General features: G+C 46.3%; 3 protein-coding genes and 1 pseudogene across 6 annotated transcripts in view; 1 reads left to right on the top strand and 3 right to left on the bottom strand.

Moving 5' to 3' along the window:
• Positions 1-4,535, bottom strand: part of SYAP1 (synapse associated protein 1) — a 20,051-nt gene extending 15,516 nt beyond the window's left edge. Inside the window, exon 1 of one of the 2 annotated variants that reach the window (XM_075538108.1) lies at positions 4,239-4,535. In XM_075538108.1, coding sequence (XP_075394223.1) covers positions 4,239-4,416 — 178 coding nt within the window. In that variant the 5' untranslated portion in view covers positions 4,417-4,535. The remainder of the gene's footprint in view (positions 1-4,238) is intronic. The other variant, XM_075538109.1, reaches the window with a different exon arrangement.
• A 26,873-nt stretch (positions 4,536-31,408) lies between these two features.
• Positions 31,409-32,113, bottom strand: LOC142433170 (N-alpha-acetyltransferase 10-like; annotated as a pseudogene).
• Positions 32,114-33,094: 981 nt separating this feature from the next.
• CTPS2 (CTP synthase 2) lies at positions 33,095-141,071 on the top strand. Of its 3 annotated transcripts, none has more exons than XM_075538652.1 (19): positions 33,095-33,216; positions 38,983-39,182; positions 40,219-40,389; positions 41,463-41,563; positions 52,381-52,497; positions 53,250-53,333; positions 55,312-55,392; positions 59,631-59,782; positions 62,788-62,920; positions 65,969-66,057; positions 67,275-67,369; positions 72,688-72,750; positions 72,841-72,884; positions 106,778-106,874; positions 118,804-118,859; positions 121,048-121,144; positions 126,530-126,674; positions 136,280-136,389; positions 139,011-141,071. In XM_075538652.1, exons 2-18 carry the CDS (start codon positions 39,020-39,022, stop codon positions 136,347-136,349), a joined length of 1,758 nt encoding a protein of 585 aa, XP_075394767.1. In that variant the 5' UTR covers positions 33,095-33,216; positions 38,983-39,019; the 3' UTR covers positions 136,350-136,389; positions 139,011-141,071. The 3 variants fall into 3 exon arrangements, with proteins under 3 accessions (XP_075394767.1, XP_075394768.1, XP_075394766.1); XM_075538653.1 differs by lacking the exon at positions 33,095-33,216 and adding an exon at positions 33,230-33,355; XM_075538651.1 differs by lacking the exon at positions 33,095-33,216 and adding an exon at positions 33,414-33,556.
• S100G (S100 calcium binding protein G) lies at positions 91,927-93,496 on the bottom strand. The gene is made up of 2 exons (XM_075538619.1): positions 93,362-93,496; positions 91,927-92,031 (listed from the first exon to the last, which is right to left on the bottom strand). The coding sequence occupies exons 1-2, from the start codon at positions 93,494-93,496 to the stop codon at positions 91,927-91,929; spliced, it is 240 nt and encodes a 79-aa protein (XP_075394734.1).
• Positions 141,072-143,732: the final 2,661 nt, after the last annotated feature.

The raw sequence follows: 143,732 nt of genomic DNA, 5'->3' as shown, positions 1-143,732 counted from the left end.
TGCAGGATAGACAGCTGAACTTGAAATGCACTTTCTCCACAGAAAGAAGAGGTGGAGGAGGCTGGCCTAATTAGCATAGTTCTACTGCAATATTCCCAGCCTTCTTCAAAGGAGAAGAGGAGGAGGCCTGCAATGCAGTGAATTATTTAACACGGCTCTTCTAGCCAGAGCTTTTGTTACTCCCACCAAACAACCTTTTCCGGATGGGAAACCAGTGCGAGAAGGACATCATGCTTTGTAAAGTAGAAGAACAGGGAAGAAGAGGAAGGCCCTCAATGAAATGGATGGACACTGTGGCTGCAGCAATGGGTTAACGGGCAGGAATGATTGTGAGGATGGCACAGGTCGAGGCTGTGTTTTGTTCTGTTACACACAGGGTTGCTATGGGTCAGAACCGACTCAATGGCATCTAACAACCACCACCGAAAGTGGGTAAGAGAGAGTAAAGGATTCAATTGGCAGGGATTGTCACCAGGGTTCATTACGATTGCCATCCTGCTGGGTGAACAATCTCAGAAGCAGGAAGGTGGGGGGAGCCAATAGTGCAGTGTGTCCTTTGGATCCCAAGACCTCTGCGCATTGAACTTCCTTGATCTAGGAGACAGCTGTGACAGCAGAGGAGGTAGAAGAGTCCACTGTAAAGCTGAGTGTTTTAAGGCAGCAGGCTGGCTTGTGTTAATGGGGTGCCTCCAGACAAGTAACTGGAAGAATAGATTTGCTGACTTATGGAGTTAGAACTGAATGCCCCCTTCGGGTTGAGGCTTCAGACAGGGTGGCATTAAGGCAGAGTAGCATGCCTTTGGGGCATTTGTTGGCAACCCCCAAAGAGCTTTGTAACATTACCTGACCAGGGTAAAGGCCAACAGGCTGCATGTCTGAGAAACCAAAGACCAGAGGCCAGCCTGTGAGCACAGCCGAAAAGCTGTCCTCCCTGAACAATTGTATCCTGAGTTTTTTAACCTGTTAACTCCCTTAATAAGTCCTATACTTGTGAGTATCGTCTTAGAGTTGTGTAGTCATTGCAACTGATTATGGAACCCAGCTGAAAACTAGAGAGTGTTGTGGGAGGGACAGTTGAGAGTCAGAATTGGTAGGGTGGGGCTTGTCTGACCTCCCCAAAATCCCAAACCAAACTCATAGCCGTTGAGTTGATGCCGACTCATAGCTGCCCTATCAGACAGGTAAAATTGCCCCTGTGAGTTTCCAAGACTGTAACTCTACTCTTTATGGGAGTAGAAAGCCTGTCTGTCTGTCTCAAAGAGGCTGGCGGTTTGGAACTCCTGACCTTGCAGTTAGCAGCCCACTGCTTAACCCGATGCCGCCAGGGTTCATAGAAACCTGCCTTTGGTGATGTTTATGTGGAGTTTGATTTCCCTTCCTTCTTGTGAAGCCCAAGAAGGTCACATGTCACCCACTCGTCATTTCATTTCTTTATACATATCCCTTCGTCGTAGTGGTTACTCGTTGGGCTGCGATCCGAAAGCTCAGCAGTTTGAAACCACCAGCCACTCCTCAGAAGAGACATGGCTTTCTACCCTCGTTAACAGTTACAGTCTCAGAAATGCACAGGAGCAGTTCTACCCTGTCCTATAAGGGTGCAATGAGTCGGTATGAACTCGATGGAAATGAGCTTGATGTTGTTTGTGTGTGTGTGTGTTTTTTGGGACCTGGGCATGGATGGGAGCTAGAAACATTTTTGAAATGAGCATCAGATTAAAGTGGGCTAAACCGCGGGAATGACCCCGATTTTTACACTCCTCAAGGACGAGGCTTTTTTTGTTGTTGTTCAAGAAAGGTAAAGACACAACTCTGATTTGGCCACCTTTAGTAAAAACAAAAATTACCGTCTTACACCCCACCCCCACCATTTTGTGCTGAATGAGAACGGTTACTTTGAACTGGGGCGCTTCAGGTAGGGAAACTAAAAAAACTCACGGCTATCAAGTTGTGTCCAACTCATAATGACCTCATGGGACAGAGTAGACCTGACCCTGTGGTTTTCTGAGACTGTAACTCTTCACATGAATAAACAAAACAAAGCAAAACCTCATCCTTCTCCTGTAACAGAGCTGGTGGCTTCAAACTGCTGACCTTGTAGTTAGCAGCCCAACCTGGAACCCACTAGGCCACGAACCCTGTAAGAAAGGGACTCTTAAATGAGAGCCCTTTAAACTATTGCCTCTTCAGATGAAGAGTTTAGAGAAGACCAAACAGTTCACAGGAGGGAGGATCAGGAGGCTTGGTTTTGGGGCAAGAGTGGAATGTAGCCCAGGAGTGGAATGTAGCCCTAGGTGTATATCCCTGGTAAGTTGCCCTAATTCAGATATAGGTGACCACAGACCAGGAAGTTATTAGGCCCGTCTTGAAGGTAAGCCCTCAACAGATGTTTGCGGAACAAATAAAGTTCCCAGGAAATCCCATGTTGATTTTGAAAGACTAAGAGACTGAACCTGCTCAGTAGGAGTCAGGCGCACAGATGCTTAATTTCAGTTTTCAAAATGTAGGGAAGTCTTTCTGCAGATAACGTACCTCTGAGGGTCAGCAGGTAGAAAACACACACACACACACACACACACACACACACACACACACACACACCCCACCACCCTCACCAATCACCTCGCTTGTCTCTTTGAAAGTGTGGTCAGTACCTTTCTAAATTCATCTCTATTTCAGACCCCAAGAAGTGCTCTTATTTCTGAAACTTTAAGCCATGTGTGTGTGTGTGTGTGTGTGTAGGGGTGGGAGGGACTTCCACCTAATATCAGCCTCCCAAGCACCAGAAGGGAGTGTGGTAAGGCATTCAAAAACTACATGGCACACGTATGAGCTGCAAATTCCTAACACATTTACTGAAAAATCCCTGATGGCCTTTTCATTCTGTCACTATGAGGCCTTGGGCTAACTTTTGAGCTGACCGCCTGTCAGTGAGCGTAGGGTCCTGTGGTGACTTGTCCATGGCTGTGACAAGCTATCCTCTGGCATTTCAAATGTCAGTAGAATGATCGACGCCTAGGGCACAGGTTTCTGCCGGGCTAGGGGTCTAAGTAGGACGAGCTAGCAAACAAGGCCTGGCAAGCAACTTGGGAAAATCAGCCAACAGAGTGGAGAGGGCGTCACCAAGGTCATGGGGAAAAATGCCAAGATTCTGTTTGTGAAATTCTATTATTATTTTTATTCAACTTTTTGAAGTACACCCCACCGACACCCTGCGGTCTGATATACTGTTGGAGGATGTGCCCCCTAGGCTGGCAGACGGTCAAAACACACAGTGGCTGCAAACAACGGATGGCAGCCTATCAACAACGGTGGGTGCAGCACGACGTTGGGTTTTCATCTTCGTGGTGTCTGCTTCTATCTTGTGTTTACCCTCTTTTACGAGGGGGCTTCAAAAAGTGCATGGGAAATGGCCAGTATCTTTTAACTTGATTTTTTTCCCCTGGAACCTTTTGAAGTCCCGCCCCCCACCCCACCCCCTATCTAATGACAAGAGATCAACTCAGGCCCCGCCCTACAGGCATCCTGTCTATTCGCCAAAAACCACCAATACCAAATGGAATTATAATCAGAGGCATAAAATCCAAATCACAGCTGATTCCCAATCACAGCGAACATTGAGGGCGCAGTCGAAAAGCTCCATAAGGTTTCCAAGATTGTCAATCTTTAAAGGAGCACAAAGCCTCATGGATCTCTGGCAAAGCGCTGACCCAGTGGTTGGGAGCCCATTGCTTAACCCACGACGCCTCATGGGTTCATCACAGGCGTTTGGACTCACTGCCATCGAGTCAATTCTGACTCTTAGCGACCCTATAGAACCGAGCACAACTGTCCCTTTGAGTTTCTGAGGCTGTATATCTTTACGGAAGCCGCCAGCCCCAACTCTCTCCCGAGTGGGAATCGACTCGATGACAGTGGGTTTGGGGTACTGCTTGGTTGAAAACGGACCGGCAGGGATGAGTTAAATTCCGGACCTGAAGGACCATACATAGTCTTGGGGGTCCCGAAAGCCTCTCCCGGACGGCGTCTCTTTTCACCGTGGTCCTGATCCCAATGCTGACAAACTACGACGACTCGCACACCACTAGGGACTTCAGGAACAAGGCGTGACTGCTGCCTAGAGGCCCCGGCTCCTCAACGCCAGCCCTCGCCCCGCCGAGCCCCGGGAAGACCGATCGACCGACACGCCGCCCTCCCCTCCCCTTCCCGCGGGTCCCGCCGCTCCTCCGGGGGACACTCACCGCCGAGGCCTTTGTCCTCGTCGAGAAGCTCCTGGTCACCGACTCTCGGCGGCTCCCCCTCCGCGGACTCCGCCACCACCTCGGAGCGCCGCTCGGGCGGAGCGTCCCCCTCGGGCCGCCGCTCGTCGTCCGCTGGCGGCGGCTCCAGGCCAAACCAGCTGCTCAGACCGCGGAACATCCCGCCGGCGCGGCCGCCGCCGCGGTCCCGGTGCCCGGAGAGCCCCCCGGGTGCTGTCAGCGCCGGACTCTCCCTGGTTCGTCGTCTAAGGAGATGGCCGGAAGTAGGAGCAAGCCCGCAGGGAGCCCTCGGTTTCCACGCCTCTATGGCAACGCCTCGGTCGGCCGTTTGTCCACGTCACTTCCGCCGGAAGTCCCAGTCGCGACGCCGATTCGTCGGGATAACTTTATTGTCCGCTTAGGAAGTGGACCAGAAGCTTTCACTTGGGTGAAAGCCGCCCTTGGTTTGGGAGTTTTCTCCATCCCGGCGGAGGCGGGTGTCGGGAGGCGGGGAGAAGCCAGCTGTGCGGGAACGGTGCTAGGGTTTAAGATCGAGCCTAAGACAGGAGTGGCGGGAAAAACCAAATGCCACAGACACACCCCCTCCCCTCCTTGCAGTCAAAAAGTCATTTGCACTTCAGAATGTTCTACTTCAGCAGGTTTGGATGAACACAACTATCTGGGCATATCCGCCTTTTAGATAAGGGGTGGAGCCTGAGACCTTGAGGGCGTGACCGGATGCTTTCAGTTTGGATGCCCCAGGCCTCCTTTGCCCCCTTGCTGAAGCCCTCTGAGTATTGCAACAGACCCGGGGAACATTCCCCCAACATTGCCACGCTGCTTACTTGACCCAGGAATTATGTTCCAATAAATCTCATGAAACTCAGGGACAGACTAAACTAATTCCAAAGTTGCTTGATCATTTGCTGAGCAGGTGACCTCCCTTTTGAAAGTGCCATTTCAAGACCACATGCATTCTCCAAGGCAATGTCCCTTCTCAACTCGCCGGGGCCTGTGGGTGAGGGGGGGTGGAGGGAAGGGGGGACCAGTTTGCCCTTCTCTGAAATTTTGGGAGGTTTTAACCCTGATGCTTCCTTCAATCAAGCATTTACAGAAATAAGCTTAGAATTTCTGGAATTAATCTGGTCTTGGTAATTTGGTTAAAACTGTGACAGGCATCCTGATCCATATTAGTGGCGTCATTCCATATCGCAAAGGCCTCGCTCAAATGGTGTTACAATTCCAGCATTGATTAGCAGCAGACTCACTCTTTTTTCCTCCCTGTATCATTCTGAGCCTGACCTAGGTTTGTGAATGTCGGTTCTTTGCCACAGCCCTGCTTTGGTTACTTTATCGTTTTATGCTGAGATCAGACATGACCATACTAAGAATACATATGAAATGGGCACAAAGCTAACAAAGACTGTGAATAGGGGACTGTTTCTGTTCTGTTGTACATAGATAGGGTTGTTATGACTCAGAACATTACATGTCAACACTTCGTGACTGTTACTAAGGCGCTTCTGCCTTGATCGGCTCAGGGTGGGTGCGGCCTCCATGGAAATGGATATAGCTTTGTTATGTGGGGTCCTGGTTTACAACTCCCGGCACCAGCACCATGACAGACTGCATAAAACCAAAGTCTGAGACAGGCTTAAGCTCTAATTTCAGATTCCTGGACACTGAGGTAATTCTGTCAGAGAAGGCATCACCTGTCCCAGACTGACCAGTAGGGAGCAGTGACCACCATCCCCAATTGACCAGTCAAGAGAATATGCGTGGAACTACTCGTCAACCACCACTGGACAACGCTGATGCCAGAAGTTTTCTCCTATAAGTTTAAAGAACAGCAACACTGGACTGCCCCCGGTCCCTAGCACCACAAAAGCCCAGGGAACAAAGAACTCAGGGCTGATTCCCTTTTGGATGCTGGGTCCCGCTGTGCTGGGCAGTGAGGGGAAGAAAGCCCTAGCTCGAGCTAGACAAGAAATAAACTCCTTTTTCCATATTTGCATCTCAACTGGTCGTAATTCTTCCTTGTGCCCAAGGGGAGCTCGCGTTCCTTTCCCCAATCCAACAGTTATTGTTGTTGGGGGTCATTGAGTTGGTTCCAACGCAGAGCAACAACAGAACCAAACACTGCCTGGTCTTGCACCAGCTTCATGGTTGTTCTTCTGGTTGAACCTCCTCAAAAGCACAATCAAAACTGGCTCAAAGCCCTTAAGTCCTACGAAGTTCAGAGCCCGGTTGTCGTCCATGGGGTAACTAGCAAGTTCTAGACCCATGTGGTTTGTAAGGGTCCAGAGATAAGTTGTAATCACACACACACACACACACACACACACACACACACACACAGGAGAATTAAACCACAGTTTTATAAGACCATAGGATCATTTCAAAAGAGGTGAGGACACCTTTAGTATAGATAAGACATGCTCCACTCTAGAGGCAAAGCGGGTTCTCCCTGGCAGGTTGAGAGGGGGCATGGTTTACGGGAACACATGTGGGTTTTAAAAAAATCATTTTATTCGGGCTTGTACAACTCTGATCACAATCCATACATCCATACATTGTGTCAAGACCATATGTGCCTTTGTTACCACCATCATTCTCAAAATATTTGCTTTCTACTTTAGCCCTTGGTATCAGCTCCTCATTTTGTCCCCTCCCTCCCTGTTCCCCATCCCTCATGGACACTGATACTTTATAAATTATTATTATTTTGACATATCTTACACTGTCCGACGTTTCCCTTTGTCCACTTTTCTGTTGTCCACCCCCCATGGAGGAGGTTTTATGTAGAACCTTGTAATCAGTTCCTCATTTCTACCCCACCTTCTCTCTGCCCTCCCGGTATCACCACTCTTAGCCCTGGTCCTGAAGGGATCATCTGTCCTGGATTCTCTGTGTTTCCAGTTCCTCTCTGTACCAGCGTACATCCGCTGGTCTAGCCGGATTTGTAAGGTAGAATTGGCATCATGATAGGGGGTGGGGAGGGGAGGAAGCATTTAAGAATTGGAGGAACGTTGTGTTGGCACTTTCAGAGGGGAGGGGGTTGGCGCTCTGCAGATGGTCAAGCAACTTTCTAATTTGTTACTTGGTCTGATCTTGGGTCTCATGCATCTTTTCTTTCAAGTTTATTTGGGCCGTGGCTCTGGGTCAGCATGTTTCCCAATAATCTCTGAGTACAGTTTCTGAGTCAGAATATTCACCAGGATTTGGTTTCAATGTCAAGTGTGGATCAATCCAGTGCTCACAGAGTTGTTTGTTCATTCCCTTGGCAGGCAGGGCCGAAGCCCCTGTTCTGTCTCTAACAAGTGCCAACGACCAATTTACAGGTAATACAGAGGTCTGAGGAAGGTGTTAAATGACACCAGGGGATGCAGCCAGCAGAATCCAGGCTGTGAGAAACCAGGGGCAACAAACAACCTTGCTTCTCAAATTGCAAGGAACAGAGAGAGGGAGCATTAATACATTTTAAAACCTCTCAAGAGATATAATCCATGACAATGTATCCTTTATTGGAATCAAAATGCAAGCAAACTAATTAGAAAGGAAAGTATGCTGTTTACACACATTGCCTGAACCAAGCCCACCCACAGAATCCAATCAATTGTCACTCTCCGTGACCCGGTTATATTATACAATGTATAGGGTTTCCAGGATAGAGCCTCATCTTTGTCCCACAGAGCAATTGGTGGGTTTCCACCGATCACCTTTCCATTAGCAGCCTGATGCCTGACCCACAGCGTCTCCAGGGCTCTTTATAAGAATTGGAAATTTGGACACTGGATAGCTGATGATGTTAAGGAATCATTTGTCGATCGTGTGTGTGTTTAAAATAAATTCTTCTTTTAAAAAAATCAATTTATTGAGGGCTCTTACAGCTCTTATGACGACAATCCATACATCCATCCATTGTGTTAAGGACATTTGGACATATGTTACCATCATCATTTCAAAACCTTTTCTTTCTAGAAACATTTCTTTCTATCAGTTCTTCATTTTCCCCCTCCCCTAAAAGAAATTCTTATCTTTTAGTGATTCTTACTGAAATATTTACCAATGGAATGGTACTATATCTGGACTTTTCATCAAATTAATAGCAGATGAGGGGAATAGACAAGGCTATAGATGAACCAAGCCCGGCCATGAGTTGCTAACTGTTGAAGCTAGAGATTGCTTATATTAGTAAGTTTACTTTTCTCTATGAGTAATTTTTTTTCCATAATAAAATGTAAAACAAACAACCCAAGAACCTGGATCGGTGAAGCTCTTCGGAGAGGGTGTGGATGTATTTCCCAAGCACAGTCTCCAACCATCGACTCCCCCAACTCTGGCCACCACCACCATTTGGAGAAGCATTCATGTTTGAATCTCATCTTCTATGCAGAAACCAGCTTTTTCTCACATCAGTGTACCTTCTCCCAGCCACCTCTCAGTGCGTACTTGTTCATTGCCGTGAGGTTGAATAGGCTCTCAGTGGACCATCAAGACTCGGACTAGGACCAAAGGCCCATGGACGCCTTCTGGATGGCTGTGGTTCAATCTACAGCCTCTCAGAAGGATGGTGCAGGCCCAATGGTGTTTTGTTCCATTGTGCAGTGGGCAAACTTGACAGTACCTAATACAAAAGGAAAGTTCCAGTGGCCCGTGTGAGGAGGTGAGGTGCTCTGATTTCCCCGAAGTCCCTTTGTACAGTCTGACTTGCATTTACATTTTATTCTGGGTCTAGGTTTTCTGTAATAGGCCCAACTTGTCGTTAGAGACTGGGTGCCTACTCAGCTTTGAAAATCATGAGCTGCCTTAGGACCAGTGTCTTTAATTTTTTTTAATTTAAATCATTTTATTGGGGGCTGTGATAGTTTATTGTGCCAGCCTGACTGATAAACACAGGTAGGATTAACTGAAGGGCCGAGGGATAAATGGCTCGGTGAGCCTTGCCTTGCTTGTTCTGTGCCTCAATTTAAAGGGGTACACTATCTGTGGGATGCCTACCTTGCGGACTGTGTCGCTGTAAGTTGAGGTCCCTTTAATCCCACATGATTGGAATGTTTGTCTCTGGAGCTAGGGACCAACAGTTGGTGACCTGCCTTGTTGTTTGCTGCCTGGGTAGATATAGCCCAGCTCTCTCTACAGAAAGGGACTGGCAACTGGCAGCTCTCAAGCCTTAAAGGACTGCTAGTGTCTCACTGCTTTATACTTCTACTGTTAATTTCTTGTATTATCTATCTGTATATAATTTAACGGTATATTTCTTGTATTATATATCTATATTTATAAATATATTTCTATATAATTACTAATAATCTGGTTTGTCTCTCTAGAGAACCCTGTCCAACACAGGGGCTCATACAACTCTTAAAAAAATCATTTTGTTGGGGCTCGTACAACTCTTATCACAATCCCTACATACATCCATTGTGTCAAGCACATTTGTACATTTCTTGCCCTCATCATTCTCAAAATATTTGTTTTCTACTTCAGCCCTTGGTATCAGCTCCTCATTTCCCCTCCTTCCCTATACCCCACTCATGAACCCTTGATAATTTATAAGTTATTATTTTGTCATGTCTTACACTGTCCGACGTCTCCCTTCACCCACTTTTCTGTTGTCCGTCCCCCATGGAGGGGGTTATATGTAGATCCTTGTAATGGGTTCCCCCTTTCTACCGCACCCTCCCTCCCACCTCCCAGCATTGCTATTCTCACCACTAGGACCAGTATCATTCTAGGATTTTTTTAAAGCCAGTGAAAACTGGCAAGAGATGGACACTGTCCAGGAGAGGATATTTGTCCCAAATATGAGCAGAAGAAGCAAGAACATGGACAGGTCATCTCATATACTTTGGACATGTAATCAGGAGGAACCAACCCCCAGAGAAGGACTTCGTACTTGGAAATGTCGAGGGTTGGCACATACAGAAGACCCTCAGAAAGGGGGATGAGCAGTGGCTGCAACAATGGGCTCAAGCACCACAATTCTGAGGGCAGTGTTTTGTTCTGTTGTTCACAGGGTCGCTTTGAGTAAGGACTAACGTGTGGCACTTAGTAAGGGAGTTCTAAAGCCAGTTCCTGGGTGATTAATGTTGACTTAGGTACTTGTCTTTTGGGGCTTTCAAGCTTCCTTACTGGCCAAAGGAGTAGCGTGCTGGGCTTGCCTACAGCGTCAGGGGTCAGGGCCAGGTGTTGGTGAGGGTGGGCAGACTGTCCCTCTTCATTTTGTTTCATTTGTGGGGAGCACATAAAACCATGGTGAAGGCTGAGTGCCCCAGGGGACAGATAGCTTTACAACTGTCCAGAAAGGTCAGATTCATCAAAATAAAAGGTCTACGTAATCATCTTAATGAGCACGCCCTTTCTTTTCCCTTGGCTCCTCTGGAGGGTCCAGCAGAATGCTTTGTAGACAGTTGTGTGAGTTGCCTGGAGGTCAATTCTGATTCATGGTAACCACAAGTGCAATGAGTAGAATTGCTCCATGGGGTATTCAAAGCTGTATTATCTCACAAGCAGATTTCCAGACCTTTCTTTGGAAGTAGCTCTGGGTGAGTTTGAACTGCCAACTTCTTGGCCAGTGGTCAAGTGTTTATTTAATCAGTTGCGCCATCCAGGGACTCCGTGTGTGTGTGTGTGTGTGTGTGTGTGCGTGTGTGTGTATCCAGCAGGCCATGAATAACTACTTGATCAATGAGGACACACCCTTATGCCATGCAACCAAGCAACTCTGCGTGCTGGTATTCAATTTGGTATTCTATTCATTTAAATTTTTTTCTAAGAAATCATATCAGATGAGGGCCATGAATGTATAAGGGTGCTTTACTCAATTAATGTATGCATAGATTGTGATAAGAGTTGTATGAGCCCCACTAAAATGATTTATTTTAAAAAAAGAAGTCATATCATTGTGAGTGAGGGGCAATGCATAGTGGAGACCCAAAGCCCATCTGTAGGCAACTGGACAGCCCCTTACAAAAGGTTCTCGGGGAGAAGACGAGCCAGTTAGGTGCAGTATAGCACCAATGAAACATACTTTTCTCTAGTTCTTTAATGCTTCTTCCCCCACACTTTCATGATCCCAACTCTACCTTACAAATCCAGCTAGACCAGGGGATGTACACTGGTACAGATCAGAACTGGAAACACAGAAAATCCAAAACACATAAACCTCTCAGGACCAAAAATCAGAGTAGTGATATCAGGGGGTTAAGAGGAAGGTGGGATAGAGAGGGGGAACGGATCACAGTGATCTACATATAACCCCCTCCCTGGGGGATGGACAGAAGAAAAGCTGGTGAAGGGACACATCGGACAGTGTAAGATATGGGAAAAAAATAATTTATAAATGATCAGAGGTTCCTGAGAGAGAGAGAGAGTGCAGGAGAGAGGGGAGAAAATGAGGAGCTAATACCAAGGGTTCAAGTAGAAATAAAGTTTTGAGAATGATGATGGCAACAAATGCACAAATGTGCTTGACACAGTGGATGTATGTATGGATTGTGATAAGAGTTGTACGAGCCCCCAGTAAAATGATTCATAAAAATAAATAAATAATTTTGTTCTAATAATACAAAAAAACAAACAAACCCTAAACCGACTGCCATTGAGTTGATTCCGACTCATAGTGACCCTTTAGTACCAAGTAGAACTTCCCCGGTATGTTTCTGAGACTGTAACTGTTTACAGGCGTAGAAAGCCTCGTCTTTCTTTCTGAACTGATGGCCTTGCCATTAGCAGCCCAATGTGTAACTACTACAATACCAGGGTTCCTCTAGTAATACAATAGCGATCCCCCTATGTTTACAGAAATCTCTTTCATCTGTTAGCCTTGTAGATGAAGAAAACATTATGAGTCCCTATATCCTGGTATGGAGACTTTGACATTTTGGGATGAAGTCCTGGATTTGTCACTTATATTCACTGAGAAGCCCTGGCAGCATAGTGGTTCCCTGTTGAGCTGCTAACTGCAAGGAATGCACTTGGAAACCACCAGCTGCTCTTTGGGAGAAAGATGAGGCTTTCTACTCCCATAAAGAGTGACAGTCTCAGAAATTCACAGGGGGAGCTCTACTTTGTCTTGTAGGGTCACAATGAGTCCGAACTGACTCAAGGGGAGTGAGTCTTGAGAATGTACAACTGGACGAGGCACTTCCCAGCTCTGAGCATTAGGTTCCTCACAAGAAGAATGAAGCCATCGGTAGAGCCCTGGTTGTCAAGAGGAAGGGAACTCCAGACAGGCCTTGCGTTACAAATGCCAGTCTGACATATATATAAGCGGTGGTTTTGAACCATTCCCTGTAGAGCCTCTTTCATGAACAATGTGAGGTACAATCATTCCTGATACCAAAAAAGCCGCACTTTGTAATACACATCAAAACATTATTGTGGTAAACGTTTGCCCAAATCACAATACAACCAAGCCAAACCCACTGCCATCGAGTCCACTCCAATTCCATGGACCGCTTTAAGGTAGAGTAGACTGTTCCCTAGAGTTTCTGAGAATGTACAGGTCTTCCTCCCTGGAGGTGGGACACACACTCTGTGCTTCACATTCTTGATGGCAAGCCACATGGAGCTACGCTGATGGAGCCCGAGCCCTGGAGCTCGAAGAGCCATGTGGAGATCCACGCCAGCTCTGAGATGCTTCCACCACCACTGGATCCACAAGACTTTGCACCCACTGGCCTGTGATCTTCCTGAATTCGGCATCATTGCACGTGTTGCGTGAGTCTGAAGAGGACTTTATAGACTGGTACTGGACATAAGGGCTAACATCATTTTATGGACTTGATCTGGACTGGGCTGGCATGTTTCGCAATATACAGCTGCTCTTGTATATAAAGCTCTTTCTTATACTCATATGAGTGTCTCTGGATTTGTTTCTCTAGTCTACCCAGACTAACACAGGACTCCTTCAAATTACAATAAGAGATTAGAAACTATTATTGTAGGTCAGAGTCAAGATGGCATCCAGGTAGAATCACCTGCCCAGTACTTCTGTTGTAGACCAGAAATTTAAGAGATAGGCATGGGAAGCAAGCCTGAGGAGAAAGCAACAGGACTGAAGCTTCCGGAGAGACTTAGTGGGAGGTGGGAGTGGGGGAAGGGAGTGGTGAGCAAACAATGCCATAGACAGGGGGACAACTAGGGGATTAAAGTTAACAATGAGAAGGACATAGAGATCCTGGGGTTTTTGGAGCAACAGCAATTTGGAAAGAGGCAGAAGAAAGGTGAGCGTGCAGAAAGGTAAAAGGAAACAGAGGAAAGATCTAGGGAGCAAATCTATGGATGTACATATGAATATTTACATATGTAAACACATTCATAAAAATAGAGGTATTGACCTATGTACATATATGTATATGGCAATATATTGAGGAAGTGGATGGACTTTGGGCCTATGCTCAAGTCCTCTCTCAACTCAAGAACACTTTGTTCTAACTACCTGGCATTCTGTGATGCTCACCCTCCCAGAACAATCGCTGAAGACAAAATGGGCGCACAAGCTAATGAGGTGAAGAAAGCTGATGGTGCCTGGCTAACAAAAGATATAGCATCTGGGGTCTTAAGGCTTGAAGTTAAACAAGCAGCCATCTAGCAGGGAAGCAACAAGCCCACACAGAAGAAGCACATCAGCTGGTGTGATCATGAGGTGTCGATGGGATCAGGTAACAGCATCAGAAGACCCAAAACAAACAAACAAACAAATAAAAAACAGCTATTGTTGAGAATGAGGGGGGGTAGGAGCAGAAACCTAAAACCCATCTGTAGGCAATGTGACACACCCTCACAGAAGGGTCACAAGGAAGGGATGAGTCAAGGAAAGGATGAGTCAAAGTATAGCACCAATGAAGCACACACACTATTCCTCCAGGTCCTTGAGACTTCCTCACCCCCCACTGTCATGACTCCAGTCCTGCCTCTCACTGTGGGCTAGGCCGGAGCATGTACACAGGCATGGATAAGAGCTCAGGACACACGGAATCCAGGCCAGATCAACCCCTCAGGAACAGAAATGGGAGTAGCAATACCAGGAGGGCTGAGGGATGGTGGGGAGAGGGGGCGGGGTGAAGAAACCTCGGGGGAAGGGAGCCAGTGGTCAGTATAGGATATGAAATGATAATAATTTATCAAGGGGTCACGAGGGTTGGAGGGTGGGAGGGAAGGTCAAAAGAAGCGCTGACACTAAGGGCTCTAAGTGAATGTAAATGTTCAGAAAATCATGATGCCAACATTTGCACAAATATGCTTGATACAATTGATGTATGAGTGTTATAGGAGTTGTAAGAGCCCCCAATAAAGTGGTCTTAAAATTATGATGGTTACTGTACTATATATTCAGAGAAACATTTGACTGATATTAGATATGAACCATACCTAGCAGTTCCGATTTATGTAGAAAATTGACTTAGAGGTCAATTGAAGAATGGAACTCTTTCGTAATCCGGGGACTGCCTGTGTTGAACTATGGAATGAAAGCCTTACGGTTGTGGCAGGCAGTAAATAATGCTATCTCTTGCCGTTTGAAAGTTTGATTTACACCACTTGGCTTCATATCTATTTTCATTAACCAAAGGAACCTGCATTGGGCTCTGTTTTCACTACCTGAAAGAAATCCATAGAGGATTTTGGCTTTTATGAGAAAAAAATGAAAGGAAAATTAGGCACTCAGTATTTGTCACTCAAAAAACCCCACGCTGCCATCAAGTTGATGGCAACCCACAGTGATCCTCTGTTTTAGGGTAGAACTGCCCCCCGTGGCTTTCTGAGACTGCAACTCTTTTTTGGGGGGTTTATTTTGTGGGAGAAGAAGCCAATGCAATGTCCAGTCGTTATTGAAGAGAAGAGTGTTTTCAGTGGTCAGTGCCAGGCTCCGTGAGCTAACTAGTGGGACACCAGCCTGCCATGGGTTCTGCAGTGAGGCATCGCAGAGCGTCACCTTTGTGCCACCGAAACCAGGTGACACCACTGTTGTCCATTTCACACATGCAGTTTTGGATTCACTGGTTGGTGTGTGGGTGTGTGGGGGGGAGCTAAATTAGGGTCTGCTTTGGTGCTTGCAGCTGCTTTCCTAATGAGCATATTGTATGGATCCAACCCTTTGCGTGTGGCCATCATGACCTCCCTCTCCAGCCCTGTCGCTTGCTCGTCTTCCATCGGGATGCCGCCTCTAGTTGCCATACAGCACGCAAGGGGGCCACCCCATTGGGACCCCGGGCCCTTAGGGCCTGGGCAGCCAATGCTCCAGCTCTGCGAAGTAACCTTGAGGCCATAAGACCTGCCATCTGAGACTGTAACTCTTTGATGGGATTAGAAAGCCCCATCTTTCTCTTGTGGAGTGGCTGTTAACTTTGAACAGCCCAACTCTTAACCACGTCACAGAGAACGATGCAGCCAAAGAAGTGAAAATGGCATGAAAGAGGGGATACTGCATGGTTCCAAATCAGGAAAGGTGTGCATCAGGGTTGTATCCTCTCACCATCCTTGTTCAACCTGTATGCTGAGCAAATCACCAGAGAAGCTGGATTACATGGAGAAGAGTGACATAAGGATTGGAGCAAGGCTTCGTAACAATCTGTGATATGCAGATGACCCCACCTTGCTGAAAGTGAGGAGGACCTGAATTGCTGATGTAGATCAAGGACGCCGTGTTCACTATGGAGTATGACTCTTTATAACGAAGGGACCTTACAACTGAACCGGTGGATGACATTATGATAAATAGAGAAAAGGTTGAATTGTCAAGGATTTTTCTCTTGCTTGGATCCACTATCAGTGGCCATGAAAACAACAATCAGGAGTTCAAAGGACACATTGCATTGTTTAACTCTGCTGCCCAAGACCTCTGTAAAAAGCAAGGATGTTCCATTGAGGACTATGGTGTGCTTGACCCACGCCATGGTGTTTTTCTCTTGCCTCATATGCATGTGACAGTTGAACACTGACTGAGGAAGACCGAAGAAGACTCGATGCATTGAACTGTGGTGCTGGTGGAGAATATTGAAAGTACCATGGACTGCTACAAGGACAAACCCATCTGTCTTGGAAGAAGGCAGAGTGCTCCTTAGAGGCCAGGGTGGTGAGACTTCATGTCACATTCTTTGGACATGTTGCCAGGAGGGACCAGTCCCTGGAGAAGGGCATCATGTTTGGTACAGTGGAGGGGCAGCAGAAAAAAGGAAGGCCCTCAATGAGATGGATTGACACAGTGGCTGCAACAATGGCCTTAAGCTTGAGAACGATGGTGAGGAGGGTGCAGGACCAGGCACTGCTCTGGTCTGTCCGGTATACGGTCGCTATGGGTTGGATCCGACTTGATGGCACCTAAAAACAACAACCGATTTGGCAGGCTGTTTTGGGATCATGGAATTTTCAAAGAATTCTCCTCATATCAATGCCTTTACGCCATTTGGGGTTACAAACGATTTCCCTGGAACAGTCTACTTTTGGAAAATGGGGGAACCCTCTATTTTCGTCGAGATCAACCTGTTTAAAAACATCTTTTCCACTGGGTCCTCTGGAAGGTTTGTTTCATCGACAAATTCTCTGCTTGCATTGCCAGCCGTTTTACAACGTGTTTTCTCCTCTTTTTTGGCCATTAGGGAGTCCTGGGTATCTGCTAAGGACGCCCTGTTCAGGCAGGCCTGAGCTCATCTCCCGGGAAGTTGACATCAGCATCCTAAGCCCCTTCCCGGTTTTCCCCCCAACATTCTTCTTTCACCTTGCATGGGGGTGGAGATTTCATTTTGTTAGACACAACTTTTTTGTCAGAACATTTTCTTCTTCTTTTTTAAAAACACGTTTGACCCAACTCTTTAGGCAGCTGGTTGGGGCAATAGATTAGGCTTTCCACTACCAGCTGAAGGGTTGGCAATTCGAACCCATCCAGAGGCGCCTCGGAAGACGGGTCTGGCAATCTGCTTCTGTCTGAAAGGTCAGAGCCTTGAGAACTCTCTGAAGCGGTTCTACTCTAAGCTCACGGAGTCACCGTGAGCTGGAATCACCTCAACAACAGCTGACGATGACTTACAACTCTTTGCCTTCCTTTGCCTCCATTTTGTCTATTAGCTTCAGGGGTACAGCCCCACATACACCGTAGATCTGGTTTCTGGGCCTCAGTTTACTCCTCTTCTCCATTCCCCTGACTCTCTTGTGGCCCACAATGCCTTGCAGGTGCTGAACTCAATTCCAGTGACTTCATCTCACTCTTTATTCCGTATCAGTAACCAAACCCTACATTTTTTATCTCGTTAACAGTTTCCCTTTGAAAGCCTTCAGTTCCCACAAGGCGCTCTCTGGTGATAGCTTTCCCATTCTCTGAGCAAAGCCTCCAGTTTTTGACCCTTCTGCCTTCTTTCTGCATATCTCAGCTCCCTGCTGACTTCAGCATTCTGGTCATGTCCTTTCAGCACTTTCAACTCCCTCCCCATTTTGTCTTTCTGCTCTGGCTAACCAGTGATCTCAACTTTTATTGTAGGCATCCATATTTACATATCTATGAGCATCTATCAGCTATTTAGCAGACCTGCTTGATACAGGGCCTCGTGAAGAGATCACTGAAGATATGGGTGCAACACCAAAATGTAGTGAAGAAATTAGATGGTGCCAGACTTTCAGAAAGAATAGCATTTGGGATCTTAAAGACATGTCTTCCAACAAGCAGCCACCTAAGTGAGAGGACAACTAAACTCACATGGAAGAAATACACTGGCCTGTGTGATCCAGGGACAGTAAATAAAATCCAAATTGGAAGGACGGAGTGGTATCAGAGCTTAAATTGTGAGCCCTTGCATTGCAGAAGGCTATGGATGACTGTGGAAGTCCAAAATCCATGTGCAGCATTCACACACTCTGATCAGAGTCAAGGGATGTGATTAGCCTTGTTATCAGACAGAGAGCATTGTAAAGTGGATTACTGCAGAAGTATGTAGGTTAAAATTTAATACTTGTCAACACCTTTGACCTCCCATTTGACTCATTGTAATGTTGCGCTAGTTTTTAATATTTTCTGCTTCCTTTTCAATTGAGGTCTTTTCACTGTTTTACTTTGTAGCTGTTGTTAGTGCTTGTTTTTGCTTTTTGCATGTTTTTTGTATATGAAGTCTAGGAGAGACAAATCTATAGAGACAGTAACTGGATTAATGGTCCCTTAGGGATATGACAGAGGAGGTTGGGGAGAAATGGGGAGCCGATAACAATGAGTGCAAGAAAGAAGAAAAGGTGCTATCCAACTCGTCTTGATATGACTGGAGTATTGAATTATATGATATGTGGATTATGTGACAATAAAACGGTTTTTTTAAAAAGATACCTAGCCAGGCATCACTACACAGTCATAGGTTTTAAAGTTCACTAGGTCTTTAAACTTGCCTGAGGAGGACTTGAAGCACTTGCTGGTGAAGACCAAGAATTGCAACCTTCAGTATAGATTACAGCTCAATGTCAAGGAGACCAAATCTTCACACTGGACCAATAATAAATGATAAATGGGAGGAAAATGAAGTTGTCAAGGATTTCATCTTGCTTAGATCAACAATCAATCCTCATGGAAGCAGCAAACAAAACGTATTACACGGGGCAAATCAGTTGCCCAGGACTACTTTAAAGTATTGAAGAGAAAGGATATCACTTTGAGGCCTAAGGTGCATGTGACCCAAGCCATGGTATTCTCCATTGCCTTATGTGCATGTGAAAGTTGGACATTGACTAAGGAAGACTGAAGGAGAATCGATGCATGTAAATCATGGGGCTGGTGAAGAATATTGAAAGTCCCACGGACTGTCAGCAGAACGAACAAGTGTCTGGGAAGAAGGACAGCCAGAATGCTCCTTAGAAGCAAGGGTGGCAGGACTTTGTTCTTATGGACTTTGCATACATTGCCAGGAGGACTCAGTCCCTGGAAAAGGGCATCATGCTTGGTCAGGTGGAGCGGCAGTGAAACAGAGGAGGGTCTTCAATGTGATGGAACAACAGGGTAGCTGCAACGATGGCTTCGAACGTAAACATTGGGAGGCTGGTGCAGGATTAGGTGGGGCTTTGTTCTGCTGTGCCTAATACTGCTATGAATCTGAACCCACTGCACAGCTCTAAACAACAACGTCTCCAGTGGAGTCCCTGAGTGGTGCTCAATGACTCACTAGAACGTTGCTGATGGCAACCTACCCAGCGGTTGCTCAGCAAAAGGCCTGGGGATCTGTTTCCGAAAGGCCACCGCTTCTCAAATGTCACAGCCGTGCAAACTGCCCAGCCTGCAGTCCTGCTCTGCCACACATGAGGTCCCCAGGAGCTGGACTCGACTCTGTGGACAGTTGCTTGTTAGAATATTTTATCTTAGGTCTCTAATGATATTTGGCTACCTTGTCCCTCTAGGAATCTCACACTCGTTATTCAAAACTGTCACCACTTTCTTAAACCTTCCCTCTCATTTCATACTTTCCCATATAGAGTAGCCCTGACTCCTAAGGAGTCTTGGTGGTGCTGGGAGAGAAGGGATTGGGCTGCTAACCCCAAGTGAGCAGTTCAGGCCCACCAGCTGCTCCAAGGGGGGAAAAGGAGGCAGTCTGCCCCTACAAAGACGTACCATCTTGGACATCCTAAATAAGGTCACCATGAGTCAGCGTGGCTGTGATTTCTTTTTTCAATCATTTTTATTGGGGGCTTGTACAACTCTTATCACAATCTATATATACATCCAGGTATCAGGCACATTTGTACATTTGTTGCCATCATCATGCTCAAAACATTTGCTTTCTACTTGAGCCCTTGGTATCAGCTCATTAAAAAAAAATCCTTTTATTAGGGGCTCATAAAACTCCTATCACAATCCATACATACATCAATTGTGTAAAGCACATTTATACATTCGTAGCCCTCACCATTCTCAAAACATTTGCTCTCCACCAAAGCCTCTGGCATCAGGTCCTCATCTTTTCCCCTCTGCACCCCTCCCTCATGAAACCCCTGATAATTTATAAATTATTATTTTGTCATATCTTGCTCTGTCCCATGTCTCCCTTGCCCCACTTTTCTGTTGTCCATCCCCCAGGGAGGAGGTCACATGTAGATCCTTGAAATAGGTTCCTCTTTTCCAGCCTACCCTCCCTATGCCCCCAGTATCGCCACTCACACCACTGGTCCTGAGGGGATCATCCGCCCTGACTTCCCTGTGTTTCCAGTTCCTGTCTGTACCAGTGTACATCCTCTGGTCTAGTCAGACTTGCAAGGGAGGATTCGGTTCATGACAGTAGGGGTGGGGGTGGGGGGAGGAAGCATTTAGGAACTAGAGGAAAGTTGTATTTTTCACCGTTGCTACATCGCACCCTGACTGTCTCATCTCCTCCCCAAGACCCTTCTGTAAGGCGATGTCCAGTGGCCTATAAATGGGCTCTGGGTCTCGACTCCACACTTCCCTGCTCATTCACTATGGTAAGATTTTTTGTTCTGATGATGCCTGATACCTGATCCCTTGACACCTTTGACTGGTCTTGGCACAATAGACTCCATTTTGAGTCTTGCACCTCCATCTTAGCTCTCAAGACTGACCCCTAACCGACCTCCCCTCCCCTGCTCAACCCCAAATTTTGGTAACCAGCTCGTCCCAAAGCCAGAATGTTTTCTGAAGATATGGTCACTCCACCCGTCCCTGACATATAGATAAGATTAACAACCTTCTCCCTTCTGAAGCACCTGTGTGCGCAGATCCTCCCCAGCTGTGCCTGCCAGCAGTGGGCATAAAAATGCCGCCAGGATTTTTTTCCCGGGACGGCTTCAATAGCTCAATACCCTGAGTTGCTGAACCTGCCCGCAAGCTTCTCAATAAAGCCTGCTTCTAAAACTTCGTTGATTGGGTCTTTGATTCTGTTTTCGCGTCCAAATAAACCTTATAACCTTGTGATCACACAGGCTGCTGAGCTTCTTTCATGTGGGCTTTGTTGTTTCTGAGCTAGATGGCTGCTTGTTTACCTTCAAGCCTTTAAGACCCCAGACGCTATGTCTTTTGTTAGCCGGGCACCATCAACTTTCTTCACCACATTTGCTTATGCACCCATTTGTCTTCAGTGGTCCCATCAGGGAGGTGAGCACAAAATATATGATTTTTTTTCTTGGATGTCTGATAATTCATTATTTCAGCACCGTGTGGTCACACAGGCTGGTGTGCTTCTTCCATGTGGGCTTTATTGCTTCTGAGCCACATGGCCGCTTGTTTACCTTCAAACCTTTAAGACCCCAGATGCTATCTCTTTTGATAGCCGGGCACCATCAGCTTTCTTCACCACATTTAGTTGTTCACCCACTTTGTCTTCAGCAGTTGTGTCAGGAAGGTGAGCATCATAGAACGCCAATTTAATAGAAGAAAGAATTCTTGTATTGAAGGAGTATTTGAGTCGTACTCTGCTACCTTAATACTAACCTTATAAATATATGCACATAGATCTATTTCCCCATCCTTGTGTATAAATATATTTGCATATGTACATATCTGTATCTAGACCTCTATAAATGCCCTCTGCCTCCCAGCTCTTTCCTCTATTTCCTTTGATTTCCCTCCTGTCCCACTATCATGCTCAGTCCCCACCAGGGTTTCAGCAATTCCTCTTAGTTATATTACCCTTGATCATGCCCAACCAGGCCTCCCACACCCTCCTCACCACCGATTTGGATCCCTTGTTGTTCCCTTGTCCCTGGGTTTATTAGCACCACTACCTTTCCCCCCACCTCCCCGTCTCCAATGTCCCCACGGAACTCTCGGTCCCACTGTTTTCTCCTCCAATCGTTAGACAGAGCTGCGGAGATAATAACATGCACAAAAACAAGAAAGAGCACAACCAAGCAACAAAATACAACAAAACAATAACAAACCAATGACAAAAACAAAACACAACAAGAAAAAAAAGCTTGTAGTTAGTTCAAAGATTATTTGTTGGCCGTTAGGAGTGTTTTCCAGTCCAGTCTGTTGGGGCACCACGCCCTGGCCCCAAAGTCTACCTTCAGCATTCCCTGGGGACCTCGCCGCTCCATTCCCTTGCTGTTCTGTTTCACCCCCTTAATGTTTTGCTTCGGTGTGGCAGGATCCGATCGGGTGCAATTCCCTCACTGTGTCTCCAGTGTTGTCGCCTGTAGGGCTATGGGTCAGTGAGGGATGTCATGTCTCATTATGGGGTCCTCTAGTCGACTGGCTGTTCCAATTGGGAACATTGAACTCCTGGCCTGGTGGGCCATGATGTGCTCCACTCTCTCCTCCTCCCCCTTCATCTGCTCCCATGCACTCCAATCAGATATGTCCCTTTTCCAGAGCTGTAGATTCAGTGCCATCCTTTGAAATACATTCTTATGAGGGGAAGGGCAGATGTCCCCTTAGTAGTTGGGGTTGGGACCGGCCCCCCAGATCTCTCCACTGGTTCCCTACTCCACACCAGCATGTTGCATTCACATCTTGGAGTATCGGATTGAAATCTGGTCTCTCTTTGCCTGTGGAGACACAAACAATACCCTCCCCTTGGGTGGGTGGGTGCCCTGTGCCCCCGCTACCCTTTTCTTTTTTCTTATTATTATTTTTTTCCTTTCCCCACCTCCTTTTTAGTTGTCTACCATGTGTATCCCTGTATTTTGTCTGGGCCCTGCCATATTACCTGGTCCTCACCCCAGGAATATTTGTATACCATAGCTTTTACCCTATGCCCCATTTGTCTTTTTTTTTTTCTTCAAGCTTACCTAAGCAGCCTTTCAAATCTTTCTATATTTAAGTCAATGCTATCTTGAGGTATGTTTTCTCTTTTTTGCCCTCTGGGTGAGGCTGTTCTATGTGGTGATCTCTTATTCATGCTTGATGAGTGTTGTTCTTCTGCCCATACTGGGTCGGCAAGGATCTTTTGTAGGGCTGGGTTTCTTCTAACGTATTCTTCGAGTTTTTTTCTTGTCTTGGAAGACTCTTACTTCTCCATCTATCTTGATCGATAATTTGGCTGTGTAGACTATTCTCGGGTTTGCATTGTTTTCCTTCAATTTTTTGAATAACTTACTCCACTCTTTCCTCTTCTTCATAGTTTCTGCGGATAGTTCTGAGCATATTCTTACTGGAGAACCTTTATATGTGATTGCTTGTTTTTCCCTAGCTGCTCACATGATTTTCTCCTTTTCCTCAAAGTTGGATAATTTAACTATTAGATGCCTTGGTGACTTCTTGGGATTCAGTGTAGCTGGTGTTCTTTCAGCTTACTGAATGGCTGCCTGGTTTTCATTCACTAAGCTGGGGAAGCTTTCCTTCAAGAATTCTCTCACTATTGTTGCAGATGACTTCTTTGTTGTGTCTTCCTCTGGTAAGCCAATAATTCTAATGTTGTTCTGCTTCTTAGCATCAGACATAGAACTTAAGTTTTCTTCAGCTTCTCTGGTGATCTTATTAGATTTTTGTTCGCATTTGTTAAAGTCTGCTTGGCTGTCCTCCAAGTCACTGATGTGGTTCTCTGATTCCTCCAGTTGCTTCTCGAGGTCCGTGAGTCTGCTATTGGTTTTTGTTATCTTCTCCCTAAGCTCCTGTATTTCTCTTTGATGTATGGCTTTTATCTCTTTTATCATTTCATCCCTTTTCTGTATTGGTTCCCTCATATCCTCTATGACTCCAAGTAGCATTCTGAAAATTTCTTTTTGTGGCAACTCAATGTCTGCTTCCTTTATGCATGTCATTATGTTCAGGACATCTTCTGGCATTGCGTTTTGTTTCTCCCGTTTTTTGTTTTTTTTTTTGGTTGTTGAGGTAGTTGTGGCTGATGGCTGTTTGCATTGTGCTGTTTTAGAGGAGCCAGGTGCCATTTTCCAGGGAGTCGAAGAGCACTGTCTCTGGGAGACTTGAAGGAGTGTTTCTTTAAATTACCTGTAGCTTATTTCACTATGGAATTAACCTATCACTTTATCCTCCTGTGGCTTCCCTCTCAGGGGAGTGACCCAGAAGGGTTGACTTCTTTGGTGTTGTGGAGGTTGAACAGAGGTTCCTGCAGCATTTTGGAGCGTTGAGGAGTGTTGCCCGAGCTACCTTATGCCCCCAGGCACACAGTGGAGACCCAAAGCCCATTTATCTGCCACTGGAGAGCCCCTTGCAGAGAGGTCTAGGGGAGGAGATGAGTCAGTTAGGGTGCGATGTAGCACCGATGAAGAATACAGCTTTCCTCTAGTTCCTAAATGCTTCCTCCCACCCCCCACACTATCATGATCCGAATTCTATCTCGCAAGTCTGGATATACCAGAGGATATACACTAGTACAGATAGGAGCTGGAAGCACAGGGAATCCAGGGCAGATGATACCTTCAGGACCAGGGGTGTGAGTGGCTATACTGGGAGGATAGAGGGAGAGGGGGTTGGAAAGAGGGAACTGATTACAAGGACCTACATGTTGACCTTCGCCCTGGGGGTGGTCAACAGAAAAGGGGGTGAGAGGAGATGTTGGACAGGGAAAGATATGACAAAATCATAATTTATAAATTATCAAGTGCTCATGAGGGAGGAGGGAGCGGGGAGGGAGGGGGTAAAAAGAGGACCTGATGCAAAGGGTTTAAGTGGAGAGCAAATGCTTTGAAAATATTGAGGGCAATGAATGTACAGATGTGCTTTACACAATTGATGTATGTATGGATTGTGATAAGAGTTGTTTGAGTCCCTAATAAAACGTTTAAAAAAAAGAAAAAAAAAGAAGTTGAGCAGAGTATCCCCTGGTGGAGGTCCTTAGGGCCTTTTCCAACCTCGGGCTAGCTACCCAGGGTGGAGCTCACCTCGCTGGGTGTGGAACAGGTGTAAATGCCCTAGGCTAAGGGGATTGGTCTGGAGGTTAGCAGTAGGGTGTGAGACCAAGAAAGAGGCAAAGAGTTTTGGGGGGACTTGGGGTGGGGGGATGGGGGGGTAAGGAAGTGGTGTTAACAAACCCAGGGACAAGGGAAAAACATGGGACCCCAAATGGTAGAGAAGTGGGAGTGGCAGGCCTGCTGGGAAATGATCAAGGGTAAGGTTGCTTAGAGAAGAGGTATACTCTAGCCCAGGTGGCGATGAAGCATGGTAGTAGGGCAGGAGGAAAGTCAAGGGAGATGGAGGAAAGAGCTAGGAGTCAAAGGGCATTCATGGAGGTCTAGACAAAGACATGTACATGCAAATATATATAGGAGGATGGGGAAATAGATCTATGTGTCTTTATTTATAGGTCAAGTATTAAGGTGGCGGAAGGACCTTGGGCCTCTACTCAAACACTCCCTCAATGCATGAATACCTTCTTTTATTAAATTGGAACTCTATGATGCTCACTCTCCCGACACAACGGCTGGAGCCAAAGTGGGTGAACAAGTAAATGTGGTGAAGAAAGCTGATGGTGCCCGGCTATCAAAAGAGATAGTGACTGGGGTCTTAAAGGCTTGAAGATAAACAAGCGGCCATCTAGCTCAGAAGCAACAAAGTCCACATGGAAGAACACATCAGCCTGAGTGAGCGAGTGGTCCCAAAGGGATCAGTTACCAGGCATCAAAGAACAAAAAATCATATCATTGACTGCACACCTCCATGATAGGATCGCTGAAGACAAATGGGTGCATAAGCAAATGTGGTGAAGAAAGCTGATGGTGCCCGGCTATCAAAAGAGATAGTGTCTGGGGTCTTAAAGGCTTGAAGGTGAACAAGCGGCCATCTAGCTCAGAAGCAAATAAGCCCACATGGAAGAAGCACACCGGCCAGTGCGATCACGAGGTGCCCAAGGGACCAGGTATAAGGCATCATGCAAAAAAAAAAGATATAAGTGTGTGTATGTATGTGTATATATGTGTATATGTATATATGTATGTATATATATGTATATATATATCATATTAAATGAAGGGGGAAGTGCAGAGTGGAGACCCAAGGCCCAAGTGTCGACCAATGGAGATCCCCTCATAGAGGGGTTTAGGAGAGGAGATGGGTTAATTAGGGTGTGAGGTAGTATCGATGAAGAACACAGCTTTCCCCCGGATCCTGGATGCTTCCTCCCCCCAACTACCATGATCCGAATTCTACCTTGCAGGGCTGGATAGGACAGAGGCTGTACACTGATGCATATGAGGGTTGGAGGTACAGGGAATCCAGGGTGGATGATACCTTCAGGACCAAGGGTGTGAGGGAAGATGCTGGGAGAGTGGAGGGTTAGTGGGTTGGAAAGGGGGAACTGATTACAAGGATCCACATGTGACCTCTTCCCTGGGAGAGGGACAGCAGAGAAGGGGGGAAGGGAGACTCCGGATAGGGCAAGATATGACAAAACAACGATGTATAAATTACCAAGGGCATATGAGGGAGGGGGGAAGGGGGAGGGAGGAGGGGAAAAAAAGAGGACCTGATGCAAGGGGCTTAAGTGGAGAGCAAATGCCTTGAGAATGATTGGGGCAGGGAATGTATGGATGTGCTTTATACAATTGATGTATGTATATGTATGGATTGTGGTAAGAGTTGTATGAGTCCCTAATAAAATGTAAAAGAAGAAAAGAGAAAAAAATGATTAGGGCAAAGACTGTACAGATGTGCTTTATACAATTGATGTATGTATATATATGAACTGTGAAAAGAATTGTATGAGCCCCAATAAATTGTTAAAATTAAAAAAAAAAAAAAGAAAGAGGCAAAGAGGAGAAAAAAAGTTAAAAAGCAAGCTCGATGAGCCTGTGGGGTCAGGGGAGGAGTGGATATAGTGAAGAGATGGAAACAAAGCAACAATGTAGCTGAATGAGTCTGATCCCCGCCAGTGGAACTGCAAGGGTTTTAGTCTCTGTTGCCAGGCAGCAGAGGCAAGCTGTGGCTGTGTTGAGAAAAGACACCTGTGCAGCCCTCCAAGACTGAGGGGGAGGGGGGTACAGAGAGGAGATGCAAGGGTCTAGTCCCTGCCCTGAGGTGGGTGGTGGAAAACTGTGGCTGTGTTGAGACCAAGCCGCCCTACAGGCTCCAAATGGTCCGACTCTGGTAGAGACAGTGGCGGGGCCAAGGTCAAGCCGCAGCCGGCCTCCACTGAGGTAAGTGGCTGTGATTTCTGTTTATTTTTCAGCCCCGCCTCCTGTCTTACAGAAAAAAACAGAAGCCTCCTGGGCTGAACTCCTTGCGAGGCTCACTCCTGCCCTCACACATTATCTGCATTTCTACCCTGTCTGACCTCAAGACTGAAAGTCTACTGAGGCCCACGGCTATTGAATCCCATACAGAGCTCCGAGCTATCTCCGTACACAGGGGGTCCTTTCATGACTGGGAATCGACCCTACCGCACAAGTGGTGTTTGGTCTCTACTTGTAAAATGATGGCAGTAAGCAAATGAATGTGGGGATGATGCCAGGCGGGCAGGGGTTTGTTCTGGGGTCGAGGGTCCTCGTGAGTCAGGAGCGATTGTATGGGCCCTCACAACAGCCATCTCTTTCCCTTCACACTCAAAGCAAGAGACGGTTGCTCCATTGGCAGAAAGCCAGTTCCATCCATGTGCACCCTGCTTGTCTTCAACTGCATCTTCACTCTTCCCCTCCTTCCCTTCAGCCCATAAACACACTCAAAATTGGCTCAGTCTACCACGGCTCTACGGCTGCTTCTGACCCCACTGCACGGCTGAAAGAGTTCCCAGTCAGAAAGCCACCCATTGCTCCCTCACCATGACATCCGAAGTGTCCTGTTCACTCCCACCCCACCCACTTCTTTCCCTCCTTGCTTGCAATGGCTCTTGCTTGGATCAGCTTTGCTGTTTTTCCTGCCAGGTGAGGGGGTTACCTTTGAGGACCAGTGATGGGCCGCATCGGCCTGTGCGATCATTGGGAAGCAAGGCCAGAGAAAGGACAAATTCAGAGCAGTGGCCTTACTGGCCAGTGGTTTTAAACAAATACCCCTTACCTTCTGTTGGTCAGCCCCAGCCCTCTTCCCTTTCCCTCTCTGCTTGCTTGCCTAAGTTCAACACCCTCCTGGTTTCCACTACCTACTCCTCTCAGCCTGTGACCTTTACCTAGGCCGGTCTCCTGAACTCCAAACCAACATGCTCAATGACCAGGAGTGGAGGGAAATCTCTCTCCCTTTGGATTCCTAGGTTCAAAATAGGAGTGCTCCTCCCTGGCCCAATTGGATTGGGCCACCCTCTTGGCTTGGTAAAAATTATTGCTGTTACATGCCGTCAAGCCGGTTCTGATTCATAGTGACCTTATGTACCCCAGAACAAGACACTGCCCAGTCTTAGGCCCTTCCCCCAATTGCTCTGATGTTTGAGCCCATTGATGCAGCCACCGTGACAATACATCTCGTTGAGGATCTTCCTCTTTTTCAGTGCCCCTCTTACTTACCAAGCTAACCCCTGATAACATGTCCAAATTATGTGCTATGAAGTCTCCCCATCCTTGCTTTCAAGGAGCATTCTGGTTGTACTTCTTCCAAAACAGATTTGATTGTTCTTTTGGCAGTCCATGGGACTGTCAATCTTCTTCACCAGCATCAATTCTTTAGTCTTCCTTATGCCACGCCCAACTTTCACATGCCTATGAGGCCACGGAGAATACCATGGCTTGGGTCAGGCACACTTGAGTCCTCAAAGTGACCTCCTTGCTCTTCCACACTTTAAAGAAGTCTTTCTTGTGCAGCAGATTTGCCCACTGTGACATGTCCTTTGATTTCCTGACTGCTGCTTCCATGAGCATTGATTTTTTAAAATAGTTTTATTAGGGGCTCATCCAACTCTTATCACAATCCATACATACATCAATTGTGTAAAGCACATTTGTACATTCATTGCCCTCATCATTCTCAAAACACATTAACATTGATTATGGATTCAAGTGAGATGAAATCCTTGACAACTTCACTTTGTTCCAGTTGTCATGATGTTACCTACTTGTGAGAATTTTTGTTTTCTTTACATTAAGATCTCAGGAGAAAGAACCAGGCTTTCTACTTTTTTTTTTTTTGGCTTTCTACTTTTATAAAGAGTTACAAACACCAACAGGTGCAGTTTTACCCAGTGTGTTAGTCTGGATAGACTAGGGAAACAAATTCATAGACACTCATATGTGTCTAGGAAAGAGCTCTGTCTTGTTTTTGTGCATGTTATTATCTCCGCAGCTCTGTCTAAATAAGATAGGCTGGATGAACAATTGGAGGAGAAAACAACGGGACCGGGAGTTTAATAAACCCAGGGACAAGGGAACAACAAGCGATCCAAATCGGTGGGTGTGGGAGGCCTGGTTGGGCATGATCAAGGGTAATATAACTAAGAGGAATTGCTGAAACCCTGGTGGGGACTGAGCATGATAGTGGGACAGGAGGAAAGTCAAAGGAAACAGAGGAAAGAACTGGGAGGCAAAAGGCATTTATAGAGGTCTAGATAAAGACATTTACATATGCAAATATGTTTATATATGAGGATGGGGAAATAGATCCAGCTGCATATATTTATAGATTTAGTAGTAAGGTAACAGAAGGATATTGGGCCTCCACGCAAGTACTCCCTCAATGCAAGAATACTTTCTTCTATTCAATTGGCATTGTATGATGCTCACCTTCCTGACACAACTGCTGAAGACAAAGGGGGTGAACAACTAAATGTGGTGAAGAAAGCTAATGGTGCCAGGCTATCAAAAGAGATAGCATCTGGGGTCTTAAAGGTTTGAAGGTAAACAAGCGGCCATGTGGCTCAGAAGCAATAAAGCCCACATGGAAGAAGCACACCAGCCCGTGTGACCACAAGGTGCTGAAGGGATCAGTTATCAGGCATCAAATAACAAAAAATCATTACATGGCATGGTCCTCTCCATGATATGATCGCTGAAGACAAATGGGTGCATAAGCAAATGTGGTGAAGAAAGCTGATGGTGCCCGGCTATCAAAAGATATAGCGCCAGGGGTCTTAAAGGCTTGAAGGTAAACAAGTGGCCATCTACCTCAGAAGCAACAAAGCCCACATGGAAGAAGCGTACCAGCCTGTGCGATCACGAGGTGTTGGAGGGATCAGGTATCAGGCATCATCAGAACAAAAATCTTACCATAGTAAATGAGCGGGGGAGTGCAGAGTGGAGACCCAAAGCTCATTTGTAGGCCACTGGAGATCCCCTTACAGAGGGGTCTAGGGGAGGAGATGAGACAGGCAGAGTGTGATGTAGCAATGGTGAAAAATACAACTTTCCTCTAGTTCCTAAATGCTTCCTCCCCGCCCGCAACCATTGTCATGAAGCGAATCCTCCCTTGCAAGTGTGACTAGACCAGAGGATGTACACCGGTACAGATAGGAACTCGGAACACAGGGAAGCCAGGGTGATGATCCCCTCAGTACCAGTGGTGTGAGTGGCGATACTGGGAGGGCATAGGGAGGGTGGGTTGGAAAGGATCAATCTACATGTGACCTCCTCCCTGGGGGACATGCAATAGAAAAGTGGGGGAAGGGAGACGTATGTGGGACAGAGCAAGATATGACAAAATAATAACTTATAAATTATCAAGGTTTCATGAGGGAGTAGGGAGTGGGGAGGGAGGGGAAAAATGAGGACCAGATGCCAGGGGCTTGGGTGGAGAGCACATGTTTTGAGAATGATGAGGGCTACGAATGTACCAATGTGCTTTACACAATTGATGTATGTATGGATTGTAATAGGAGCTGTACGAGTCCCTAATAAAAGGATTTAAAAAAAAAAGTAATTGTACATTAAGAAAACATCCCAGTCCAGATCAAGTCCATAAGTCTGATATTAGCCCATATGTCTGCTACCAGTCTGCAAATTCCTCTTCAGACTCATGCAACACTTGCAATGATGTTGAACGTATGAAGAACACAGGTTAGTCGGTGGAAAGTCTTGTGGATCCAGTGGCAGTGGAAGCATCTCAATGCTGGCAGGAGTCTCCATGTGGTTCCTTCAGCTCCAGGGCTCTCGCGTAATTCTATGAGTCTTCTCAACAGGAGTGAGTGTGTGTCCTGCCTCCAGTGAGCTATTTAACTCCTAAGCACCTCCAAAAGAAGTCATCAAGCTGCGACCTGATTGACTGGCTATACTCCACCACTTCACTCTTAATAATCTCAAAATGACAACAGATTATGTAACTGCCACACCCTGTCTTATCAGGTTATCAATTTGATGGTAATGAGTCTCCAGTCCCCCCTGCACCCCTGCCAGGGACTAGAGGGTAGAGCGAGGCGGGGCTACAGCCTGGTGGGGATCAGGCCTTACCAGGCTCCAGGAGGCGATGTCTGGGTCTCTGAGCTGTCCTTGACATCAGTGATTTCTGTAGTCTTGCTGACCTCACTGAGAGCCGTGCTAGCCCCATTGCTCCCCTCCCGGGAGAGCTTGTCTGCACTCAGCAGTGAGTTGCCCTTGTTCTTGATGGGTCCCAGCACAGTAGGCCTGCCCTTCTCCTTCAGCTCCAGCTGCTGCCACCTCAGCTGGTCAGCCATCTGGGTGAGGTCCCGCTTCATGGCGCAGGTCCACCTGCGTTGTACTTGGGTTCCACTTCACTGATCTCAAAGTTGGGGGGCTTGGAGTGGAGGTGCAGGGCTGCTCTGTTACTCTTCATGACATGCAGAGAGACGTCCTCATATATGATGTTGAAGTTCTTCATCCTAGCTTGGCATGCCTGGTCCATCAGGGTCTGAGCCAGGCCAAGGCGAAGGTGCTAGTGCTTCACAGCCAGCGAGGTTCTGTGTGCAAGCGGCACCGTCATCTGGCTCCTCCTCCATTCTGGCCAGCAGGGAGCCCACAATCTCCCCATTGTCATCCTTCAAGATGTCAGAAACCTGGGGCCAGGAGAGGCGGTGGGAGAAATCCGGCTTCATCTGGTAGTTCTCCTGGAGGCACTGCAGGTTGCAGTGCTGCATGGTTATCGTAGCCTCGGGCCTCCGGGAGCGCGCATGCGCGTGCCCACGAGCGCGCATTCGCGTTGTGGATGTTCATGATGGCGGCGGGGTGGGGTGGGGATGGGGGAGGGGATGTTGTCTTGGGCCCCAAGGGCCTGAGGTTTTTTTAATTTTTAGTTACATTAAGGTAGGCAGCACTGTGGTGTAGTGGGTGATGCGCACAGGTGCTAACTGCAAGGACAGCATTTCAAAACCACCAGCGCTCAGCAGGAGAAAGATGAGGCTTTTTATTGCCATAAAGAGTTAGACTCTAACTAGTCTTGGAAACCCACCGGGTCAGTTCTTCTGTCCTATGGGGTCGCTATGAGCTGGAATCCACTCACTGGGCGCGAGTTTGGGTTTTTACATTGAGATACACAACTCTGCCTCGAGTTCTCTTTACACCAGACTTTTGACTTCCTGAAGGTAGTCCTGAGAACATGCACTTTAGTTTCTCTGAGGTCGAAAGCTGTTACTGTTTTTGGTTTGGGGAAGGTGTAGCGTGGACAGTGGAGACCTGGTGGTACTGGCGGGTAAGCAAGCTGGTGGGTCGCTAAATCACAAGGTGGGTGATTCAAGTGAACTCTGAAGTCTAGAAGCAGCCCAGAGTTATTCAGACACACAAAGGGTCACTCCATGTTTGGGCATGGACTTGGTTGCTGGGGTGTGTGGGCTCTTGGGCTACTAGTTAAACTCATTAGTTGGAAACCACCAGCAACTCCGAGGGAGAAAGATGACGCTGTTTGCTCCTGTAAAGAAACCCACAGGGACAGTGCTATTCTGTTCTATAGGGTCTCTGTGAGTCAGGATGGACAGTGGGAACCTAGCAGAAGCTCAGTAACTGGTAGGGCCAAACTTAGAGTTTGTACTATCTGCGCATGCCCTCTTAGTAACATCAGGCGACCCAGCCGTCCAAGCCCCCTGAGACGCCTCCTCCCCCTAACTCCCACCCTCCTCATTCTATGGAGTCTGGCAGGAGGGCACCGCTAGTTCCTCTCCCCAAGGATTCTGAGTCCCCCAGAGGCTGAATCCCGTGGATTCTCCCTCCCTCTCCCGAGGGCGCGGGCAGTTTCTGGCACGTAGTGGGGAGGGGGGGGGGGAGATCCTCAAACGTTTGTGACGGAGCATGGCTCATCACACTGGTGAGCCCTGGACGGGAGGCTGCTGGGGCTCACAGAGTTGGGCGCTGGGGTGGAGGGAGCCTCGGGGCGGCGGAAGCTCGCTGAGCGCGGGGTGTCCAGCGGGGTTCAGACGCCGGTGTCGCAGCCCTAGGCGGCCAGCGTGAGTCAGCGGGGCCCGCGGCGGGGCGCGGGGGCGGGTGGCTGGGGGCGGGGGCAGAGCCCGCGCAGGCGGCGGGGACTCCGGACACCCCTAGCGGCGGCCACCCCCATCGCCAGGCCCCACAGGTGAGCCCAGGCAGGCCGCGGGGCAGAGCCCGCCGTTGCCACCCGCCACCAGCCCGGCTTCGCCGCCACCGCGCAGGTAACTCCCCTTCCGGGCCTGCTCCGCGGTACCCCCCCTCCCCCCACCCCCGGGCTCTCTAAGCGCTCCGCGCCCGGAGCCCTGGCTCGCCAGCGGCGCCTTTGTCCCCCATTTCGATGGCGCCTGCTCCTGCCCAGAGGCAGAGTCCCAGCCCTGGCCTGCAGCCCGCGCGTCCCTGGAGTCGGCGGGACCAGCCCGTGGGCTCCTTGAGCCCGGCCCCTTCCGCTGAGCAGGCTCTGGGGTGGGGGTGGGGGCTCGGGCGGCCCGCGGTCAAGCTAGCGGAAGTCTTCCCCCCCCCCCCCCCGCACTTAGGGCCCTCCCCTCCCCTGGGCCAGAGGTGCTGTGGCTACCACAGTCCCGGCTCTCAGGCACCGCGCCCAGCTGCCTCACTGCCACCATGATGGGGGGCTTGATGCTTTCAGAACGGATGTCTAATTTGTCGGCAGTAAAATGCACCCATTTTCAGTGGGCAGACCAATGAGGCCCAACAAATTCGATCGCCGTGTGTCTCGCTTCCCCAGCGGGGACATGGAATATTTCCATTCGCCCAGAAGGTTCCCTGGCGCCCCTTCGCAGTCCACCCCTTGCTCAGCCCCACCCACAATTGTGATTTCTGTCATAGCTGTGATTTGGCCTGCTCTAGACCTTCATGAAAACGGAATTGTTCCCTAGGTACCCTTTTGTATTTGACCAAAAGTACTTTTTAAAGTGGCTATCGCCTGGAAGGCGTTTCTTGGTGTCCCAGGGCACATATAGGAGCCCTGGTGGCATAGTGTTCATGTGGCGATGCATGGGGCTCCTAACTGTTGGACCCACCATCCTCTTCGTGGGAGAAAGAGGAAACTTTCAACTCCCACGCAGAATTACAGCCTCGGGAACGCCTAGAGGCAGTTCTCCCCTGTCTCACAGGGTCGCTATGAGTAGTCATCTACTCCATGGTGGGGAGTTTGGGTATAGCTGCTCTTGGTCTGCGCTAGCCATTGTGGTCACCATGCCACCTGTGACCTGGGCGCTCTGGGAGCGTGGCCTGTCCAAAGACTTGATACGAAAGAAGGTCCAACATCTCATGAATGAGTTTTTCATGACAAGCTAAGATGATTTAGAACACATTGGGTTAAAGAGTTGACAATATTAAAATGAGATTGACCTGTTTCTTGGCAGCTTAATGTGTGACTCCTTGGAGATTGCAAATCCCACATGCAGCACATGCGTTTTTATTGGCTCTACTCGTGCCGGTTTTATAAACAACTGGCAATGCTCACTGTTAGTAAAGCCAGCGAGAGAAGCTTCTGCCTTTGCAAGGGAAATTACCCTCATTTTGCAAGGCGGTGAGCTAACACAGCCAGGCTTCTCTGGGCACGTTTTAAACTTTGTTTCACACTCACTGGCTTGCTGGCAGTGTAGGGGTTACACATCCCCGCTGCTATCCACAAGGTCAGCAGTTTGAAACCACCAGTTGCTCCGAAAGAGAGTCGAGCCTTTCTACTTCCTTAAAAAGTCAGTGTCAAAAACTCACATGGGGAAGCGTGGATAGAGGTCGAAGGGCTAGGCTGGTTTGTCACGAAGTGACATCTGGTGTGTGTGAAGAAGAAATAAATCCTTGCCTACAACCCACCCACCTAAATACATCAAAACTGAACACCTTGGTGTCTTTTCAACCAGCCGTAGTTAAACATAGCCAAGATAGTGGTGATACTATAGTCAATTTTATAGCATGATTTAAAAAAAATAATTTTATTGGGGACTCATAAACTCTTATCACAATCCATACATCCATCCATTGTGTCAAGTAAATTTGTACATTCGTTGCCCTCATCATTCTCAAAACATTTGCTCTCCACTTAAGCCCCTGGCATCAGCTCCTCATTTCCCCCCCCTCCCCACTCCCCCCCTCTCATGAACTCTGGATAATGTATAAATTATTATTTTGTCATATCTTGCACTGTCAGACGTCTCCCTTTACCCACTTTGCTGTTGTACGTCCCCCAGGGAGGAGGTCACATGTAGATCCTTGTAATCGGTTCCCCCTTTCTACCCCACTCTCCCTCTACCCTCCCAGTATTGCCACTCTCACCACTGGTCCTGAAGGGATAATCTGTCCTGGATTCCCTGTGTTTTCAGTTCCATCTGTACCAGTGTACATCCTCTGGTCTATCTGGATTTGTAAGGTAGAATTGGGATCATGATAGTGTGTGTGTGGGGGCGGGGAGGAAACATTTAAGAACTAGAGGAAAGTTGTGTGTTTCATCGTTGCTACACTGCACCCTGACTGGCTCATCTCCTCCCCACGCCTCTTCTGTAAGGGGATGTCCAGTTGCTTTGGGTTCCCACTCTGCTCTCCCCTGCATTCACAATGATATGATTTTTTGTTCTTTGATGCCTGATACCTGATCCCTTTGATATCTTGTGATCACACAGGCTGGTGTGCTTCTTTCCATGTGGGCTTTGTTGCATCTATCATGATTTTTAAAAATGAAAAATGCTTAGATTTTTGGACGGTTGCACACCGTGACTTCATGTGACTGTACTACCATTTTCTTGCCCTGTTTTTGATTTTGCTAATTTTGGGCAAGGAGAAGTCATTTTCATTTTAACAGTGTGGTAGTCCCAGATTAAGATACAATTAGAGCAGTCATCCCTTTCCCTTTAATCCCATGAGAAATGCCACGTCCATGAGGTCTGGATTATGTTTGGGGCTGTTTTTTTTTTGCATTCCCACCCAGCCCCTGGGAACATGCCAGGCACTAATAAAATCCTACTCCATAGGGTTTTCTTGGCTGTGGTGTGTATGGAAGCAGATGGCCAGGCCTTTCTTCCACCACCCTTTTGGTTAGTAGCAGAGAGCAAACTGTTTCCAATCCCGGGGGCCTTTAGTTCTCATAGATGTTCAGGAAACATTTTCTCAAATTGACTAAATGAGTAGATTGCTCTGAAAACAATGGTAACTGCTTTATTTAGCCCACATGCCTGTTTTGGAAATCTCAGAGCAACTTGAGGAGGTCTAGAACACAGAGGGAGAGGAAAGCTGAAGAATTTGCCCAGGGTCATCACTAGTCATCATGATGTTCATACTCCAGACCCCCAAAATCAAGCCCCAGTCAGAGAGTCAATTCCAACTCATAGCGACCTGACATAGGGTTTCTGAGGCTGCAAATCTTGACGTGAACAACTTCTCCCATGGACCAACTGATGAGTTTGCATGAGGGACCTTGCAGGTTAGCAGTCTAATGCTTACTCTACAGCGCCACCAGGGCTCCTTCATGATGTTCATAGTTAAAGGTGTAAAAAGTTACAGATTCTGGAAACTCACAGGGTAGCTCTACCCTGTCCGAGAGTGACTTTCTGTGCCTCTGTGGAGCTCAGGTGGCACAGTGGGTTAGGTTACTGGTTGGACTGCTAAATGCAAGGTCCGCAGTTTGAAACCACCAGCCCCTGTGAAGGAGAACGATGTGACTTTCTACTCCCATAAAGATGTATCTTCAGCGAATTTTGAGATTGATGAGGGCAACGAATGTATAAGGATGCTTTTCTCAATTGATGTATGTATGGATTGTGATAAGAGTTGTATGAGCCCCAATACAATTATTTAATAAGATGTACCTTCAAACACGTAAACATGTAAAAACATGGAAACATGACTGGCAATCACTACCAACTGCTCTGGAAAAGATCCCATTCTATGGCCCTGGAGAAAGTGGGAGGAAACTGTGGAGCAGAACGCAAGATCATGAAAGAGATCTGGCTGACTGGTCAGATAGAGATAGGTGGGAACTCTGAGACTATGTCCCTTTGTCACCTTTCAGGTCTAGAACCAAACTCAACTTCACACAATCTTCAAGCTCACTGCCATGGAGTCGATGCCGACTCATGGTGACCCCATAGGACAGGGTAGAACTGACCTAGGGAGTTTCTGAGATTGTAACTCTTTATGGGAGTAGAAAGCCCCATCTTTCTCCCACAGAGCAGCTAGGAGTTTCGAACTGCTGACCTGGTGGTTAGCAGCCCACCTGGTAACCACTATGGTGCCAGAGCTTCCCCCACCCACAATAGACAAGTCTCTAAGGGGGACAATCCCACTGGGGAGGCACACATACCTTAGAATCATCACTCAGTCGAGATCATTAGCCGAAGGACAAAGTTCAGGAGCCTTAGGAGAGCCTTAGGGAGGTGGGAAACCCAGGCTGGCAGCACTGGACTAAGTGCCGGTGCTTTGAGGGGATGAAAACCCAATGTATGTGGACATTACTGTAAAGCTGACGGTCGGCTCTGTCCATCTCCCGTCACTTCACAGTCCAAAGAAGAAGAAAAAAAGTAGAACACTTTCTTAGATCAGAGACCATACAAAAACATATAGTGGGCCAGACGTGGTCAGTTAGCCGGGGTTCACTCACCCCGGCCTGATCCATTGCTGAAGGAGCCCCGGGGGCACAGTGGTTACAGCTGAGCCTGCTAACCCAAAGGTTGGCAGTTTGAACCCACCAGCTGCTCCACGAGAGAAAGATGAGGCAGTTGGCTTCTGTGAACATGACCGTCTTAGAAACCCTCTGGGTCAGGAGCAGTTCTACTCTGTGTTCTAGGGCAGCAGGGAGTCAGAAGCGCCTGGAGGGCCGTGGTCTTCTTTGGTTGTGATTCCTAGTCCTTACAACCTCCCGCGAGGCTGGTCTTTTGCACTCCATGGTACAGGTGAAGAGACAGACTTCAAAAGGGTAAGCCAAGCTGGAACAGATCCGCCTGCCCGGACCTTCCTGCATTAAATGTGGATACAGATGATGACGGCTGCCCCACATTGTTGGAGTTAAGTGGAGAACCAGGGCGAAAAAGCCAACCTCTTGGCTTGTCGAAAGTATTCCCTTCTATCTATTGACAAGATGCAGAGCCCAGAGGAGGCTGTGTCTGGAGTCGCAAGTATTTTGTTTCTAGTGAAAAACTCTGCTTTCCTCTCCCGCCCACTGCCACAGAGTTGATGTTGACTTATAGTGACCCTACAGGACAGGTTAGAACTTTTGCCTTAGGTTTCCAAACTGTAACTGTTAATGAGGGTAGAAAGCCCAGTCTGCTGGTGGATTTGAACTGCCAGCCAGGTGGATTGCAGTCCAGTGTGTAACCACTACGCCACCAGCATTACTAAAAGCTAACATTACTCTAATAATAATTATAGTTATAATAGTGACTAAAACCACCCACATTCAGCCTCTGAAAAAACCCAAACCAAACTCACTGCCATGGAATCGCTGCCGACCCTACAGGACAGGTTAGAATTGTACCTGTGAGTTTCCCAGACTGGAACTCTTTACAGGCGTGGAAAGCCTGGTCTTTCTCCTGTGAAGTGACTCTTCTTGGGATAAGCAGTCCAACGCGTACCCAATAGCCTCACCGGATCTCCTAGTTTGAAGAAATGTTGCTCTTAAACTTCCCTTGCCTTTCAGCTATCTGGGTGTTTGGCGCCCAGCCAGTTCCTTGCCAATGAAGTACATCCTGGTCACTGGTGGGGTCATCTCAGGCATTGGGAGAGGGATCATTGCCAGCAGTATTGGGACCATTCTCAAGTCATGTGGACTCCGTGTTACTGCCATCAAAATCGATCCTTACATTAACATCGATGCTGGCACGTTTTCTCCTGAGCACGGTAGGCCGTGAAGGGTACATTGATGTTCTGTTTTGCTTTTGGGGGAAGTTTCTTTAGGACAGAGTGCCTGTAGATAGGTGAGTGCTTTCATGGTCATCGAGCAAATGACTGATGACACTCTACACTAGTCAACACCTTTGGGAATCTGGGGGAGAAGATAATTTATGTGGTACCTTTTGAGAATGGGTTCTTAACCTTTTTTTAAATTGTGGTAAAAATATGGGTAATAAGGGAGGGAGGGGAAAAGTATGGGTAATAAAGCATAACAAAAAAGTAAGGTATGAAATATAACGGGAAAATATGTATAACAAAAATTTCGGTAACAAACAGCGCAATACAAATATTTTACATAAAAAACAAACATCACAAAATATATATCAAAACATGACAAGCAATATAGATAACAAATTGTACAGAAATACTTGATGAAACATAATAAAAATATATATTGCAACAAAATATTTAGGTTAGAAAATCAGAAAAAACAAAGATAAGACAATATAACAGAGCACGAATGTACATAATACAACATAACAAAAATATGTAATAAGCTATGACAAAATATAGATAAGACAGCAAACATAATAACCTATTATAAAACTACAGTTAAAAATCACAAAAATAGATAACAAAGTATAACACAAAATAGATAACAAAGCATAACATGACCAAAATATATAACAAAATATCACCAAAAATATATAACAAAAATACAGACAACAAAGCATCACAAAAAGAGAGGTAGCAAAACATACACACCAACATATACAAGATGACAGAGAATGCATAAGAAAAGATAACCTAAAAATATAATTAACAAAAATATACCGTAAAGCATTACACAAATATGGGTAACAGAACAGAAAATACAGATAACACAACATCACAAAAATAGGTAGCACAACAAAATGATAACAAAGACATCTTACAAAACAACAGAGAATATATACTGAAAGATAAGAAAAATATAGACAACAAAACACAACACAGCAATATTTTTTCATGCACTCAGTTTTACATTTTCTATTTATTCTAGGTGAAGTGTTTGTCTTAAATGATGGCGGAGAAGTTGATTTAGATTTGGGAAATTATGAAAGGTTCCTGGATATTAATCTTTATAGAGACAACAATATCACCACTGGAAAGATTTTTCAACATGTGATCAATAAAGAGAGACATGGCGACTATCTGGGGAAAACTGTACAAGGTATGGAAGGGGAGGGTTGTAGCACTGAGCTCCTGCCCCCTCTTCTGTCCCTGAAGCGGGTTTTCTTTTGTCTTAGAAGAAGCCCACCTAGCACCCTCCGGAGTCGTATATTCGTGTAGTTCTCTCCGATGGCGTGCTGGTTAGGTGCATGGAGTTGGTCTAGTGACCCTCTATAGAATAGAATGGTCTGGCCCATCCTCACGAAAGGGTGGTGGGGCAAGAGAGATAATGCACCAGCCCCTTTCAATCTGTGGGGAGTTGGAACCAGCTGTCAAGTAGACATAGGAGCCAAGCAGATGGAGATCATGTCAAAGACGCCACAGCAGGCTCGCTGGCTGGCTGAGATCTGCTGATAGGTCATGCTGGGCTTTCTTGTAGTTTCCTCTTCAGTTTAGATCTTGGGAAAATTCAGCGGAGGAACAATTACTGCCTCATAACTGCCACATCCCAATAATGAGAGGAGGGCTGGGCCAACCCGGGTGGAGGACAGCCTGGCAGTGGCCACTCCCTTGGGCTCACACGGTGGCTCATTGCAACTTCACCCGTGGGAGTGACTTTCTTCTGTCTTAAGGGAGTAGCAGGTGGAGGGTGGAGCCGGTGACAGATGTTCTTTGGCTTCTTTCTTGGGGCCCAACCTTTGTCCTTTGGGTGTCAAGCTGGGAGCTCTGTGCTGAGTTCCTCTGGGCCTGTGAGAATGCCACCTTTTGGTCTCTTCTGGCGCCAGGAGCTCTTGGGCTGCATGTACGGCCCACCCTTCTCCACTAGGTGGGCTTGGTCTCTATGTTCTGCCTGCAGGGACCATGGCCTTCCTGGCCTGCCTCTTCTGCAGGGAGCCCTCCACTCAGCATGTGGCCCTTCTTACAAATTCTTGGGGCATGAGCGGTGTTTCCTGGTGTCGCCAAAGATGGACCTGCTCTGATTTGTTGCCCACAGTGGTGGTTAGTTTCCAGGGAAGGGGTGAGCTACCCTCCTGGCACAGCTTCCAAGTGCCTGCCGGCTTTGCTCGGTGGCTGTTCGGTGGGGTGGGTGGTCTAGAGACCGTCTCCTACATGTCTTTCTTGCTCTTCCCGCAGTGATCCCTCACATCACAGACGCTGTCCAGGAGTGGGTGATGCAGCAAGCTGTGGTGCCCGTGGACGGGAACAAGGAAGAGCCCCAGATCTGTGTCATCGAGGCAAGTGTGATCCAGATCTTCCACTCATTCAGGACATCCGTCCTGATGGCCTCCTGGGTGCTGGGTACTGTATTACACACACACACACACACACACACACACACACACACACACACACACTGGGGGTGGCTTTGCAGAGACCCAAAGTGCAGCCCCAACTGCGTCTTGTGTCAGGGTCTCGAGGGGGCATAGTCCCTGCCCACGGGAGCTTGCAGGCAGGCCCGGATCCCAGCCACAGATACGGAGCTGGCAAGTGGAGAAGACAGACTGGTGAGAAGTGTCGATTGGCTGATCAGAGAAAGCACTTAGTATTTGAACTTGCATTTGCTCCCTGCTTTTTTGCTTGTGCTCCACGTGCAGGAGCAGAATAGCATCCGGTCCCTCCTGATGCTATTGACTTACGTGGCAGTGGGTCTCCTTGCTCGTTTCCCTGGGGCAGACTTCCCAGCCGAACCAAGCGGTGGGGGCTGTGGGTGGGAACAAGACTTAGAGCCCAGCTGTGGCCTGGGGCGAGGGAACTTCATTTACAGATGCCTCTATTGACTCATTTTCAAAATGGAGGGCATGATAATAGTAATATTTAACTCCAGACTTTTAAGATTAAATGAGTGAAGATTAGTAAAGGGCTTACTTGCAATGGTGGCAGACCCACAGTCAAAATCTGTATAGGGAAACATAGGTGGAGAGAAAGACGAAGCGAGTAATGGGATTGGTGATGATCTGGGGACATGGAGGGAGAGGAAGGGAGGCACTGGGGAAGCAGCATCCATGTGTAAAAGGAGAGGAGAAAACCCCAAAGTTGATTATAACGATGATCGCACAGGCCTTCTCGACACGACTGAACCGTTGAAGTGTATGATCTGTTCATTATAACTCCATTTTTTTAAAAAAATCATTTTTGGGGGCTCCTACGACTCTTATCACAATCCATACATATATCCATTGTGTCAAGCACGTCTGTACATTTGTTACCCTCATCATTCTCAAAACATTTGCTTTCCATTTAAGCCCCTGGCATCAGCTCCTCATCTTCCCCCTCTCTCCGTGCTTCCCCCTCCCTCACGAACCCTTGAAAATGGATAAATTGTTATTTTGTCATATCTTACACTGTCCGACATGCTGTTGAGTTGGTTCTGACTCGTTAGTGACCCTTTAGGCCAGAGTAGAACTGGCTTTATTGTAATGCTCAGTAGCCACACTATGGCCCTGGCCTGACACTGAACCCAGATATCTCTGAGGTTGGCCTGCAGTTGATAAACTAAGAGGGGAAAGTATCTCCAAGTTACGCTAAGGTTGACTGGGACAGGAGGAGGCACATGAGCGCTAACTTCTCTTCTGTCATAGCTGGAAGCCACCTTCCTTCTGGGGAGGGTGTATCCACTGGATAAGGTGGAGCACTCTAGGATTGGGGAGGAATTGGAGCTCTGGTGATGTAGTGGGTTACGGATTGGGCCGCCAACCTCAAGGTCAGTAGTTTGAAACCACCAACTGTTCCCCGGGAGAAAGATGAGGCTTTCTACTCCCATAAAGAGTCTTGGAAACCGACAGGGGCAGTTCTACCTTTGTCCTCAACAAGGACCTAAGGCGACTTGATGACAGGGAGTTTTTTTTTTTTTTTTTGCCTGGAGAAAGAGCGAAGACAGAAGTTAAGACTTTTTGCTTTGGGAATTGGACTGGGGAGGGTGAAGGGTTGGGTTAGGGGACTTGTTTTTGAGTGTCAGCTTTTCCATACAATTTGATTTGTGATTTAAAACAAAATTGGAACACACATACTCACGTACATATACACAAAAAATCGTACACCTTTCTGGTGTCTACATGAAGATTAAAGCCATTTGGTACCTGTAAAGTGCTGACGTTCCACCGGAACTTTCAAAACAAAACAGACTGTGTTAGTCTGCGTGGACTAGAGAAACAAATTCATAGACACTCTTAGGTGTGTAAGAAAGAGCTTTATATACAAGAGCAGTTGAATATTGAGAAAACTTTGCAGCCCAGTCCAGATCTAGTACATAAGTCTGATATTAGCCCATATGTTTGATACCAGTCTATAAAGTCCTTTTCAGACTCACCAAACACAGTCAATGACCCCAATGAAGGAAGATCACAGGCTAGTGGGTACAAAATCTTGTGGATCCAGTGGCAGTAGAAGCATCTCAGTGGTGGCAGGGCTGTCCACGTGGCCTCTCCCTGGCTCCATCAGCCTCTCTCCATTTGTCTTCTCCACAGGGATGTCACACAGGGAGTGAGCAGAGAGAGAGTGTGTGTCTCCTGCCTCCAAGGAGAAAATACAGGAGTTCCCAGAATGCTCAGGGGAAGGCCATGCCCACACAGAGGCTTCACTGGCTATATCCTGATTGACAGGCTAGACTCCACCCCTACACTCTTAATCCTCAAATTGACACTAGATTACAAAACTACCACACAAACTCACTGTCATTGAGCCATTACTGATTTATAGCGACCCAGAGGACCGCTGTGGGTTTCAGAAATGGATTAGAAAGCCTCATCTTTCTCCTGAGGCTCAGATGGTGGTTTGGAAACATGTACCCATGATACCACCAGGGCTCCTAGTGGCCCGCGATTTCCTGGTCCCTGAATCCCAGCAGATGCTGGGTCTAGTGATCACATACTAAGTTTATGCTGGTTATTTGTTGTGCGGTACTGTGCTGCCCTAGTAGCGTCGTGGTTACGTGTTGCACTGTGCTCTGTAAGGTTGGCAGTTTGAAAACAGCAGCTGCTCTGAGAGAGAGCTCAACTCATTGCAAGTCAAAGCTGACTCATAGTGACCCCCTTGTGGGTTTCCAAGACTGTTAACTGTTACAGGGAGTAGAAATCCCGGCATCTATAGACATCCATCTATTGCATTATACTGGGCTAGTCTTTTCATAGTCATAGCCCTTGCTGTTCTAGCAACGCGAATGTAAACGGCCTAAGGGAAAATTAGGGAGGGGGAGGGGGAGAAATGAGCTGATACCAAGGGTTCAAGTAGAAAGAAAATGTTTTGACAATGATGATGGCAACACATATCCAAATGTGCTGGACACGATGGATATATGTATGGATTGTGATAAGAGCTGTAAGAGCCCCCAATAAAATGACCAAAAATAAGAAAAATTAGCTCAATAAAAAAAGAAAAGAAAAATTAGCCCAAGTTTCACAAGTAATGATGACTTTCCTAAACCTGAAAAGGTTGAAAACTTTATAGAAAAAAATTTCTCTTTGTTTTTATAGGTGAAAGAATAGCCTTCTACTAGTACTATTAACCTTTATCCCAGAAAATGGTCCAAAGGATCATGTGTGTGAGTGTGAATGTGAGTGTGTGGTTAGGTGTTGTTGAGTTGCTCCGACTCCTCTTGGCCCTCTCTACAACAGAGCGAAACACAACAGAGCGGAACACTGCCCAGTCCTTCAGCATCCTCACAATCGCTCTCATGCTTAAGCCTGTTGTTGCAGCCACTGTGCCTATCCATCTGGTTGAAAGTCTTCCTCTTTGTCACCACCCCCACTTTACCAAGCATGATGCCCTTCTCCAGAGACTCGTCTCTCCTGACAACATGTGCAAAGTACCAGAGATGAAATATCGCCATCCTTGGCTCTAAGGCACATTCTGGCTATACTTGTTCCAGCACCACAATTCAAATGGGCTGCTGCTTCGTCAGTCTTCCTTATTCAATGTCCAACTTTCTCATGCATAAGAGATGCACGTGTGAATGTTTGCCTTTTCTTCCTACCTCTGTCTCCAAGTTGACTTATTCAGTGTAAACAAGCATTAATTGAGCACCTAATTTGTACTAGGCAGGATGAGAGCTGCTCAGGCGAATAAGGAGCTCATTTTCTAGAGCAAAATTTGACATGCTACTCCTTTTTCAGAAAAAGAAAGCAAGCCCCCAAAACTTAATGTTCCCTTGGCAACCATAAACTTTTATGCTCTAGCCATTAATCTGGGATAAAGTGTAGGTATCTGCTTATGCAGGCCCCTTAGGGTGAGGAACCCTGGTGGCAAAGTGGTTATGTGTTGGACTGGTTATGTGTTGGACTGCTAACCTCAATGTCCAAAGTTCAAAATCACCAGCTGCTCCTCTGGGGAAAGATAAGACTTTCTACTCCTGCAAAGAGTTACAGTCTTTGGAACCCTCAGAGGACCGCTGTCCTATAGGGTCACTGTGCCTCAGCAGCCACTTGATGGCAGTTGCGTTTGGGTTAGTTTTTGGTTGGGGTCATTCCAGTGCCCCCCGGGGGAGGGCAATATTTCCATTTTTGGAAACACTGGGCCAGATTTTGTATTTTCCGGAAACAAACTATGATAAGTTGTCTCTGGAAAAAGCGCTTCTCCGTATAACCCTGATGTTCATATTGACTTACTGGGTGCTAAGCCAGGGACATTTGGGTTTAATTCAACTTGGGTTCAGTAGCTGTGCTTGCTCATGTTTTCGGCTTTGTTAGAAGGGCCGGCAACATGGCTTTTGTTTTGTGTTGAGCATGTGTGTAAAAGCTGTTGAAGTATTTCCACAGTGTTTTCTGTGGGTGAGACCCCCCTCCCCACTTCTCAATCTCATGGCACTGAGCAGCTGTATTCAGTAATGCAGGCCTTCTAAGCATGAACTTGAAGCCATTTAAGCTTGACTTCGAAAATAAAACCACCAGTTGCCATTGAGTCGATTCCAGCTTCTGGTGATCCCATGAGGGTCAGAGCAGAACTGCTCCATAGGGTTTCCAATGGCCGACTGTTCAGGTGTAGGTCACCAGGTCATTGGGGGCTCATACAGCTCTATCACAATCCATCCATCCATCCATCCATCCATCCATCCATCCATCCATCCATCCATCCATCCATTGTGTCAGAATTGACTCAATGGCAGTAGGTTGAGTTTTATTAAAGTCAGCAGTTCAAAACCACCAGCCACCCCTTGGGAGAAAGATGAGGCTTTCTACTCCCTTACAGAGTTACAGTCTAGGAGATTCACAGGGAGTTTAGTTGGACCTTGTCCTATAGAGCGGCTGTGTGTCCCAATTGACTCAATATCAGGGAGTTTGGCTGTGACCTGGGTTTACCAGCTCAGATTCCTGGAACATTATTTGGAGGATAGTCCGCACAAGTTCTCTTTAAAATGTTTACAAACAAGGCTGTTACTTTGAGACCGAATAGAACTGCTCTGTAGGGTTTTCAGGCTGTAAATCTCGACAGGAACAGATCACATCATCATTCTCTGGCAGAGAGGCTTGAACTCCTGACTCCGTGGTTAGCAGCTTAACTTATTGTGCTACCAGGGCTAATTGGTCATCAAAAGGCTCACACCCACCGCCATCAAGTTGATTCTGACACATATCGTCCCTCTAGAACAGATTAGAACTGCCCCTGTGGGTTTCTGAGACAGAAACTCTTTCTAGGGGCAGAAAGTCTCATCTGTCACCCGAGGAGCGGCTGGCTGGTGGTTCCAAGAAGCCACCAGGACTCCTTGTTAATGTTGTTGTTGTTCGGTGCCGTAGAATTGGTTCTGACTCATAGTGACCCTGTGTATAACAGAGCGAAACACTGTCTGGTCCTGTGCTATCCTCACAATTATTCTTATATTTGAACCTGTTGTTGCTAAGCAGCTAATGGAAACTTAAATTGGTGGCCAGGGTGCAGTACCAAAGACAGCCACTTGAAGGCACTAGCCACTAATGTTTAAAGTGAGCCCCAGGTTACTAACAGAAAGCAGGTAATTTCGACTACAGTTTAGTTAAGTGCAGACCGCTTTTATCTTTAAAACACCCCCCCACCACCACCGTAACATTCTGGATCGTAGTTAGTGATTGTGTTTGATATTGTTTTTCTGATTCTTGGATTTTCATTTTTTTCTTTCTTTTTTTTTTTAACATTTTATTAGGGACTCATACAATTCTTATCACAATCCATCCATCCATCCATGGTATGTCAAGCACACTTGTACATTCCTTGCCCTCATCATTCTCAAAACATTTGCTGTCCACTTAAGCCCTTGTCATCAGGTCCTCATTTTTCCCCTCCCTCCTTCTCCCCCCTCCCTCATGAGCCCTTGATAATTTATAAATCATTATTTTGTCATATCTTGCCCTGTCCGGCGTCTCTCTTCACCCCCTTTTCTGTTTTCCGTCCCCCAGGGAGGAGGTCACATGTAGATCCTTGTAATCGGTTCCGGTTCCCTCTTTCCAGCCCACTCTCCCTGTACCCTCCCAGTATCGCCCCTCACATTTTGGGGGCATATAATTCACCTACCATACAAATCAAAAGTTCAATCATGTGGCTTTTTGTTCTTGACCTTCATGTTGTTGGTCATTCTCTTTCCAGTCATCGATTTCTACCTGTTCCCTACCCACCTTCCACCCAGGATGCTCACTTGTGACTGTGTTTTGTAGAGCATCATTTCTTCCGCAGCAACGTAGCCCCGGGACTGGTTTGGTTCTGTCGGAATGACGGGCACAGGTCGTAGAACCCCGACATATGGGGTTTGTAGTGAGTTTCTAGACCTTTCTCTCCTGTTAGGACCATTATCCTCAACCCTCAGCGCTGCATGCTGGGATGTCCCTGCCCCCCTGGGGGCTCCCTGCCTTGTGGAGTTGATAGACAGAAACCTCTTTCTCTGAGGGTCAGGGCCAGGCTCCCCCTGGCTTGAATGACAAAGAAGAGGCAGATGTATAAGAAGGAGGAGGGTAGGAGGGCTTCAGAGACAAGAAGGAAGTATTGGGTTTGTCTGAGAAACAGAAAGACCACCCAGAGCAGATGAGTTCAGGGATTTGTGCCCAGGCTGGGTCTTCTAGGGTCTTTGGTTGCCTGTGGAAAGGAGGTAGGGTTTATTCTGAGTGGAGTAGTGAGCCAATGAGGGGTGTAAGCAATCCAGAAACATATTCTGGGTCTTCAAAAGGTCACTCTGCTGGTGTATGACAGGCAATTTGGTTGTTGGCGGGAGAAAGTAGAAGCTGGGAGACCATTTAAATCAGGATCAGCACAAATTTTCTGGAAAGGGCCAGCCAAGAAATTGCTTTACCTCTGGCACAAGGAGTCAACTCTGCCCATATGTAAATGAGTGATCACGGCGGTGTGCTCATGCGACTATATTCACAACAACAGGTGCCGAGTTTGTTTGCTGCTCCTGATTTTATTGGCCTATCATTCCTCTGCCATACATTTTAATAATTCAATCCTATTAAGAAGAGTTGTGCACTGATCACCATAATCCATTTTAGAACATTTGCATCGTTCTTGCATTCCTTGTTGTTAGCCCTCTCTCCCCAGGCCCCCTTCTGCCCAACCTCCGCTGTCAGGTCCCTAGGGAATTATTAATCCAGTTACTGACTGTGGTTTCACATACAGACCATCATAGGAAAACAAAAAACCAAGAAACAAACCACAGCCCCCCTCAACAGCAATGGCGAAATAAAACAGAGAAAACCTTAAATGAAAAGGAATCCCGAAATTGTCAAAACTTGGCCAAATGTCAAATGGGTCCCAAGGGAGAGCTAGGGATAAGGTGTGACATTTTAACCGAATGACATCAGCCCTTGTTGACTTTCCAGTGCTGGTTGTCGGAGAGCAAGGCTGTCCACCTCTCTGTGCAGAAGGTGACACTGGTCGGAGTGTCAGGGTGATCACAGTGGAGGCAGAGAGTAGTGGAGGGTTTCCCAAGAGCCTAGCACTGTCTTGGGCCAGGGCAGATGCGGAAACGAAGATGATTTGCCGATTTCTTCCTTGAACCTATTCGTGGGGCGAGATGTGGAAGCACCCTGCGCTCAGGGCAACCCAAGGTTCCGTTTGGGACCCAGAAAGCGAATCCTAACCCTAGCTGTTGAGCCATCCAAGATACCAGACACCCCAAACTGAATTCACTGCAATCGAGGGATCCTATAGGACAGGGTAGAACTGCCTCTCTGGGTTTCCACAACGGTCACTGTTTCCAAGAGCAGAAAGCCTCGTCTTTCTCCTAAGGAGCAGCTGGTGGTTTCAAACTGCTCACTTGGTGGTTCGCAGCCCAGAGGGAAACCAGGGCTCCAGCTGCAATGAGATGCGAGGATGAATTCTGTGTCTGGACCTGCTGTAACGCCGTCTATAGCCACATCATTCCACTTAGCCCTGAACTTTTACTTTTGCTTATTGTTTGTTAAAGACACTTACTACCATCGAGTTGAATCTGATTCTGAGTGGTTTCCAAAGCTGCACATCTTTATTTATGGGAGCAGACAGCCTCATCTTTCTCTGGTGGAGCCCTGAGTGAATTTGAACTGTCAACCCTGCAGTTCTCAGTGCAATGCTTAATCCCATAGTGATACCAGGGCTTGGTTTTACTGTCTTTGTGAAATTCATGTTGTCTTAAATTGTCCCCAGCTTACCCTGCTGGTGGTATTAAGCATATAGTCGGTGCCTGAATATGCTAGGGAATTCATTGAAAAAAATCCATGTGGTCGCCTGGAAGTATTAAAATAGGCTGAGTCTGGATGGGTTAAGGTAAAGGTTATCCGTAAGTTAAATGCTTAAGTAACTTTCCTGGAAGCACATTGTAAATGCAGTTAACATTTATGGAGGGATTACTCTGTCAGGAACATTCATGGGGCTTTGGGTACTATTTGTCTCTGAAAGCCAGCATGTGTTAATAATAGCGATTTGATTCAAGTAGTGCCCACATTGCAAGGACACTGTTCAAACACATGTATTTGTGTGTGTGTGTGTGTGTGTGTGTGTGTGTGTGTGCACTCGAGAGAGTGTGCTCGGGCGTGTGTCTGTATAGAAGAGAGAGTATGATCCAATAGATATATATATACCACAGTGAATGAAGGGGGAAGTGCAGAGTGGAGACCCAGAGCCCATGTGTCGGCCACTGGAGATCCCCTCACAGAGGGGTTTAGGAGAGGGGATGGGTCAGTCAGGGTGCGATTTAGCACCGATGAAGAACACAGCTTTCCCCCAGATCCTGGATGCTTCCTTCCGCCCGCCCTCCCGCCCCCCTCCCACTACCATGATCCGAATTCTACTTGCAGGACTGGATAGGGCAGAGGTTGTACACTGGTGCATATGGGAGCTGGAGGCACAGGGAATCCAGGGTAGATGATACCTTCAGGACCAGGGGTGTGAGGGGCAATACTGGGAGAGTAGAGGGTGAGTGGGTTGGAAAGGGGGAACTGATTACAAGGATCCACATGTGACTTCCTCCCTGGGAGACGGACGGCAGAGAAGGGGGTGAAGGGAGACTCCGGATAGGGCAAGATATGACAAAATAACAATCTATAAACTATTAAGGGTTTATGAGGGAGGGGGGAGTGGGGAGGGTGGGGAAAAAAAGAGGACCTGATGCAAAGGGCTTAAGTGGAGAGCAAATGCTTTGAAAATGATTAGGGCAAAGAATGTACAGATGTGCTTTATACAATTGATGTATGTATATGTATGGATTGTGATACGAGTTGTATGAGCCCCTAATAAAATGTTAAAAAAAAGAGTTGTACAAGCTCCCAATAAAATGATTAAAAAAAAGAAGAGAGAGTATGTTCACACTTTCATGCCCGTTGGACCAGGTAGCGCTCAGCTTTCTCATGCCAGTCACTAAATTTGACTTCTACATTCTAGTTGGTACTGACAGAAATTAACTTCTCTCGCTCCTGGATCCAAAATTCTAGATCAGCAGTTTGATACCCCCTTTCCCCTTTGGGAGTCGCCTGATTCATTACAGTAGCAAAATGACAGTTATGACGTAGCAACGAAAATAGTTTTATGCTTGGGGTGTCACCACAACATGAGTGGAAAGACGAACCGAGGAACAGGACGAGTGAGGTAAACTGAGGCACAGGGAGATGGACAAAGATAGCTGACAGGACAAAGGGAGAGCAGAAACAGAAATAGCTTTTTAAGGGGGGAGCTCCCTGGTGAAGCCCCATGGTCCAGCAAGTAGCCCAGGGGAATCTCAGGCTTTGTTTGGGGCCCAGGGTTTTTAAAGGAAAGTAGGGAGAGGGAGGTCCATGCAGCAGCAGCAGCAGCAGCAGCAGCAAGGTTTATGGTCCAGGATGTCAGCAGTGAGGTTTATGGTCTAGGAGGTCAGCGGTAAGGTTTATGGCCCAGGATGCAGTTCCTCAGCTCTGGCAGGTAGGGTGTCCGGTTTCTAGGTCTCCTCATTCCAGGGGGTGACTGCTGACCTTCAGGTAGGGGGGGCGTGGCGTGCAGGGAAGTAAGCAGGGTCCCGGCCTGTTTAAGCTTAGCCCACTCAATGAGGAACTGTATTAAAGGGTTGTGGCATTAGGAAAGTTGAGAACCACTGTTCTAGGACTTTCTATCTGTATGTGAATTCTGTTCTCTCTCTTTTAAACCTCCTTTGCCCTCACTTTTTTCTTCCCTCTTGGAACTTTGCTTTAATCTTTTATCTGCTCCCTTGTCTATGTTATTTCTTTATTTTATTTTATTTTTTATTTTTGTAAATTTTAACAATTTATTGGGGCTCATACAATTCTTTTCACAGTTCATACATATACATACATCAATTGTTATTTCTATGCCATCCCCTTCCTCCCCTCTCTCCTTTTAAGTGAACAATTGCTGTTTACTTCTTGTCTTATTTGTCTGCTCGCCATTTTCTCGCCCCTTTATTTCATCTCTTCCCTTTTTAAATTTTAAAGATTCTTAATAGCTTTATGGAGGTCTCATCGAAATGTCACCCATTTGAAGTGTACGGTTCGATGACGTTCAGTGTGTTCACTAACATCACTTCTTGTTAGTTCATGTGTTGTGCTCACGTTAGTAAGAGTTCTTCTTAGTAGCCTGAGTCCTGTGGATGAGATTCTGATCATGTGTGTCTTTGTTTGCCCTCCATTTCCAGCTGGGGGGCACCATCGGAGACATTGAAGGAATGCCATACGTGGAAGCATTCAGACAATTCCAGTTTAAGGCGAAGAAAGAGAATTTCTGTAACATCCATGTTAGCCTTGTCCCACAGGTAGGCTGTCTATAAAAGGATGTGGACAGCAGCTGGAGGGCACAGACCAGTAGCTCGAAATTAGAGGAGGGCCGAGAGAATGGAGAATGAGGCTGGCAGCTCCAGGGTCACAACACAGGAGTTTATGACGACTCTGCCTTAAAAGGCCTAGCCCTGGGCAGCAACATGGAAGACTTGAGTCTCTGTGTCCTCTGGTGGCTTTTCTACCAGGGCTCTGACCCTCCAAGGTCCTCCCAGCAGGTATGATAGTAGAGGTCCTATAAGAGGGATCTCATTGAAATGAGCTAGCAGAATGCAAGAGCTAAGCCGTATGTGGCCCCATGTAGCCAGTTTCCCTTATAGGCTAAGTTCCTAAACTTTTTTGGCCTCTCATCTCCTTTTCAGAAAAATAAATTTGCTCAGTGCCCACCCACTTTGGGAAACGCTGCTCTATAGCTACTTGGCCATTTTCCTAGACTCTCCACTGGTTCCCTACTCCATGCCGGCATGTTGCCATGGCAATTAAAACCTTTTATCTTATAGCCCTAGTACCCAGGATAAAGTGTGGGTATCTGCTTTTGCAATGCACCTGGATTGTTCTGGTATCTCCTTAGGGGGCACTACCCACCCACTTTGGGAAACGCTGCTCTATAGCTACTTGGCCATTTTCCTAGACTATCTTATTTAGTTCACAGTTTGCAGGAACACAGGACGCCATTACTTATCCAGAAGCGCTAGCTCTCCAATGACCCAAATCTAATATTTCTTTTCAGCCGAGCACAACTGGAGAACAAAAAACCAAGCCCACGCAAAACAGTGTCCGAGCTCTGCGAGGCCTCGGGCTCTTTCCAGACCTGGTAGGTTAAGGAGCATGGGTAAGTCTCCATTGTCTCATGAAATAATCGCATGAAATAGGACTTGTATTTCTTCGTCTATGACATCATCTAAGTCGTCTGCTCTCTCTAAAATGACTCCGATCACATTGAGCTTTTCAAAATTTTTATTTAATGAAATGTGGGAGCCAGGAAAGGCTTATTTCCTTATTCTCAGATGTTAGTTCACACATTTTTATATGGACCATGTATGCTTCTCCAGGCCCTTGTTTGTTCGGTCACATGGTAATCTGGCCAAAGGCAATCGCTTTTAGCATAAGGGTGGAACCTTGGAGTGGGTCTTGTAACCTGCTAGGATGGGTTCTCCCTGCTGACATTCTTTAGTCTAGATAATGTTGTGTCTTTAGAGCAGGGCCCGGCAACGGGATGGCTGGTTTCGTTTTACTGGTGTGGTAGAATATAAAACAAACCAAACAATAAAACCAAACTCAGTGCCATCAAGTCGATTCTGACTCATAGCCACACTCTAGGACAGGGTAGAACTGGCCCCTGTGGATTTCTGAGAACGCAACTTTTTAAAGGAGTGGAAAGTCTCATCTTTCACTCTTGTAGCAGTTGGTGGTTGCAAACTGCTGACCTTGGGGTTAGCAGCCCACTCTGTAACCCACTACTCCACCAGGCTTCATGGAAGAAGATATTCATAGGTAACGATACCAAAGACCATTGGCCATTTTATGTGTACACTTCAGTGACGTTAATTATGCTCACCACCATATGGCGGAACCATCACTATGATTCCTTTATAAATATTTTAATCACCCTTAGCAGAAAAGCAGCCTGTTTTTGCAAATCAAGTTTAATTGGCACACAATCACGCCCTACTGTTTGCAGTCAGCTGAGTGATCACTCAGGAACTCAGAGGGCTCCATGGTTCTGCCTTGGGCTCTGAACCTTGTGCCAGGGGCTCCTTGGGAGAAAGATGAGGCTTTCTAAGTACATCAAGAGTTACAGTCAGGTTGCAGTGTAGCAATGATGAAACATACATTTTTCCTCTAGTTCTTGAATGTTACCTCCCTGCCACTCTCATGATCCCAGTTCTACCTTACAAATCCGGCTGGACCTGAGGATGTACACTGGTACAGATAGGAGCTGGAAACACAGGGAATCCAGGACAGATGATCCCTTCAGGACCAGTGGTGAGAGTGGCGATACTGGAAGGGGAGAGGGAAGGTGAGGGAGAAAGGGGGAACAGATTACAAGGATCTACACATAACTTCCTGCCTGGGGGACGGGCAGTGGAGAAGTGGGTGAAGGGAGACGTCAGATGGTGTGAGATATGACAAAATAATAATAATTTATAAATTATCAAGGGTTCATGGGGGAGCGGGGAGCAGGGAGGGAGGGGCAAAGTGAGGAGCTGATCCCAAGGGCTCAAGTAGAAAGCAAATGTTTTGAGAATGATGAGGGAAACAAATGTACAAAAGTGCTCGACACAATGGATGTATATATGGATTGTGATATGAGTTGTATAAGCCCTCAATAAAATGATTCAAAAAACAAAGTTACAGTCTCAGAAATCCACAGGGACAGTTCTACCCTGTTCTACAGGGTCGCCATGAAGTCAGAGCTGACATGATGGCAGTGGGTTGGGTGTGGAGTTTGGTTGCGAAGTCAAGTCAGAGACCCTGCCGCCCTTTCCAGTCTGATCCTTTTAGAAAACCGTGTGTTGACCCCTGGTCCCGCTTTCCCGCTCACTTCCTGTAGTTGAAGCAGCCCCCTTTATAGGTGGTAGCTCTGCCCACTAGAGGCCTATTGACATTTCAAGTCCTACCAGGTAGATTTCTAGTCGATTTGAGTACACTTGCTGAGCAAGTACAAAGACCGATTTCTGAAAGTCCAGAGCAGAGCAGTGGCCGAGAGTGTGCCTGTGTGGACCGTGTGTGCCAAGGGCTGGGGAGGGCGCACTGGCTGCCCGCTGACTCTGCTTCCCCACTGTCCACAGATTATCTGCAGAAGCAAAACGCCCATAGAAATGGCCCTGAAGGAGAAGATTTCTATGTTTTGTCACGTGAAACCTGAACAGGTTAGTGCTGCGCCTCAGGTCTTGTTGCTTTGTGGGCACCGCCCCCCATGCCACCATGATGCACCTCTTGAATGATGGGGTTCCTCTCCACAGCATTGAGAAAAGCTTTCGGGGCTTCAGCCAGCCATGGCTCCCTTTGTCCTTAAGTGAATCATCTAGAGACGCCACTGCCTTAGAGAGCATGTGTGCTTCTTTGCATAATCATTGCGTAAGTTATAGCTGGGTGGGCTCGTTAATGCACTGTCAGTGTCTATAGAGAGAACCCAGTGATACCCCTTTATCAGCTCTTTTTTCTATGTTTCTGGAACACTCTGGTGCTGTTACTGTGATTTCTGTTTTGCACCTGAAGTCTTCGCAAATAACACAGGCACCCTGACATGCCCATTGTCACGTCTGATTGTATCAGCCGCCTCTCCTCAGCTCATCACTGCAGAAAGTGTCTCGCGCCTTGGCCTCAGGTCGCCTGGGCAGTCGGCGAGCCATCGATTCTTTTCCCCTGGCTCTCTTATCTCTGCCTCTTGTTTGCAGTAAGCCTCGGGCGCAAGGGATTGGACTAGAGTTCTAAGTGGCACTCAGGAAAGCACTGACTCTTGGCCCGAAGCTTCTTTTCTTCAGATGAAATCTGGGTTCTCTGCAGCCTAGAAACCATCTCATCGGGTTTCTCAGGAGGCTCTCTGATAAAGAACCTCCTGCTTCCAGCTTCTGAGTCACCATAAACGGACTCAAACCAAGATCCAAACTCACTGCCATCGAGTCAACTTGGACTCATAGCGACCCTAAAAGACTGGTTCTCAACCTTCCTTATGCTGAGACCCTTTCATACAGTTCCTCATGTGGTGGTGACCCCCAACCATAACATGATTTGCATTGCTACTACATCACTGTCATTTTGCTACTGTAATGAATCGTCACGTAAATATCTGATATGCAGGATGTATTTTCATGGTTACAAATTGAATATAATTAAAACATAGTGATGGATCACCAAAACAATATGTAATTATCTATTTTGAAATATTTATTTCTAATGACAAATAAATGCAATTTTGTCTTGAAGCATGGTGTAGCACGGGTAACAGTTTTCACACTGGGTACTCATATGTGGATGTATCTGCATGCGGGCAGACCCTCCTGGAAATGGAGAGAGAAGCCATGTCTCGGTTCCTAAGACCATCGGAAAGATGTGTTTTCTGATGGTCTTAGGTGACCCCGGTGAAAGGGTGGCTCAACCCCCAAAGGGGTCGCGGCCCACAGGTTGAGAACTGGTACTATAGGACAAGGGAAAGTGCCCCACATGAGTAACTTTTTACAAAAGGTAGAAAGCCCCATCTTTCCTCTTTGGAGCTAGCTGCTGGTTTAAAGTTGCCCCATGTGAGTGGTTAACCCACCTGGTGGTTAGCAGCCCGATGAGTAACCACGATGCCACCAGGACGCTTCAATATAAGCCTGAATGAACGACTGTAAAATATGGGGTGGCAGGTTTCAGGGAGTTATAGACATTTATGTGTTGGGAAGGCTTTTTTGGTTTTGGTCAGTTTTTTTTTTTTGTATCCTGCTATTGGTAAGGAGTCCTGATGGTGCTGTGGGTTAGGCATTGGACTGCTAATCCAAAGGTCAGTGGTTCAAACCCACTAGCCACCCCTCTGGAGCAAGATGAGGCTGTCTGCTCCTGGACAGATTTATAGTCTTAGAAACCATATGTAGGGTCACTTTGAGTCACAATCCACTTGATGACAGTGGGTTTGGGTTTCCTATGAATAAATCATCTTTTGTGTACCTACTTAATTATTTTGTTTTCAGTTTTCCTAAGTTCATTTTGTATTATAAGGATAAGGAAGGTCCCAATTTATTCTCATTTTTTAAAACCCTTTTCCATGTGCATTTTTCCTTCAGCTCATTCACTGTGATCTCCTCAATGGATGCACCTTCCCTCATGGCCACTCCCACCCCTTTCCCCCTCCACTCTACTCCTAACCCTTCTGAGCTTGGTCCTTGGGCAAATGCTGCCCCCTTGATGTCCAGTTGTTGACCATTCTAAGATGGTAACTAGTACCGAGTGTTATTGTTCCCTTGCTAGAGCTGCCCATTGTTTGGCTGACATTTTCCGCATTTCACTCAGCATTATATCCTCCAGGTTGATGCATGCTATGAGGTGTTTGGTATTCTTTCACATGGGGTGGCAGTCCATGGGTTGGACTTCCATCGGGGGGCAGTCGAGTCAAAAGTTTTATATCTCTAGGCTATATACCAAGGAGTGGGTTTATTGGCTCAGGGTATCTCTGTTCTCCCCTTTTTAAGGCAGTCGCATACTGTGCCCCACTGGTTGCCCCCTCTTGCAGTCCTACCAGCAGTGTTTGAGGGTTCTGGTCTCCTACACACCCTTGCCAGCATGTGTCGGTCTTTTTGTGTAACATTACTGTTAATGCTGGGTGGGATGATTCCTCATCGCTGTTGTGGTAGACTAAGGATTGTGAGCGTGGCTTCATAGGTTTGTTGACCACCTGGCTTCGGTGAAGGGTCCTTTCATGTTTTGGGCCCATTTTTCAATTCGATTGGCTCTTTCTTGTTGAGGTGTTGACATCGTTCTGTGCATTTTCGAGAGCGGTCTCTTGTCCCATGTGTCGTTGCCAAACATTTTTTCCCAGTGTGTGGGTTCTCTTAATTTTGAGACTTTTCCCTTTGGTCACTTGGTGGAGCCTCTTGTCCTGTTTCTGGAGGTGACTGGCTATTGTCGGTGGTTTCGGAGCTCCTATGAAGGTCCAGGATATTTACTGAATAAATATTTACAGAACTAGTTCACTGGGTCCTGTTGGTTGTTCTCTGTGTCACTGTCACACCGGGCGGGGTCGGTGTGCTGCTCTGCGCTCTAGTCTCGCTGCCCCTTGCCAGGTGTGTGTGTGTGGGGGGGGGGGGCAGGTGGTGAGAGGTGGCCAGGAGGGAAGTGGAAGCAGTGGGCAGGTGTGTGTGTGTAGCTGGGGGTGGGAGAGGTGGGGAATGGCTGGCTCTGCACTGGGGTGTCTGCCACCGCTCAGTCGGGGTCAGCTAGCAGGAGGGGGCAGGGCAAGTGGCCAGTTACAGCTGGGCTTTCGAATGGCAATAAGGCACGGTCAATGAGGCTCACCGGTTTCATATTAAACCGGCTCAGGCACCTTTCAGTTGATTGCTGTGGAGGTCAGACAACTGAAGTCTTGCAGCTGGGAGCCCATTTGGCATTGATTTGGGAGGTGGCAAGCCCTTCAATGCCCATGTCATCCCTTGTGATGTTGTGGAGAGCCTATCAGGGCAAGTGTGAACAGAACCACAGCCAGCCACCACCTGATTTTTCAGGGAGCCTGCTCCCCTGAAAGGGGTGTCAGCCGCTCCATGGGAGAAAGATGAGGCTTTCAACTCCCTTCAAGAGCCACAGTCCCGGAAACGCACAGAGGCAGGTCTACTCCATCTTTTGGGCTGTCGTGAGTCAATGGAAGTGACTTTTGAGCTTGAGTTCCCTCTAACCAGGAGTCCACGGTAACACCCTCAGCTGCCCGGCAACTCCTCCGAGGGACAAAGTGGTGGCAGTGGGTGTCTGTGAAGCCTTGGAAATCCCATGGGACAGTTCTATTCTGGCCTATAGGGTCGCTCTGAGTCGGAATTGACTTCAAGGGAGTGGGTTGGGTTTGTTTTGGGGTCTCCTCTAACAATTGCACTTCATTTTATTACGATCGATAAGGACGTGCAGGTAAGTGTACCTCAGTACAGGGAGCAGGGAACAAGTGTCTAAAGGGTTCTGCAATGAAGTTAAACTATCTTTAGGTTCCGGGCGCAGTGGCGGGGCAGTGGGGGAATGCTTGCCTTCCAGCTGGGACACGTGGGCTTTGCTTCCTGACGCCTCACGTGCCAACACCACTGGTCTAGCCCTGGAGGCTTGGCATGTTGCCATGATTCTGACCCAGTTTCAGTGAGATCTGCTTCGGTAAACCAGCCCTAAGGATCACTACCACGTGCCCGCTAGTGATCTTGTGAATGAAGTCCTCGTGAGGTGGTGGGGGACTTCATGGCAGCTACCCCCAAGCCCCACCCCCGATGTGTTAATTCTCACTCTGAGTCTGGTTGCTGGACTTCTGCCTCTCTCAAATCCACTTACACCAACAGCCACAGCCTCTCTTGGGGTTTGTCTCGTTCTCAAGCCAAAGTCTGTCAGGATGTGGCTGTTCGGAGCCTGTTTCGTGCCAACACGGTCTTTTGTCATCATTTACCAGGTAATTGGTATCCATGACGTTTCCTCCCTGTACCGCGTGCCTGTGCTTTTGGATGAGCAAGGCATAGTCAAGTATTTGAAAGAGCGCTTGGACTTGCCTATTACAGATTCTGCAAGCACTTTGCTTTCCAGGTGGAGCAACTTGGCGGAGAGGTATGTGAAAGGGATTTTGCTCACGTGATCTTTTCATCTTTCTTGGGTTTGGGATGGGGTTAGGCGTGGGGTGAAGATTTGTTTAGAGTCCCCATGCCACGTTCAGCTTTCTGTGGATGTAGTTGTTCCGCGGATCTATTCAAATCCATTGTCAATCTTTACATGGGTTCAAAGCCCATTCTACAGGGGGCCCTAGTGACACACAGCTGCTAACTAAAACATTCCAGTGTGTACTCACTAGCTCCAAGGGACAAAGATCTGATGACCTGTTCGCATCAAGAAAAGCCCATGGTCAGTGGCATGTCACTAGGCTTGGCGTTATCCAGGGTGGGTGACTCCTGGTGTGAATCCCCCTCCCCCGATGGGGGCTCTCCTTGAGTTTCAGATCATAGTGAATCCTTAGTATTGTCTCCTGGCAATATAAATCATTGGATAACATGCGAGTAAGTATAGTTAGCAACCACTTAAGTGCAAACTTCCGTAGAGTCTCTGAATGCTAGCAATCCAATTGTTTTTTAAAAATATTTCTATATGGAATGATGGCCTGAATAGTTACAATGTGATTAACAACTAAGTGGACGCCTCTTTTGATGGTTCTCCTTCATTTCCTTCCATTACTACTTCATTCTTCCAAAAGTTCTGGATAGAAGTTCACAAGTGGGGATAGGTATTATCTTACCACAGACAGGGTATACCCTCAAAGTTGTTGGTGAGCCGTTCCAAAGGGCAAACGATGACAAGGATCTACATATTACCTCCTCCCTTGGGGACAGACAACAGAAAAGTGGGTGAAGGGAGAAGTCGACCAATGTAAGATGTAACAAAATAATACTAATTTTTAAATTATCAAGGGTTCATGCGGGAGGGGGTAGCGGGGAGGGAGGGAGGAAAATGAGGAGCTGATACCAAGGGCTCAAGTAGAAAGCAAATGTTTTGAGATTGATGATGGCAACATATGTACAAATGTGCTCAATACAATGGATGTATGTGTGGATTGTGATAAGAGTTGTACAAGCCCCCAGTAAAATGATTAAAAAACAAGCGATCTTGAAATTTTTTGAAATTTGAAACTTTTGAAGAAGAATGCTACATGATTCCTCTTGAATCGGTCAGTCCCGGCCCAGTAAACCATGACTGTCTGAATCAAATTGGCCAATACCAGTCCATGTAAGCTCACTGATGCCTAGAATGTTGAGTTTTATGCGTCCCACTTCCTTTTTTACGACTTCCGATGTTCCCTGATTCATACTTCGAACATTCTGAGTTCCGATTATTAGTAGATGTTTGCAGCTGTTTCTTCTCATTTTGAGAAGAAATGTGCCCCACCAGCACATGAAGATCCGGAAGGCTTTTCCCCCAGTGGCAGCATGACGGTCGACTCCACTGTGAGAAGGCAGCTCTTCTTCAGTCATTGTGAGTGCCTTCTGCTTGAGGGGCACATCTTCTGGCACGATCTCTGTCAACATTTTGCTTCCATTCGTGAGGTTTTCCGTGTCTGACAGTGTTTCCCTGCTTTCCACAGCGTTTTCAGTGGATAATGCCTCCGAAGTGGATGGCCTATCCCTTCTTTGCAGTCTGTTATTCATCTGGAAGCTCCGCTGACACCTGTTCCCTTTGGGTGACCCTGCTGGCATTTGAAATACTAGTGACGTAGCTTCCAGCATCACAGCAACACACAAGCCACCACAGTATGACATACTGACCGATAAACACTGGTTATGACTAATGACAGAGATATTTTATTTAAAAAAAATTGCCCCGAGGCAAGAGCTACACTCTTGGCTGGCCTAGAAGTACTCTGGGAGCCTGACCTGGATATTGGAGAGGGCCTGAAGCTGGCCTTGTGGGCGCAGGCCACCTTCCAGGACAATGGTGCCCCAGTGAACTCATTGGCCCCACCTGCTGCTTCCTCCCTGGGGCAGTTCAGACAGTGAGGGGGTGGGCCGTGCTCACTCCGGCCCTGCTGCCTCCTGGGCACAGAGCTGATGTCTCCCTCCACCATTGTCAAGTGTGGTGTGAGGGCCACGACCACATTCTGGGACAGGGAGCATCGTCCCCTGACGTGGGACGCTTGGCTCGCACAGATCCTGAATATCACCTTCCTCTCTATTATTTGCATTCTGCATGTGGAAGTGGAAAGAAACAAGGAGTTGGGAAATCTCCTGAGCACCATGAAACGCAGCAGTAAATTCTGTGTCAGCAGCCTTCCCTTCGGCACTTTAGTCACTTTGCTAGGAAGTCACCTTCCCTGTCACTGTGTGAACTCGTAGCTCGGGGCGCACTTTCTCCACTCGGGCTGAGCTGTTGTCCTCAGAGGCTGTGTGAAAGGTTGCCTTCAAAGCTCTCAAACCCCCTTTTGCCTCAAGAGATAATTTGCATATACTTCAGTGCAGACTGGTTGTTTTCTTTCTCCTCCTGTTCTTCTTTGAAAAAATTTCCTGACAAAAGCAGCACAAACGATTGTGTCTAAAATGTAATGGAAGGATCATATGGACAAGGGAAAGCTCCTCATAAAAATGATCTAACAGGCATGTAATATGTTCAATTGTTCTCTGGGCAGCATTCTTTAGGCAGATCATGAATAACCAGACTTTTGTGGCCCAGCTGGGATCGTTACAATGTTTTACGTAGACACTCGGATTGCCTTTTCTCATGCAATGTCACCTTACAAAGTGAAGATTGGCACGGTGCTTATTGACACGCAGAGCGCATTTTCTTTTACAATGTCCCCTGAAAAAATGACCTCAGATTGATGTCTGTGTTTCCCCGTCTGTGCCGGCTTCTAGCAACCTGCTTTGGGATTTCGTCTGATTTGGGAAAGCTGGGGGCTTACTGAGTTTAGTTACCTGGGGGGGGAGGGGGATTTGGAATCAAGGCTACCAAGTGCAAAGCTCTGCGCTCTCCGGGCTTTCCCAAGTGCTTTGGATCAAGAATGGGGGGTGTCCTGGGTGCGTCTGTGATGTTACATTGGTGCCTCTAACCGGTCAGGATGTCTTCCTCTGCAGGTATGAAAAGTTACAGAAATCATGCTCCATAGCCCTGGTCGGCAAGTACACCAAGCTCAGGGACAGCTATGTCTCGGTCTTCAAGGCCTTGGAACACTCCGCCTTGGCCATCAACTACAAGTTGAATATCATGGTGAGTCCTGACCTGTCGTATTTTCCGTCATTCACCCCACTAGGTCATCTTTCAGAGAAGCAGGTTGTGTCAGGGGTCCCCCAGGCCACTCAGCACTTGTGTAGTTGTATTTGTAACTGCGATGTATTACAACAAAGGAGTCAGCAAGTGAGCAGAGGGCAACGGTGAGTTTAATGAAGCTTGGGGAAAACCAGACTCTGAGCTTCCAGAATCCTCACCCTGTGGAGTGGCCTAAGACACACCTTATTTTCCCAGCAACAGGTAACCTGTGTAGAACATCATTGTCTACTAGGGAAGCTCCTTAGAAATTCAGTGCTCAGGGCTTTTTTTGGGGGGGAGGGGGGGACGTTGGTGGCCACAGGGGCACTTCCTACCTAGCGTCTTCCAAAATTTCTGGCTTCTACAAGGACAGCAAGCCTTCAGCAGAAACCATGCTGTTTGTACCAATGGTTGAAACCACTCTAGTCAGTTAGTGGGGGATTCTTCTGGACATCCAAGGCCACGGATGCCAGGCCCAACGTTTCAAGCAGGCCTTTCCAGTGAGAACAGTATAAGGCACAATTTCTGAAATCAATCTTAGCATGTATCTTATGATTATTTTTAAAAAAGTATACTGTTTTGGGCTACCAAGAAAATAGTACACCCCCCCCTTCTTTTCAGCACTGGAATTAGATCTAGATTTAAACATCTTATTGTCCTGTTTCTGGAGGTTGCTGGTGCTTTTGGCTTGTGGCCACAACCCTCCAATCTGCCTGTGATCACACTGCTTTCTCCTCGTCTCTCTCTGTTTGTGTGTAGTTTCCCCGCACCCCTATTTAGGATCCAGGGTTGTTTTTTTTAAAATTCTGGAATAATCCAGAAACATTTCCCCATCTCCAGATCCTTACTCATGGCCACACAGTCTTTGCCATACAAGTTGATGTGACTCAATTGCTTGAACATATAAATGTATCTTTTTGTCATGACAAGGATGTCAGTGGTTTTTTTTGAGACCATTATTTAGCTACCACGATGGGTACCACAGTTTCAGTGAGCCTTAGGATCTTGATTTAAATAATACAACTTTGCTATAGCGAGCAAAAAGATACATTTATATGTTCAAGCAATTGAGTCACTTCCTTTTTTTAGTCACTTCCTCTTAGAAACACAAAAACAAACAAACAAACAAACAAGCCTTTCTGTGCTCTTTCTAGTCCTTTCTGTTCGAGTCACATTTTAGCTTTGTCCTTTCAGAGCATATTTTTCACTTCCTGTCTTGTTCCCCCGTCAGCTTCCCAGCACAACCAAACACCTGTACCAAAGGAAAATGACTACAGTATGGACTTTTAAAAACCTGCAAAATTTTGTATTCAAAAATAGAACTTTTACCAAAGAAATACTGAAATAATCTAGTCCCACAGGAGTAGTATGTGCACAGCTTTTTTGTTTATTGGAATTCATTACATGGGCCGCTATGAAGTAGTGTTCCTACCACGTTTGTTTGTTGTCCTGTGGGGACTTGCTTGGCGTCGTAATGCTGGAAGCTACGTCACTGGTGTCTAGATTTATACAACCTGTCTCTGGAAATGAAATCAACACCAATATCCTGTTAGACCCTCCGTGTATCTGGTTCTCAATCTCTCCCTCTGCCCTCCCCAATCCTTCCTCAATATCCCATCCCTCCTCTCTCTCTCTTCCCAGCCCCTTCCCTGACCTAGTAATCAGCAAAGTCTTGGCCTTTGGTGGATAAAGTTTCTTTTCCTTTGTAACCATGGTGTTATTATAGATTTATATCAGTAAGATTGACTATGTTTGCTAATAAATAGCATGTTCTCTAGTTGGGCCATGCTTTTCAGGGTTTCAGAGTTGTCGTTGTGTTTTTAATTGATGCCTAATATTTCACTGCATGGATGTCCCAGAGTTTGTTTATCCATTCCACTATAATAGGAGTTTTTGCTATTATAGAAATGGCAACAATAAACATAGGCGTGCACCTCTCTCTCTCTTACACACACACACACACACACACACACACACACACACACACACACACACACACACAATCTTGCTTTTCAACACTTTCCAGAGGTCTTGTGCAGCAGCTTTGCCCAAAGCAACGCATCAGTCACTTGATCCAGCGAGGCAGTGGTGCCATCTTCCCCACTATCTCTTCCATCACCGCAAACGCAAACTTCCTCTTCCCCTGTGCCCAAGCCTGCTAAGGAGAGCTGCCCGCGCCCGCCATGCTGAAGCGCACTTGGCTTTGACTCCACCAGTGGCCTCAAGGGAGAAAGGCCCAGCAAACTGCTTTGTAAAGATGACAGCCGAGAAGCCCAATGAGGCAGTGTAGAATGGTGCACTGGGACTGACTTGACCCCAGAAGAGGTGCCTGTCGCATGCGGGGGTCAAGTAGACCCATCTGATGAATGAAGCCACGAGCCTTTGCATCAGCAGACTCCCCGTTAATGTCCATCCGCCAGCCTTCCCTTCATGTTCCACACTGTACCCTAAGTGGTCTTTCTGAAGTAGCCTTCGCTCTGTTTCTGTCGCCCTGCTTACCAAAGCTCTTCTCCCAGGCTCCCCTTGCTACCTCCCAGCCAACCAGGTCTCTCCTCCAGCTGGGTGGCACCTCTCCCGAGGCGTCCCCCTGCTGCACCTGCACCTGAGGTTTCACCCCCAACACCCCTGCTCTGGTGTCCCCCAAACTTTCCTTGACTTCCTCCCAGTGGGAACACACTGTGCCACATTGGCTTCCCCTCCTCCTCCTCCAGGTGGCCCTTCTCTGATGTCATCCCTTCCCTTCTGCTCAGGGTTCTGCTCATGGTGCCTGGGGCTTTCCACAGCATTCTCTGCTGTGGGCAGCGCACCATGGTTGCACGCTTGTGAGGATGCCTGAAGGTTCTAGAGCCACGAGATGAGGACTGTTCTTTTCGCTCTTCAGAGCCCAGGGCAGCGTTTGGCCTCACCAATCATCATCGGATGATGTGCCCTGGTGTTAAATGGGGCCTGTTTTCTCAGTCGTTTGTTTCTGCTTTAATGAAATGTTCTTTGCATCTCTTGGGTGTTTAGTGCATAGACTCCATTGACCTGGAGCAGGCCACCGAAAACGAGGACCCTGTGAAATTCCACGAAGCCTGGCAGAAGTTATGCAAAGCCGAGTGAGTACCTGGGATACCATAGCAGACGGCTCGGGGGCGGGTGGGGTGGGGTGGTGGTAGCGTGCGTCCCCTAGAGAGAGGCAGTTTCACCCCAGTTGACTGGTCCTGGGCCTCCGGAAAGGAGCTTGGGACACTGTTCATTGCAGGTGATTGTGCTGCCATCACATTGGAAGAGAAATGATGTTGAATTCTACCTTTAGCATCTCACTGCCATCGATTCGCTTCTGACTCGTGTAAACACTACAGGGAGGGATAAAGTGGCCCCTCTGGGTTTTCAGACTTTAAATGCATACAGGAGTAGACAGCCTCATCTTTCTCCTGTGCAGCACCTGGTGGGTTTGAACTGCTGACATTGTGGTGAACACTCAGTGCGTAGCCCACTGGGCCCCCAGGGCTCCTTTACCTTTGGAATAATAGGTCTGATTTTATTGAAAGATGCGGAGATGGATTTTACATATAATAAGTTCAAGTACAAGAATGTGAAACCCCTTTCGAGTACATTTTCTTTGTCACAACCTTCCTTGGCTGCTGGGTTATGTGTTGTAATGTAAGCAGGCGAGCACTAGGCGGCAGCATTGTATCACGAGCAGCCACATCCTCCTTATTCTTTTGAATTGTAGTCAGGCAAATGAGTGTTTGCCCAGAAGGTCTCTATGGTGTTATCTAGCCGGCTAATTTTCATTCTCCACTACTTAATTGCCAATTGGAACCCTAGGTTGATTTAACCAACTCATTTGTTTCTGATCATGTAATAAATCATAACATTTTTTCTCATAGGACTTTAAAAAGAACCTTGTGGGCCCCCTGAGTCATGGTGACCCCTTATTACAGTGGTTTTTCATGGGCTCATTTTTAGCAGTAAACCTTTCTTCCTGGTCCACCTGAGTCTGGAAGCACCCCCGACCTGTTCAGCATCAGAGCAACACGCAGGCCTCTGCTGAAAGGCAGGAGGACTTGGGACCGGGTCGACCACCATGGAAGCTGGGAATTTGATAAGTTGTAAGATAGTGTCGCAACTTCTTTATAACATTAGGAGGATGTTGAGAAGCAAGTTCCAGATGTGAAATCATGCAATTAGTTCTGACAGGTTGGAGTCCAGCATGTTCATTCGCGATTACACCAAACATTGGGTCGGGGATCAGTGCGCGTGCGCGGCTGAAAAGGGAGGCTGGGCCAGGAGGCAGGGCAAGCTCACCCTCATTTTGTATCCGTTACAGCGGTATTCTTGTGCCAGGAGGCTTCGGAATCAGAGGCACGATGGGCAAACTCCAGGCGATTTCTTGGGCGAGGACAAAGAAGATCCCTTTTCTGGGTAAAGTTCATGTCTAATCATGTAAACTGGGAGCCGGTTCGATTTTTGCCACTTAGTTGGGGTCAACAGGTGAAAATATGAAAACTCAGATTGGAGCGTTCCGGCACTAAATAGTCAGGTTCAAGAACTGACAAACTACAGCCTGAAAGACCACCTATGGCCCATGGTTTTTTTTTTTTCTTTTAAAACGGAAATTTATTATCTGACCGTTCGGTGGGCTTCAAGTCCAAATCCGGGCACCAGTGGTGTTTATTCCTCCCGAGGGGTGTGGGAGAGACACTGTTTTGTGCCTCTTTTTTATCCTCGTAGCTGTCGATGTTCCTTGCCTTACAACTGAGGCCTCACAGGGAGTCTTCCTGCCTCTCTTTTGGTGCTACCTCTGCTTTTTAAAATAAGGACTCTTGTTGTTAGGCGTCATGGGGTTGGTTCCGACCCAGAGCAACCCTTGGCCTGGTCCTCCCCATCGTTACGGTTCTTCCTAGCCCTGAGGGCCTTCCTGTTTTTCACTGCCTTCCACTTTACCAAGCACGGTGTCCTTCTCTGCTGACAACATGTCCCAAGTATGTAAGACAAAGCCTCCCTATCCTTGCCTCTAAGGAGCACACTGGCCCGACTTCTTCCCAACAGATTGGTTTGTCCTAGGGATACTAGTCATGCTTCTGGAGGACGAGGACCCACCTGATGACTCTAGTATGACCTCTTCAAACACCTTATTTCCACACATGTCCCTCTCCCCTAGCTGCAGCTTCAGTGCCGTCCTCTAAAGTAAGTTCTTCTGGGGGGGGGGCAGTTGTCCATGAGCCCTCAGGCCCCTCCACTGGCTTCCTGTTCCATGCCGGTGCGCTGCATTCACATCCTGGAACACCGAATTTAAGTCTGGTCCCTCTTTCTCTGTGGAGACCCAAACAATGCCCTCCCCTTGGGTGGGTCAGTGCCCTATTCCCCTGCCACACATCTCTTTTTTCCCTTTCCTCTATCCTCCTCCTTTTTAATTGACTACCATATGTACCCTTGGATTTGGTCTGGCCCCTGCCATACTGCCTGGACCTCACCCCTGGAGTGTTAGTATATGGTAGCTTTTTCCCTATGCCCCCTTTACATTTTTTTTATAGACTTACTTCAGCAGACTCATGTTGTACTTGTCCTTTTGTGCTCGGCTTACTTCACTCAGCATGATTTCCTCCAGTTCTTCCCATGTGGCGATATGCTTCATGTGTTCATCACTGCTTTTTAGTGATGTGTAGTACTCCATTGTATGTATGTACCACAGTTTTTTTTAATCCATTCGCAAATACCTTATTTCCAAATAAGATAACATTCATGGCTACTAAGGATGAAGACCTCCCTATATCTTTTGGGAAGACACATTTTAATTCATAATTAAAAGTCAGGTGCATTATTTCCCTCCCATTACTTCTAAGAACTGGCGAAGGGGGAAGGAATGTAAAGTTTTCAAGTATTATCACAAACAAGGAAAGTTATAAGAAAAATCCTCTAAGAGGAATACAATACCATCAGTGCTTGGAAGATGGGACGATTTCAGATTTCACTTGGCGCCTTTCTATATTGTTTCTGTTTTCTGCATTTTAAGGGACATTTTTTGTGTGAATTTTGGGTGAAGCTTTACAAGGACACCCACCTGCCATGCAACAAATCATACACATTTTTGTTTCTTCTCATTGATTGTAGTCGCCTCAACGAAAAACAACTGATCCTCTCCCTGCCTGTGTTTCCTGTTTCCGTTCCTCCTCCTTTTCCCAACCCTTCTGAACGTTCTTGGGTAAAGGCTATTCCTTTGATTTCGGATGCTTGATTACTGTTAAGTGTGTACCTCCCTCATGTTACTGTTTCCCTTATTGACTGAAAACTGACTGTTGGGGGCGGATTCAGTTCGACCTAAAGTGTCCAAGATCCATCATCTCATGGGTTGCTTAAGTCTCCGTCCAGCCAATTTTATGATTTTGCGTTTTGTTCCACAATTTTCTCCTGCTCTACCCAGAACCTTCCAATGGGATCCCTGTCAGGGATACTACTGGGCACCATCTAGTTCTTTTGGTCTCAGAGTCCTGGATACCCGAAGTCTGTTTTAATAAATAATGCTTTATTGGAGCATGGCCACACCAGTTTGGTGACATATTGTCTGTGGCTGCCCTTGCATTGAAAGCCTTTGAGATCCGCCAGCCTGCACAGCCTGAAATACTGACTTTATGGCTCTTTCCAGAAAATGTTTTCCACCCCCAATCAGCTGGAAGAACTTATCACCATTTTGGCTGAATAGCAGCAGGCTGGGAGAGGCCCCTGTCTGCACCTGCCTTGAACCAATTGCTTTTGAGTTAATTCTGACTCATGACGACCCCCTGGGTGTCCAAGTAGAACTGCTTTTTCTAAAGTTGCCAATTTTGGCCTTTCTTCTAAGTTGCCCCTTGGTAGAGCGAAACCTCCAGTCTTTCATTCGCAGCCAAATGCATTTACTGTTCGTACCCCCAGGGACTCTCCTGCCTGCCACGAACGTTTCCAAGTCCCACCCTCACCCACCCTCTTACCACCTCAAGTCCAAAATGAGTCAGCAGAACCCCGTAACACACTTTCTAACCGGAAAACAAGAGTGTGTCAATGGAAACAGGAATCACAGAAAAGACATCCAGAAACACTGTGTGACGTCACAGGGCAGAGCTCGGTTCAAATGTGCTTGAGTCGCGTCTATTTTACGCTTTCATCGAGGTGGCAGTGCCCAGCTTCTGTGCCTGTGAAAGCAGGTCCCGTGGCCCCCGGTGTGCAGGGCCATGTGGGAGCTGGGCATCCAGGCCGCCTGGGGGTCTCGGGAGGCAGGGTCCCTACAGTGTTTATAAACAGAGCGCCCTAGCCTGCTTCATCCTCCAGGTTTCCCCGCCACCTGCTCTTGGATTCCTTTCCTAGATGCCCCCGCGTTTGTGGCAGGAGAAACCAAGCAGGTTACTTTACTCATTGAAGTTCCGCTGGCCAATGGATTTTATTTGTAGCATGCTTGCTGTGTTAGTCTGGGTACTTTAGAGTAACAAATCCACAGAAACTCTTGTATAAGAGAGAGAGTTTTATATACAGGTTAAGTACACATCAAGAAAACATCCCAACCCAGTGTTGCCCAAGCCAACAAGTCCCACATTAGCCCATATGTCCAACACAAATCCACAAAGTCCTCCTCCATCTCACAAAACACACACTATGATGCCGACTGCAGGAGGAAAGCCGAATCAGTTAGCGTGTAAGCATCTCAGCACTGGCAGGGGTCTCTACATGGCTGCTCCAGCACCTGGGGCTGCATCGGGGTAGGGCCATGTGGCTTCTCCTCAGGGATGTCTTGCAGGAAGTGAGCCTTGTCAGCTGAAGCAGGAAACTGGCTAAGGCAGCTGCATCCTGGCGCGACACTCAGAAAGTAAGAGACCCGAGAACCAGAAAGGCAAGGCTCCCTGAGCCATTTATCTCCTTGACCTTCAATTAACCCCATGTGTTTATCGGCCAGGTTGGCATGATAAATTAACTATCTCACTTGCCTTGTTTCTGTCTGCACTAGATTAGTGTTTTTCTGAGTATTTTGCTGCAGAGAGAGAATTGTCCGAAATGCTTTCGCTTTCTCTGAAACCCAACCTCTCTTCCTTTCTTTGCCACATGCAACTTTTCCGAAGTTCCCCCAAAGCTCTGAGCATGTTTCCAGCTGACCAACTTTGGTCCTGGTGTGCCTTGTGGGTCTGGGTGGCTCCTTGCCTGAATTCCCCAGTCGACTTGGAATGGATCTATAACCGGTTCTCAACCCATGGGTCGCGACCCCTGTGGGGGATCAAATGGCCCTTTCACAGGGGTCACCCAATGCATCATAGTAGCAAAATGACAGTGATGAAGTAGCAAAGACAATAATTTGATGGATGGGGGTCACCAGCACATGAAGAACTGTGTGAAAGGGTCACAGCCTTAGGAAGGTGGAGAACCACTGCTCTATAGAAACATCTGGGAGGTTCTTTGGCATTTGTTTAGTGGAGAGACTCAAACATACAGGTAAGCTGTGAGCTCCCAGAACTCTGGCGGTGAGTGTCTGATTTATCTCCAAACTGACGTGCGCCCACTCCTGGTGGAGTCCACATGGATTGGAGAGAGAGATTCTGGAATATTTCTGTAGCAATAGCCTGGACAGTCACTTGGTCTGTTACTAAACTCTCTGTTCTGCGCCATTCCGTGTCTCCCTTCCCAGCTAACTGCCACACACACCCCCACAGTGGCAGGGACACCTTCCCTCAGCTCCTGCTTTTCTTCATCCCACAGACACGACAGGGCGAACAGTCCTCATGCAGGCATTCCGTAGGCTCCCAGCCTTCCGCCTGCCCAGGCTGTCCACAGCCCATTTTTCTAGGTGAGCAATTGCCTTGAGAAGAGTGAGGCCTGGGGTGCAGGTCGGTGGCCTCTGAAGGAATGAGGCACCCTGGGAGGAGCCATGTGACGCAGACGTGGCACACACTGGGAAGAGGGCAGAAGCTGCCCTCTGAACTCGGGGCCCCCTTCCTTATCTGCCCCAGCACTCCTTTGGACTCAACTTGGAAAAGGACTTCAGAGCTAGGTTGCCCCTTGGTTCCCCCGCCCCCTTCCCACCCATCTACCTGGGGAGATACAACAGTGAACAAAAGAGGCCGCGCCTTGCTTTAAAAGAGCGTACTTCCACGTAAAGGAGACAGAGAGCTAACCCACAAGCAGAAACGACACTGAAAAACACAAAGCACACTCTTTTACCTTGTTTTTTTTTGGGGGGGGGCAGTAAAATAGAATAAAACCTTAGCCACCTCAGTGGTATGAATTACATTGATCATGCCTTCTACGCGTCACCCCTAAAGCTCGTCATCACCCTGAGCACCCCTTTGGCAACAACTCCCTATTTTCTGTCTGTCCCACCCCCTGGTACCCACTCATAAACTCGGCTCTCTGTACATTTTCCTAGTCTCAATACATCTCGCCACTGGGGCCCTGTAGCCTTTGTCCGTTTGTGTCGGCATCTGGCAGCCAGCATCCTGTTTTGAAGGCTCATCCATGTCGTGGCGTGGGTCATGACTGCATTTCTCTGGGAGGTCGAGAAACATGCCATAGGGTGGAGGGGATGTCTCTGAGGGGAGCCAGTCGTCTGTTGATGGACATTTGGCTGCTGTGAATCATGCTGCGGTGGGCGCTGGGGTCTAAGTGGTCGTTTCACTGCCTTGAGTAGGAATGAATGGAGTTGCAGGGCCACTTGAGAAGCCCGCGTTTCCCGTTTTGAAGAATTGCCAATGTTCATATCCTTTTGTCCGTGTTTTTCAAACCAGGGATTTGCCTTGGGATGCAGCTAGCCGTGATAGAGTATGCCAGAAACTGCCTGAACTGGAAAGGTAAGGCTGAAGCTTGCTACTCATCTCTTCTTAAAAGAAAACATTTTCCACACGAATGGTTCGTAATGAAACTCTTGTCTTGAACCTTAGATGCTGATTCCACAGAATTTGATCCCAATACTCCCATTCCTCTGGTAAGTGCTTTGTTCGCCTCCTGGATCGGCCATTGTTACCTCTGTTTCTGGTTTTGGCTTTAACTTATAATGGGCTATACTTATTGTATTCGTATTCTTATTTTATTTATTATTCCTCAGAAGGCTAGACATTTGACATTGTATATATATGTAATGTCTGTGCATGTGTTTATGTCTACATTATTATTATTACATCAGTCTGCTCTCTGTTTTTTGTAAGATATCTTGGCTGGGTTCTCGACAGCAGTGTTCAAGCTGAATGTTCAGCAAAGGATGATGTTGCCCGCGGCAACAATTGCGAACCCCCAGTATAGATGGAAGGGCTGCCCTGGCTCTCAGCTCGTTCCCACCTGTCTCTTTTCCACAGTGGCAGTCAGCTGCCTTTCTAAAGCAACAGCGACCACCCATCTCCAGCTGCTCCTCGCCGTCCACTGATTCCAAGCTTCTTGGTCCCCAAGGCCACCACGGTGTTCTCTCACCTGCCACTTGACCAATTTATCTGGTGGCATCCCTGTTCCTCCCTGGCTCTGGGAGAACTGGAACTAGTTTGTCAAACACCCTCCGAGAGTCCCTCCAGCTGAGATGACCCCCTCCCTTTATCCTTGTCCCCCTAGAATGGCGATAAGATCAGTGAAGCATTTCATTACAACCAACCAACCCACCAACCACCCGAGACCTCCCACGTCCTCTTCCTCCTAAGGACCTGCCTGCCCTCTTTTCTTTCCCTGCCCCGTGTCCGGTGCCTCACACTTGCTGTTGCCAGAGAGCAACATTCACAACTGTGATAGATTTTGTTAACAGCTGTATAGAGGTGCCATCCCCCTACCATACATTTCACTGATCTAAAGTGTCCAATTCAATGGTTTCCAGTGTATTTATAGTTGTGCAAGCATCACCCCAAGACCGCATCCAGCATCTCCCAAAGGAATCCCATGTCCCTTACCTGTCACCCGCCAAGCCCCCTGTCTCTTCTAGCCCTAAGCGATCACCAACCCATTTCCCATTTCAATGGTAATCCTCCGAGAAGGCTTCAGAACACTTGTTGAAAAATGGAATTCAAAGAGAATGCATTTCTCCCATGAACCTTTGGAAGCCCCTCAGACAAGGTGTGGTGCTTTGTAACTGGCTTCTTTCCCTTGTTGTGTAATGTTTTCATCAAGGATCCTTCAGCTGTTTTACAGTAGCTGTACTCAAGGGGGCTTCAAAGACTTTGTGGAACACTGGAATGAAACTGGAATGGCTTTTCCCCCCACAAGCATTGTGAGGTCCCTCCCTCCCATATACCATCATAGGTTACTTACTGTCCGCGATCCATTCTGTGAAATGCTATGCGCCGCGACTTAGATGTTGCACACACAAAAGCAGGGGACTGTTTTTTCTGTAAGCCTCTCATACAAGCTTTATGCTTTAGCTGCGACCATCAGCGCCTTGGGAGGGATCCACTTCGAGTTTGGTCCTTATTCCACGTCTCACAATGTCTCCCTAGCTGACATAGGTCCCTCTCACAATGTACTTAGACTCAGTAGCTTCCAGTGGAGCTGATCCTGGAGGGTTTTTTCCTTTGTTTTTGAGAGTCACTGCGATTGTTGAGTGTGACAAGACTAAATCTCCAGCAAAAGCACTCACCCACTTCCCACCTTCTTGTTGAAAACCCTTTTGTTTCACTTCCACTTCCCTACTTGGCCTTGGCCTCTGGCCGGTGCTCTCACTTGCACCGGTTTGACTGTATGTGGGAGCCCTAACGTATGTCACAGCAATACATATATTTTTATTTGACATTTTCAAAAACTTGGGAGTTAATACTGATATCATTCAATCACATCAAGCAGTATTGTACAACTGCGATCACAGCCAGTTTCCAAACACTTTGTAGTAATATTTTTACAGAATATTAAACTGAGAACTAGCGCTATTAACACCCAAAAGATGTGAAATACGAGTTGAAGCATACACTGTTTAGATGGAAAACTTTTCAGATGGAAGCTACAGTGCAGTATGTACATAACCCAGCAACATAGACATTTCTTATTCAAGACATATGGTCTGCCAGTGCAATTGCTTTGTGTGCAAGAGACATGAATTCCACGCGTTGTCTGCAGGAAGCTGTTGCGTTGCCTATGTCCTGTTCTCTGGTTAGGATTTCGGAGCTCTGTTACAACCTTACGGGACCACAGACATATACACAATTGGACATTGCCTGAACGGATGTAATGTGGCACAGGACTCATAGATACATGTGTCATTAAGAGCTGCCATTTTAACCATGTTTTAAGTGTACAATCTAGTCACGTTAATCACACGCACCTTGTTGTGAAACCACCACCACCATCTATTTTCAAATGTTTTCCAGCACCGCAAACAGAAACTCAGCACCCCATAAGTCATGATTCCCCACTCCTCTCTTCCCCCAGCTGCTGGTAATTAATTACTCATAGACTTTTGCCTCATTGCAGTGGCTTATTAGACATTTTCTTTGTAGTTACCATGAGGATTATAGTTGACACCTTGAATATACAGTGATGTAATTTAAATCGATATCATCTTAACATCAATAGCATACAAAAACTGTTCCTTTACCATTCTTCCCTTCTTGTGTTGTTGCTATTACAAATGACTTCATACAGTATGCGCTCAATAACAGACATTTATAATTATTTTGATGTACTTGTTTTTTTTTGTACTTGTTTTTTAAACAATGTAGGCCATAACAATCAGAGTTCATAGCATAAGTCGACCGTAAAATGTATTTTTACATTAACACATGAAATTACTTTTCCTGAAGTTCTTGTTCCTTCATATGGCTTTGAGTTTCTGCCCCAATTGTTCATTCTTTTGACCGGAAGGACTCTGTTTACAGGATACAGCTAGTGAAAACAAGCTCCCTCAGCCTTCACTTTGCCAGCAGTTTCAAAGGACAGGCTTTTTTGTGCCAGATATAGAATTCTTGCCTGATAGTTTGGTTCTTTCAGCCCTTGGACTATTGGCCCGCCAACCTCTTGAGGCTCCCTTATGTGGCAATTTGCATTTTTCTCTCATTGCCTTCAAGATTCTTTTAAATATTTTTTAGACAAGTTGATGATAAGTTGTTCCAGTGAGGGTCTCTTTGGGCTTATTCTACCCGGAGCTCATCGAACTGCACGAATTCCGTGCAGTGATCATGTCTTTTGTCAAATTTAGGACATTTTTGTTCCTTTCTGCTTCCCTCTCTTCTCCCAGTGGGACTCTCGTAATGTGTATGCGTTTCGGCACCTGATGGGGTCCCGCAAGCCCCTAAAATGTTGTTCATTTTTCCTTTTACTCTTCCCATGTGACACCTGTCAGTTGCCTATTTTCAAGTGCATGGATTCTTTCTTCCGTCAACTCCAAATTTGCTAGGGAATTCTAGTGAATGTAAAATTTTTTTAGTTGTACTTTTCAGCTGCAGTCTTTCTATTTCACTCCCTTTTGTATATTTTCTACGTCTTTATTGATATTCTTGTTTCGCTCCTTTATCATTTCCCTAATGGCTTTTCGTTCTTTGTAGTTTCTTTAGCTCTGAGAACTGTTTAATACTGTCTCGTAAGTCCATTAGCCGTTCTTACCTTGATACTGTTGGTCACTTTCCTTTGTGCTTTTGATTGGACCATTCTTTGTATGCCTTGTGATCTTTTCCTTGCGGAAACTAGGAAATCTGACTGTTATAATGTGATCATTCCGATAGTCAGATGCTTCCTTTTCCTCAGGGTTTGCTATCTTGCGTGTGTGTTTTCAATGTCTTTTCAAGAACAATTATTAGTGACTCCCTCCCTTTTCTTGCCTTCCTGGGTGTGTATGGCCCCTGTAGTCTTTGTGTCTTTGTTAGTGCTCAGCTACTTTGGACAAGGTGTAGGGTCTGCGCAGGTCATTTCGGAGTGTGTGTCTTGCCCTTGGGTATGCACGTCACCTTCTCATGGGCTCTTCTGTGGTGCTTTGGAAAGCTTTAATTTCCAAAAGAAACCCTTTCTTTTCTGGCTTGTCTCTCCAGTCTTTAGACATCCATTGTGTGTCGTGATTGCACTCCTTAGCTCCAGGTGGTGACTGGCAGGCACTATGTTGTACAGAGACAGTCAAAGCCACACAGAATGAATCGAATGAGAAGCTTTTATTGAGCGCTGACAACCGGGAGTCAGCTCTCGCTCGAGTCTCACCGTCCTGAGCACAGAATAACACATAACACAGCTTCTAAAGCATAAAGCCACAAGCTGGCTGGGTGGGAGGGGGAGGGGGAAGAGATGATTAATCACTGACACTTACGCAAGGTGGGAAGGTTTGGGGGAAATTTCCAAAGTTTGCCATCACCGGGGTGAGGTGTTCCTTGCCATTGTTAGTTTCACAACTGGGCACGGTGACCGGGAGGTGTGACTTAATGCAGCATAAGCAAAAGTGACAGCAGCCTCATGCAGCCGGGCAGTCATTAAGCTTGAAGGGTCACACGGTGTGCCCTGAACGGAGTCCTTGCTGCAGCCTTTGAGGCAGCCTCTGACGGACTAGCACAGATTTCCACCAGCATTTGCGGATGAATTTTGTTCTGGCTAGAGGGAGGCCAGACTTTTCTGGGAATGTGGGTCACCGCTGCTTTAAGATGGCCTCCATTTACTGGGCCCCCAAAGAGGTAGATTGCCTATGAGTAGAAAATTAGCGGTATTCCCCCTTTCTCTCTCTTACTCTTTTTTTTTTGTCTCTCTTATTCTTTAGTGTGGCCAGGGTGAATGTTTACAAGGCACACGAGTTTCCCATTCAATAATTTCTCCTGCTGTTGTGTCGGGACACTAGTTGCAGGGAATGAATCCTTCCGGTGCCAAAGCTCTCGTCCCATTTCTTTTCCATTTCCATTTGCCCAGCTGGCCAGCCCCTTCCAGCCTTCTCAACATGGCATTTGGGCCCATGCTGCTGCTTTGCCGTCCTATGGTTGATTGCTTTGAAGAAGACATTCCTCGTGGTGTTTACCCTTCACTTTATAGGCCCGGCGATTGTTTGGCTGCAAGCTGATCTCTGCAAGTGGGTTCAGTTCCAGGCTTGAAGGGTGTTTAAGGATTTCTCCAGGCTCTATCAGACCAGAGGCAGGGGCAGTGCATCTGTGCTTATAGCGGGACAATATCTCCCTTCCGAGCCGACAGTGACAGTGGCGGTCATGTTGGGTTTTCCATGAGAGTGTGAGGAAGGAGAGGTGTTAGAGCTTACAGATGAGCCGAAGGTGTCTTAAAAGAGTGAATTGACTCGACTGGGGATTCTCAGCCTTGGCAGTCTTGACATTTGTGAGGGCTGTCCTGTGTCCTGCAGGGTAGTTAGCAGCATCCCTGGCTCAAGCCATGAGAACAGTAGTTCTCAACCTGTGGGTCGCGACCCCTTTGGGGGTTGAACGACCCTTTCACAGGGGTTGCCCAAGACCATCGGAAAACACCTATTTCCGATGGTCTTAGGAACTTAGACATCGCCCCTCTATTTGGCTCCAGGTGGGTCCGCCCACATGTAGATACTCCCACATACAAGTATGCAGCATGAAGACTGTTACCCATGTTACACCGTGCTTCAAGACAAAATTTCATTGATTTGTCATTAGAAATATTTCACAAGATAGAATTACATATTGTTTTGTGATGAATCGCTATGCTTTAATTATCTTCAATTGTAACAATGAAAATACATCCTGCCTATCGGATATTTACATGATGATTCCTCACAGTAGCAAAATGACAGTGATGAAGTAGCAACGAAAATGATTTTATGGTTGGGGGTCACCACACCCTGAGGCACTGTATGAAAGGGTTGCAGAGAACCACGGCAATAGCTACTAGTAGCATTTCCCTTAGTTGTGACAATAACAAGGTCACTGCCGTTGAGTTGATTCCAATTCATAAGGAACCCTATGTAGGGTTTCCAAGACTAAGGTTTTTTTTTACAGTTTTATTGAAAGCACATAATCCACATATCATACAATGCAATAGTTCAATCACATCAAGAAGAATGACACAAGCACTACCCCAGTGTTAGGATATTTTCTTTTCATGGTTAATTCACTTTCAAAATGAGTTGTAATCACAATCAGTTCCAATGCCCTCACCCCCTTTATGATTTATTCTCAAAATACCACCTTCCCTATCTCCCACCCCCCACCCTGACATCCCCTATAAACCCTTGCATCAGTTATTATCTCTATGCATCTACTCCTTCTGTGCTTCACACACTGGGAAACTCAGCGGAAACAATAAAAAACAAAATAAAGTGGTAAGGATAAAATAATAATAATACAAAGATAAAAATACACATAACGTGTAAGAAATAAAAGGCCACCATCGGTATTTAAAAGGCCGGGGAAGAAATTTGTATTATGGAACAAGCAAGAAATACTTGCACCTGGAACAATTTCAGGTTGGGTCACAAGGGAGGTCAATTACCCAGTATCAAGTTCAATCCAGCATAATCATTATAACGATCTCTGATAGTAAAATTGTTTGAGACCTTTGCCTGTGACTATGAGGGGATCTGCCAGAGGCTTCATCTGACTAGATACTCTGCAGATCAATTTTGGGCTCCCATTGTCCTCCATATCCTACAAATGGGATGTTCATAATTTAAGCTCTGATACTTTCCCTTTGTCATTTTTAACTTTTGTTTGTGTGGTCTTTGGATCACACAAGCTGGTGTGCTTCTTCTGTGTGGACTTGGTCGACTCTTCGCTTACCTGAATGCTTGTTTGAATACAAGATTTTAAGACCCCAGGCAGTATTCTGATTGATAGCCGGGCACCACCTGCTCTCTTCCCCACACTTTGCTCTAGCCCCCTCATCTTCAGTGACCATGTCATGAAGGTGAGCATCGAGGAGGGCCACACTTTCAGAATGATCTGTTGTAGTGAAGAGCTAGCTCCTTAGGAGGACTGCACTCGTTTAGAAGAGGCTGTGCTGCCAGGAAAACCTTGGGTTTTCTTTTCTAATACTTCGGAATGGGATGTGATTTTGCCTCTAGTTGCCTCTCTTAGATTGCTGTGTCCTGGTGAATTCTTCACTGACTATCCTTTTTTGAAGAGATATATAGATTTTTTTTCATACGGTAAAATAAAGACGAAACCTTATAGAAAAGTCTACAGCTTCATTTCATGTGCCCCCATCTCAACTCCCTTCTTGGCAGCGAGTCCTAATCACCTACTTCTTCTTTTTTCCTCCCAAGATGCTGCGTGTGTGTGTACACCTATCTATCCACACAGCCAACCACACATACAGACCAGGGGGCTTAAAAACATTCTTGGAAACATACAATGAAAAGATCATGGCATTTTCCTCATGAAGTTTTGGAAGTCCCCTGGTGGCAAAGGACCTGCGGGGACATAATTTGCTTTGCAGCCTTCACCCTGCTTTCTGTACTGATGACGCCACCTCTATGCACAGGGTTCTCCTATGCGCCCTCCGGCTCTAGCTTCTCAATGGTGGCCCGCTCTCCATTTTGCCACTCTCCGATTGTGGAATATTTAGGTCCCACGTTCTAACACACTGCAAATTCGCAGCTGCGTCCATATGTCCTTGTGCGCTCCCGCGTGGACACGTCGAAGGGCTGAATTCCTTGAAGGGGCATCGCTAAGTCAGAGAGCATGCGCGTGTTCTCTTTGGAGAGCTTCTCTGAGTATAAGCGAAATGAGAACAATCAAACCTAATTGCCATTGAACTTCTTTATATCCTGCAATCAGTTTGTAGGAGAAAAATAGCCGTAAGAACCAGTCCTGCCAATGAAGAGGAGTGGGGGAAGTCTCATTAAAGAAAAAGGACCAAAGCTCCACGAAACCCAGGAATCATGTTGACCTCCTCCCCCTCCAAAACACAAACCCACTGCCATGGAGTCGATTCCAACTCAGAGCAACCCTACAGGACAGGGTAAAACTGCCCTGCTGGGTTTCTGAGTCTGGAACTTGGTGGGAGTAGAATGCCTCTTCTTTCTGCCAAGGAGCACCTGGTGGTTTTGAACTGCTGACCTAGCGATTAGCAGCTCAACTGAGAGAGTTGAATAAATATCAGGTAGTCACCAAGGGCAGCACCATTCTGACCCTTCTACGTAAAACAATAAAGGTGTTGGAAAACCAGGAATCTCCTTGCAGGTATACTTCCTGCTAAACTCTGCTTTGTGGGCATCCTGACACAATGTGTGTGTGTCCTCAGGTGGTGGTTGCTCCCAACATTGCCATCTCAGAGGTGGTATCTTGTATCCACTTAAGATGAGGAATTGTGTTTTCTCTAAGGGTGCAGGCACACTCGGAGTCTGAGAGGAGTGAGGGGAGAGGGAGTCGTACTTACTTGATTGTGTCATTTCTCTGTTTAATCCACAAGGCGAAAATAGGAGGTTATGGAAGATTGAGGGCTTTTCAAGGAAACTGTCATGCCATCAGTTAAGTGCTCAACATCTAGTTGAACCTATGGTTTAAATCCATCTAGCGGTGTCTAGGATGATAGGCTTCTCAATCTGCTTTCAAACAGTCAGCCTTGAAAACCCGATGGGGCAGGTCAACTGCACACACAGGGTCACCATGAGTAGGAATTAATCTGATGGCAACTAGTAACAGCAACAATAACATAACTAGTCAGACTTGTTTGGTTTTTTCTTTGCCCACTTCAAAGGAGTATCCTCTGCCGTCTCGATGTGCTTCCCAGGGACAATCGAGAATGTACTGCCCTAGAATTGATTCGGACTCCTAGCGACCCTATTGGACAGGGTGGAAACCCCTGTGGGTTTCTGAGACTGCAACCATTTTCAGGAGTAGAAAGCCTCATCGTTCTCTCTTAGAGCAGCTAGTGGTTTCAAACTGTTAACTTTGATATTAGCAGCCCTATGTGGAACCCACTACACTACCAGACTCCTGGGAACCCAGCCACTAGCTACTTTATGTTCTATCAGCCATGGGATTGCTGCTGACCTCCTTGACCTTGGGTTTGGATTCCAATCCCTCCAATTCATCTAGAGGTTAGTGTGTTGTTTTCAGTAGCATTTGCTACTCAGACTCCCTAGGTTCTAATATCCATTGAAATGCCTACACAGAACTCACAGACAAAATTCAGGATGAACGGATTTACTAAGGAAGTTAACAAGTTGTAATGCCAGGGAGAAATGCTCAGGATTGAGTTGTTTATCAGGAGATGTTAGCATTCTTTCAGGTTTGCTAATAAATGGCCAAAGGGCAGACAACTCTGCTGTAAGCTTCAACCTAAAGGCATTCAGCTCAGGCTCCTTGGGTGAGCAAACCCAGCTCCCAATGAGGTGCCTAGAGGCACCCCACTCTGCAAGCCATCCTCCTGCACGAAAGCACTCAGCTTTACTCACTCCATGGGTTGGGGAGTCCATCACTCCACTCGTTGCTCTGCCTCCTGGTTCTGCTGCTGCTTTTTTGATGTTTACAGTCGTCTTTGCATCCAGGAGCTTCACTGCTCAGGTATCTTGGGGCCAGAGGACACAGTCCACTCCTGGGTCTCTGAGGGCTTATTTTATACACAGCAAGATGGCACTCCAGGAGAGCCCATTTATAATTACTCACAAGTGAATCTTATCAGTATCGTGCCCCACCTTCGTACCAGACCTATACAGGTCATTTGGTTGGGAGTTGGAGGCTTTGCTTAGAAGAGCCACCTTAAATAATTCACAACCTCTACAGTTAGCTCACAGCCTTGTATACTTCAATTTCAAAGTCTTTTTCCCTTCGGAGGCTTAGGTGGAACGCATGTTCCAAATCTCATGTTTAGGGACGTGGCTAGTCTTCGCTATCATGCTAAGCACTTCTTTCTGATTAGGAGCAGAGGTATCTTTCAAAAACAAGTAGGGATTTATAAGATATTCCGAGAACAGAATTCATGCTGTCTTCAAAACACATCAGCACACATTTGCACACTTGGATGGTGGTATTGGTAAGGACAACTGAGAAATCCTAAGTATTTTAAGCAAACGTAAAGGGAAATGTTGAAATTGTTATATTTGGCATTATTTCAAATGTTGTCATTTATCTTAAATATGGCTTTAAAACTTTCATTTTATTGGGGGAGCATACAGTTCCTATCACAATCCATCCATCCATCCATTGTGTAGAGCGCATTTGTATGTATGTTGAAAGATGGCTTCTTTACCCCCTTTTGAGCCAGGGACTCTCAAGCTACAGTTAATTTTATGTCCAAAAGAGTGGATTTGTGAAACAGTCGCCTACATCAGTAAAAATAAACACAGATAAAAGGGGTTTGTGATATACTAAGCATAATTAATGGATAACCTTTTTGTTTCAAATATTTTCCTCTCTCCTATTATATTTCCACAATTTCGTAGGGAAAATGAATGAAAAGGTGTTAAATGTGCACACACCAAAACAAAACAGCGAGACTACTTAGCATAAGCTTTAAAACGATTTTGTCATTAGAACTGATTGTGGTGTGGGGCTGCTCTCGGATAGTTGTGGGGCTGATTGAACGATTGAACTATGAATTCTGTGCTAATCAAACTGTTGGGAAAAAAGTTTGATCGGCATGTACTTCACAGACTGCATAATTGAATCATTCAAGCATACTAACAAGAGTTGTGTAATCATCACCACAATCAATTTCAGAACATGTGCTTCTGGTACTCAGTGTTGCTAGCTCCCCATTTCCTCTGCTATGCCCCTCATCCACGTACTGTTTGTATAGATCTACCTATTCTGGATTTGATAGGTATAGAAATGGATTTTGGACTCATACTTAATTCTAGCCCCAATCTAAGAACAATTAGCTCTTATGACATGGCCCTACTAAATACTCGCCTGCATGAATACATCACTGGAGATGTGGGTGCTATTGCCAAGCACAGTGAAGAAACCAGATAATGCTTGGCTATCAGAAAGAATAGTGTCTGGGGTCTTAAGGGCTTGTCTTCAAACAAGCAGCCATCTAAGTGAGGCATCAACTAAATCTACATGAAAGAAGCACACTAGCTTGTGTGAGTCAAGGTTTGTAAATAATTGTATAGTCTTAATTAACGTTCAATAATTTACCTCTAGGTGCTTATGTCCATTGTGATGGCTACAGAGAAACTCGTAGACAAAATTCACGACTGTACGGGTTTTTTAAGGACGTTGACACTTTGTAATGCCAGTGAGAAATACTCATGGTAGTTGTTTACCAGGACATGTTACAAAGTCCTTTCATTTCTGCTAAATAATGCCCAGAAGGGCATACCATTCTCCTGTAAGCCTCAAGCTCAAGCTCCATAGATCACCAAATCCAGCCCCTAAAATAAATGTCCAAAGGCACCCCTCTTCAGTAAACCTCAGCCCAAAGGCACGCAGCTCTACTTTCTTGGGCCAGCAAGTCCAACTTTTCCAGGTAAGTGCCAAGCGGCACCCCACTCCTGCACAAAGGCTCAGCTTTATTTGCTGTGTGGGTTCATCACTCTGTTCCAGCTCCTGGTTCTGCTGCTGTTCCTCTGATGTAGTAGCTGTCATCTGGATCCAGGAAGGTCACTGCTCAGGGGCCTGGGGTCCAGGGCGTGAGCTCCACTCCTGGCTCTTGCTGGCAATGAAATCCCTCCTCCTGCTTCTCAGAGGGCTCATTTTATGCCCAACAAGATAGCCCTCCGGGGAAACACGTTTGTAATTGTTCACAGGTGAGAGCTATCAGTATCTTCCCCTACCTTCTTACCAGCCCCAAACAGGGAAAGGTTGGTGAGAGTTAGAGACCTTGACTAGAAGAGCCACATTAAATAGTTCACGGCTCCTGCAATAATAAAATCAAAATCTGAAGGAGGGAATAGTATCAGAGCTTAAAATATGAACACCCATTTCATAGAAGACTGTGGATGACAGTGGGAGCCCCAAATCCATTTGTAGGGTCCCCACAGGGCTTAAGCCTCCCATGAATCCTCTCTGACTAGGGATGTGAACAGCTTTGCTATCAGAGCATTATAAAGTTGATTCTGGCAGATGTCGTTAGGTTAAAATATTACACCTTATCATTTGATCTCCCTTTGGACACTTTAAAAAATTTTTATTTTTTAATCATTTTATTGGGGGGGGGGTCGCACAACACTCATCACAATCCATCCATCCATCCATTGTGTGAAGCACATTTGCACATTTGTTGCCATCATCATGCTCAAAACATCTGCTTTCCACTTGAGCCCCTGGCATCATCTCCTCATTTTTCCCCTCCCTCCTCATTCCCCACTCGCTCATGAACCCTTGCTAATTTACAAGGCATTATTTTTTTTCATATCTTACACTGTCCAATGTCTCCCTTCATCCACTTTTCTGTTGACTGACCTCCAGAGAGATTATATGTAGATCCTTGTAATCGGTTCCCCTTTTCTACCCCACCTTCCCTCCACCCTCCCGGTTGATCACCCCTCTCACCACTGGCCCTGAAGGGATCATCATCGGTCCTGGATCCCCTGGGTTTCCAGTTACCATCTGTACCAGTGTACATCCTCTGGTCCAGCTGGATTTGTAAGGTAGAATTGGGATCATGATAGTCAGGGGAAGGAAAAATTTAAGAACTAGGGGAAAGTTGTATGTTTCATCATTGCTACACTGCCTCCTGACCAGCTCATCTCCCCACAACCCTTCTGCAAGGGGATGTCCAGTTGCCCACAAATGGCCTTTGGGTCCCGACTCTTCACTCCCCTTCATTCACAATGATGTGATTTTTGTCCCTTTGACACCTCATGATCACACAGGCTGGTGTACTTCTTCCATGTGAGCTTTGATGCTTCTGTGCTAGATGGCTGCTGTTTACCTTCAAGCCTTTAAGACCCCAGATGCTATATCTTTTGATAGCCAGGCACCATCAGCTTTCTTCGCTACATTTGCATATGCATCCATTTGTCTTCAGAGATCATGTCAGGAAGGTGAGCATCATAGAATGCCAGTTTAATAGAACAAAGTGTTCTTGCATTGAGGGATTATTTGAGTGGAGGCCCAAATGTCCATCAGGTACCTTTGTACCAAAACTATAAATATATGCACATAGATTTGTTTCCTTATCCTCATAAGTAAATATATTTACATACGTACATGCCTGTATTTAGACCTCTATAAATGCCCTTTGCCCCCTAGTTCTTTCCTCAGTTTCCTTTTACTTTCCTCTTGTCCCACTATCATGCTCAGCCTTCATTTGTGTTTCGGCATTTCTTCTCGGTTAGATTACCCTTGCTTAAGCCCTACCAGGTCTCCTATACCCTCCTGGCTGCTGATGTTGTTCCCTTGTCTCTGAGTTTGTTAATACAACTTCCTCCCCCACCCACCGCACTTCCCCTTTCCCTTGTCTCCCCCACCCCCCAACAGTCAGCCTGGTTGTTTTCTCCTCCAGATTGTTTACCCAGGTATGCACCCTTCTTGATTTGCTCTATTTTGGGGGTTTTAGAGCATGCTGCTTCCCCACCATGTAACCCCAAAAATGTCCTCTGTCACAGTCTGCTCCAGTAAGGGGACAGTGTGATACATGCTGTTGTCATTTGCCCAGTCCCCTCTGTGTCCCATTAGCTCCCAGCAGGGATGTCATCCTCTGAGCATCCTTTGCCAGCATGGGGCCCAGTCCAACTCTCTTTCTCTTCCTCCCTCCAGGCCTGCCTCCATGCTGGGCCCTCTCCCCAACCTGCTCTCTGCCAAACCCACTTCCAGGGAGGGGGTCAGTTTGGCCCTTTGGACCCATTTTAAAGTTGTTTCAGTTTTTTAATGTTTTCTACTTCCTTTTGATGGAGGTTTTTCTTAGTTTTGTCTAGTCACTGTTGTTTTGTTTGTATGATTAGAAAAACTAACCAAGACTACACCAGTGGCTGTTGAATCAATTCTGATTCATAGGTGCCCCGTGTGTGCAGTTCAATCCATGACATAGCCTTTGATGAATCAGTCTGGGAGCCTACCAGTCATTTGCAACTCTACCTATGGGGGCAGTAGGTTTACAGTTGAGGGCAGGATGTTGGCTTGGGTGCCATCGAGTGGATTCTGAGTGGTGGTGACCCCATGTGACAGAGTAGAACTGCTTCATAGGGTTTCCCGGGCTGTCATCTTTGTGCTAGGTGGGGTCAAACTGCCCACCTTGTGGTTAGCAGCTGTTTGCTTAACCAGTGCACCTCCTGGACCTTTTGCTTTGCATCGATGTGCAAGGATGACTTCTGAATGGTTAGGACAGAGGCCCACTTGCCCCACCTCATAACCAGGTATCCCTTTAGAAAGGAGGACAAGACGTGCCTTAGAGTGCACCCTAGCAGGGAGTCACAAAGCTGACTAAATGAGGGGTTCTAAGCTAACGTATCCTCAAACTTTTGCACCTTAAGCTTAATGGGATACGCCTTAGGAGGAGTTATTTCAACCACTGGAAAGATTTTTGCAGTACCGATGGCTGTAAGTTAGCAGAGAGATTATTAAAAAGGAAAAAAAACCGCATTGTGCTTTTGGAACACAGCCACTAACATGCAGTCCTTCAGCACAGTGTGTTACAAATGAGCGTCGGCCACAACCTGCCTGGCGGCTAAGCTGGGGATTCCGGCCACACACTGGTGAACCCATCAAGCAAGTATCGGGGTGGCTGGTGAGGACTTCCTCATGAAGGCTTCCGGTCGGTGCTGTCAACTAGGGCTGTCTGTCATGAAGGAATGTTCGATGCACATTCGTCAGGTGCAGCGATCGAGTCCTTGAAATAGAGCTAGTGCTATGGAGGAATGGAACTTGACATTTTATTTGATTTCATTCTGTGCCAATTTTGATAGCCACATGTGATTCGTGACCACGGTGTTGGACATCACAGGTAGACTAGTAATGCTTTTAGAATTCAGAGTCAGAAACGGACAAAGAAGGGACAAAGAAAGGAAGATGCCAGTGGCTTGGAGACGTAATACCAGGGTCTTCAAAATGGAATTGAAAGACATGGGAGTCGTCCACAAACTTCTTTAATGCCCCCTTGGAGAAAGGAGGAGAAGCATGGGCTGGGCTGGATTGTCCAAGATTTGGTCATAAAATAGCAAGTAGCTTGTCTGTGGGGGCATTGCTAGTCTTCTGGTAGCATTCTCACCTTCCATGTGTCATATCCAGGTCTGATTCCCAGGCCGGGTACCTAGTGCCCAGCCCCCGTGCACCTGTCTCTCATTGGAGGCATGTGCATTGCTCTGATGCAGGAGTCTGCAAGCCATCAGGACTAGCAGGGCTGCATTCCACCAGGGTATGGGGTTGACTCCACAGGAGGTAACAGTGACATGAAACTTGCCTGAATCACATGGCTCCTGGGGGGTGCGGTGGGGTGGGTGGGAAACTCGCCCATTCACTGCCATCGAATCCATTCTAACTCATGTAAGGGGGAACCAAACAAAAACTGAACTCCCTGCCATCGAGAGCTCTGATGGTACCGTGGGTTACAAATTGGGCTGCTAACTACAGAGTCGGCAGTTTGAAACCACTAGTTGCTCCTCGGGAGAAAGACAAGGTTTTGTATTCCTGTAAAGATTTGCAATCTCGGAAACCTATAGGTTGCTGTGAGACGTAAGCGGCCAGTAGGTATAGGGAATCAAAGGAAATTGATGCCGATGTGTGTAGGGCCTGGAGTATTAATGTCACAAGTCCACATCTTGAAGGGAACCAATAGGCATTACATGTCACATGGGAAACATCAGGTCACATTTACGCTCATGGCTGAAGGTTTTTTATCAAGAGAATGGGATTGCTTTAGAAGATCCAGCTAGCCTGTCATGCTATGGGACTGAGAAAGAGAGAAGACTCCAGCAGGGGGCGCAGTTGACTACTACAACAGCCTGGTCTGCAGTAATAAAGCCTGGGCCAGAGCTGGGGTTTCCAAGGAAAAGACCTGGCTGGCAGAGAGGCCGTGTGGGCCAAACCAACAAGAGGCAGTGACTGTCCCATCAGGAACCATTCAGCAGAAAATTGCTGAACTCCTCCTGGGGCCAGTCTCCGAGGTGGAATTGGGGCTATTTCCATGGAAAACCAGTATGAGATCCTCGGAGAGCCTAATTTCACAGCAGTGAAAAATAACTGATCATGGCTAGCTAGGGTGCTTATCCCAGGAACGAAGTTGATTAGCACATCCTGCTCTTTGAACAAAAGAGAGATCCTATGGCACAAAATAGGCGCTCAATGAGTCATCTCTGAGAGCTAAACGAGGAAGGAAAGGGGCCTCTTAAACAAGAGGAAAGGTGGCTCTTTTAAACTCATAGTGAAGCTAATGGTGAAATAGCAGGGGGAGTCCCATTACAGCCAACGAGAAATACAAGATGCCCACTATTGCGACAGATAAAATGGTTTTGATGAGACTGGTGAATGAAGTCGGGAGTCCTTGGGTGACGCTGATGGCTGCCACCCAGAAGACTGGAGGTTCAAGTCTACCCACAGGGACCTCAGAAGAAAGGCCTGGCAATTTGCTTTTGAAAATTCAGCCAATGGAATCCCTAAGGTAGTGTGGCGCACACATGGGTTTGCTAGGAGTTGCAATCAACTCAATGGCAACTGGCTTTGTCTTTGTCTTTCCTGTTCAGTGACCAGCTTCCCACTCTATGGGAAGACAAAGGAGGATGGGCATGCTTTCCGCTGCCTGCTTTCGAGGGCCTTCAAGGATGCACATCAAGCTACTGGAGAAATGGAGGCACCTGGTTTGCGTGGCATACCTGGGATTCACGTTAAGTTCAGTAGGTTAACACAATTGGATCACAAAAGCAATAGTATTTTGAAGATATCAGTGTTGTAGCAAAGTGTGGTGAAGAAAGCAGGTGGTGCCTGGCTATCAGAAATAATAGCCTCTGGGGTTTTAAAAGCTTGCCTTAAAACAAGCAGCCATCTAAATAAGATGTCAGCAAAGCCCACATGGAAGAAGGGCACCAGCCAGTGTTATCCAAGGATCGTAAATAATAAAAAACAAGGTCAGAGGAGGGAAATGTATTAGAACTCAAAGTGTGAGCACCTGTTTCCAACTCACAGTGACCCTCTAAGGGGTTTCTGAAGCTGTACATCTTTACAGGAGCTAATAGATTTATCTTTCTTCCAAGGGGCGGTTGCTGTCCCTGAATCACTGACGTTGAGATTAGCAGTCTAATGCTTACCCCACAAAGCTCCCAGTACTCTATGGGAGTAGAAAGCCTCATCTTTTCCCAATGACTAGTGGGTTTGAACTGCTGACTTTGGGGTTAGCAACCCAGTGCATAACCACTACGCCACCAGGGCTGGTTACAGGATTGGTTAAGGGTACATAATTTTGAGTGTAAGTGCTCTTCAGTTAATTACAGACTGACCTCAGGGTAGTGGTGGGCCAGGCTTTTCTGGGAATTGACTGCTAAAATTGCTTTCTAGAAAGTAAAATGTTTAGAAAATGATGATGGCAACCTATGTACAAATATACTTGAAACAAATGATGTATGGAATAGTATAAGAATTGTAAGAGCTCCCAGTAAAATTATTTTAAAAATTGCTTTCTAAAGTACACCTGTTCCTGGGTGGGGGTGGGAAGACTGTTGTAAGGAAGATTTCTGTGTAGTGCTGAGCATTAAGATTCTTGGGTGAGGACTGGCGCATCCTGCATCTGTTTGACCCTAGAGGAAACCTAGAGGAAAAAAAGCCACTGGGATGAGACTGTGACATTTCACATCTGTCAGATTGCAGAGAAAGAGAAACAGCTGTTCAAAAAAGCAACTTTAAAATTCAACATGGCTTTCTGGACTCATAAATTCACAGCCATCTAGTTGACTCCGAGTCTCAGTGACCCTATAGGGCAGGGTAGGAGAACTGCCCCAGTGAAGTTTCCTGGACGGTAACCCTTGATGGGAGCAGAAAGCCTCATTTTTCTTTTGAGGAGAGCTTGGTGGTTTTGAACTGCTGACCTGGAGGTTAGCTACCCAACTCGTACCCCACTACATGACCAGGGCTCTTTCTGGTCTCATGTCAAGATGGAATTCATGCTCCTACCGCCTTGCTGTTGCTTCCATATACCAAATATCTCTGAATTTAGATGCTACTACAGTTGGGTTAGGCTCACAGCAACCCCGTGGGTGTCAGCGTAGAACTGTGCTCCATAACATTTTTAAGGCTGATTTTTTGGGAAGTCGAATGCCAGGCCTTTCTTTTGAGGCACTTTTGGGTGGACTTGAAGCTCCCACCATTCAGTTAGCTGCTGAGCATGTGAACCATTTATCGCACCCTGAGACTTTCTTGGTAGGGAAATAGAAATTTGGTCTCCAGGGCACCTTTGTGATCGGCTGTTGGGACCAGTTTGAACACATGAGTAAGTTAGACTAACTTGAACATTAATATTTAACTCTATAAGGTAAGGGGTCAAAGAAACTTGCCCTCTCCACCTTGCACTCCACCCCCCACCCCGCGAACTAGACTCAATAAGTGGAACTTGACAGTCGGGTGTTTTCTCAGCTCAGAAATCCCAGCAGCTCAGGAGAGCTGAGCTAGAGGCCACTTCGGTCCTCCTTGTCACTTTGTCCTTCCATAACCACCGAGACCCCAGACCCTGAGGGGCTAGGCTGGCTGACCTGCCGAGCACATCCCCCCCCACCCCCACTCAACTCGTGGTTTTGTGGTCCTTCTGCTCCTGTGCTGGGAGCTGATTTTACAGACGGGGCTATTTTTTGAAGTGCTTCTCACTAGTTTTTGAACAGCCCGACAGGGGAATTGAAATTGGAAAAGGATGAGAGAGCGCTGTGGAGAAGGGAAGGGAAGCCAGGGGCGGGGGGGGGGGGGTCGGGTGGCAAGGGGATTGGTTTGGCACTTCAGAACCTCTTTCCGTGCCTCTGGCAGCATCTTAGTCACCTTGGACAAGATCATGGAACATTCTGAGTCATCCACTCCCGCCCCCCCCAGCTATAAAATCAGATGAATTGGACTAAGATTACTCAGAAACCTATTAAGCAACGAGGATCAGTACTTGACAACATGAGACATATCCGTGAATGTCTTTATTCACATTACTTAATGTCATCATCGTAGCAGGAGGAAGCCAGCAGGGGTTCCTTGCAGATGAGCCACCTCTCTGTGGTGGCTGGGGCTGCTTCTGAGCCCCCTCCGAGCTCGGGGCAGTTGGTTTTTCCGTCACTGGGATATCTTTTTTATTAGCACCTGGAATTCTTCAAAACTAACTTCTCCATCTCCATTCTTGTCCAGTTCTTGAAAGAGGTCATCGAGGGTAGTTGGACCCTGGTGTTTGGCAGAAAAGGACGGGGCAGGGGGGAGAAGAGACAGGAGATCAGTCACAATGATAAAGAGAGACCAAGTGGGAGGGGGCTGCTTTGGTTTTCTTACCCCCAGCACCATTGTAATGAAATTCCCGGTCCCAAATTAATCTTGACTGTAGGTTTTTTGGGGTTATTTTTTCAATGGGAAGGTGCAAATCCTTTTCTTCCTGCCCAGGGAAGCCCAGCATGCTTGATTGGAATTTCAAAAGACGCGGTCCGGGACTATCCAATAATAGTTGATCTCATGAGGGAGGGGGAAGGAAAGGCAGGGTTCTCTCAATCACTTGAAGATTCCCCAAATGGCTGACTTTGTATTCTTTCCCAGCCTCTTTCTTTGAGCAGCCTTGGGGTACCCTAGCTCCTTCTTCTGAAATTCCTACATTGGTGTTATTGTTGTTAGGTGCCGTCGAGCCGGTTCGGACCCAACCAAACAAGACACAGCCCTGTGCCATCCACACAATTGCTTTTATCCACCTATAGAATCATTGTTCAGGATAAACCTTATGTTCAAAATTTGGCGAATATTGACTATCTTAACACTGTTGGACTTAAAAAAAAAAAAGGTGTCCCGTGGGTTAGGCATTGAACTGCTAACTGCAAGCTGGCTTTTATAGGAATGTCAACTTGCATAAAATCCTGCTGTCAGAAACTCTAAGGAGCAGTCCTGCTCTGTCCTAAGGGGTAGCTATGGGTCAATATCAATGGCAGTGATTTTGTGGCGTAACCCCTGCCCCCAATCTCTCGCTGTTCAGTATGGAGGGCTCTGTGCTGGGGCCAAGGTGGGGGTAGAAGGCTTTGATCCCTTTGTTCAGGGAGCTAGTCCCTGGGGTCTGAAACCAGGGAGAGGAAGTACCCCACTTTATTGCTTTGGTCTGGAGCCGAACTGGCAATATCTCCAGCAGGGCCTCTGTGTGGCTGTGGTGTGTTCAACCCCAGTCCAAGTCCTGTTTAATGCCATAGCCTGTCATTTTTGCTTGCTGTTCCTGCCCGCTCCTCCCCTGGCCCCTTCCCCGGCCCCCACTCCCCAACACACCACCACCAGAGGCCAAGTTAAGCACACTGGGCACTCCCTTTGGATCCTGCAAACATTTACAGTGCTTTGATATTGTTGGAGCTTTGAGTGGACTCTGAGGTACCTTGGAAGAAAGGCCTGGTGATCTTTGGCTGAAAAAAAATCAGCAATTGAAATCCCTATGGAACACAGCTGTGCTGTGACACCCATGAGTTGAATCGACTCAATTGTCACTGGATTGGTTTGTTCTTTTTTTTGCGGGGGGGGGGGTGATACTCACTTTGAGTAAGTTTGGGAATTCTGCCTGAACCAGTTGCTTCAGTTCGTCCTTGGACAGCTGATCCGGATCACCTTCTTTGGCTGCGTACTTTTCAAAAATGCTCTTCAGCTCCGCGGGTGACTTCTTCATGCTCATCTCGGCGTCCTGTGGATTGGGAAGAAAGTCAACTGAGCCAAAAGTGGAAATGGAGGTTGAGACTGAGGGTGGCGAGAGGGGGCCATCTCCTTGGACAAGGTGGGGAGAATAATGAACTGAGGGCAGGAGAGAGGCTGGTGGAAGTTAACCACTGGCACCAGCACGACCAACATACTTTTGTGTTTGGCTGTTAACTTTTTTCTTTTGAAAAAATAATACAATTACCCCCAACCCCCCCCCCCCCAAAAAAAAGTCAGGGAACACAGAGAGTTCAGGCCTGGCCTCCATCCAGCTTCCCCTAATTGCTCACAACATGACCATAGTTCAGTTATCAAAACTAGGAATCAGTGCAGTTACAGCATTGCATGCGCAGCTATAAACGTCTGGGAATCTCACCAACTTTTCCAGGAATGGCCTTTATTTGTTACCTTGTTGGAGAAAGAATCATCTTAGATAGTAGGTTAAAGGTCTGTTCTTAGAGTACACCTGGTAGGAAATATGTCCCTGGAGCCAAACACTTTCATTAGTGATGAGTGTGCCATGCCCCTGGGGGAACACCTGGCTCCAGCTTCTAGTCTCTAAGTCACTGGCCATCTCTCTAGCCAGTACAAGGTCCCTCAGACCGTTTACACCAGTCTGAGGGGCAAGGAGTTCATGCAAGAGACAGAGCTTTAGGCAGTCCTTAGAAAGCACACTCACCTGGTTGCCTGGTTGCCCCAAGGAGTAATCACCAGAAGGAGTGGAGAGGTATGAAGCGCTAAGCGAGTTCAGGTGGCTTTTATAGTCTTCAGAGACACACCACCCGATGACGAAATTTTCCTTATGCTTGCCATTTCAGGGTAATTATTAATGGTTTTTTGAAACCCATGCTTAAGACGGAAGGCAGGAACCTCCGAAGGTAATTGCTCATTAAGGGCAAGCTCCAACAGAGGGCCACCTCAACAGTTGCTTAATGGTTCAGAGTCCCCAGAGTCAGCCTTTAGACTATTTTCCCACCAACGTGGAATTCTCATGGCTGTACTTAGTTCCCATTGCAGAGAGCTGAAGGATGGATGATTTAAGGGGAGAAAAAATCGAAGTTCATATTTAGACTAGGAAAATAAAAAAAAAAAAAACCCAACAGCTTTCTTCATAATATCCACTCTTGTGGACCCCTCTGACTGACAGCGACCCGGTGTAGGGTTTCTGAGGCTTGTTTTATGGCACATAGGGGCCGCATCACAAATATACGGTAGAGCATTTTTTATTTCTTAAAAGAGACCAAGACGGCCCACATGTCTTCTGGCTGAGGGAGGCCATTAGTACGAACTTAAAACAGTGGCCGAGAGTTTGTTGAGACACAAAACTTTAGAGACGGGCACGGGCGGGCAAAGGAAATTGTCAGCAAAGTATGACTGGTGGCAAATCGTACCGCACCGGTGCAGGTGGGATCGCAGAAGCAGGAGCCAGACCACGGTTGGGGACATCGATATTGTTAGATAGAGGGATTTACAAAATGGTTCCAGGGCCTTCTGTTGAAGGCAGGGCAACACCGATCGGGCATGCTCATGACTATGTGACCCCCTGTACCGTCCCTAGTGAGGCGATCTCCATCAACGGCATACCCACTCAAGTCCTTGGCATACACACTCAAGTCCATGGGCTGGCTAGAGAGAGGTGGAGGCAATCCACTCTCCAAAGCATTCTGCCCGTGGGCCAGATTATCTACACTCATGGTTAATGATCTGAAGGAATTCAATGAAGGCTTAATCTTTGTGGCGACCCTGAAAATGGGTTTTGGGCTGTTACTGCCCTCATAGCCTTTTGCTCAGGTCAGCAATAATGTACAGGCTGTAAATGTTGATGGAGGCAGACAGCCGTTTTCTTCTGTGGAGTGGCTGGGGGGTCGGAAGCACCGCTGCCACCCTCGCTCTGAGTGCTATAGTACGCACCTCCATCTAGTCCATTGTGACTCAGAGTAGAACTGCCCCTCTGGGTTTCACAGACTGTAAACCTGTATGGGAGTAGAACCTTCCTTTTCTTTGTTTTTTTTTCCCTGTGGAGCAGCTCATGGTTTTCTACTGATGACCTTGAGGTTAGCAGCCCACTGAGTAACCCACTACACCAGAAGGACCGAATTCCATAGCTGGGAAAGTTGCCACATGGCCATCGCTACAGTAGTTGGTGTTAGTTGACTGTGGCTCCTCTGTATGAGAGAATGGAACCTTGCCCACTCCGGCACAACCATGGTTGTTGCTTGGCTTCAGCCATTGTTATGGTCACTGTGTCTCACCCGTCTCCACTTTCAATCTAACAATAAAAACCCACTGTTATTGCATCCAGAAATCTTGGTACCATTGTGGTAACTGTTGACACTTATAGTCTCAGCCACCCACAGGGACACTTCTACCGCGTCCTATAGCGTGGCCATGAGTCAGAATTGACTCGATGGCAGAGTCGGTTATTTATTTAACTAATGATTCACATGCTTACATTTGTGTGCTAACTATACAGAAACAGTACCAGTCCCTCTAGCCCCCTCAGACCATTTGAGATTTAGTTACAGTAAATATGCCCTAAACATGAGGGCAATTAAAAAATATAGCTACAAAATTAGACACCAAAAAACTCATTGCTATTGAGTTGACTCCAACTTTTAGCGACTCTACACAATAGCAAAACTGACATTAGACAAAAGCATCATAATGGGAAACAGTTCTTTCTTGACTTATATATCTACTATCTAGGTCTATGGCGGTATTTCCGTCTCTCTAACCCTTACCCCAAAGAATTCTTGGGTTTTCAGCATGGTAGAATGGCAATTTGGGCATCCTCGGGGGACTCAAATCATTCGTGTTGTTTTTCAATGTTCTTTGCCTTTGGGAAACAAAGAGAAGTCTCAAGAGACAAGGTTAGGGTCAGAGGGTGAATTTCCAGGGAAATTCTCGTGGAACAGCCTTGCAGCTCTCAAAGAATGAACAGGGGCGTTGTCACAATGGGGGGAAATCCTCAATGTCCCTGTCCTGGCCTTTTTCTCACCAATGCAATCTTCAGTTTTCATGAAACTTCTTCTTAGTCATGCCCCATGATTGTTCTGTGCCCTTTGTGAAAACCTACCACCCCTTTAGAATACCAAAAAGTTACTTAACCGTCTGAGCTGCCTTCTAATGTCTGGACTTGAGTTGACCTAAGAGATCCCTTCAGAAGCCACTGTTTTGAGTGGACTTTTTTTTGTTGTTGTTGGTAAGATACCCTGTGAGACTAAAGCAAGTGTTTTACTGAGAGAACTTGTCTGCAGCATGCACTGGTCTCAGAGACATGTTTAAACATGTTTTGTTTGGAATGAGCCCTTGCGTGTGTGAACTAAAACCCCAGTGATAATACTTTCTGACTTAACCCTCGCCCCTCAGCACCTGTCTCCTTACGAACACGGACATGCTCTTACATAATCACACGGCCTGTCTTCCAGTCCACCCACTTGAGAACGAGAATCAATGTGGTGGCTATTACAGTTCTTGACCTGAGATGGAAAAATCTCAATATCTGTGTATGATCTGAGTATAACCACATGTGCTATACAACTATGCCATTGTGTGGTAGATGTCATCAAGTTACTTTCACCTCCAAGCAAATCTAGTTGACAGAGTAGAACTGCCCCATGGCAGAATCTATATTCTGCTATAATCTGTGTTTCTTTGTTCCTTTTGTCACACAACCAAAAACTTTATGAGAGACCATTTTTATTCGCAGGTAGACATTAAAAACAGTCATGTGCCTCCAAGTTCCCTGAATCTAGCTCTCTTGCCTTTCTGTGTCTGAGCTGTAATCTTCATGGGATCAGATCACCAGGTGCCCCCTCCCCCACCACCCCACACCCTCTTACCCCAGAGGAGAACAGTTTGAGAATGCAAACTGGAGATCTTTGGGTTAGTAGGCAGGCACTTCAGCATTGTGCCACCCGGCCTCCTTCTACAATTAGAGGTGCTCGAAATAACTAGGTAGCGTGCGACAGAACATGTGTTAGATAGTGTCTGTCATCCAGAATGTGGCATATACAGTATACGAGGGGCTTCAGAAAGCTTGTGGAAAAATAGAATTGAGAGCGAATGGGATTTCCCACTATCTTTTTGAAGCCCCCTGGCGTAGCACGTCTCTGAGTATGTATCGCTCATGCCATGTATTTTGTAGTTCATGTGCCGTGATAATATCCAGTGGTAGATTTCCTGCCTCCACCGCAGTCGCTTGAGTCTACAGGTAAAGAGAAAAATAGACCAGAGATGTGACATTTCCCAGAAGCCTACATTCTGCCGCCAAGCATCATTGGGCTTGCTTTCATCTGGGGCTTTCCCCTTGAAAGGAGCGATCTATTGCCTAAGGGACTGTCAAACAATCCTCTTCCAAATTCTTCTTTGGGACAATGGAGATCCCTCACTGCCACCCAGCACACCTCTTGTGTCTGATTTTTCATGTTATTTGCTGACTCCAAAGCTCGAGGGTTCGCCTCCATGGAAAGCGTGGAATTTCTCATTAGAGATAGCTAGTCCTAGGAAACATTAACCCACATGTATGGCAGACCAGCGATAAATGCAGGGTGTGTTCCGCAGAGTGCATTTGGAAACTGGGGAAGGGGGGCAAATGAGAGGAACAGGCTAGTAATGGAAAAACGGCGAGGCAAAGGTTATTACCACCTTGCTGTTCAAGTGCTTGATCTTTGGACAGACTTACATTTTCTGAGAAAAGCTCAAACCTCTTTATTTTCAGGCCTGGGCACCACAAGTGACCTCAGCCAGGCTGCTCAGCCCCAGCCCAGGCACCTTCAAGGACTCTGTGTGTGTGTGTGTGTGTGTGTGTGTGTGTATGCCTCATCCCCCCAAAAGAGAGTGGCTGTGGAAGGCTCTCTGGGATTTTTATTACCCGTGATCACAATGTTAACGTTATCCAATGTTCCAGTCTCTGAAACTGAGTGCCCTTCCCAGAGGGTCCTGGATAGAAAGGGTCTACCTGGGCCCTTGGACAGTGTTCGTTTTCTCGTCGACCTTGAACCCTTCCCTTGTCTGTTGGTACAAGAGGCAATGCACAAGGCTCTTAACTGCAAGGTTGGAGGTGGGAGTCTAGCCAGAGAGAGCCTTGGAAGGAAGGCCTGGCAACCTACTTCTGAAAACCCAGCCACTGGAAACAGCACTTGGATCCCGGAGACCTTGAGTCATGGCCCACACCTACTTTGACTGTGGGCTATGCAATCCATGTGAAGTGGATGTGATGGAGGTGTTGAAAGCATCTGTCCAGACCATTCCATCTGGCGCGCTGGGTTCCTGCTCAGCCACCATGTCTTCTGCCCTTGCAGGAGCAGGGCCACCTGCCCCTCCTCAGGGCTCCCCCCTTATCAGCTGGGTCAGCCTCTGCTTCCGCCTGCTCCGGCTCAAGGGTTGTGGTGTCCCTCCTTGATTCTGCGTGGTGCCCCAGAGGAAAACCAATGAGGTTTAAGCCACAACTGGCCAGCATTGTCAGCGTTTTAGGGTGAGCCTCATCTTTCCAGGACTGATAAATGGCGTCTACTCCCAGTGACTCCGAGCCCAGGCTTCTCTGTGCTGTGGTGCGGGGTGGGAGACGGAAATGGAGAGTAGGTGCCTTGGGGCAGGCCAAAGCCTGGGGGGGGGGGAGTGGGGAACCACCACGGGGCTCCATCTGCAGTCAGGGACCACCGAAGGCAGTGGTTCTCAACCTTTCCTCATGCCGTGATCCATTCACACAGTTGCTCAGGTTTCATTTTCGTTGCTACTTCACCACTGTCATTTTGCTACTGTGATGAATCGGGCGATACCTGTGAAAAGGTCGTTTGACCCCCAAAGGGGTCGCGACCCCCAGGCTGAGAACCGCTGACCGATGTGCTCTCTGAATCCCTCCACTGTGCCCCACTTGGCTTTTTCACGCTTTGCAGCTACTGCGTGCTTTCCAAGCAGAAGGTTTCTGGCCACCCTGTGGCCAGCAAGTCTAGTCGCGCCAGTTTTCCAACAGCGCATGCTCACTTGGTATCCCTGGCAGGTTTGGATAATGCAATCTTTTTTTATTGTCATGCTATAGCACCCCTAAGGAGATGACTGTATAGTGAAAAACATAACTTTTAGATGTGCTGGGAAAACCCCCAAATTGTGTGCCTTGCTTTCTTGCAACAGTTTGGAACCAAACCCACAGCATCTCCGAGTCTGCCTCTAATGTCTTCCAGTTCTGGGGGGCTGGCGATGGAATCCAGGGCTTTGCCAGGCCACAGTTCTCTCTGGAGGGTCTGGCGGAAGATCCCTTCCTGTCTCTCCCGGTTTTCTGGTGTCTTTAGAGGCTCTTTGGTTTGTGGCTGCACATTTGCATGACTGTCTTCTCTCTATTTCTTTTGTAAGGAGTCCACTCAGATGGTACAAGGGGGCTTCAGAAAGTTCGTGGGAAAATGGAAAACAAAGATAAAGGCATTTTGTGCACAAACTTTTGGGAGCCCCCTTGTATTAGGGCCCACCTTACTCTGGTCTAGCAGCCCTGTGGGGCATAGTGGTTACACATTGGACTGCAATCTGCAAGGTTAGCAGTTGGAAACCACCAGCCAGCTCTGGGGGTGAAAGATGAGGCTTTCTACTCCCGTAAAGAGTTCCAGTCTCAGAAACCCACCGGGGTAATTCTACCCTGTCCTATAGGGTCACTATGAGTCAGCATCGACTCCATGGCAGTGCGTTTGGTTTGGTTTTACTCTCTGTCTAGTATGACCTTAGGCTGATAGAACTTATAACCAGGTCACATCCATAAGTACCAGGGGTTGGAACGTCAGCATACATTTGACCCTTTTTTAATTGAGAAAAAATGCATATAGCATAGAATTCACTATTTTCTTTTAAAAAGTTTTTGAAATTATTTTAAAAATCATTTTATTGGGGCTCATGCAACCTTTTTTACAATCCATTCCTACATTCAAGTACATTTGTACATTCGTTGCCATCATCATTCTCAAAACATTTGCTTTCTGCAGAATTCACTATGTTCAAGTGAACCGTTTAGTGGCCCCTGAGGCTTTCCGCACGTTGTGTAACTACCCTCTCTGTGTAGTTCCTGAGCGTATCCAATGCCCACACAGGAAATGCGCAGACTCATGGAGCAGTCATCCCTAGTCTCCTCTTTTCTCAGTTGCTGGCCATCAGCAATCTCCCTTCTGCCTGTCCAGATTTACCTCTCCTAGCTAGTGTAGCTCACTGGGGTCACACAGTAGGTGACCTTCGGTGTGTGGCTTCTTTCAGTTAGCATCATGTTTTCCAGGTTCACCCACACAGAGCGGGCCTCCATTCCTTTCCATGACTGAATAATATTCTATGGGGGTGGCTGCACCACATCGAGCTACCCGGCCGAGATAGGAACCTGGGTTAGCATCCTTGGGGAGTGCAGTGCACCACTGCACTTTAGGATAGGATGGATTAAGAAAAGATCTGTAACTGGGGACGCAATGGTAGGTAGGTGGCAGTGGGCTGCTGCATCAGAGAATATAACGTTGATATAAAATTGGCTCTGTTGTACAAAAACCTGAATGTGGCTTGTCAAGAATCAAAGTCTGAGGCAGCATGCAAAAGAATGACCAAAAAAATCTTCCCTCCAAAACAAAAAACAACTGAACAGAGAAACCTACTGCACAGTAGGAGAGGAACAAGTTGGCAATCTTTGTAAAGAGTTGTCATAATCATGGGAGAGGGGGAGGCGGGGTAAAGGAAGTGGTGTTAATCAATCCAGGGGCAAGGGAACAACAAGTGATTGAAAATCGATGGGGAGGAGGGTAGAGGAGACCTGGTAGGGCTTGATCAAGGGCAATGAAACCAAGTAGAAATACTGAAACCCAAATGAATGCTGAACATGATAGTGGGACAAGAGGAAAGTCAAAGGAAATAAGGGAAAGAATGAGGAGGCAAAGGGCATTTAGAGAGGTCTAAATACAGGCATGTACACATATATATTTTATATGACGGGGAAATATATCTATGTGCATATATTTATAGGCTGAGTATTAAGGTAGCAGATGGACATTGGGCCTCTACTCAAGGACTCCCTCATTGCAAGAATACTTTGTTCTATTAAATTGGCATTCCATGATGTCCTGACAGGTTTGCTGAAGTCAAAATGGGTGCATAAACAAATGTGGTAGAGAAAGCTGCTGGAGCCCGGCTATCAAAAGAGATAGCATCTGGGGTCTTAAAGGCTTGAAGGTAAACAAGCGGCCGTCTAGCTGAGAAGCAATAAAGCCCACATTGAAGGAGCACACCAGTCTGTGTGACCATGTGGTATTGAAGGGTTCAAGTATCAGGCATCAAAGAACAAAAAAAATCCTAATTATTGTGAATGAGGAGTGCAGAGTGGGGACCCAAAGCCCATCTGTAGGCAACTGGACATGCCCTTACAGAAGGGTATTAGGGAGAAGACGAGCCAGGCAGGGTACAGTGTAGCAATGATGAAACTTATAACTTTCCTCTAGTTCTGTAATGCTTCCATCCCCTACTATCATGATCCCAATTCTACTTTACAAATCCTGCTAGATCAGAGGATGTACACTGGTACAGAAAAGAACTGGAAGCACAGGGAATCCAGGACAGATAAACCCCTCAGGACCAATAATACGAGTAGAGATACCAGGAGGGTAAGGGTAAGGTGGGGTAGAAAAGGGGAATTGAGCACAACGGTCTACATATAACCCCCTTCCTGGGGGAAGGACAACCAAAGAGTGGGTGTAGGGAGACATTGGGCAATGTAAGACATGAAAAATTACAAATTATTCATTGTGCATCCTCCTGGGAGGGGGTTATAGTTGCTCCTTGTGATTGATTACCCCTCCGCCCCCCACCTCCTGTAATCCTCCTGGTATCTCTACTCTAATTGTTGGCCCTGAGGGGTTTATCTATCCTCGATTCCCTGTGTTTCAGGCTCTTATCTGTAGCAATGTGCATGGTCTGGTCTAATCCGATTTGTAAGGTAGAACTGAAGTCATGAAAGTGGGAGGAAGAACAATGGAATGGGTGAGGGGCGATGGAGGACGATGTAAGAAATGAAAATAATTTATAACTTATCAAGGGTTTGTGAGGGAGAGTGGGTGGGGGAGGGAGGGGGAAGAAATGGGGAGCTGATTATCGGGCTCAAGTGGGAAGAGAATGCTTTGGAAATGATGATGGCGGCATATGTGCAAATGTGCTTGACACAATGGATGACTGTTTGGGTCATCATAAGAGATGTAAGAGCCCCTAATAAAAGTATTTAAAACAACAACAAAATAAAATTTAGGGAATAAAATATTATAATCACAAAAAATTACAAATTATCAAGGGTTCGTGAGGAAGGGAGGATGGGGAAAAATGGGGAGCTGATACCCAGGGCTCAAGTCAAAAGAAAATGCTTTGAACATGATCATGGCAGCATATGCGCAAATGGACTTGACACAATGGATGTATGTGTGGATTGTGATAAGAGTTGTACGAGCCCTCAATAAAACGATTTTTTAAAAACCCCAAAGAGTTGTCAAAAAATACATAGAAAGGCCAAATCGTTGTGTGAATTGCCTGAAAGACTAGGAGCAGGCTGCAAGGGCCAGGCCCCACCATCGTCCTCAAATAAAATGTCCAAAGGCAAGGGACATGAGGTGAAGGGGTTCACCTGGCGCCAGCCCGGTGTCAGAAGCCTGGCTTTCCCCACACCACCATTTAGAATCATCTCTGATAAGGAACTCTCCGGTTTAAAGTAGCCAGGGTGTGGTAAAGGCTTGAACCCATTACACTTCTCTTGTGGGCCCCAGAGAACTGCGGCCAAGGTTAATTAGTACCGTTTTTATCCTCGGGTGGTGCTTTCACAACCCCTAGAGCTTTATCACCACCTCTAGTCCCTCGTTACTGATTGATCCTTTTTTATGTTTCCAATGCTCCGTGGCTCGTTGCCAAGGAAGGATGGGTCTAGACTGGGGCCCAGAAGCCAAGCAGCCTTAGGGAAAGTGACAGGACCTTTTCTCTGAGATGCCGGCTGGGGCATCTGGGAAATGTTGAGATTGAAGCGGATGTGTGCCTGAGGTTCTCTTCTTCAATAACTTGGGGAACTGGGATGTGCTCTGTTCTCTCCAACGTTTTCAGGAAGGAAAGCAAGGGACACAGCTGTCTCCATTAGCATTCGCTGCGTATTCAGGTGGCAACCTGCTCAGGAGGCAGTTATACTGCCATGTTGAGGGCTGCTGAGATTCTCTATCTGGTCAGCCTTCGGGGCAGCGGGGGCACCCTGCTTGTTCCGAAATGCACTGTGCTCTCTGCCTCACCCAACCATCACCTTCCCAAGTATCAGCTTCTTTGCCTTTGGCCAGCTTGTCTTGGCACCTGGTGGCCATCTGGCAACACTCATTGGACTCTTTCCCTTTACTGATGTTCGGGCGACATTTGGACTTGAAGCCTCTTCCTCCGCCTCTTGACCCATTTTCTCTAGCATTTGCTTTGCCTGCTCCAATATTTTCTATGCTGGCAAATATCATCAACGGATTCCACTGGCTGTCACACCTTGATGTGTCTTTCTGTGCTTTCATTTCAGTCCCAGGTTGTGTCTCAGTCCTGAAAAACAGTAGGGATGATACACAACTAAATAACACATTTTAATAGATGGGCCTTCAATGTTTTTATTTTAACAATTTATTGGGGCTCATACAATTCTTTTTTTTTTTGAGAATGTAAACGTAATCAAGGAATTTTATTAATTTAGTGAGGACCGGAGTGTATGTGGCCTTTTTTTTTTAAATTTTAACAATTTATTAGGGGCTCATACAATTCTTATCACAGTTCATACATATACATACATCAATTGTATAAAGCACATCTGTACAGTCCCTGCCCTAATCATTTTTTTCTCCTCTTTTCTTTTTTTACATTTTATTAGGGACCCATACAACTCTTATCACCATCCATACATATACATACATCAATTGTATAAAGCACATCCATACATTCCCTGCCCCAATCATTCTCAAAGCATTTGCTCTCCACCCAAGCCCCTTGCATCAGGTCCTCTTTTTTTCCCCTCCCTCCCCTTTCCCCCCTCCCTCATGTGCCCTTGGTAATTTATACATCGTTATTTTGTCATATCTTGCCCTATCCGGAGTCTCCCTTGGGCCTTCAATGTTTTATTAAACTAACACGACATATTGTTCAAAAACCCAGCAGCTCCGAAAGACCTACAATGAAACTCCAGCAAATCCCCCCTCCCTCTCACTCCCCCTCCTTCTAGCTAGCTCTTCTTTGGTATTTACCTCTGGGCCATTAGGAAACATCCTCATATTGCTCTCTTGGGAATATCCAGGCGTACCCTTTGTTGGTGGAGCATGTGATACTCTCAGGCCTCCCCACTGGTCCCTGCATCCTTCTTCACATGGCCTCCTGACCCCAATTTAATTTTGAAAATATTTTCTGGTTGAGCTGTTTTGTGAAGGTCCTCCTCCCAATAAGCCAGAATGAGGTTTCATGCTCCTTGTTGGATCCTTTTACACTACTCAGAATGGTTCATCTTGAAACGTTTCTTGATGGCTATACTTGCCAAGAACTGAACTGACTACCTTAGGAGGCTTTCCCAGTGAACTAACCGAATGGATGGATCCCACATAGTCGGGGAGGGTGGGCTGAAGAAGGGCAGGACAATTCTAACAAAGCCAATGGTGGTCTGCCTACGGCTTCCAAGCTGTGGTCTTCTTAGACGGTTCAGGTTGACTTACATGGAAGTTGGAGACGGACATAAACTTAAGGACGAGGTCTTAGAAATCTCTGGCAAGTTGTACAGTCTTATCTGCCCTTTATCAGAAAATACACAGAAGGGCCGGGTGTTTATAAATAGCTCAGCTTTGTAAACTGGAAGCTAGCGAATGCCCTCTCTCACCTCACTCCAGTAATATTTAATCTAGCCATAATTAGCCAACCAAGGACGATCGCAAAGAGATGCCAAGAGCCCTTCAGAATTGAGTGCTCCATCTGACAAGGGACATAATCAAGTCTTTTCTCCGCCCCTTTCCCCCGGTGACTCTTGGATCAGGCTTGGGCACAGGGTTCAGGTGACCCTGGAAGCCAGTGATAAGAGCAAACCTTTTCTTGGAAGTTTTGTACCTCAGGAGATTACAGTTGTCCGGGATTCCTATAGGCCCATAAGTGGCAGTTTGGGTGTGCGGGGAACACAAGGAAAGAAGGGGTTTAGGAGAGGTACGCCCCAGGTGGTAAGAGGGTGGGATTTGGAAACATTTGTGGAGGCAGGAGAGTCCCTGGGGGTTACAAACAGAGAATGCATTCGGCTGCGAATGACAGAGTGGCGGTTTCACTCTACCAAGGGGCAACTTAGCCCCCAAATCCAACCACGACATTGTGCCGTGAACTGAACTGAGAACACAGACCCCCCCCAGGAGGAGAGGACAGGCTTTTCCTAAAAGCCACATGTTCCTGAACTTTGATGACGCAATCATAAAGATCAATCCACAATGAGTTCCTCAGTATGTGTTTGAGCTCTCCCATACATGCCGAGGGCTGGGGCTGCGTTGGAAAAGCAAACTGTGTCCCATGCCCCTATGCTTCCAGTCTAGTCCGTCAAGACTGTACAGATACAGAAAAGCCCAGAAATGGGCAGATCATGGACGTTTGGGGTAGAGAGGACAAGAGGGAAGGCTTTAGCTCTGGGATATTTGAGGTTAGTGCTCAATGCTGGGGTGCGGACGGGAGGAAGGGAGAGGCACCGTTCCAGGCCGCAGGCACAGCATGTGCAAAGACCCCACGGTGGGACTGGCTAGCACCAGAGGAACACAGAGAAAGCCAGGGTGATCAGCTCAGGGTGTGAGGAGAGAGCACAGAGACTGACAAATGGATGGACCGAACTTTCCGGGGACTGCCATGGGCACTGGGGAGGAGGGTCATTTCATGGGAGGAATGCAAAGACAGAAGTGGGAGCCCCGGAAGTTCAGAATTTGAAGTGTTGATGCTGCCACCTGGATCTGCCAAGGTGACTAATGTCAGGAGGAAGGGCATAGATGCTCCTGATGAATGTTGCTCCTGATGAATGTTGTCCCAGTGATCTGAGGGGCCGGCGAGCAGCAGTGAGGGGAAGGGAGCAGGTTGGGAGGGGCGGATGAAGTATAGGCAGACCTGAACAGGCAAATGGGAGAGATCGACCAAATTGTATGGTTTTGGGCACCTCCTTACCCAGCGATCATTCCCGTCGGCGTCAAGTTTGTGATTCGGGGCAATGAATTTTGTACAAGCTGCCAAGCCTGGACTTGTTTTGTTTTCTCAGGTGATTGATATGCCGGAATACAGCCTTGGCAATTTGGGAGGATCAATGAGGCTGGGAGTCAGAAGAACCATGTTCAAAACGGAAAATTCCATCTTAAGTGAGTGCCCGGGAAGGTTGCTTGTCAAAAGTGGTGTATTTGTTGACATGACCGAGGGCGAAGGGGCGAGCAGTTCTGTGTCTCAGATGGGGACTTCTCTGCTCACCCAGTAGCCCCAGCGTGGGGAGAGGTAAATATAATGTCAATCAGCTATTGGTGGGTCTTCCTACTCCCAATAACCAATCCTTAACTCTGGGCAAGTTTCACCTTCCTCCCTCCCCCAGATGACATCCCAAACTCTGTGCCATGGAGTCAATTCTGGGTCCGTGTGAACCCATGGAGCAGAGTAGAACTACCCCAGTGGGGCTTGACTTCCAAGACGGCAAATCCTCATGGGAGCAGACAGCCTCATCTTTCTCTCAAGGAGCAATTGGTAGGTTCAGACCACTGACCTTGTGGTTAGCAGCCCAGAGTATCAGCCACCAGGGCTCCTTCAGGGTGACATAGTATGAGGGGAGAAATGGATTTGAAAACCAACCAACCAATCATCCAATCACCACAGCCCTTACTTCCATTTAATAAATCTAGCTTGTGAGTCACTGGGTGGCACAAGAGGCTCATGACTACTAGAGGCACTTCGGAAGAAAGGACTGGCGATGGTGGTCACCTCCGTGAAAACCCTATGGAGCAATTTGACTCTGACACACAGGAGGTCCCCAGGAGTTGACATCAACTAGAGAGCCATATGTCCTGTGTCCTGTTGGAATGAGGTGCTGCAGCAGTAGTTGTGAGTGGGACAGATATCAGCCCTTTAAGCTTCCTGGAGCCTTAAAACAAGTGATGAATAGGGAAGTGCAAGGTGCTTAAAAGAACTTCTACATTGGAAGGAAACCTGGGTGTCTCAGGTGGGTGGCTTGGATGGTGTCAGCATCATCCCTGTGATATTAAGAAAGCATACTTCCCAACTTTAGGAACAAGACCTGAAACGGGAGTTTCCCCTTTAAGGATGAGAAATAGCTTTAAAAAAAAAAACTTTTATTGGGGGCTCTTACATCTCTTATCACTATACACCCATTCAACCATTGTGTCAAGCACATTTGCACCTATGCCGCCATCATCATTTCCAAAGCATTCTCTTCCCACTTGAGCCCCTGATATCAGCTCCCCATTTCCTCCCCCTCCCTCCCCCACCCACCCGCCCTAATGAACCCTTGATGTTATAGATTATTTTTTTCCATATCTTACATTGTCCTCCTTGCTCCTCACCCACTTCTCCGTTATTCATCTCCCTGCGAGGGGGTTCTAGGTTGATCCTTGTGATCGATTACACAGCTTTTAAGGAATAGAATCCTTCTACCTAGTAAGAGTGGAATTTCAAAAGGGAAAGTTTCAAGGTGCAAACATCTTCCTATTCGCTCAGCTTAAGAAACCAGTGTTCTCTAAACCATTGTTGTTTTTCTCTAAGAATATGAGTTTTACTGTCAGTGGATGGTGATGAAACCTTCCAGTAAGGGCCGGTGTGACAACACAGTGGGCAGAGAGACAATTGTTTGAAAATTGTATCTGCTGTAAAGATTCCGCAGTAAATTGCTAAAGCATTTCATTGTTAAGGACACAGGGCTCTTTTCCAAAGGCTCAGGTGGTGCAGTGGGTTAAGCACCCAAGGGAGAACGATGATGCTGCCTGCTGCTTGTCATGCGTGACAGTCTCAGAAACCCCATGGAGCAGTTCTGCTCTGTACCACAGGGTCGCTCTGAGCCAGAAGGGACTCGATGACTGTTGGTGGAGGTTTGGGATATTTAAACTATGTTGTTAGGTGCCATTGAGTTGGGACCAACTCACAGCGACCCTATTTCAAATATATATATATCTTGCTGGGGATGGGGGAGATTCTGGAAGCCAAAGTGTGACACGGGACATTATGGGTTTTAGTCTGTCTGTTAGGACAATGATAATTGACTCATAAAAGATTTGTTTTGCTTTAAGAAACTAAAATATAAACTTCACCATCTTGGAGAAAGGATCATTTGGGAAGGAGTCCCTAGGTCTTAACTGTTGAACCTTAATGTGTTTGGGAAATTAAATCGAGTTTCTGGGTCATGACTGGGCTGTTTTTTAAACTCATTTTACTGGGGGCTCTTACAGCTCTTATAACATCCCATCCATCCACTGTATCAAGCATATTTGTACATATGTGGTCATCATTCCCCAAATATTTTCCACTTGAGCCCTTGGTATCAGCTCCTCTCCCCACCTCCCTTCCTCATGTATCCTTGAACAATTATATATTGTTATTATTTTTTGGTATCTTACACTGTCCATTGTCTCCCTTCACCCACATTTCTGTTATGTGTCCCCTTTGGGAGGGGGGCTATATATCCAATCTTGTAATGGTTTCCCCTTTCTCACCCTTCTTCCTCTCCAACCATCCCCCTACTACCCTCATCATATTGCTACTCCCACCTGTTTGCTTTTTAAACTTACTTAATTACTTAAGCGTTACTTAATTACTTAACTTCTGCCTAATTGTAAATTAGTTAGTGTTTGAACACGACACCAATTCTATCTGGCGGTTTGAGCATAGCATTGATTCAGTGTGCCCACTTTAATAAAGAAGCCACATTTAAATATATATGTATCTTATTTAAATAATATACTTACAACTTGATCTATCTTGAGGGAAATAAGACTGATTTTAGATTCCTTAACATTTGAAAGGAACTAGCACTGATATTTTAAAGTTTTCTTTGTTGTCGAGGTGAGGAACACTTTTTTAATTGGGATACAGACAGTATATGTAATAAATTCACTTGAGTGCAAGGGAAGGTGATTTACAATAACAGGGAGCTTGGCAACAAATGATGGAGAGTTAAAGGTGACAGAGGGAAATTCTGTTCTATACACAATCCTGCAAGGGTGAGGCCCTTTGAGTAGATGCTTGGCTAGACACGTAGGGGGGCCAGGTGGGGAGGGCGAGGGGGAGTGTACCAGGACGGTTTGACAGAGGACATCTGTGCGTGGGTATTTCCTTTTGCTGCAGATACAGCCGTGAAGGCAGTGGAGCATTCAGGGGGCAAACGGGTGAAAGCTTGAGGGAATGAGTTGATGGGCTTAGGACCATAGCCTCTCGGGACACCAAAGTCAATTGGCCTAACATAAAAAAAGGTCATTTGATTCGTCGATCTTCTTTGTGTGTATTATTCAGTGACATCACCTATCTCGGTCATGTTGCTTACACATCACCAGCATCCAGTCCCAGATTGCCCGTGCCCTGTATCCGAAACTCAGTGTCCCCGAAGCAGTGAGCTTCCACCCTTTCCACCCTCACCCACCCACTCCTGGCCACCACCAATAAACTCTGGTCTCTCTATTATTTACCTAGTCTAGATATTTCATCACTCTGGAAAAGGACAGCATGCTTGGTAAAGGAGAGGGACAGTGAAAAAGAGGAAGGCCCTCCAGGAGATAACTGACACAGTAACTACAATCAGGGGCTCAAGCCTAGAAACAATTGTGAGGCTGGTGCAGGACCGGGTCAGTGTTCCTTTCTGTTGTGCAAAGGATCCCTATGAGTCGAACCAACTCGATGGCACCTAACAAGAAGAAGATAGTTCATGTCAGGGAAATCATGCCGTCTCTGCCCCTTCCGTGATTGACTTGTGTCCCCCAGTGGGGTACTTTCGAGGTTCATCCACGCCATAGCATATGGATGTACCACATTTTATAATAACCATAAAATACTGATGGTTTTCATGAATTTTAAACACTGCATGGCAGTGCATTACTTGGCTAATGTCTTTGGCCTGCCTTCAATTGAATTGTGCTTGTCTGTTTGCAAGACAGATGTGCTTATATGCACCTTTGAGCTTCAGGAGACCCAAGGTTCTACCCTCAGGCCTGTGAGCCTAAAACAAATAGTGTAGAAGAATTTGTGCCTCTCCCCACTCACCACCAGCACATTTCTTTTGTAGGATGTTTTCCTTGTCAGCACTTTACTTTTGTAGTATTTCCCCCGCCTAGTCAGTCCATTTCTATGAGAATTGTATGAGTGAACTGCATTGCCGACATTTCCTGTGAAAACAATTTCTAGTTTTGATGGAAAATGTTTGGATACTTAAAAAACAGGTCACTGGGAAATGGACTCGGAGGCTTGTCTACTGTATGGTGCATATGCCCTGCACCCTGTGTCCCACTTGAAGTGGGGGTGCTATTGAGCAGTTTCTGTCAGCTAAGCCCAGTCCAATGTCTTTCCTCAAGCACAGTAGACATTCAGAGGTGTAGTGAGGCGGGCACGGGAACCACCTATTCCTTGATGCAAGTCCAAGGGAGCCCCCAAAGAGACTCTGAATGATATTCTGAGGCACCACACATAAGAAAAAATTACCTGAATAAGGCAGCAAAAAAGGGGGCAGGTGCTTCTGCTGACGTATGGCCATGATCATGCTTATTCACCTTGAAATTAGGAGGGGGCACCAATTTAGGGATTGCCTTGGCTGCCTGCTGCCCTGGGTATGCCCTTGTTATGCCCTTGCTCATGGCTACCCACTGTGTCAGGGTAGAACTGTGCTCTGTAGGATTTTCCAGGTCTTTTGGAAGTATATGACCAGGCCTTTCTTCTGGGGGAGAATTCAAACCTTCAACTTCCAGTTAGCAGGGGGGTATGCTAACCATTTGCACCACTACTAGAATGATTCTAATTTTTATACCCAACAAGAGCAACCCCATCCTCTCTTTTTTGTAGTCAGCTGTTAGTCCCTTGGGGATTATGAAAATTATGAATGATTCTTTTCTGAAGTAGGGATCATAGGTCTAAAGTGATTTGGACCCAAGTCCCAGGAATCATCATTGCTCTGTTTAGAATAAATGTGTCCCTGGAGGCCTCTGACTCTCAGCCCTGTCGGTTGGTGTGTGTTGTCTTCGTCTACAAAGACTTTGCCCAACACAAGAGCTAAGGGTCGTGTGTGTGAAATTGCCAAAGCAGGCTCAGAGGTCTTTAAGGAAAAAAAAGTTTACTAAACTCTACATGTCTGTAACTCTTCACCCAACATGAATTGCTTATTCATGGTCCTTCCTAGCTTTTATCATACTGTTCTTTTTATAGTTTACTTATTTATTTTTACTGTAGCATAACTTTTTTCATGCATCTTGCCTCCTCAATGATTATTTGGACACAATATGTTTAATTGAGTTCAGGAACTACCATCTGATGATTTATACCCTTATTAAATATTTCAGGTTGTTTGTGGCAATTTGTTAGAAAAATGTCGATGCCAACCTAGACACAGTTTTTTGTTTGTGTACTTAGAGAAGATTTCCAGGAGTTGGATAATTAGGGCAAAGGGGACGAATGCTTTTATGGCCAATCATTACAATCATTCTGCCAGAGAATTGGAAAGACAAGAGGAACTGGGTCAGAATGGTGCGGGGTGTCCTCTAGTGTGCCTGTTCTTCTAGTCTCTTGACTCATTGGTTCAGACCCACCCAGCCACTTGGAGGGTGCAAGGCTTGGGGATGTGCTTCCATAGAGATTGTTGTTGTTGGTAGTGCTGTCTAGTCAGTTCCAACCCATAGTGCCCCTGGGTACCACAGAAGGACACCCTGCTCCGTCCCGCACCAGCCCATTGTGTCAGCCACTGTGTCCATCTATCTTGGGAGGGTTTTCCTCCTAGAGCCTGTGGGACAGTTCTACTCTGTCACACAGGGTCGTTGTGAGTTGGGATTCCCTCAGCTGGTACCTTAACAACAATGTAGCTAAAGCTAGTCGCTTTCTTGTTTTTCTCCTTGTTCTATTAGCAAGAACAGAAAGGACCCTTTATGTTTCATTTGTACTGTCATCGTTTTCTTGGTACAGGCCGAACCCCTAACCCCACCACTGTTTGATTTCAGTGAATATTGCCCTAGGAATACTCTCCATCCACAGTGAGAAAATCGAAGGGAGAGATGTGCCTATCCAAAGTTCATCACCTAAATATTTTTGTTAGGGTCCTGAGAGGAAGCACAAATCATTCATGGCTGGAGCTCTATGCCACAACCTCCAGTGAGTAGGATTTAGCCAGAAGGCTGTGCCCTAGTTTGCCAGCCTGTGATCAAAAGGAAAGGTGTCCTGGTGGATAATCATTAGCTACCAGGTTGGTGGTTCAAAACCACCAGTCGCTCTATGGGAGGAAAATGAGGCAGGCTGCTCCTGGAGGAGCCCTGGTGGAGTAGTGGTCATGCATTGGGCTACTGAAGCAAGGTCAGCAGTTTGAAACCACCAGCTGCTCCCTGGGAAAATTAGGAGGCATTCTACTCCCATAAAGAGTTACAGTCTTGGAGACCCACAGGGATACTTCTACCCTGTCCTATAAGATTGCCATAAGTTAGAATCAACTTGGTGATAGTGAGTTTGAGTTTTGAATTCCTATAAAGATTGACAGCCTGTGGAGCAGGTGGAGCAAGTGGTAGTCTAGGGAGATCGAGGAGAGCATCTCCTTTATCTCCCAAAGAACCCATGGGTTGGGGGAGGATCCAACTGGGAAGGGCTTTTTGACGCCGTTTGAGCAACCTGTCCATTTCTCAGCTGAGGAAATGAGGTCTTGGAGGGAAGGGGCCTGACAAGGAGCCCACACTTGTAGACCAGGAATTAGGCTGGATACTATTCTAGAAGGTTCCACAGTTCTAAGAAAGCACACTGCCCCGCCTCCACTCAGTCTCCCTGAGGATATAACTGTTCAAAACCACATTTCCCGATTGTTGAAAACATCCAATGGCTCACCCTTCATATCTGCATTTTCTTGCATGTAAACTATACCTTAATTGAAGAAAAACAATAGTAGCAGCTACACATGCTATTTTAGCAAGTGAAAACCGGCCTCCTTATAATTACACCTTGAGCAGAGTGACACATTGATGTGATGACTGAGAAGCCGAGGGAAATGGCACAGGGCAGTCAAGTCTTACATGGAGTGCCTTGAAGAGCAAGCAATCTAGAATAAGATAGCCGGCTCAGATTCAGGTGAGAGGCGAGCAGGAGGGATTCCACGGACCTTCCCTATGAGAGAGAAACACCCCAAAGAAACTATTGATTTGTTTGTGGCACTCAGAATGGGGACATCATGAAACATGAAGCCGTTCAGACGAGGTGCAGCACCTCCAGACTTCAGGGTTGTTTTTATTTTCTGGCAAACCTCAAGACAACGCAGAAGGGAAGGGAGTGTATGTCCAAGCTGAGAGTATTTTCTGCACAGTCTGACATAAGCCCCTAGCTGAATGTTAGCCTAAACCTAAACCTAGGAGTCTCGAATTCTCATACCCTCCAAACCCACATCGCCTAACCGAAGAGTATCTGAGAGAGGATGCTGGAAGGTTCTAGGGATATAATAGGCAAGGGTTCAAGTAGGGCAAGGAATTCAGTTATATTTAAGCTAGCGAATTTAGGTTCTTCATTGCTTTAAAACCATGAACTCGGGTTAGACAGAAAATGAACAGTGTTTTAGAAGTGGACAAAACAGCAAGAAACAAGGCTTCAGCTAATAGGTCACAGCTGGAACAGGGCAGAGGTCAGGCCCTATCTGGCTCTTAGCTTTGTCCTGGAGTACTCGGGTACATCTTTTTGTTCTTCTGGCTAGTCAGCACACAGATTTGGAAATGACACACATGGATTTGCACAAGAAGCCCTGTATATAGCAGGAGCTGCGCGCTGCGGAGGAGACCCAGGCACCGGGGTGAGGACTTGAACAGGTTCCCAAATGCAATGTCAGCAGATTTCGATGGGGCTTTTGGTGCAGCCTGTTGGTCAGGTTGACCATTGGTTGGACTTGCTTCTACGTCAGTAGACATGGCAAGAGAGTAAGAAGCCAACCCCAGCTGTAGCAGTCACTTGGGGATCCCAGGAAATTCCCAGGGGAGAGTCTCAAATGACCATAACCTACAAGCACTGCGAGCCAACACCCACTGTGTTTTGAGCAGGATTTTGAGGTCCCTCCCAGAGCCTCCAGGTTACACAACTCACAGATGCGGTGGACCCCCACTTAAGTCCCTGACAGGGTGGAAGCCTCGAAGTCACATGACCCCCTCCTGGTGAGAGAGCTGGTTTCAATCCTGTACATTCATTCTTGATACATTTTCTTAGTGAGTGCTACCAGTTTTGAATGCACAAAAGGGAAGTTCCTGTTCTGAAAACTGCTTTCATCACTGACTGCGTGCATCTGATGTATAATGTATGCTTCCTTCATTCAAAGAATATGTATTTATTGAGCACCAGCCACTGGTCTGGAAGATGGAAAGGACAGGCTCCTAGCTTGGCTGCTCTCGTGGAGTATCTAGTTTTGCTATTCGGTTACCATGCTCTAGAGCAGTGGTTCTCAACCTTCCTAAATGCTGTGACCCTTGAATAGTTTCTCATGTGGTGGTGATACCCCAACCATAGAATTATTTTAATTACTACGGTATCACTGTCATTTTGCTACTTTGATGAATCAGGCAACTCCTGTGAAAGGGTCATTCGACCGCCAAAGGGGTCTCGACCCACAGGTTGAGAACCGCGAATCTAGAGCTACCAATAACATCCCCTTACACAGGTTATTCTCTGTTCTAAGTGCTTCATACATTGTGGTCTGTTAGTCGTTACAACAACCCTATGAGGTTGTTACTATCAGCATTGCCATTTTACAGAGATGGAAACTGAGGCACAGAGGAGTTAAGTAATGTATCCAAAGCCAAACATCTATGAAATCAAACTCAAACTCAGTGCCATCAAGTCAATTCTGATTCGCAGGATACTCACTGCCATCACATAGATTCTGTCTCATAGGACAGGGTAGAACTGCCTCTGTGGGTTTCCTAGCCTTGAACTCTTTCTGAGAGTAGAAAGGCACATTTTTCTCCCTTGGAGCAACTGGTGGTTTTGAACTGCTGACCTTAGCAGCCCAACGTGTAACCACTAGACCACCACAGCTCCCATCTAGTCAGCGGTGTAGTGGAATTCAATGCCAGACAGAGTCCTCATGGCTCACCAGTCTGCAGGAGCAAGAGCAGAGTTTGTCTTACACTGGGTGGCCACGGTAGGCCACAGCGTTTCAAAGTTTGCATGGCATCCTGCAGGCCTGCATAAATCAAAAGTCTGATTTGGGGGTCCTTTTCCTCCTATCTTGGTGAATCTTGGCAGACTCTTATTGTTGGATTTGCTAAGTAACTCACTGATTGTAATAAAGGGAGTGGCGAAGACATTTTTGATACTAGGAGGAAAAGTCTGGTTTGGTTCGGCCTCCTCAAAGTGGGGGACAGACCCCTCCCAACTTTAGGGGGGGGCTGATCTTTCACCTGCTAGTTCTCTGGAACTTATTGGTGGTGTCTGTTTTTGTGTGTGTCTTTCAACCTGGGCGTTATGATGCCAAAGGAGCCCAGTTGTTAAGCCCGCAATTGCTAACCAAAAGGCCTGCAGGTGCAAACCCATCCACCTCAGGAGCAAGGCCTGGTGATCCGCTCCTGTTGAGATGGAAACCCTCTGGGGCTGCTCTGTCCCAGGGTGTCACTCAGAGTCAGAATCAACCCGCGGACACCGATCAAGAATAAAGTAGTGTGCTATGATTTCCCCTGCTCCCTCTCACTTGATTGCTTTTCTAAAGGTGCTGTCTTGAATGGCCTCAACGGAGTCAAAAGCCCCTCCCACCCCGCATAGCATTTTCTTTCCAAACCGAGCCTGAGAATAATCCCTCAGATGAGTAGCCCCCGTGGAGCTCAGCTTCGTGGACAGAGTGGGAAATGGAAACTGCTGAGAGACGGAGGATAGCCATTCGTGATTGTATCCAAGTCAAGAGTTCCGGGATCAGATGGGCAGCCAGCTCCGGCACTGTCATGGGTCTCCTTGGCCCCTGGCTGGGAGGTGTGAGGGCTGTGACCTGAGACCTGGGAGTGCCGGAAGATCGGTTTACCCTGCCTCTCCCACCGTCGCCATGTGGTACCACTGGGCTGTTGGTGGGAAGGGCTGATGGCCGCTCCCGCTGTTTTGCTCAAGACCCAGCAGTATTTCGGCTGGGCATGGTTCATCACACCCATTGTCAAAGGTGCCATCCTGGGTTGCACTCGCTGGAGCACCTGGGTGTCTTGAAGCAGTTCCACATGCCACCTCTGGGGAAGCATTCCTGCTTAAGAGCGTTGGGCGCGGGCAGGCTGCCCCCGAATCCAGCTTTCCTTAGGACTGCTGGCCGGGGGGCCTGCTGCTGACACGTCATTCAAGAACTCTGCAGGGCATGCACTTTGTGGCGAAATGTTTAGTTTCTTTGTCCTAATGTCAGCTTATTTTTATATTTTAAAAAGCTAACAGAAAAAGAATGAGACAATTAATATAATTTGAATATCCAACCAGAAAATGGTTAACTCAATTATGGTATGCAATTGATTCCATAGAGTCTTTAATAATGAAATTCATTCATAACCTATGGACCAGCAGATGGATTCTGGGCTCCCACTTAATTCTTGCCCCAATCCAAGAATACTTAGTTCATTTATGAAAAAATCATTTTATTGGGGGCTTGTACAGCTCTTATCACAATTCATCCATCCATCCATTGTGACAAGCACATTTGTACATTTGTTGCCATCATCATTTTCAAAACATTTTCTTTCTACCTGAGGTTAGTTAGTTTTTTTTTTTTTTGAGGTAAATACTTATAAGTTGAATTTCAGGGTCAAAGGATAAATGTATTTGTTTTAATTTTTCTCCCATGGGACGATAACTATTCATTTATTTGAACTGGGATCAGTGTATAGGTAACAAAACTATTGCTATTTCCTTACCTAATTTTTTTTGCTGTTGTGTCTGTTTAAAATTTTTTTTATTAAAATATTATTGGGGGCTCTTACAGCTCTTATAACAATTCATACATCAATTGTATCAAGCATATTTGCAATACGTTGCCATCATTATTTTCTAGATATTTACTTTCCATTGAGTCCCTGATATCAGCTCCTCCCCCCACCCTCGTGACCCCTTGATAAATTATACATTATTACAATTTTCATATCTTACATTGACTGCTGTCTCACTTCCCCCATGGTTTCTGTTGTTCATCCTCCTGGAGGGGGGGTGAATTGTAGTTATGTGTTGATCATTGCAATTGGCTCCCTCTTCCTCTCCCCCTCTCCCCCACTTCCCCCTACCTCCTGGTATGGCTACTCCTATTTCTGTTCCTGAGAAGTTTATCTGACCTGGATTCCGTGCGTTGTGAGCTCTGCGCTGTACCTGTGTGCAGCCTCCGGTCTAGCCCACAGTGAAAGGCAGGACTGGGGTCATGATAGTGGGGAGTGAAAAAGCCTCGAGGAACCGGAGGAGTATTGTGTGTTTCATGGGTGCTTAACTAATGTTGTTAAGGTGAGGCTGAAACCAGGGAGATCCCTGGGAGGTGACTGGTGGGACCGATGGGAGGAGACTTGAGCTGAAAAACCAAAGACCTGGTGGCCCAGCAGGTTGGGACTTTGGGCGAGTTAGTACCACTTCACTCCCCTGGCTTCCAGTGTCTTCCTTTGGGAAGTGAGCCCTGAGCTGAATCTGCACAGGAGGGACAGGGCGGCCTTGACTCAGTCAGTACTACAGGTGCTCTCTCAAAAGGGCCCCAAGAAGCTATCTCCATGCTTCTCTCGATCGAAGGAAACTTGAATTACGGCCTGGGCGTCTGGTTCAGTTTTAGAGCTCTGGTGGAAGGATCAGGAGCCTCTGTGAAAGTGGGGGTGCTTGCCAAAAGAGCAGCGGCTTGCATTCCCCAGCCGCTGCACGGGGAGGATGTCGCAGTCTGCACCTCTAAAGATGGACAGTGGGAAAGAAGCCCTCGGGAGCTTTCTACTCTGCCCGATAGGCTTCTGCCCGATAGGCTTGCTACGAGCCAGAATCCACTTGCCGGCAGGGGCTGGCAGGCAGGCAAATGCCAAGCAGTTTCTGACCCACCTGTGCTGTGAGGGTGTGTATTTCTCCAGCTGGTTCCTCCTCCGCTAACTGCACCTTCTGTCTTGACAGAGAAGCTTTACGGAGATGCTACATTTGTAGAAGAAAGACACAGACATCGGTATGAGGTAAGGCTTTTATGCGGATTTTCCACGGACTAGAGGGCCGGCCCGCAGTAGCGTAGTAGTTACTATGTTCCGCGAGCCGAAAAGGTCCACAGTTCAAAACCAGTAGCTGCTCCTCAGGTGAAAGACAGTTCTTTCTACTCCTGTAAACAGTTACAGTCTCAGAAACCCACAGGGGAAGTTCTTCTGCTCTGCCCTATAGCCCCACTATGAGGCAGCATTGACGCGATGGAAGTAAGTGTTTGCGTTTGTGTGGACACTGAACTATAAGGAACCCTCGCTAGACAAAGTGTCCAGCACAGGTGGCATCTGTAGCGTTCGAGCAGGTGTACCAATTCCGCCCTCCCCAAGGTTCCATGTCTAGAGAGGTAGTGGGAGGGCAGACTATTCTGCCTAGCTCTGTGTTACTCTGCTGTCACCTAGCTCAAATGAAGTCGTGACTAGTCATCTTGAACCTCTTGCCTTTGTATTTCCAGGTTTGGGCAGAACCCCAAACCAAATTCACTGCCAACTCATAGCGACACTATAGAACAGGGTACAACTGTCCCTGTGGGTTTCCCAGCCTGTAACTGTTTATGGGAGTATAAAGCCTCGCCTGTTTCCCGAGGAGCAGCTAGGGGTTTCAAACTGCTGACCTTCCGGTTCGCAGCCCAACGAGTAACCACTGTGTCACCATGGGTCCTCTAGTCTGTAAAGGGGGTTTTAAATAGTTGGGAAAGGAACCAAATGCTTTTTGGAGCAGGGATAAGTCCCTGCAGGAAATTGCCAAAATTCCAGTGGTTTCTCTAGGGTTGGTGTCAGTGCAGGTACTCATGATGTCACCATCCACCCCTTGGTCCCGTCTCTTATCATATTCATAGATAATATGTGATAAAATGAATTGTTCAAGTACAATTTCTTAGATTCTATAAATACCAGCAACAACATTGTTCTGTAAAATCTTACATTGAATTCTATCATTAATGTAGCTGAGCTGAACCCTTTTTTGTATTTTCTTCTTTTCTTATAACTCCTACTCAGAAACAAACCAAACAACTCACTGCCATTGAGTTGACACTGACTCATAGCAACCGTATAGGACAGGGTAGAACTGTCCCGTGCGTTTTCCGTGCGACTGTAACTGTTTACTACAGTACAAAGCCCCAGCTTACAACACCTGGTAGTTTCAAACTGCAGACCTTTTGGGCCGGAGTCCAGTGTCCACCCACTAGATCACCAGGGCTCCGGGTAATTTCTACTACATTCCCAAGCAAGCTATTTGTGTATAAATTCACAAATACTAATGAACACAACATCGTAGCTGAAACATCAGAAACTTTGACAAAAGTAATGCCCATAAAAACAGCAGCAGCAATGCAAATCCCAACCTGTGCTTGTAGCACAAGCAGACCTAACCCTGCGATTCATAGCATCACTGTAATCGACTCAGGATGACCGGAGCACATCAGAACCTTCAGAAAGTTAGCATAGAGTTTTGGCCTGGTAGCTGAGCTTATGACAAGTGTTTTTTCTTACTATAACTAACTACCAGAACAATACCACTCACTGCCCTTGTGTTGATTCTGACTCACCGGGACTCTGTAGGCCAGGGTAAAACTGTCTTTGTGGATTTCCAAGACTGTAACTCTTTAGGAACAGCTGGTGGTTTCCAACTGCTGACCTCGTGGTTAGTAGTTCAACACATAACCAGTACACCACCAGAGTGCCATAAATCACTACAGGGAGATCTTTAGTTAAAAAATCATTTTGGGGGGGCTCTTACAACTCTAATAACAATCCATACATCCATTGTATCAAGCACATTTGTGCATATGTTGCCATCATCATTTTCAAAGCATTTTCTTTCTACTTGAGCCCTTGGTATCAGCTTCTCTTTTTCCCTCCCTCCCTCACTGTCCCACCCTCGTGCACCCTTGATAAATTATTGTTATTTTCATCTCTTAAAATGTTTGCTGTCTCCCTTCACCCATGTTTCAATTTTTTTCCCTGAAATACTGCAGTCATTTTATATACAGTCGCTTTGGCCGTACCCCTGGCAGTGTCACCTGGTGCCATCCCTACCTCATCTTCCCCCACCCCCAGTGACACCTCTGTATCATTAAAATGGAAAACCCACCCAGTTGATGAAGGATGCTGATGTGTCTGTTTTGACCTGTTGCCCAAAGACACTACATTTCCTTTTTTTTCCCAGGTGAACCCGAACCTGACCAACCAGTTTGAGAGTAGTGACTTACATTTTGTGGCTCAGGATGTTGAAGGGGAGAGAATGGAGATCATTGAACTGTCAAGTAAGTGGGCTCTTGCTTTAGAAAAGCTTCTCCATGCGCTTCCATACGTAGGAAGATCTCACTGGAGACACATTTTGTCCTCCTTTGCTTTCCTCCCTCCTTTGAAATATGCATGCAACTGAAAAGTGCATTGAAAAATAGGTGGGTTATCATGGGGGGACCTATTAGTTCGGAGCCTACCATGTAATACTGTGTTCTTCTGCGTCTACTTGTTCTACAAATAGAATTTGCCTTGACCTTCTTCTTTCCACCCTCAGGGGGAGGGTGGCTTTGTGTGTTGGCTCTTTGGGGGAAAGCAGGTAATAGCCTTGACTTGTTTGGGGAATGCTAAACTGCCTATCCAGTTACTGGTGAGTAGTGTTGTTGTCTTTGCACCTGGGCCGGCCTCTTCATGTCACCTGCATGTCTGCCTTTCCCTAGTGCCCATGCTTGACGGTCAAGAATGGGCCAGTCATCTAAGTGTTGAACACGGATTGCCACACTCAGAGAAAGCCCAATACAACAAGAGGGGATTGGGTTTCTATTGAGAAAGATCACCAAAGTTGTTTTTAGTTGGGCTGGAATGAAAGCCTAGGCAGAAACCATATGTACACGGAGTTCTAGAACTTTATTGTCTGCTTTTAGTCATGAAGTGTTCTTCCCCATCAGAACCGCAAGGCTATGGGAAGTCAAGAGTTACAGCTGATCTCAGCTCTTTCTCTTCATGTCCTAGACCAGGGTTAGCAAACTATAGTCTGTGGGCTAGGTCCAACCTGCCGACTGGTTTTGTACAGCTCAGGAACTAAAAGTAATTTCTAGTGTTGCGGGTTGGTAGAGAGGGGGGCAGGTGAGTTAAAAAGAAGACTATTTGTGAGACATGAAAATTATATGAAATTCCAATCTCAGCATCCATAAATCAAGTTTGACTGGCACACAGCCACACCCTTTGGTCTACGACTTGTCTGTGGTCATGGTAATATTACAACTGCAGAGAGGAGATGTTGCCATTGAGACCGTGTGACCACCTTACAGACATGCTTGCTGATCTCTGTTCTAGACCCACATGCATGCACTTCCATTTAACGATCTTCAATAGCTGGATGCTCTCCTAGCACATCCAACTCAACTTATTCACAAAGAAAATCACAGGCACTCCTAACGAATTCTGCTGCTTGCCTCTTCCTGCTGAGGGCGCACCCATCACTTACTCTAGGGTTTCGCACCGTCAGCCTGGTACCTCTTTGGCACTGGGTACCTCTTTGTTGGAGGGAACCGGTCCTATGCAGCGTCCCTGACTTCTATTCACTCCCCTTCACAGTTGTAACAACCCCAAATGCCTTCAAACTTCACTAAATGTTGGGAGGTGAAAAAAACAAACCAAACCAAAACAAACCTCAGCTGCCATCGAGTCAGTTCCTACTCTCAGCCCTACAGGACCGAGAAATACCCAAGCTCACCACCATCAAATGCATACCAACTCAGAGTGGCCCTATAGGACAGAGTAGACCTGCCCCGGTGAGTTTCGCAGGCTGTGACTGTTCATGGGAGTAGAAAGTCTCATCTTTCTCCCGCAGAGTGGCTGGTGGCTTTGAACTGCTGACCTTCAGGTTAGTAGTCCAATGTGTAACCCACCACACCACCCAGGCTCCTCTGGTTTTGAACCACCACCCTAGACCCTCAAGCTTCAAGTTAGTTGACATTAGTCAGCTCTTCTTGCCCTTCCTATTTCCAACTCACAGTCTGCTGTCAAGTTCTGTCGAGTCCCATGTTTGGAAGGAGAGATGAGGTTTGGGATCGCAGGCCCATCACGACATCCAGTTCCACTGCGACGCATGTGAAGCAGCTTTGTTGAATGAACCACTTATGTTTACTGAGTGTGTAGTACATACACGATACTCTAAACATGGTAGCATGTTGTTCTAGAGCCTGCCTCTCCAGCCTGCATGCTTCAGGCCCAGATACACTGGCCTACTTATTTTTCCTTCAATCTTCCTACTTCTTTTCCCACATAAGCCCTTGACCCTGTTCTCTACTTCAAATTCCTTTTCTCTCTCTCTCTCTAATCCTTTCTGGCTTTCTTTATGAACTACTCAGTAAGGCCTGAGCAGAGAGGCCAACTGAACCCAGGAAGTTTCAGTTGAACACTGAGCATTGTTCCCTTTGAACACTGTAGCATTTGGCCTGGACTGAGGCCTGCCTTTCCACCCTGTTCTATGCCAAACATTTTGCATTAGAACCATGAGGATATACATCCCGCCTTCTTGGAACCCCACAGGGGCAGGTCTCCCCCTGTCCTGTAGGGTCACTATGAGTCGGCATGGACTCGATGGCAGTGGGTTTTTTGGGTTTCTGCTCGAACTGCTCCGAGCTCAGAATTGGTAACTGTGGCTCCCTGTTTGTGTAGCCTCTTCAATCTTCAATTCCTGCACGAAGGCAGAGAATTCCTCAAGCAAGTTCATTTGGTTTACAGTGTTAAAGTGGTATCTCTTGCTCTCTTTTTTCATGAGATAAAACTTTAATAGGAAAATATGATAAGATTTACAGTAAGATGCACCAAAAAAAAAAACTATCGAGTGCAAATGAAGTCTTTCTTCCTCCCAGTCCTCCCTCCAGCAGCCCAGAGGCAGACAGCCTTACTAGCTGCCTGTCATCACCGCAGAGATAATTTATGTGCATATTTTTAAAAGAAGAAATAAGAGCCAACTGCACGCATAATTCAACACCTTGCATTTTTTTTTTTGAGTCCAATGACTCTCCCTTGGCAATTGTTCTCTGTCATTACACGAAACGTTTCTCACTCATTTTCTTCTCTCTAAATTTCATTTGCGGTGGTTATTGAGAATCCACCCAGCCAAATTGACACCAATTCAACTGTTTCTACATGTGTGTGCAGTTTGGTGACATTGATGACATTGACATTCTTCTCGGAGTGGTTCCTTCCTCGTGAACATGAGCAGCCTTGTCTAACCTGTTGCGATCATCAATTGGAGTCTGTGTAGAGAGTTCTGACTTTCTCTCCTTGCACACTCCCAGTTCTCATTATTGTCATCAAAGCCTGGGAAACCTCATATCCCAAGGATTTTGATTCTCACAGAGGCTTTCTAACTTCTTGTGGGTTGGAAAGGAAATTAGAGCTGCTTTAGAACTTGGCCAAGGGGTTTCGTTTTAGTCAGGGAAAGTCGCCAGCAGACCTTTGATCAGAGCTCCCTTTGGGAAGCATATTCCCGGAAGCTGCCCCATTCCTGAAGCATTCTAAAAAGAGCAACAGAGCTTGAGCTTGATGTCAGAATCGGGTGCCAAGCAATTAAGAACCTTATTTTAAAAGTACTTAATCTGAGTGATGGATCATCCTCAAAAGAACGGCTTGTTATTTCCCTTCCTCATATTGACACAGAGGATAGTTTGAAAGAAAGCGATCCAGAGCCGTGACCCACTCATTCCAATATCCTGCCCTGGTTCTGGCATGATCCATTGCTTCTGCTTCTCTTTATATTGATCCATAAACACAATTACTCTCGTCTTCCTCCAGAGACATTCTTAGGTACTGTGCGCTATGATTGATGTTGTCTTTAGCTTCTTCTCTGAGTGTGGATGACTTAGGGGCTACTTACCCCCTCCCCCCCCATGGCAACATTCCTGGGAAGAGGTGGTCTTGAACACTCCAAGCTTTGAAACCTCAGTATTCTCATTCAAGGAAGCTTCTTTCTGGATGTGTTGTTGAGGGTTTCCACCCTGATTTGGTCTAGAATCAATGCTGTCTAATAGAACTTGCTTTCATGATATAAGTATCCTGCATATTCAATAGAGTAGCCATATGACTATTGTGCATGAAACTCAGTTAAAAAATATTTTTAGGTGAAGGTTTCCACAGCCATTTAGGTTCTCAGTCAACCATTTTCACACAAGTTGTTCAGTGACACTGGCTACTGTCTTAGTGATCCAATGCTGCTGTTACAGAAATATCACAAGTGGGTTGCTTGAAGAAACGGACATTTCTTTCTCTCACAATTCAGGAAGATAAAAGTCCAAATTCAAGATGCCAGCTCTATGGGAAATCTTCCTCTCTGGAGTCTTTCCTCTTGCCCTGGTCTTCCCAGCTTCTACTTTCTGGTTTCTTGGTGATCACCCTGTGTCTTGGCATCTATTTCTCCCCATCTCTGCTTACTCACTTGCTTATTTATGCTATTTTATGTCTTAAAAGATACACTCAAGACTCAAGACACACCGCATAGGAATCTTGTCTCATTAACATACCATAACAAAGTCAACCCAATCCCACCGGGGATGATAACCACAGGCATCGAGGCTAGGATTTACAAGACATATATTTGAGAGAAATAATTCAATCCATAATAGTTACATTTTTCACAGTGCATGAACATTCTCATGATTTCCTATCCGGTTGTTCCACTTCTATTAATCTAGTTTTCCTACCTTCTTACACGCTCATCTTTGTTTTAAAGCAGTTGTTGACTGCTTGGACTCAGTAGGAAAGCTTTAAAAAGGAGAACAGGGATATTCTTTATTTTGTGTCGATGTGTGAATTTGCTTTGAGATGACTTGAAGGTTGAATTTCAGTCTCTGCCAATCCATTAAGTCTGTTTTTTAAAAAAATCACCCTCTACTCTCTAGGTTCTGTTTTTACTCTTTTGGAGAATTCTTTTGATGAGCACAAGTATTTAGTTTCTAGGAGGTTCCATTTTTCTATTTCATCTTTTGCTGTTTGTACATTGTTTGCTCCTATTTGGTGTTCTATTTATGCCATGCAATAGGGCCCCTAATGTCACCATGTTTTTTCTCATGATCTTCATAGTTTTAGGTTCTGTCTTTAGGTCTTATATCCATTTGAGTTCATTTTTGTGTGTGGTGTGAAGTGTGGGTCTTGTTGCATTTTTCTGCAGATTAACTTCTAGTTTTGCCAGCACAATTTATTAAAGAGACTGTCTTCCCGATTTAATGTAATTTGGCCCTATGCAAAGGCCATAGGTGGATGGATTTACATCTGTATTCTTGATTCTATTCCACTGCCTTATCTGTCTATTGTTTTGACTACTATGATTGTATTATAGGCTCTCAGACCAGGGAGTGTGGGGCCTCCTGCTTTGTTATTCTTCCTCAATAATGCGTTACTTATCCAGGGTCTCTTTCCTTTGCATATAAAGTTGGCAATTAGTTTTTCCTTATGGTTAAAAAAAAGTAATTTGGAGTAGGATTGCATGCTATCTAGAGATCGTTTTAGGTAATATCAATATATTCATAGTGTGACCTCTATCAACAAGCAAGGTATGTTTTCCCATTGATGTTGGTTTCTTTTGGGTTCATATAGTAATGTTTCATAAGAGACATGTATATAAAGCTGTTTCATGTTTGTCTGCTTCAATGGCATCATCATTATTCTCATTTCAGATCATCCCTATTTTGTTGGTGTCCAATTCCATCCTGAGTTTTCTTCTAGGCCGATGAAGCCTTCCCCTCCATACCTGGGACTATTACTTGCAGCAACTGGGAATCTGAATAGCTATGTGCAACAGGGATACAAGCTGCCATCCAGGTAATCAGCCTCTGTCTCCTACTAATGACCTTACACTCCCAGTTACTGAGGATCTGAGGATTCCTCAGAGGATATAATATCATTATAAGAATTTTTTTAAAAGTGAAGAATCACTTTGTTTCCCTCTTAACACTTGTGATTTTGCTATGTTTCTTAATGAGAATAATTTAATCACTTCTAAGGCAGTCACGTATCGATTTTCCAAACAATGCCAACACTGGATATTATTTCAAAAAGCACATGCCGTTTTGATAAATGAAAATGGGATTTTCTTTTGTTGACTTTGTAAGTAAGAGATATGTATGCGCAGTCTGTTTGATGGTTATTTGTTTTTATGAATAGCTTGTTCGTATCATTTACCCCCTGTTTTCTCTTTTTCTTATGGATTGATAAGCTCTCTCTATATAGAGAAATCCTTTGGCGCATTACATATATTTGTTCAAAGTGCTTTTGTATTTTTTTTTCAGTTGTTAATGGCAGTTTTTATTTTCCTAACAGAGTTTTAAGTATTTGCATAGTTAGGTCTGTTAACTTTTGTGACTTCTGCTGTAAGACCATACCTAAAGTTTATTTCTATCTAAAGGTTAGCGACATAATTGTCCATTTGTTTTCCTTGAGCTTTTTGGTGGTTTCAATTTTAAGGTTTAGATCTACCATCTCGATGGACTTTATTGTTACTATTGTGAGTGAGATAGGGATCAGATGTGTTCTTTTCCCTCACTTAGAGAGCTAGTCAATTGAGTACCTGTTTCAGAGATTTCTATTGTAATCCATTGATGATTTTCAGCAATACCCATACCTTCTCCACCCTCTTTATTACCACAGCCTCTTTCTGCACTCCTCCCATGATTATTTTACAATACTGTCCTCAGTAATCTTCCAGATGAACTGTCAAATGATTTGTAAAAATTAGGTTCCGAGAAAAAAAATCCCTTTGAGCTCAACTGGAAGTTCAGTAATTTCAAATATTACTTTGAGGAGAATGTATACCTCTACTCCTTCTCACCCCGGAATATTGTACCTAAAATCTTAAAAGAGTAGAGGGGTCCAACCAGAAGGTCGCAGACTTTAAAAAAACGACAACATCCCAGGTGCCAGTGAGTCCATTCCGATTCATACCAGCCCCTATGTGCGTCAGAGTCAAATTGCGCTCCGCAGGATTTTCAGTGGGTGATTTTTTTAGAAGCAGAATGCCTGGCCTTTTTTCCTGAAGTGCTTATCAAGCTCTTGTGGTTTTGCATAAGAAATGTAAAATCGAGGTTCGCAGGTCCTGAGTGGCATGACTTTATCAGTAGGTTGGCAATTCCAAAGGGGTCCCAGGTTGGATGTGAGCTGTGATCCTTCTCCGCCGCTTAATACCTTTCATTATTTCAGGCTCTCTGTTAGAATGGCGGGAGAAACACTTGAATCCTAACAAGCATTAACTAATATTGAAAATCCAGTTTGGGTTTGCATGGACTTCCTACCTGCCTGTGGTACACCCTACTGGTTCCCATGTGGGGGCTGGTGGTCTCTGGGTCAAGTTCACTGAGAAGTTCTTTAAGGGCAGGGGCTATCTTCTTTACCTTTGTCTTGCCAGCCTCCTAATGCATACGCGCACATGCACAAACTCACTACCATTGAGTTGATTCTGACTCATAGTGACCCTATAAGACAGGGTACGATTGCCCTGTGGGGTTTTGAGAGTGTAGCTCCACAACCAGGGACCCCAGCACACAGTGCTTGCTTGTTACCTGTTACTGTAATGAAAGTAAGTAGCAGGGGTGGGTGGATATAGTTTGATTGAATCTTGGCATGGGGTCCCTGGATGGTGTAAACAGTTTATATGGTTGGTTGTTAAACAAAGTTTAGATATTCAAGTTTATGCAGGGGTGTGGTGGAAGAAAGGCCTGATCCATTCCCTTAAAAACATCAGCCATCAAATACCCAATAGAGCACAATTCTACTGGGGTTGTCATGAACCAGACTCGATTCCTTGGTAGCTGATCTAATCTTGACATGTTGCCAGGGAGGAGGGGAGTTCTAAGCCAAGAGGGTGACCATAAATTAATCCTATGATAGATACCAAGATTCTAGAGGGACCTTGTATTTCAACTTCTCTTTGTCCAGTTCCAGCAGGTAGTAAGTGTTGAAACACGATGCTGGTTTCAATGGCCAGGGGCTCAATGTGAGCTCAATTGGGCTGTATTTCTGTCAAACAAGATGACTGTCTACAACCCTGAGCAAATGTGTCAAGGAATGTCATCCCAAATGGGTGCCTAAGCAAATGTGGTGAAGAAAGCTGATGGTGCCCAGCTTTCAAAAGATATAGTGTCTGGGGTCTTAAAGACTCCAAGAAAAACAAGTGGTCATCTAGCTCAGAAGCAACACAGCTCACATGGAAGAAGCACACTGGCCTGTGTGAAAGGATCAGATATCAGGCATCGCCAGAAAAAAAAATCATATCATTGTGAATGAGGAGGAGTGCGGAGTGGGGACCCAAAGCCCATCTGTTGGCAACTGGACATCCCCTTACAAAAGGGTGGTAGGGAGGAGATGAGCCAGTCAGGGTGCAGTGTAGCAATGATGAAACATACAACTTTCCTCTAGTTCTTAAATGCTTCCTCCCCCCCAACTATCATCATCCCAATTCTACCTTACAAATCCGGCTAGACCAGAGGATGTACACTGGGATAAATAGGAACTAGAACACAGGGAATCCAGGACAGATGAATCCCTCAGAAACAGTGGTGAGAGTGGTGATACCAGGAGGATGGAGGGAGGGTGGGGTATAAAAGGGGAACCAATTACAAGGATCTACGTATAACCCCCTTCCTGGGGAACGGAGTACAGAAAAATGGATCAAGGGAGGTGTCGGACAGTGTAAGACATGACAAAATAATAATTTATAAATTATCAAGGGTTCATGAGGGAGGGAGCAAGGGGAGGGAGGGGAAAATGAGTATGTGATATCAAGGGCTCAAGTAGAAAGCAAATGTTTTGAGAATGATGAGGGTAACAAATGTACAAATGTGCTTGACACAATGTCTGTTGGATTGTGATAAAAGTTGTATGAGCCCCCAATGAAATGATTTAAAAAAAGAGAATGTCTTCCTTTACCCAGAAATTGCCTCGGATGATGTTGAATTGTGTGGCATATGCGCAGCTGATGCCTTTAAAGTACACACTAAATCCTTGACTTTGACTAAAGGCACACCTGAGCCATAACCTCTGCATTCTACTTAGTAAGGCACATTTATCTATTCGTGCCTGGCCAGTTGCACTATGAAGATTATTCGGGGCGCTATAACTGGTCAGCTAAGTTCCCAGCTTCTTTGTTATGTACCGAATAGCTGTTGTGATGGTCTGTCCAAGAGGCACAGGAATTTAGGGTCTTGTGAATAGGCAGGATATTAAAATACATGCAAATGTCTAATGAAGCATCTTGTTTCAGGGAGGCCCAGGGTCATTCACACATTTCCTGATTCACTAGTAGGACTCAGAGCTAAGATTTAGTACCGTGACAGGGCCAGCCTACACAGCTGTGTCAGTGATGGGGACACAGAGGGAGTCAGGAGAAAGCCATTTGCTCCCTCCCTCCTGGGAGAGGTCACACAGAGGTCATCCTCCCTGCAGCAAAGAAAATGCAACAACATGCGTGTGATGTTTCTGCCCCCGGGCTGTCTGTTTCAAAGTCAAGAGTGTAGAGCTTTTATTGGGAGCTGGTCGCATAGACTCTCTACCTCAAAAAACCAACTTTACTGCCATTGAGGCAACTCCAACTCATAACAACTCTGTAGGACAGCATAGTACTGCCCCTGTGGGTTTCTGAGACTATAACTCTTTAAGGGAGTAGAAAGCCTCATCTTTCCCCAGGGGATCCGCTGGTGGTTTACGAACTGTTGATCTTGCAGTTAGCAGTCACATGGAGCCTACTGTGCCAACCAGGCCAGCTAAAGTCCAGACACACTCAGCAGGAAAGCCCCCAATCACATTATATAAACAGCCTAGTCATAGTGAAATGACCTTATCCATTTGTAGTGGAGGAAACACACTGAAATCAAGTTCCTGCACGCCAGCCAAGGGCCAACCCTGTAAGCAGGTCCTTCTCTAGATAACAGACTCAGGCCTCTTGTGTGTGTGTGTGTGTGTGTGTGTGTGTGTGTGTGTAAGTCTAGTAAACCAAATCTTTTTCAGAATAAATCACTGGGATTTTTAGGTTATTAAGTAAATTATCTTAATTCTTTGCCGACATTTTCTCTGTTGTCTAAACATGATTTGTCCCTTGTATAAAAGGCACACACAGATTTGCTGGTATGTAGCATAATGGAACAAGACAGCCACATGTCATTCTACGAAGCAAATTTTAGGAGTTGGTTGTAAACAAAATAGATGGAGGGGGTTGTCAGTGTGAGTTCTTTGCTGTAGTAGGCTAATGTCATTTCTTTAAACTCTAGACACAGAGCACCTAATATCTGCCTGGAATTCCATTTTTAAGCAACCATGGCAACAAAAGAGGGCTTGAAGCTAAATGTCATAGATTGTTATTAGCACATTAGTCTCTCTGGCGGTCCCTTCACGCTCTTAGGTGCAATCACTTCATACCAAGCTGAGTCACAAAATTCAGTTTCTCCGGTGCTGATGTCCATCTTGTCCCTTTGGTTGGTCAAGGTAGTGAAACTCGGGGTGCGTTTGTTCTCTATCAGGGGCCCTGGTGGCACAGTGGTGACGAAGTCGACTGTTGGCCATTGGCTTCAGCTAAGATTACAGTCCTGCAATCCCTCTGGGGCCCTTCTTCTCTGACCCATAGCGTCACTGTGAGTTGAGATTGACTGAGGGACAAAGCTTTCTGTTTTCTGTCTGAAAGCACTTAGATGAGGTGCCATCAGCGGTTCCCAGAAATGCAGCTCGTTGGGGAAACGTGTTTTTTAAGTCTTAAGCAGGAATCTTGGCAAGCCTGTGTAGTAGCCTTTTTGCCTGAGGCTTAAACTCCAAACTCAAACTCACTGCCATCGAGTGGATGCCAACTCAGAGAGACCCTGCAGGACAGGGTAGAAATTCTCTGATGGGTTTCTGGAACTGAAAATGTACTGTTGTTGTTTTTTTTTTAATCGCCTTGTTGAGATATAATTAACATATCATACAATTCAGTAGGTCAATCATATTAAGAAGGGTTATATATTCATCATCACAATCAACTTTGGAACATTTTCTTCCTTCTGGTACCCTCTGCTGCTGTCTCCCCATTTTCCCCACCCTCCCCTTCCGAGTTCCCAGGTAATTATTCATCCGGGTACTATATTCCTAGACCCGCCCAGCCTGACTTCCCTGTGCAGGGTTCCTAAAGCTGCAACGCAAGTCATTTCTCTCTCCCCTCTCTGAAAACGTCCCTCTCCCTCACATGCCCTCTCTGTGAGTGAACGCTCCAATTCATAAACCAAAGACAAAAGGTACTGTTGGCTGTTGAAACTCCGCAGCAGCGTGGATGAGGAGGTGCCGGCCAGGAACGGAGTTAAAAGCAATACACACTGCTGTGCTTTGAATGCCCCACCTCATTGTAGTCTACCGTTTGCTACAAATGCGAACTGCATTTAGTTTTTAATCCCACGGTGCTTGGATGTTACGGCTTCCAGGGGCCCTTTGAGAAGGAAGGAAATATAATGGTCACAGTGCTTGGTGGGGGTGGGGGTCAGGAGAGGGGGGACTAAGTGCCTGGCAGCCTGTTTGAAAACATGGCTTTTCACCTGAAATGGAGTTTGATATGAAATATTATAAGCATGCACGCATGCTGGGAATCCTAACTATGCCGTCTCAACATTTTATTGCGGACGACTTCATTCCTTACATGGTGCAGGAAATGAGGCTTTTAACTGTAGATAACCCACCCACTACAATTGAATCAATTCCAAATCACAGTGGCCTTAGAAGACAGGGTAGAACTGCCCCTGTGGGCTTCTGAAATGGTAACTTTTTACAGGAGTAGAAGCCTTGTCCTGCCCTTAAAGGGAGCCCTGGTAGCATAGCGGTAATGTGTTGGACTGCACACCACAAAGTTAGCAGTTCAAAACTACCAGCTACTCCGAGGGAGAAAGATGAGGTTTTCTACACCTGTAAAGGTTTACCATCTGCAAAACCCATGTGCCATTCTACCCTGCTCTATAGGGTCCATGTGAGTTGGAATCCACTTGATGGCAGTGGGTTTTTGATTTGGCCTTTTTGAAGGCTTACAAAACAAAGCCCTTTCTGGGTGTGGCAATGAGGACCATTTCCTGATAGTGGTGAGTTATTTATTTTCTAATCAGCCCCTCCCATAGCATTTTCTGTGATGCTGGAAATCCCTGTAACCTGCACCAATATGACAGTCCCTAGCCACCCTTGGCTACAGTGCACTTGGAACATGACTAGAGGCATCAAGGGACTGAATGGTAACTTTCAGTTCATTTTAACCGATTGCAAGATAGATGGCCACTGTGTCGTGTGGCTGCCACATTGAACAGCGCTGTTTTAAACCTCTCTCCTCACACCTATGTCAGGAGCCCACAGGGCTGGCTTAGTGCCAGGGGAGTTGCTTTATTTCCAGTCATCTAGGGAATTGAAAAGGAGCTGTGTGTGTGTGTGTGTGTGTGTGCGTGCGTGCGTGTTGGGGGGTGGGTGTTACAGGTGAGACTGCTAACTGAAAAATCAACAAGTTCTGAGGGACAGTCTTGGACACCCACAGAGGCACTTCCACCCTGCCCTAGAGGGTCACTATGGGTCGGCACCGACCCCATGGCAGTGAGTGCGAGTGAGAGGGAGTTGAAAGGGACTTCCACAGTCCCATCCGGCGCTGACTATGACACACAGACCAGGAAGGAATCTACAGTTGAGTGAGAGGAATAAAGATATATAAAAATTTGGGGTCACTGGTTTTTTTCTTTTAAGGAGCCTGGTGGCATTATGGTTGTGCATTGAACTGCTTAATCATAAGACCAGCAGTTTGAAACCACCAGCTGCTTTTCAGGAGAAAGGGGAGGCTTTCTACTCCCATAAGAGTTACAGTCTTATAGGCTCTCTATGAGTCAGAGTTGATGGTAGCCAGTTTGGATTTTTGCTTTTTTCCCCCTTTAACATTCTTCAGCTAGTCTTTTGTTCTACTTTTCCAACAAGAGAAATATGTTTGTTTGTTTTTCCTGAAGCCAAAATCTAACCAGATTGGTTTCAAGGCTATGTTGACTTTTATGTTTATCTGATATATTTTATCTTTTCTGCCAATTTTTCATCTTCTCTCCCTACTCGAACCCCTGCCCCCTTCATGATTTTCTGTCCAACAGCCAGGGAAAGAGAGTAAGGAGGCAAGCGACGATCCAAACCAGAAAACATGCATCGCCTTTATGATTGTGTTGGTTTATTGGTAGTCAATATGTTTAGAGTAATAGTTGTTTTCTCATCTCTCAGTATAGTGTTTCTGTAATCATACCCTTTCCTCTCTTAAAAAAAAAAAAACCCTGGTAAGCATTTTTTTTATAGCTACAAATGAGTAAAAACGTGGCTGCGGTTGGGGGATGGTAAGGCATAAAATACTCCCCTGGCAGCACTGTGTCCATAGGCCAGGCGAACCCTGGCTGATCAACTTGCAGATGTCATGGGCGTCACACCGGAGGGACCCCACGCTGAGCACACGACTAGAGTAAAAGTAGAATTTCAGGGATGTCTCTGGGGAAGGTGGATTTTTAAGGGGAGCCAAAAAGGTGACATGAATATCATGAAGCAGATGAATTTTTAATATGACTTGAGACTCTGAGCACCTCGTGTATTTCTATTTTGAAAATAACCCAATTGTGTGCACATTATTACTCAAATGCTGGAATCCATGAGAGCGTGTGTGTGGAAAGGAAAAACTTCCATTTTGCTGACCCATAAGTCATAACGAACATAGGGTCTGATATTGTCAAGGCAAGATTAGAGAATCCATTACCTGTTTTTTTCCTTCTGTGCAAGGCTGGGTGTCTCCTGGGTCTTGAGCCGCATGAGTCCAAGCTCCCTGTGGAGTTTTGGCAGTGGGACAATGGACTCATCCTCAAGGGAGGAGCTTGGGTGGTCCTGTGAAGAAGCTAGCATTGGATACGCAGCATCAGGGGCCTGCAGCGACAGTCTCTGTTCTGTAGCCCTTATGTTGTTCCAAAGGAAACAGTTGTCATCCTCTGGATGACAAATGACAGGACTCTTGAGAAGCTAGGTACTGTTTGATGCTGTGGACACTGGAGAACCAATCGAGATAAGGAGAATTAGGACAAGGTGATGCTCAACTTCATGTCAATTAAGATTTAGGTCCGAGGATAACGAGAGTAATGTACATGGGCTCAGGAGCTCCGGCTTTCCTTCCTTCCTTCCTTCCTTCCTTCCTTCCTTCCTTCCTTCCTTCCTTCCTTCCTTCCTTCCTTCCTTCCTTTCTTTCAAATACTTTTATTGGGGGCTCTTACATCTCTTATTACAATCCATACATTCATTCATTGTGTCAAGCACATTTGCATGTATGCTGCCATCATCATTTCAAAGTAGTTTCTTTCTACTTGAACCCTGGCATCAGCTCCTCATTTTCTCCCCTCTCTCCTGCAACCGCCTTCCCTCATGAACTCTTGATAAGTTATAGATTCTTATTTTCATATCTTACATCGTCCTTTTTCAACCATCACCCACTTTTCCGTTGTTTGTCCCCCTGGGAGGGGGTTATATGTTGATCCTTGTGAGCGATTCTCCTTTTCTACCCCACACCCTCCTGTAATCCTCCTGGTATCTCTACTCTCCTTCTTGGCCCTGAGGGGTTTATCTATCCTGGATTCCCTGTATTTCAGGTTCTTATCTGTAGCAGTGTGTATGCTCTGTTCTATTCCAATTTGTAAGGTAGAATTGAGGTCATGATATTGGGGTGGGGGTCAGTTAGCATTAAAGGACTAGAGGAAAGCTGTGTGTTTCATCGGTGCTATACTGAACCTTGACTGACTCATCTCTTCCTTGTGACCCTTCTGTGAGGGGACGTCCAACTGTCTACAGATGGGCTTTGGGTCTCCCCAGCTTTCATTTTGACTTCCGTTTGTTAACCTAACACTTCTAGGAACACACACCTGGTGGGGAAGGGGGGCAGAGGCAAGAAAGCCACCAACTTTTATGGCTTTACTTGCCTTCAAAAGATTCTCAATTTCCCTCTAAATGGAAACGCTTTCATAAATTTTTAGAGATAATCACTTCCAATTTAAGAGGAAAGGAAGCCATCAGTTTCTTGGGAAAAAGGAGACCTTGATGTGTGGTTGGACGGACCTCTCCGGGGAGTGATTACAAAGGACCTCTGCAGGGATGAAGGTTGCGCTGCTAACTGCAAGGTCCGTAGTTCAAACCCAGGAGAGAAAGATGGTGTTGTCTGCTTCTGTAAAGATTGACAGCCTCAGAAAGCCGAGAGAGAGTTGCTATGAGTTGGAATCGACTTTTTGGTAGTGGGTTTGGGTTTTGGGTTGTGATGAGAAGCTGATAAGAATATTCCTTAGATAATGGAATCTTTCTTAGTCTTTTTACTGTGTGGGAGTTAATGATGGAAAGTGTTTGGGATTGTGAATGGAATTATTTTCTGATTTTGTTTTTGTCATTTGGTTTAGGGATAATCCCAGCGATGCCAGTGATGACAGCATGTCAGGACCAAAGGTAGCTGAGCTGGAACGAAACTGAAACTGATATGGGAAATGGAATATGAGGGACTTCCTGGAAGGTAACAGCAAATATCTAAGGTTCTGTTTGGTTTGCAGAACCATTGTCAGCTTAGTGTGGAAGGAAATGTGAGAGGCTGGGTGGCTTTTACAGGATCCTGGTCATTAGTAGGAGAGCCTTGAAATTAAATAGTTCAATTGTATTCTGAATCCTTGTACAATCACCACCACAATCAATTCTAGAACATTCTCTTCTTTCTTGAACTCATCGTTAGCAGCTTTCCATTTCTCCCTAACCTCCCCTAGCAGGAGAGAATTGATGACCCCTGGAGCTCAGCCCTGGATGTGGAGTTGGCATGTGGAAACACAGAATGTACTGGAGGCCAGGAATAAAGATCTAAGGAGCCCTAGAGGTGTCGTGGGTTATTCACTGCCTGCTAGCCACCAGGCCGGCAGCTCAAACCCACCAGCCACCTGGAAGGAGAAAGATGAAGCTTTCTACACCGATAATGAATCACAAAGGAATCCTGATGGTGGAGTACTATGTTGGACTGCTAACCATATGGCCAGCAATTCTAAACCACCAACCAGTCCACAGGAGAAAGATGAGGCATTCTATTCCCACAACATGTGGTAGTCTCAGAAATCCACAGGGGCAGTTCTACCCTGTTCTGTAGAGCTGCCACAAGTCAGAATTGACTCAATGGCAGTGGCTTTCAAAGGAAAGACTGTATCTTCAGAGGCTGCCGTGGCTCGATTTATTGCAGTCTAGGTCAGAGTGTGGCAGGCATTTTTTGTAGAGGGGCAGACAGTAACTATTTTAGACTTTGCCTGTAAGGTGGTTTCAGTTGCAACCACTCAATGCTGCTGTAGCTGCCTCAGTCAGTACTTAGAAGAGTGGGCGTGTCTGTGTTCCAATAAAACTTTATTTCCAAAGACAGTTTGCTGCTTCCTTGGTCTAGGTCACTCTTGGAAAAGAAGAGACCCTTGGATTTGTAGAAGATAATATATTATTTATTTGACAGGAGCCTGGCTAGGTTTCTAAGGGCAGACAATTTCTATACCCCCACCGCCACCCCACAGCTCTCATTTGCTTCAGGGTAGAGGAGAGCAGGTTGGATAGCTTTGTTTTAGTGATGCTCAGAGACAGGTAGTTCCTGGAATCATCTTAGGGATTGTGACAGACCTTGAATTGGATGAACTTCTCAGCAGGGAAGCCCAATTTGTAGAGTATGGGATGTCTTCAGATTATACTCAAAGGCACAAACACTGCCATCTAGTTGATTCTGACTCATGGCGACCCTATAGGACAAAGTAGAACTGCCCCGTGGGTTTCTGAGCCCCTAACTCTCTCATGGTTGTAGAAAGCTTCATCTTTCTCCTGAGGAGCGGCTGCTAGTTCAAATTGCTGGCCTTGAGATTAGCAGTCCACTGAGTAACTGTTAGGTGTCCGCAGTGGGATATGCCTCGGTTCTGGCTCCAGGGCGCTGAAAGAATTCACATTGCAGAAGCACATTTGTAATCCAAGTGAGTTCTTATGAAGAACAGGGAAAGTTTCAGGTTTTACAGTCTCGAAAGGGTACACACTAATTCGGGAAGGCATGCTGGGGTTCACGACTAGGCACGAACACCGGAACAGGATTGGGAAACCCACACCTGCGGAACTGGGCAATTCCTCGGGGACCAAGAGGCCAAGGGCAGGTGGGCCCTGAGTAGGCCCTTACTCAGGCATGAGTGTGCTCACAAGTGAGAGAGAGATCCCCACCCTCCGCCTGCATCTGAACAGGAGCAGAGTAAAAAGGGAGACTTGGCCTTCCCGCAGCTGGGGTATTTAATGCCTCTGGCTGGGGAGGTGTGGTTGAAGGTACTGGTTGACCCCATTGGCTGACTTTAAGCCCACTTGTGTGATGTACCTAAGGTGGGTGTGCCCAAGTTATTGGTTTCACCTGGGCCTAGAGGGCTAAGTTTGCCCATGTGCAGTTTGGATCTTTCCCATCAGTGTCTAATTGGCATGCCTGATCTCTTTCCAACCCCTGTATTGCGTGACCCTTTGCAGACAGTGGAGAGACCACCCCCACTGTCCCTAATCCACCGACTTATTGTAACGAGACTATGCAACCCTGGCTTCTTAAAAGAAAAAATAGTGACCCCCCCCCAATTTTATATAGATCTAGTCATCTCATAACTCAAATGTTGATTCCTCATGGGGCTCAGCAACATTTTGTGTCATAGCTAAGGAAGTTGCCTTTAACTGCCTCTTACTCTCACTGCCTTGGAGTTGATTTCAACTCATAGTGACCCTATAGTCGGACAGCATTGAACTTCCCCTGTGGGTCTCAGGGGCGGTCACTCTTTATGCAAGTAGAAAGCCTCATCTTTCTCCCGAGAAGGAGCAGGTGGTTTTGAACTGCTGACTTTGAGGTTAGAAGTCTAGCAGTAAGTACTATGCTACCAGGGCTCCTTGTTCATGTTCACCAGGAGAGAGCTGATCGGTGGCTTTATCTGCAATTAATAACACACACACACACACACACACACACACACAGAGAGAGAGAGAGAGAGAGAGAGAAAGTTAGGGGCCAACCAAAATGGGGCAAGAGTTGGAGATAGATCTAAGACTTGTGTGTTGTTCTGGAGATTGGCAATACTTACATGCTTTGTCTTTTTTGTCTTTTTTTTAAAGCTTCTGAAATACTTGAAAGACCTATCCGAAGAGATCACCACACAATTTTTCAACAAACATGGATTACAAGTCTCAAACGAAACACTCATACCTATTTCCAGGAAGAAGACCAAACCGGGACCATTTTCTTTTCCCTCAGTCATCACAAATGCTACTTGTTGAGTAAATGTCTCCCAACAATCTCCTGGGGGAGAATGTGTGGTGTCTTTTGACCCGAGTGTGGTGAAAACAGGATGGTGAGCAAGGCTCTTTGGGAGGCGAACCTTTGTGTTAGGCCTTGAGCGCTAGGAGTAACTTTGCGTCAGAAATCAGCCATTATGTTGTTTGAGACTCAACTGCAGACCGGCATGCAGCCCAAGTTCCTTACGCTCTCCCACCTTGTTTATGCCCGTATCCGGCTAGAAGCACTATCCAACAGGCCCCTGCTGGGGACATAGCAAGTAAGGCACATGCCTCAAAATGTAAGGGCCACCCCAGAGCTCAAGAATCAAGATCAATCCCCTGCATATACAAATCTTTAAAAAAATTTTTCTCAAAGAATCATTCACATAGAGTAGAGTTCTCCACTTCCACCTGACATTACAATGATTCTTTCTCCCTCCCCTGCTCCATCACCAATCTGTTGTCTCCATGGAGTTGCTATTTTTCCCTAGATATTTTATATAAGCGGCTCGTACATTATTTGCCATTTGTGATGGACCGATTTCAATTTTCAAGGGTAATTCATGGCAGAGCATGTATGAGAACTTTATTTCTCTTTATGACTGAGTAGTAGTCCACTGTGTGTATGGCACCGCATTTTGGTGATCCATTCATTTTTTGATGGCCCTTTAGCTGGTCCCCACATTGTGGCTTCAGTGGACTTTGCTGTATATGTGTTCTTTGGAGTTGCTGCTTTGAATTATTTTGGAGCTCTATTTAGGAGAGGGATGTCTGGGCCATGTAATAAATTCTATGCTTTATTTTTAAGGAATTGCCAAACTCTTTTCCATAGCGGCTGCGCAATTTTACCTTCCGGCCAACAATGTTCAGGGGACTTAAAAAATTCTAGAAAAATGTCATTATCTTTTCATTCCATTTTCCATGACTTTTTTGAAGCCCCCCTCATAGGAGTGTTCTGATTTCTCCATATTCTCATCAACATTTGTTTTCCATTTTTCTATTCGCCACCTTTGCAGGTGTGATATGTCTATATATCCCCCCAAATTGGAATTACTCTGGGTGGAACGGAGCTTTTGTAGTCCGTGTTTTCCCCTGTAGGCGAGCATCAAGCAACTTGAGTTAGTGCACCCAGTGGTGTCCCCTGGGAAGGTTTGCTCTGGTCACAGTGAATTTTTTCATAAAAGCAGTTTTGCTCAAAGCTTGTTTTTTTGATGGCCGAGTTAAGAGAGTAGCGTGCAGCTGTGAAATTTTGTTTCCTGCTTGGGAAAAATGCTGCGGAAACGGTTGTGATGTTGAACACAGCTTACAGACTGCTATGGGAAAAACTCAAGTGTATGAGTGGTTCTCTCATTTCAAAAATGGTGAAATGTCGATTGTTGACAAACCTCGTTCTGGATGTTTGTCAAATTCCTGAACAGACGAATGTGTCGATTTGTAGTTCTACCAGGTCAGACTGTTAATCAAGCTTTCTGTTTAGAGGTTCTAAAAAGACTACATAACTGTGTATGACACAAAAGGCCTGATTTGTGGTAGAAGGACTGGTTTTGCCACCACGACAATGCACCTGCTCCCACAGCCATCTCAGTGTGCCAATTTTTGGTAAAAAGAAGCATGCCTCTCTTGCCCCACGTACCTGATTCACCTGACCTTGCTCCATGTGACTTCTTTTTGTATCTGCAAATGAAGAAGAACATGAAAGGACAACGATTTGATGATGTAGAAAGGTGGAAGGAAAAAACAAGGGAGGTGCTGTCAACTGTCCAAACAGATAAATTTGAAAAATGTTTCCAAGAATGGAATCACAGACTTGACAAATGTATTATGTGTAATGGAGAGTACAATTGAAGGTGATAAAGTTGTTTTGTAAAACATAATTAAATATATAGCTTTGGGAAAAAATCCAGTTTGAGGGAGATATATAATATTATATAGTATATTATATAATTATATACTATATAATATGATATTAATATCTATTATATAATTTGAGGTGAAATTCATGTGAGAGAAAATTGGCCATGTTCAATTGAACAAGTCAGTGACATTTAGTATATTCACAACATTGTGCAACCATCACCTCTACCTATTTCCACGTTTTTCCCACCCCCAAAAGAGATACCTTCCCCATACATTTAAAAGCAAGGGTGTTACTCTGAGGACTAAAGTGCACCTGACCCAAACCATGGTGTTGTCTTTTTTTTAACAGTTTGATTGGCATTTAATTAACATTTACAATTCAATAGTTCAGTCACATCAAGAAAACTTGTACAATCATCATCACAATCGGTTTTAAAACATTTTCTTCATTCCAAGGCATGGTATTCACCCTGTGAAAGTTGCACATTGAATAAGAAAGACTGAGGAAGAATTGATGCGTTTGAGTTGTGCTGGAGAAGAATATTGAACATGGACTGATCTAATCAAACTGATCTGTCTCAGAAGATGTACGTCCAGAGTGCTCCTTAGCAGCAAGGATGGAGTTACGGCGTCTTCCATACTTTGGACATGTTCAGAGAGACCAGTCTCATGCTTGGGAGAGTGGAAGGGCAGTGACAAAGAGGAAGGTCCTCAGGGAGAAGGAGTGAGTGACACAGTGGCAGCATCAATGCACTCAAGCACAGGAACAATTGTGATGGTGACACAGGACCGTGTTTCATTCTGTTGTGCGTAGCGTCGCTATGGGTAGGAACCGACTCAATGGCACCTAACAACTACAACCCCAAACCCCATTCTCCCTTCCTTTCAGCTCCTGGCAACCACCCAACTGCTTTCCATTTCTATGGATTTATCTGTTCTGTATATTCTGTTATCTTTCACTCCAAGCCCATCCATTGTGGTACATACAAAGATTACACTCTTTTATGGCTGAATAAAATGCTATTTGTATGGATGGACTCCCAACTTGTTGATCTGTCCATTTGTTGGTGGAAATTTGGGTGGTTTCTACCTTTTACCTATTGTGGACCGTGCTGCTGTGAGCCTACCTGTACAGGTACAGTATGCTTTTCGGAGTTTTTGTTTTTATCCCTTTTGCTTACATATGTAGTAGTAGAATTGCTGGGTTATATTGTAATGCTATCTGTAACTTTTGAGGAAGGAGCAATAAAAATCCTTGTCTTACTTTCATAGGAGTACTACAAGTGGCCGATTAAAAAAAAACACCCCAAAACATAAATAAATTTTCTCATACGTCAGGAGGCTAAAATTCTGAATTCAGGGCACAGACTTGTGAAGAAAGATGTCTCTGCTCTGTGGGGAGATCCTTGCCTCAGCTTGGCGAGCTCCTTGTGTGCGCTTCCCACATGTGTGCTTGCTTGTTCTGTAACCCCAACTCAACGCACTGCCATCGAGTGGATTTCAGCTCACGATGACCCTAGCGCTGGGGAGAACTGCCCCTGTGCGTTTCTGAGACTGTCACTCTTTATGCCCCATAGTAGAGAGTTTCATTTGTCTCCATTGGAATGGCTGGTGGCTTCAAACTACTGACCTTGGGATTAGCGGCCCAACACTGCTGACCACTACCGACTTGCTCTTTTTATCTTGTAAGGGGATTGATTTAAGGCACCCCCAACACTAATATGACCAGCATAACAAAGGAAAGGACTCCTTAAAGGGATGGCATTCACCAGTAGTGATTGTCGTTAGGTACTGGGAGTGGTGGGAAGCATCGAGTTTCTACTCAGATTGACCCCCTAACAGTAGAACTGCCCATAGGGTTTCTGAGGCTCTGGTCTTTATCTCAGCAGAGTACTAGACCTGGGTTTGAAATGCCAATCTTGCGGTGAACAGTCTGTGTTAGTCTGGGTAGACTAGAGAAACAAATTCACAGAGACACTCATGTGTAGAAGAAAGCTTTATATAAAGAGTAATTGCATATTAAGATAACATCCCAGCATAGTCCAGATGACGTCCACAAGTCAGATATTAGCCCTTATGTTTGATAGCAATCCATAAATTCCTCTTCAGACTCACTCACGATGCTGAATGCAGGAAGATCACAGGCCAGTGGGTGGAAAGTCTTGTGGATCCAGTGGCAGTGTAAACATAGTGCTGGCGTGGGTCTCCACTTGGCTTCGCTAGCTCTAGGGCCCTGGCTGCCATCAGCAAAGCTCCATGTGTCTTTTCAATAGAGTATCGCTCAGAGTGAGCATGTGTCCAGCCTCCAGCAAGCTGTTTATCTCCTTTGTGCCTCCAAATGAGGTCATAAAGCTGTGACCTAATTGACAGGCCAGACACCACCCCTTCCTCAAGTTCACAGGTTATGTAACTGCCACATAGTCAAAGGTTTCAACATTGCGCCACCAGAACTCCTATTCCACTGGTAGTGGGTTTAGGGTTTATAGCACATATTTTGATGTTGAACACAATTCAATCCATAGCAATTATAATGCACTATTTAAAAAAATTCACGCAAGTCAAAATGAAGCAAAACCTCAAAAATTGACATACTGAAGGCTCCATCACCTCCCCCAGTCCTAACCCACCTCCCCTGGCCCATGTGCTTGCAGATACTGATCTAAGCAGTTTTACCTGCTCAGTTAAATTTCGTTGGTGGGTAGT

The sequence above is a fragment of the Tenrec ecaudatus genome, chromosome X (assembly GCF_050624435.1).
Source record: "Tenrec ecaudatus isolate mTenEca1 chromosome X, mTenEca1.hap1, whole genome shotgun sequence".
Classification (NCBI taxonomy): Eukaryota; Metazoa; Chordata; class Mammalia; order Afrosoricida; family Tenrecidae; genus Tenrec; species Tenrec ecaudatus.
Note: the sequence above shows the minus strand (reverse complement) of the source record. Positions and strands in the feature narration are given on the sequence as shown.

What these genes read in the sequence shown, in the direction of transcription:
- CTPS2 (XM_075538652.1), top strand. Translation starts at nt 39,020, where the DNA reads ATGAAGTACATCCTGGTCACTGGTGGGGTCATCTCAGGCATTGGGAGA. An exon ending in TCTGGGGAAAACTGTACAAG is followed by an intron (nt 40,390 to 41,462) that starts GTATGGAAGGGG and finishes CTCTTCCCGCAG; the next exon opens with TGATCCCTCACATCACAGAC. An exon ending in TGGAGCAACTTGGCGGAGAG is followed by an intron (nt 59,783 to 62,787) that starts GTATGTGAAAGG and finishes CTTCCTCTGCAG; the next exon opens with GTATGAAAAGTTACAGAAAT.
- S100G (XM_075538619.1), bottom strand. Translation starts at nt 93,496, where the DNA reads ATGAGCATGAAGAAGTCACCCGCGGAGCTGAAGAGCATTTTTGAAAAG. An exon ending in AATTCCCAAACTTACTCAAA is followed by an intron (nt 92,032 to 93,361) that starts GTGAGTATCACC and finishes GCCAAACACCAG; the next exon opens with GGTCCAACTACCCTCGATGA.